Source organism: Trifolium pratense, linkage group LG4 (genome assembly GCF_020283565.1).
Source record: "Trifolium pratense cultivar HEN17-A07 linkage group LG4, ARS_RC_1.1, whole genome shotgun sequence".
NCBI classification, from domain to species: Eukaryota; Viridiplantae; Streptophyta; class Magnoliopsida; order Fabales; family Fabaceae; genus Trifolium; species Trifolium pratense.
In genome coordinates, this window is record NC_060062.1 from 786724 (window position 1) to 930902 (window position 144179).

The 144179-nt window shown below is 32.9% G+C and overlaps 10 protein-coding genes, 1 long non-coding RNA gene and 1 pseudogene across 15 annotated transcripts; 9 read left to right on the forward strand and 3 right to left on the reverse strand.

The window, feature by feature from the left end:
- Positions 1-7191: 7191 nt before the first annotated feature.
- On the forward strand, positions 7192-10954 carry LOC123920579 (syntaxin-31-like; the record flags this gene model as incomplete). The annotated part of the gene is made up of 4 exons (XM_045972864.1): positions 7192-7460; positions 7559-7809; positions 9430-9468; positions 10904-10954. Coding segments are annotated over exons 1-4 (558 nt in total), but the record flags the coding sequence as incomplete, so codon positions are not given.
- LOC123920408 (EH domain-containing protein 1-like) lies at positions 10156-16714 on the forward strand. 3 transcript variants are annotated; one of them, XM_045972667.1, is made up of 17 exons: positions 10157-10432; positions 10553-11046; positions 11135-11214; positions 12524-12592; positions 12665-12722; positions 12896-12951; positions 13049-13085; positions 13191-13252; positions 13802-13915; positions 14052-14154; positions 14271-14320; positions 14676-14804; positions 14895-15146; positions 15254-15333; positions 15602-15728; positions 16022-16165; positions 16267-16714. In XM_045972667.1, exons 2-17 carry the CDS (start codon positions 10956-10958, stop codon positions 16450-16452), a joined length of 1638 nt encoding a protein of 545 aa, XP_045828623.1. In that variant the 5' UTR covers positions 10157-10432; positions 10553-10955; the 3' UTR covers positions 16453-16714. The 3 variants fall into 3 exon arrangements, with proteins under 3 accessions (XP_045828625.1, XP_045828623.1, XP_045828624.1); XM_045972668.1 differs by lacking the exon at positions 12524-12592 and having other exon boundaries at positions 10157-11046; XM_045972669.1 differs by lacking the exons at positions 14052-14154; positions 14271-14320 and having other exon boundaries at positions 10156-11046.
- Positions 16715-19478: 2764 nt separating this feature from the next.
- On the reverse strand, positions 19479-21547 carry LOC123920580. The gene is made up of 7 exons (XM_045972865.1): positions 21368-21547; positions 21191-21277; positions 20909-21097; positions 20599-20763; positions 20400-20453; positions 20030-20170; positions 19479-19850 (listed from the first exon to the last, which is right to left on the reverse strand). The coding sequence occupies exons 1-7, from the start codon at positions 21545-21547 to the stop codon at positions 19479-19481; spliced, it is 1188 nt and encodes a 395-aa protein (XP_045828821.1).
- A 205-nt stretch (positions 21548-21752) lies between these two features.
- LOC123920581 lies at positions 21753-23351 on the forward strand. The gene is made up of 5 exons (XM_045972866.1): positions 21753-21908; positions 22054-22230; positions 22376-22429; positions 22660-22800; positions 22980-23351. The coding sequence occupies exons 1-5, from the start codon at positions 21753-21755 to the stop codon at positions 23349-23351; spliced, it is 900 nt and encodes a 299-aa protein (XP_045828822.1).
- Positions 23352-24940: 1589 nt separating this feature from the next.
- LOC123920409 (EH domain-containing protein 1-like) lies at positions 24941-30731 on the reverse strand. Of its 2 annotated transcripts, XM_045972670.1 has the most exons (16): positions 30347-30731; positions 30177-30256; positions 29067-29135; positions 28937-28994; positions 28709-28764; positions 28575-28611; positions 28408-28469; positions 27745-27858; positions 27506-27608; positions 27340-27389; positions 26847-26975; positions 26505-26756; positions 26318-26397; positions 25923-26049; positions 25491-25634; positions 24941-25389 (listed from the first exon to the last, which is right to left on the reverse strand). In XM_045972670.1, exons 1-16 carry the CDS (start codon positions 30435-30437, stop codon positions 25204-25206), a joined length of 1638 nt encoding a protein of 545 aa, XP_045828626.1. In that variant the 5' UTR covers positions 30438-30731; the 3' UTR covers positions 24941-25203. The 2 variants fall into 2 exon arrangements, with proteins under 2 accessions (XP_045828626.1, XP_045828627.1); XM_045972671.1 differs by lacking the exons at positions 27340-27389; positions 27506-27608 and having other exon boundaries at positions 30347-30614.
- Positions 30732-48134: 17403 nt separating this feature from the next.
- On the forward strand, positions 48135-48593 carry LOC123920583 (uncharacterized protein At4g26485-like). The gene is made up of 2 exons (XM_045972867.1): positions 48135-48276; positions 48391-48593. Exons 1-2 carry the CDS (start codon positions 48135-48137, stop codon positions 48591-48593), a joined length of 345 nt encoding a protein of 114 aa, XP_045828823.1.
- A 13978-nt stretch (positions 48594-62571) lies between these two features.
- On the forward strand, positions 62572-68865 carry LOC123920411 (uncharacterized protein At4g26485-like). The gene is made up of 6 exons (XM_045972674.1): positions 62572-62853; positions 62967-63056; positions 63935-64043; positions 67610-67764; positions 67933-68119; positions 68287-68865. Exons 1-6 carry the CDS (start codon positions 62697-62699, stop codon positions 68771-68773), a joined length of 1185 nt encoding a protein of 394 aa, XP_045828630.1. The 5' UTR covers positions 62572-62696; the 3' UTR covers positions 68774-68865.
- Positions 68866-74251: 5386 nt separating this feature from the next.
- On the forward strand, positions 74252-75772 carry LOC123920586 (uncharacterized protein At4g26485-like). The gene is made up of 4 exons (XM_045972872.1): positions 74252-74378; positions 74448-74646; positions 74815-75001; positions 75169-75772. Exons 2-4 carry the CDS (start codon positions 74460-74462, stop codon positions 75770-75772), a joined length of 978 nt encoding a protein of 325 aa, XP_045828828.1. The 5' UTR covers positions 74252-74378; positions 74448-74459.
- A 14973-nt stretch (positions 75773-90745) lies between these two features.
- LOC123920418 lies at positions 90746-93726 on the forward strand. 2 transcript variants are annotated; one of them, XR_006813668.1, is made up of 4 exons: positions 90746-90992; positions 92900-92981; positions 93090-93185; positions 93303-93726. It is a non-coding gene; the product is annotated as an uncharacterized LOC123920418 (long non-coding RNA). The 2 variants fall into 2 exon arrangements; XR_006813667.1 differs by having other exon boundaries at positions 92911-92981.
- A 12445-nt stretch (positions 93727-106171) lies between these two features.
- Positions 106172-111731, forward strand: LOC123920420 (annotated as a pseudogene).
- Positions 111732-113364: 1633 nt separating this feature from the next.
- On the forward strand, positions 113365-115427 carry LOC123920587. The gene is made up of 7 exons (XM_045972873.1): positions 113365-113521; positions 113636-113721; positions 113800-113994; positions 114087-114251; positions 114383-114439; positions 114633-114773; positions 115050-115427. Exons 1-7 carry the CDS (start codon positions 113365-113367, stop codon positions 115425-115427), a joined length of 1179 nt encoding a protein of 392 aa, XP_045828829.1.
- Positions 115428-116816: 1389 nt separating this feature from the next.
- On the reverse strand, positions 116817-120114 carry LOC123920419 (cyclic nucleotide-gated ion channel 2-like). The gene is made up of 6 exons (XM_045972675.1): positions 119348-120114; positions 118613-119068; positions 117931-118146; positions 117544-117830; positions 117301-117412; positions 116817-117208 (listed from the first exon to the last, which is right to left on the reverse strand). Exons 2-6 carry the CDS (start codon positions 119039-119041, stop codon positions 116963-116965), a joined length of 1290 nt encoding a protein of 429 aa, XP_045828631.1. The 5' UTR covers positions 119042-119068; positions 119348-120114; the 3' UTR covers positions 116817-116962.
- Positions 120115-144179: the final 24065 nt, after the last annotated feature.

Below are 144179 nucleotides of genomic sequence, written 5' to 3' on the forward strand. Positions count from 1 at the left end.
ATTGTTTTACAAGTCTTGAAGGAGAAGGAGTTGTATGCCAAGTTGTCGAAGTGTGAATTTTGGATGAAAGAGGTGAGTTTCCTAGGGCATATAATTTCAAGTGGAGGAATCGCGGTAGATCCTGCGAAGGTTGAAGCTGTGTCACAGTGGGGAACGCCGGAATCTGTTTCAGAGATTAGAAGTTTCCTTGGTTTAGCCGGTTATTATAGAAGATTCATCGAAGGTTTTTCGAAGTTGGCTTTACCGTTAACCAAGTTAACGAGGAAGGATCAAGCGTTTGTTTGGGATGGTATTTGTGAGAAGAGTTTCCAAGAGCTCAAGAGAAGATTGACTACTGCACCCGTGTTGATTTTACCTGATGCCAAAGAGTCGTTCGTCGTGTATTGTGATGCTTCGAAGTTAGGACTTGGTGGAGTGCTTATGCAAGGGGGTAACGTGGTAGCATATGCTTCAAGGCAACTGAAGGTTCACGAGAGGAACTATCCAACACATGATTTGGAGTTAGCCGCCGTGGTGTTTACTTTGAAAGTGTGGAGACACTACTTGTATGGATCGAGGTTTGAAGTGTTTAGTGATCACAAGAGTCTGAAGTACTTATTCGACCAGAAGGAGTTGAATATGAGGCAACGTAGATGGCTCGAATTCTTAAAGGACTACGATTTTGAATTGAGTTATCACCCCGGAAAAGCCAATGTAGTGGCCGATGCATTAAGTAGGAAAACTTTGCATATGTCATCATTGATGGTGAAAGAGTTAGAGTTGATTGAAGAATTCCGAGACTTGAGTCTTGTGTGTGAGGTTACTTCTTCAAGTGTGAAGCTTGGAATGTTAAGATTGACGAATCCTTTTCTTGAAGATATTAAAGAACGTCAGAAATCGGATAAGAGATTGATGGAGAAGATGGTACTCATCAATGAAGGCAAGGAGACCAATATCAAGATAGACGAAAGTGGAGTCATGAGATTTCACGGAAGAGTTTGTGTACCGGATGTACCCGAAATGAAGAGAATGATCATGGAAGAAGGTCACAGAAGTGGTTTGAGTATTCATCCTGGAGTAACCAAGATGTATCAGGATTTGAGGAAGTTATTTTGGTGGCCGGGAATGAAGAGGCAAATTTCTGAATTTGTTTATTCATGCTTAACTTGTCAGAAATCGAAGATTGAGCATCAGAAGCCGTTTGGTTTGTTACAACCAATGTTTATACCCGAATGGAAATGGGATAGCATTGCAATGGATTTTGTGGGAGGTTTACCGAAGACCAAGAAAAGTAACGAGGTGATTTGGGTAGTGGTAGATCGTTTGACGAAGTGTGCTCACTTCATTGCTATCAGGAAAGGTACTTTGGTGCCTAAGTTGGCCGAGATTTATGTAGAGCAGATTGTGAAGCTACATGGTATTCCAACAAGTATTATTTCGGATAGAGATCCGAGATTTACTTCTAGATTTTGGGAAAGCTTGCAAGAAGCTTTAGGAACGAAGTTGAGGTTGAGTTCAGCTTATCATCCTCAGACAGATGGTCAGTCGGAGAGGACGATACAATCCTTAGAGGATTTGTTGAGGGCTTGTGTTTTGGAGCAAAACGTGAATTGGGATTCTTGTTTGCCGTTGGTAGAGTTTACATACAACAACAGTTACCATTCTAGTATCGGAATGGCACCGTTTGAGGCTTTGTATGGGAGAAGGTGTAGGACACCTCTGTGTTGGTATGAAACTGGAGAAGGTGCAATTCTTGGACCAGAGATTGTACAAGAAACAACAGAGAAGATTCGGATGATTCGTGAGAAGATGAAAGCGTCTCAGAGTCGACAGAAGAGTTATCATGATAAGAGGAGGAAGGACATTGAATTCCAAGAAGGGGATCATGTATTCCTACGAGTTACATCGACTACTGGAGTAGGACGTGCGTTGAAGTCAAGGAAGTTGACATCGAGGTTTATTGGGCCGTTTGAGATTTTGAAGCGAGTTGGGAAAGTTGCATATAGGATTGCATTACCGCCATCATTGGCGAATTTGCACGATGTTTTCCATGTATCACAGTTGCGCAAGTATGTGTCTGACCCGACACACGTGATTGAATCGGACGATGTTCAAGTGAGGGATGACTTGACCATTGAGACTGTACCCTTGAGGATAGAAGGAAGAGAAGTGAAGAGGTTGAGAAACAAAGAGATTGCATCCGTGAAAGTCGTGTGGGGAGGACCGACTGGTGAGAATGCGACGTGGGAGTTGGAAAGCAAGATGAGAGATTCTTATCCCGATCTGTTTCTAGGTAATTTCGAGGGCAAAATTCTTTTAAGGGGGGTAGGATTGTAACGACCCATTTTTCGTATTCGTATATTTTATTAAATGTTATTTTATTTATTAATTGGCTTTTATTATTTTAGTGAGCGGCGAATAATTATTTAGCCGAACGTAAGTTATTAGGCGCGAGAACCTTGTTTTGGGCTTAAATGGGCGTGAGAGGCATGGGCCTAAGCCATTTGGGCTTGGTTCATGACAAATGAGAAGTAGTATAAGTAGCAAGTCAAACATATGAATAGTATCATAAATTCATTTCTTTGAGTTTGAGTGAGTAGAAGCAAGATAGAGCAAGAGCTAGGGTTTTGGCTAAGAGAAAGCTTGAGCAAGAGAAGGCTTGGATCATCATCTTTGCTTAAGGTAAGAGATTAGAATTCATGATTCTTGAGTGGCAAGGAGAGGGGAGATTGTCTATGTCTCCATTCCCGAACTCTCCCACTCAATTTCTTTTAGACTTTGATTAAGCTTTTGTATGTGAGTATGATGTTCTTCATCATCACTTTGTATGTGTTAATCACTAGTTTGATTTCATGAAAAATATGTATGTATTTGAACCATGTTTGAAAAGTTTGAGAAAGTTACTTAAAACTCAAGTAATTGGCTTGATTTTGATTGTTAGAGGTATTTGGATGTTTGGAAGGGATGATTAATGTTCCTTGATACCATATATGTTTGGAATGGCTGTTTATATGAATTTATAACATGTTTGAATGAATTTTTGAGTTGATTTAATGTTAAACCGCCTTAGAAACTCAAGAACAGATATTTTCTTTCTGGTGTAGTTCGCTAAGCGACCAGGAGTTCGCTGTAGCGAACAGGTTCGCTGGATCTCGCCGAAGCTCGCTATGAGCAGGTGGTTCCCGGGTGAGGTTCGCTTAGGCTCGCTAAGCCTTCGCTCAGCGAATAGTTCGTTGAAGCTCGCCAATGCTCGCCATGAGCAGGTGACTTCCTGGTGTGGTTCGCTATGTCTCGCTAAGGCTTCGCTTGGCGAAGGCCTCTGTGACAGCAATTCTTGTTGATGGTTGTAAGTGTGATCAGGCACTTGTATCATGGTTTAAAAGTATCCTTACATGATTGTTGATACATGTTGATGCTGTTAATGCTTATTGTTAATCGTTATATGATTGATAAACATGTATGCAATAAGTTGTCGCTTAAGTGAGCAATGTGATGTTTTGGCATTAATTTGTAATGTTAAGTGAATGTGTTAGGATTGTGTTCCCGCATTCATAAAAGAGTAGCTTCGAGCTAGAGAAATATCATATTGATGATATGTGTAAACATACATGCATTCATGTATATATATGTTGAATTGGAAACTAGGGTTCCAATAGATTTAAATGGATTTTTGAGTCCATAAGGAAGCCGAGGATCGGATTAGATGAATCCATAAGATCTAGAGCTGCTATCCAGCAGGATATAAAACTGTTTAACTTATCCATGAGGGATATGAAGGTTTGGTAAGTTCCGAACAATCCGGCAAGATGTAAAACTGTTTAACTTATCCATGAGGGGTAAAAGGCAATTGGTACCACATGCATTAGTCGGGTCTAGGGATGGCATGACATAGAATGATTGGCATTAGATACATTAGGGTAAATGCGCATATATTTGATAAATGGTATGTGACATTATCTGGTTGAACTGTGCTAAACTTTATTAATTGATAACTGTTTGGTGCGATGTTTTGACGTGAGTTAGAATATGTATGATGTAGTTCGAAAGTGCAAGACCTTTCTTATGCTCGTATGATATGCGATTATGTTTTCTAACTCTCTGCTTTGTGTTAATTGCTGGACCTTTGGGGGTTCAGATATTCAGGCTGAGGATTGTGCCGACGTTTAGACTGCTGTTCTAGCGTGGTGTTGACGTACCTTTTGGTGAGGAGACTTAGCATAGATTACTCCTCTTAGTACTAGCTTTTGACTAGAGTTTGTAAATAGTAAATGCTCTGGTAATGTAACATCGAGTCGGGGATTTCGCTTGGCTTTCATCGTATATCGGTGTTACCTTTTTGATATGCTAGTTCTTGTATAAGTGACATCCTTAGGGATGAATATGGCTTATGTATATATATGTATATATATGCATGCTTGGTTTGATTGGAATCCGCTGTTGCTTTTCATGTTAAATTTCATGATGCTCTGTGTGTATGCTTGTGTTTTAATTACCGCGTGGCACTCTGCCTTTACACTTGTTGAAAAGTTTTTAAAATTACGTTTTTAAGGGTAGTATGGGTTAGGGTGTTACAATGTGACTTCATGTTTCTTAACTATTCTCACAATATTTATGGATTCCTTTAATTACTCTATATTTACATTTCCTTTTATTCTATCAAAAGTATTATTTATTTAATTTTTAAAGTCACTAGGTTTGGTCTATTGATGATGTATTTGGGTAGTACGTTATAGATCATGGGTTCGATCCACGGTCATCGTAAACAAAAAAAAAGTCTTTTTTTTTTTGAAAAAAATAAATCATTATTTTCTTTTCCATTGATTATCATAAAATCATTCACCATTTCTTCTTATTTATCAACCAAAAAAACCAAAAAAAATTAATGATTGCCATACGTCTTAGTGTAAGATCAAAGTAATTTTTTTTTTTATGCAAGAGATCAAGATCAAAGTAAATTGGAAGAGGAAAATATCCGATTTATAAAAAAAAATAAGAAGAAAAAAATGTAGGAAAAAACAGCATCATTTCTTTCTGTTTTTGTTTTTACCAATAATTAATTTTGGATTCTTGTATTAATATTTTAGGAAAAAATGAATATACATAAAGTGATAAATGGAAACCATAAATTGAAATAAATTAAGAAACATGAGGTCACACAATTACTAATGATGATTAATATTGGTCCATTAGATTAAAACAAAATAAAGGGTTAGGATGTGGAGTAACTCTTTTGAGTTACTCTTGGAGTCAATATAACCCTCCTCTATATATATATATATATATATATATATATTTCATTCATATTATCAACAAATGACTTAATTGAATAATTCAATCTTAAAATGATTCCTTCTTTAAGGATGATTCTTTTCACTTTGCTGAACTAATATAGGAATATTGTTTCTTAAACATAACTCATTGAAAATCTTTATTGAAAATCTTAAAATATTAACTCATTGAAAATCTTTCTTAAACATTCTCATCTTGAGAAACTTTATAGTAGAATGACACTTTTATTAGATTATGAGGATAGTTTTCCTTTTTTGTCTTGTATTGTTGTAGTATATCCTCTCAAAGCACACAAAGCTCAATGTGAGTTTAGTCACATAACTTCAAGTGCAATCTTATGTAGTTTGTGATGCAAGTTCTTATATCATGACTCTTCAATTCTTTTATGAGAACCTTAGCTTGTGGCGATGAAGAAGACTTTATACAATAAGTTTCTCACCTTCTAAATTAATTATTTTATGACCCGAATAATAGTTTTCTAATATCTTCACGAAGAATAGGATACCATATTATTGCAATTTTATAATGCTACTTTGATTCTTTCATGTTGAGAAAGTATGATGCACTTGTTGGTGTGAATGATTTATTATGTGATTATCGTTCTTTCAACAAAAACTCAAGTGAAAACATAACTCACAATTTGAGAAGATACTTTAGAACATATAGGCCAAGTGATGCAATAATGATACATATATAGTAGTTAGATAACGAAAGACTTAGGATAATAAGGGTGAGAGATATATACTTGATTGACATTTTGACAAACCTAGAGACTAGAGGGGAAATGATGTTACTCATGTTATTGTGGAGTTGAATAAAACATTATCACGACTTTCACTTGTCAATATTAGATTTTTTATAATTTAGGCATGGTCATGAAACACAATGACATTTTCCTTCTAGTCTAACACAATTTCTATGACTTTTGTGATGCCCTGATGTTGTTATGAGAGTTTATCTATTTCTACCTATTTTTCTTGTGTGCATGCAGATAACACCATGTATGATCAATGTGTGATCAGTGGAGCTTTGTTGCAAAGTCATAATAAAGGTTTTTTCATATAACTTATGTTATTGTTTTATTTTAGACCATTGATTTATACTTTAACTATGACACTATGTGATTATGTATACCTCTAAAAATATAACATTATTGTATATACCTCTGATGTTTTTATTCTTTAACTAGATTCTATTTATGCTTTAACTATGTTATCTTTTATGATTGTTAACTTTATTGTGAAGAAGATCTCTTTTATGATTTAACTATTCTTTGATTTCTTAAAAATGTGAAATACTAGTGTATGCCTTCGATTTAGATATTTTAAAACAAGTGAGAAAACATAATACTAATGTATATCAATTTAGATGGACTAATCTAACATACCTTCAAACATGTTGAATTATACATTATTCAAATTCAATTCATTTAATTGATGAACTTATTTTGAGCTCAAGTTCAACTTTTTAAGTCGAATATCAAGTTTAAAAATAAAAAAAAAACTTTTTGATCCATAAAGAAATTGAAAGAGTTGATAATTGAATTTTCGAATTAACTCAGTCAGTTCAATTTACTCCCTTCGTCCCAAAATGAGTGAGTCATTTTGACTATATACACTATTCACATATCTTGTTTTGACCCTATTTTTTACTAATAAATAAAACATATATTAGCATATAAGATGTTGAATTCATCTCGAAGAGTATTTACAAAATATCATATTTTTATAATTTTTATTATTATACGATTAAAAATATTAATCATTAAAATCATCCATCGGCATGCGTGACGCAGTCAAATGACTCACTTATTGTGGGACAGACGGAGTATTTGTTTTGTATTTTCCCAAACAGACCCTGTCCGACCACCCGGTCCAATATGGCTTTTCTGATTCGGTTCGTTTCCGTTTGCTCAATGAAACTGATACGTTGTGTACGAAATCTCTCTCGCCATAGAATTTCTCTCTCCGATTCGATGGCTTCCACTTACCGTGACCGTACGTCGGAGTTACGATCACTGACGGAGACTCTAAAGAAGATCGGCGGCGGAGGAGGTGGAGCCACATCACCGCCTAATCAACAACCGTCTACCTCTCAAAATTCCTATTCAAGATCCGAATTCAACCGAAAAGCATCACAAATCGGATTTGGAATCCATGAAACTTCACAGAAAATCGCTAGACTCGCTAAGTGTAAGCAATTTCATCATCATTTTATGTGTATATATATATATTGAATCGAATTGAATTGATTGAATTTTGTTTTTATGATCTGTTATTGGTTGTTGTAGTGGCGAAGCAATCGTCGATGTTTAATGATCCAATTATGGAAATTCAAGAACTAACTGCATTCATTAAGACTGATATAACGACGTTGAATGCGGCTGTTTTGGATTTGCAAAATATTCAGAAAATTGATTTGGCTGATGAGATTTACTCAGAAGATAGAGTTGTACATTCCAATGCTGTTTGTGATGACTTGAAGAACAAGCTCATGGGAGCCACAAAGCATCTTCAAGATGTTTTGACTACTAGGACAGAGGTAACTATTGTTTAGCACAAACTTTACAAACGAATAGCGGATATAGTGGCGTTATAGCGCAATTGCATAGGGAAATTTTAACAAATTGCTATTGTTCTCTGATACGCGGTTTAGTACAAGGTGTTGTCAAATAGCGGCTATAGGACTCTAGCACAGTAAAATTTGAACAAACTGCTATTTTCTGTGATGCTTGATTGACTATACTTATGTCAAAAGATTTTAATCATCCGACGATTAAAAATTATTTAGATTGACGGTGTATATGAATTAAATCTATATTTGTATGTTTATCGTCAATCATATTTTTATGTATATTATGTCATGTCACACAATTTTTCTCATGTTATGTAATTTATATGGTGAATGTATGTTATGTACCCTAGAATATCAAGGCTCACGAGAATAGGAGGCAAATATTTTCTAATAACCCTTTACAGCATCAACCAAAGTCAACTACTGAGCCGCCACCTTGGTCTAATTCAACAAATGCATTTGAAACTGAGAGTTTACAACAAACATCAGGGTAAGTAATTTTATTATCATGTTAAAGGTTGGCTTTGTTATTATGCCTTGGCGTTGTGAATTTTCTTTCCCAACTTCGTTGCCATTATGTAAAACTAGGGAAGGTGGCACAATGTGCAAACATTTGAATGTGGCTGTTGAGGTTGTCTTGTCACCTTCTAGTTCTACTTGGTGCATCTGAATTTGAAAGTTTTAAAACTCTTATTCTTCAATTGTCTTGAGGTCATATCATGGGTTGGTTAATGGTTCAATCTGGCCATATGTATGCGAGTGTGCCTTCGTATTAATGTCTCATCTAGCTAAAAATTTATTGTTTCATTTTATCCCTGACATGATATATAATTCATTTTCCGACTCTCGAGTATCAATACTTTTCATTATTTTCCCTAACACACACAATGACATAGTAGAGCTTTAATTCTTGTACCAGAAAGAAAAAACTTTAATTTCAACTTTGATACTTTACTCAGCTAGACAAGTAATAGTCTTGGTGATAGTCATCTCAGAGAAGCAGAACATATATATTTGATGTGTTGATAGGTAGGTGATCCTTGTTTGTCTTGCTGAAAAATTTAAATGTCAGACTTGACAAATGACTCCCAGACAAGAGGCCCGCACTCTGTATAGAAGATCTATTTTTACTCTTCTGAAATTCAGTATGAACATGCAATTAAATTATTTAAACTCGAAGTTTAGAACTGCACTTTAAACTGTTTGAAGGGATTCTCACCCTCGGCATAATTTTACTGAATCCCCTTTCAGATATTTACTCCTTGTGAAACATTGTTAAAATCTTGTAGTCTTAACGGCTTATTTTATATATCCTCAATTCTTTTCTACTGCTAACAAATATCTGACATATTTGGAATGCTAAAATCACAAGTTTTGGGTTTGTACATGTGTCTGTTATGTCGCTTAAATAGGAACCTACGATTAACTATGACATAGCTAATTACATATTCTATTTGACAAAGAGCATTTTAATACTTACAATTACAGATTCTATTTGACATAGCTAATTTAAATGTCTTATTTTGATTATGTTTAAAATGACAAGCCTTTGAAGTTTAATTCCTGAAAAATTCTTGTCTTATGCAGATTACCATCAAATGGAATTCCAGTTGGCAATCAGCTAAGGTTTGTTTGCATTTTCTTTCACAGCTACAAGATCAAATTGTCCCCTTTACATTTCTATATAACGTGATTATATGTTGGTCTAAAAACTCCAAATTTTACTTTTAAGCTAGCATTTTATGTAAAATGTAAAAAATGTGGCTTTCATAGGTTTCTCATGGATCATAAATCTCTTGTTGTATATTAACTTAAAAAGACCTAGTCTAAGAAGAACAGAAATTAGCACTGAACTTTCTGAATGGAACAGAGGAGTGAGTTCTTACTAGCAGAGAATAGAAACCTAATCACAGAATTGTAGGACAACAAACATAATGAAGAAATAAAAAACCAGAGGATGCTCTAAAAAGTCAGAGTTGCACTTCTTTCACACAGAAAATCCTCTACCCTAATCAGTCGTGCTAAAAAAGCCTCCCTTCTTTCCGCCATTTAAATCCCCTTCACTAACCTCCTCGTTTCACACCATGTAACATGTGGTTCCCAAAGATTATCCAGCCAGGCAATCTCTCCTTCCTGTGGTTGTCAAATTTTCGAGTTAACTCAGAATCAGCTAGTTTCCGACTTTAGGTATCAAAATTGAGTTAACTTGTTTACAATTATTATTTTTGTATAAAATTGGCTAGCCTTTATAGACTTGTGAGTTTGACAACAATTGAATGAGTCTAACAAATGGTTATTTTCCCCTGACATGCCTAAAATTATAGTAGTTTTTTTATTCTTCATAAACTCAAAATACAACAGCTGAAGGATACAACAACATAGTGCACACAACATTAGTCTTGGAGTTATAGTACTTGACACTACAAATTGCTATAATATCCCATCATGAACCCATCTGCGAAAAAAATGAACAATGTTGTATTGAGTATTAACCCCATAGCTCCGAGCACGAATAAAGTCACAAACCGGAAAACATGACATGAATAAACCCATCACTACAAGTTTGCAATGAAGCCAAAAGGCCACCAAGGTGAATGAACCCAGAGTATTAACCCCATAGCTCTGAGCACGAATAAAGTCACAAACCAGAAAACATGACATGAATAAACCCATCACTACAAGTTTGCAATGAAGCCAAAAGGCCACCAAGGTGAATGATCCCAACTCTGACGAGTTGAAACCTAGCTTAGAATCCTTCTCAAACAAGGAGAATTCAGTCCCTCCATCCTTGACCCTTTAGTATTTTTTAACTCTGATTTGTCAATTAGTCCATCAGTAATGGTATGGTTTTTTCTGGTGTCAGTTATTTTCCCTTTTTAATTTGACATGATTTATGTATTCACGAAATTTAATTACGACCTCGATAGTGCTTATTATTTCACTTACTGTCTCTTGAATCCTCGAATCATCTTAAACAAGAAAGCTAACTCTAGTTTCCTTTGCAACGCTAATCGAACTCGTCGAATATGATAACTCACAAAAAGCACAAACGACATCACAGAATCTGCGTTTTGGAAACGTGAAACGCAATACAGTGTATTGTTCTTCTATCAATGGAGTTGGAGTTCGATCCGATCCCAATCGGTTCGTGCTCCAAAGAGCATCACAACATTTACCAGCAATGGTTCAATTTCGCTGATTCAGGTACTAATCTATCTATTTTCACTAATTTCTTGCTTAGTTTTTTTGGTTTAACAATGGAACTGAACACTGTGCTCGCTTTGATTTTCAGATAGTGATGGACGCATGACGGGGAATGATGCCACCAAGTTTTTCGCTATGTCTAATTTGTCCCGTCAAGATCTTAAACAGGTTTTCTTGTTTTTCTTACATTTATGACTTGTAAACAATCTTAAGATATGATTGCTTGGTTTGATAGTTCAGAAAAAGGGATTAAATTGGTTGCTTGGAGGTAACATATGCAATGGAATCAAAACTTAGATAATGTGATTTTGGCAGGTTTGCCCCTGTTGTAATTTTCTAACTGAGAATCCACTGTTTTGCCATGTCACCCACTTTGTATGGTTATTTTTAAACTGATAGTGTGATGCGGAAAGATGGTGGTCTCTCATTGGATATTAGTGTAAACCTATTTTACACCGACAATGTATGACCATTATTATATATATAGTAAATGTAATGAATTTGCATTTATATTCGAGAATATAGAATTTTATTATATATATAGTAATTGTAATGACTTTGCATTTGTATTCGAGAATATAGAATATGCACCGCCAATGTAAGATAGTTTTACACCAACATCCAATGAGCATCTTGTATTCCACCAAATCATAGGTTATTTTGAAATTAATTGTATGACATTGCAAATTAATGGTTTACACTAACATCCAATGAGCATCTTACACTGTCAAGCATGCATCGGTCCAATTTCAACTTTCCCTGTCCATCCTACTATACTAAACTCTACTCTTTTTCACTTTGCTAAATCAAATTATAGTGGTTGCTCTTGAATTGGGTTTGAACTTTGATTTGTGGAAACACTATCACAGATTATCCCACGATGTTGTTAAATAACAGCTATAGCGGCGCTAGCGCTATTGCATATGGGAATTTGAACAAATCGCTATTGTTCCACGATATACTATTTAGTACCAAATATTGTGAAATAGCGGCTATAGCAGTGTTATAGGCTTATAGCACTGTTGTGTAGTGGAATTTGAAAAAACCGTTATTTTCTGCAATCTGCAATTAACGACACTGTTATTCAATGTAACTCCTTTTGTTTTGACTTTTTGTTTTTTAGATTTAAAGATGTTGCTATTAAGAGTTTTATGTTGTCAATTGACCATTTTGTTTTAAATTTTAACTTTAATTTATTTTGTTTTGTACTAGACTAATAGTGGATTGGGCGTTTGCCCTCTTCTATTCCAAAAAAAAAAAAAAAAAGACTGATAGTGGATTGAATTTGAACTCCTACACTTTTATTTATTTCACTTCGATACTAATTTGACGTTTGTGTCTATCAATTGGAATGGTATGGACATGTGGTATTTGAGTTTTTACATAAACTGTACTTGTTGATAAGTATCTCTTTTAATTTTTTTCTTTATACCTCGTGAACTAAATTGTTTGTTTCTTTGCTCCTTACCAAAATAAGGTGTGGGCTATTGCAGATTCAAAGCGACAAGGTTATCTAGGTTTCCAAGAGTTTATCATTGCTATGCTGGTAAAAATATGTTACACTTTGCGGAAGTTTAATGCTGATCGATTTCCAGAATCTTACTCATTTGAAATGTAGGTAGTTTCTTTGGCACAATCTGGACACCCAATAACACATGATCTGCTGAATAGTGATGGTAAGTAAGTTATGTGTGTTTAGGTTTTTCTTCTATTGTTTTGTTTGAATAAAGTTTTGTAATTGTATTGGTCAAATATTAAAATGCACATAGTATGTACTGTCTGCACATATTTATTGTGAATTTCGATAGCAAGTTTTTTTTTAGCTAATAGAGCTTATCATTTATTGCAGTTGATTTGAAAAATCTGAAACCTCCCATAATGGAGGGTTTGGATGTATTACTAGCTGTAAGTATTTATTTTTACGATTTCCTATTTTTTTATGGTATTAACTTTTTCATGTTTATTTAGTAAAAGTACTTACTGCTTGGCTTTGTATCTACAGAAAAAAAAGCATAAACAAAAAGACACTGATGTAAATGGTAATATATTTCCCATTTTATTGAATATGGGCACTCGTTGATTTTTGTTTTCTTGTTTGCTCCTTTCTCTTCAAAATCCCAGTTAAGTAACTAGCGATAATGCAGGTAGTCCTCAGTTACAGCTATCACCATCAAGCAGTTGGTTTTCTTCGAAGTCCACAAAAAAGGCAAGCATTCTGCTACTCTGTGTATCTGTGACTTTGAATTTTTCCTCCCTTTCTTTGTGCATTATCCTTATCTGCTGCTAGAGAGAACATCCTCAATATTCATCTTAAGTTTTGGATTAGTAACAGTTACAAGTTTGATTGGCATTCTTTACCAGCTTTATTATGCTCTAGTTTCATTTTGTGTCATCATAATCTTGAAGAATGAAAAGTATCCCCAGGAATGGTTGGTTTGATTTTTGTCTGACTAGGATGTTACTAGAGGCCTGAAACTAACATTATCTCTTGGATTTTATGCAAACGTCTAAATGATGCATGCCAATACCAATAATCTGCCTGAAGTATCAAGGCTAATCAAATTTTCATTTTGTCTTGTATCCATCTAAGTTGGTATCTGATAGGGCATAAAACAATTTGGCATTATCCTGTAGATGTGTTCTCTAGGCCCTTTATTCGGTGTGCTGCTACTTCTTTGCTATTGCCAAAGCTTAGAAATTATACTTATATGTTCTTATAGGGTTTTCACTTCTATTTTGGTGCATATTTCAACAGGTGCCACTTTCCTCTGTGACATCAATAATTGATGGCTTGAAGAGACTCTATATCCAGAAGTTGAAGCCTTTAGAAGTTACTTACCGCTTTAATGATTTTGTCTCCCCATTATTGGTCAGTAAGTTACCATCTTTAGAAATGACTGGCCATTATAGATTTAGTGTCACATTTCTATACTTGGTTACATCATTGCTTTGTTTTAAATACACAATTGACATCTTTATTGATTGCAATGCTTTACTTACTGTAGACAAATAGTGATTTTGATGCCAAACCTATGGTTATGCTTTTGGGTCAATATTCAACTGGTAAAACAACATTTATCAAACATCTGCTTAAATGTGGTTATCCAGGCAAGTAATTCTGCTTTTTCTATATCCATATCGGTGTCTAAGTGTGGAACTTCCCATATCTGTTTTGTAGACATAAGTTATTGAAGCTTGTGTTGTTTTTCCATAACTATCAATAGGTGCACATATTGGACCTGAGCCTACAACTGATAGGTTTGTTGTTGTCATGGTATGTGCCAGAAAACCAGAGTCCCTCCCACAACACTCTAATACCTTAAAGTTTTCAAATTATTTTTGCATAAGTGCCTAGTTTTGACTATTTGAATTGTCTTGAGTTCTAGCAACACTCTCTAACACACTTTCCAACACACTATCATTTATTGGTTAAAATTCATATTGGTCCCACCAAATCAGGTGGGTCGCATATAATTTTGGTGGGACGATATAAACTTTAACCAATAAAAGAGTGTGTTAAAAAGTGTGTTACTAGCATTATTCTTTGAATTATTGTAAGATATCTTCAAGTCATCTTGGAAAATGAATTATTGCATTAATTTTAACTAGCAAATGGTGTTGGTGTACAGTCTGGACCTGATGAGAGAAGCATTCCTGGAAATACTGTTGCTGTCCAAGCAGACATGCCGTTTAGTGGACTTACAACTTTTGGCACAGCTTTTCTGTCAAAATTTGAGTGTTCACAAATGCCTCATCCGGTAAGTTGCTTTAGCTCCATTGAATAAGTTAATTGATTTTCCTTGTGTGCATTTGGATATAACCATTAACCAGTTTTTGATTGTCCAAAGCTACTGGAGCACATTACATTTGTGGACAGTCCTGGAGTTCTATCTGGAGAAAAGCAACGGACACAACGAGCATATGATTTTACGGGTGTAACATCTTGGTTTGCTGCAAAGTGTGATTTGATACTCCTCTTGTTTGATCCTCACAAACTTGATATTAGTGATGAGTTCAATCGCGTGATAACTTCTTTGCGGGGACATGATGACAAAATTCGAGTAGTTTTGAACAAGGCAGATCAAGTTGATACTCAGCAAGTAAGCACTTGTGTAGTTAAACTTCGGTTTGTTTTTATATATATACTAATGAAACTCTTAGTACATGCTTTAGGGAATACTGACCTCAATTTGGCTCTATGTTACAGCTGATGAGGGTTTATGGAGCCTTAATGTGGTCACTCGGGAAGGTGCTGAACACACCTGAAGTCACTCGTGTGTATATTGGGTATGTCACTTAGTATATGTATGTCATTGTTAAAATGTACTCTTTGACATGGAGAGTTGGAAAGAAACCAATGTGTTTCTGCATTCACCAGTTATTTTAATTTTATCTTTATCTAGTATCATGAAGTTGCACCAATGTTATTTTTGTGGTGGAATTGTGGCAGATGTATTTTTCAAATTTTTTTGATACTTATCATAATTATAGATTTCTGTTATTGTGCTATGAGGGTTAATTCCAAATCTACCGTAATCTCACCTTTCTTTTGCAGCTCCTTTAACGACAAGCCTGTAAATGATGCTGTCAGCGGTCCAATCGGAAAGGAACTGTTTGAAAAAGAACAGGAAGACCTTCTTTCAGATCTGAAAGATATACCAAAGGCGGCTTGTGATCGAAGAGTGAGTTTATTTATTTAATTTTATTTTATTGAAGAGTCATTTTATTTTATTTTATTTTCTACTAGACATAGTTAGCAAATAAACTATGAAGATTGACATGATTTAATTACTAGGAAGTTTGCCTTTTGATTTAATTTTGTGGATCTTCCGGGGTCATTTTCTTGATGGAGAAATTTGATATGTATACTTTTGCTGAATATCACAATCCAGTTAATTATTGTTTATATGTTATTTATTGAAGTTGCTGATTTGCATAATTTTATCTTATGTATTCAATTCATTGACTATTGTAGATCAATGAATTTGTTAAACGAGCCCGAGCAGCCAAGATACATGCTTACATTATCGGTCATCTTAAAAAGGAGATGCCTGCGATGATGGGCAAATCTAAAGCTCAGCAAAAACTCATTGATAACTTGGCAGGTGAATTTGGAAAGGTATGCACCAGATTCTTCATTTGCTCTGCTCACCTTACATGTCTCTTTGATGTCACTTAAATATTATATTGTGTATATATGACCTGTAAAATTCAAAACAGGTACAAAGGGAGTTCCATTTACCTCCTGGTGACTTTCCAAATGTTGAGCATTTCAGAGAGAGCTTGCGTGGTTATAATATCGACAAGTTTGAGAAATTGAAGCCAAAAATGATACAAGTAGTTGATGACATGCTTGCCTACGACATTCCTAACCTCTTGAAGAATTTTAAGAATCCTTATGATTAAATTTCTTAGCACTTAATCCATTGATGAGTTGATTTAGTTGCAGTGACATTTGTAGTATACTAATATTGCGGGTTATATCCAGTAAAAAGAATAATCTTACGGGTTATTGATGTAATACACCCTGGTCCCTAATCCCATTTTCTGTAGTAGAGTTTTAATGTTCATATATGAACTTTGTATTGTATTCTTTATCAGTGTCATCAGCAACAAAGTTTCAAAATAAAAAATAAAGTGAAACCACAATTATTTGTCGGGTTAGACATGTTTTTTCTCTATAATATCAGTGATTTTTGGTTTTTAATTTTTTTTCTGCTTCTAGTCTTGAATCTCTTACTTGGTTTAAAAGTTTTAGTATTTTCTAGTCTTTGTTGTTAATGAATCTTTGACTGTTGAGTGATGATGGGTTGGTCCGACAGAAATACACATCCCCACCACAATAATCTTTTGTTCCTTTTTAGTTATCGTACATTCTCATTGTTCTGCAACATACATGTGAAAAGGATATTAATGTAGAGAAGGATGTGAAATTGAGAATGAGAATGAAAGAAGAGAGAGTGATAGCGAAGAAATAAATGGAAACGAAGCGCAGAACAAAAATACTATTGAATGAAGTGAATGTAGTATGGAAAATGAGAATTGGTTATCGTACTTTGTGATCTTCATCTAACAAAAATCCTTCACATTTGCTTTAGGTTACAACTTACGATGACCATGGCAGAACTGAGGGGACAATGTCCCTGGGACATTGGTTATAGTCTCTTTGTGGTGCAAATATTTATTAATAGTGGGCTTGGTTTGTGGGTCATATCGATTTCAAGGCTTATTTTCCAATAAGCATGAGAATGGAAGCAATATTAAATTTTGGTGGGATGATGTATGGGTGGAAAACGTGGTTGTTTCTAATTTCATGTCAAAAGGATATATAGTTTCATTTAAGAAGTGTGACCACAAGATTGGATGTATGTACACGGTTAACTCAATATCTCGTTACTTATTCGGTTCAATCCATCCCCCAGTTTCTTTGAGCTTGGATAAGTTATCTTGATTCGAGAAATTATGGATAAGCCATGTTCATTTAAAAGTTATTGTTTTTACTTGGCAACTACTTCTTTGGTCAATTACCAACAAAGAAAGCCTTGCTAAGAGGGAAATTTTAATTTGTAATGGTTTTCAACCGTGTTGTATGTGGTGCCTTTTGAAATTGGAGTATGAGGAATATCTATTTGGGACTTGGGACTTGCCCCGTGCGGGAGTTGTTGTATAAAATTTTAAGGTAGTTTGGTTTTGTATCAGTTGTTCGTTCATAGCTATCCTTTTGTGGTGTTGGGTGTGTTCTGTTTCTCCAATGGTGGTGGGAGGTGTCTAAAAGGTTTGTTAACCGTGTTGGGTATTTATAACACTTTGAAGTAGTTCTTTTCCTTGAGCTTCAAGTTCGATAGATTTTGAAGAACTCTATCTGTCAATTCTGCATAAAAGCTCAATTGGTTACCACCTCCCACATTTTCCTTGCTTTTTGAAGATCCTCATCAGAGTTCTCTAAAAAATTTAAGTTTTTCAAGTTGGGCCTTTTTTTTTTTTATCTAATTTGAATGTTTCTTGTTTAAACCCTTTATCTTTTTCACAAACATCTTTCTCAATAAAATCCCCAATTCGGCTATCATATAGGCTTGCTACACAAATAACTTGGCCCCCACTAGATACGTTTGCAATACAACTAGAAAAATAGTCTATTTGTGATATTTGTGTAGTTGTCGTCATGATGTATAAGGTCTTCATTGAGACATATATTTTTATATTATTTGACTCTTAGGCTTTGTTTGGTTGACAAAAGAAAGTGAAAGGAAATAAAGTAGTAAGAGGAAAGAATTTAGAGATGGCAATTGATAGGGTATGGGTAGGTTACTAAAGTACCCATCCTCATACCCGCAGATTGAAAAAATACCAGTACCCATCCCCAAACCCGCGTGGGTAATAACTTTTGCCCCCGTCCCCATACCCTATGGGTACCTAGGTACCCATACCCGTACCCGTACCCGTTACCCGCATTTTTACTAAAAATAAATTGATCAATTATAAAATATCATATAATTTTAATATAATTAAAAAAATTTCAAAGATTTTAATATTGACTAATGAAGATTATAAACAAAATTATTACTAACCTTATTTTAAAGTTCATATTTATGTTAAATATTCACATTATTTTTATATTATGTTATAAATAAACATTTTTATTAAAAATATGTAATAGTTTAGTAGAGTTGTATTTTTTTAAATTGATTTACATATATTATAATATAATAATATAAATAAAATAAATAAATATATATTATGCGGGTATGAGGCGGGTTGGGTACTAAGGTACCCGTACCCGCACCCATACCCGTTCATTTTTTGCGGGTAATTACCCATACCCGTGCCCGTACCCAAAATGCGGGTTTTTACCTACCCGTTGTGGGTAATTTTTGCGGGTACCCTCTGGGTATGGGTCAAATTGCCATCCCTAAAGAATGTTGAAGGAATGAAAATGAGTAGAAACTGAGTGAAAAATGAGTTGATTGTATGGTTGTTTGGTTTGAGCAAAAGTGAATAAAAAGTGAGAGGAAAGAAACATAAAAAGTAAAATTAAAAAAGAATAAATTTTTAAAAGACATCAATATCCCTATAATATAATATTTCCTTAGGTGTGAATTTTAAAAACAACATATGGATAGATACTATTGTCATTTTCACGTAAGCTTTTGTCTTTGTTCCATTTTCTCTCCACTTTTGGACGGAAAGAATAAATGTGTGGGTCCCAAATGTTTCCCTCCCCTTCATGTGCCAAACAATAGAAGGATGTTGGAAACTGAGCTTTCCTTCCTTCATGAATCTTTCCTTCCAAAATCATTGGAAACAAACAGACGCTATAAAAAGGAACTTTAAATTATTTTAATAAATAACATTATCAAAATTACAAAAATAAAATAAAAACCATATTCATTCATAAATCATTGCAAAAAGAGTTGCAATATTGTTTTATACAATTACTTTCCACAGTAACATGGAGGTCCTCCAAACTGAAGAGAATATCCAAATTGTCCTCCTTTATCTCCATAGTAGCGAACATTATAGCAATTAGGGCAATCGTTTAATGTGGCTGCTAAACTTGTTGCGGGTCCAATAAATTTTCTGGATACGGTTTGATATGCAACGTTCCTAAAATAACAAGCGTAACCAAAATCACCATTTGGGAGACCTCCTGTTCCCATCGCAGGACTATCAGTACCCGAAGGAGTTACTGTAAGCCCACCCCATCCCACTTCATCAGCTTCTTTCAAGTTAGAGAACAAGTGTGCTGGAAAATATCCAATTGTCTTAAATGCCACAGATAACCACCAATTTTTGCTTGCTGGATCCTGGATATATACCATAAAATTTTGTAAATATATTATTTAAATCCTTGATTTTGTAAAATAATCTGACAATTTCTATTATACTTTACTTCTTGTTTAAGTAATTTGTTCATTAATAAAATTTAGCCGATTAAAAAAAATAATCTATATATTTTCAATTAAAATTTTAAGTAAAAATTAACCTGAACAAGAGAAATTGGCAACTCAGTCATAGTGCCACGATAGACTGATGTATGTGGTATGCGTGAACCAACAAAATATATTTGGGCGGTCTGAACGAAACCGCTGCACAATATATTATAGCATCCATTTGCATTACCTGACTGTGATATTTAAGTATCATGTTAGATTTTAAAGTAATAAAACAATGTTTTTCAATAACATCAAAATTTAAAGAATGAAAATTGTGTTTTTCAAATAATAGCAAATTTTTAAAAAAATTTTAAACATTGAAAAAATTAGTTATTTTAGTAAGAACAAATCTTGCCAAGATACGAAGTATTTCTTATGTTGTAATACAAGTAAAGATAAAAAAATTAAAAAATTACTTACCTTCCAATATGTGTATAAATGTGTATAATTATCATTATATAATTGTGGAAATACCTAACATCATGTATCAGATATATTAGTTAGTTTTTTCTATTACATCAAATTTATTTAAATTATAAAGCCATAAAATGAATGCTTTTAAGAATAAAAAATATTGATATAATAATAGGGATAAATTAAATCCTAAATTAAAACTCACATGCCATCCAACTACAATTTTATTAGTACCATCTCCATTTCCATTTTGGACATATAAATGCCCTGCACTTTCTTGACCCTTAACAACACTTGGATGCCAAACACTAGTAGTTCCATTTACTCCATAGTAAGGACCACCGGAAGGTCGAAGAAATACATGAGCAGTCTACATGTTCAATACAATCCAATATATATTAATGAAATATATTGAACCATTATATATTGTTTTGAACAAACAAAAATGAAATATATTAACACCAAAATGAAGTCCTTCCTGACACAAATTCAGTTGTATATATGAGCAAACTTACACTAGTGCGAAAGCTATTTTGAGTTAGTTTACGATCATTGAATTTGTCTTGAATGAGATCATTTTTAGTGACTCTTCGAATAGGAACAGTTCCTTTTGGACAACTAACTTTCTGGAGCCCATAAAGGGATTTGGTTGGCGAAATCTTCATACTTGTTTGACTATTTTTTCTTTCAAAACTTGGTTTTATCTACCACAGATAAAATGAATATTGAAAGTAAGAGTATATATAGGTAAAAAATAAAACAAAAAATATATAATTAACCATGGTAAAATATTTTACCTGCAATTTATGATTTTGTAACAAGGGATGATCAAAAGCCGGCTGTTTATAGATATCAACACAATCAACTATGTACCCTGCCTCGACCTATAGGAACAACCAAAATGAATCAAAACAAAATTTTATTAAACATGAAGATCAAATTAAACTACCAATAATAAAAATGTGTTTATATACATGAATACTCTTGATAGGAGACTTGTTAATGAGACTTAATTGTCTCTCCAACTCTAAATCATCTTTCGACATGCGTTGCAAACTATCAACTGTGTAAACAGTAGTGCTAGTCGCCAAATAAAAAACAAAGAACAACATATTCATCATTTTTACAATTCTCTTGTTTTGATGATGAATCATAGTTGAATATATTGCCTATATATATATATACCCTAGGATATATGAATCATTAATATAAATTGATTATATTTTTGAATGAATTTAATACATTTTTGACGGAATTTAATCCATTAGTTTTAATTCTATATATGCAGTCAAGGAGAGACGGAGGCATGAATCAAACTTATGGAGATCAAATTTATAAATTTAATATGAATAATTTAATATGAAGATTTCGCCAACCAAATCCCTTTATGGGCTCCAGAAAGTTAGTTGTCCAAAAGGAACTGTTCCTATTCGAAGAGTCACTAAAAATGATCTCATTCAAGACAAATATTTATTCAATGATCGTAAACTAACTCAAAATAGCTTTCGCACTAGTGTAAGTTTGCTCATATATACAACTGATTTTGTGTCAGGAACGACTTCATTTTGGTGTTAATATATATTTCATTTTTGTTTGTTCAAAAAAATATATAATGGTTCAATATTTCATTAATATATATGTGATTGTATTGAACATGTAGACTGCTCATGTATTACTTTCACCTTCCGGTGGTCCTTACGGTGGTCCTTACTATGGAGTAAATGGAACTACTAGTGTTTGGCATCCAAGTGTTGTTAAGGGTCAAGAAAGTGCAGGGCATTTATATGTCCAAAATGGAAATGGAGATGGTACTAATAAAATTGTAGCTGGATGGCATGTGAGTTTTAATTTAAGATTTAATTTATCCCTATTATTATATCAATATTTTTTATTCTTAAAAGCATTCATTTTATGGCTTTATAATTTAAATAAATTTGATGTAATAGAAAAAACTAACTAATATATCTGATACATGATGTTAGGTATTTCCACAATTATATAATGATAATTATACACATCTATACACATATTGGAAGGTAAGTAATTTTTTTATTTTTTTTATCTTTACTTGTATTACAACATAAGAAATACTTCGTATCTTGGCAAGATTTGTTCTTACTAAAGTAACTAATTTTTTCAATGTTTAAAAAATTTTTAAAAATTTGCTATTATTTGAAAAACACAATTTTCATTCTTTAAATTTTGATGTTATTGAAAAACATTGTTTTATTACTTTAAAATCTAACATGATACTTAAATATCACAGTCAGGTAATGCAAATGGATGCTACAATATATTGTGCAGCGGTTTCGTTCAGACCGCCCAAATATATTCCGTTGGTTCACGCATATCTCGTACATCAATCTATCGTGGCACTATGACTGAGTTGCCAATTTCTCTTGTTCAGGTTAATTTTTACTTGAAATTTTAATTGAAAATATATAGATTATTTTTTTTAATCGGCTAAATTTTATTAATAAACAAATTACTTAAACAAGAAGTAAAGAACAATATAAATTGTCAGATTATTTTACAATATCAAGGATTTAAATAATATATTTACAAAATTTTATGGTATATATCCAGGATCCAGCAAGCAAAAATTGGTGGTTATCTGTGGCATTTAAGACAATTGGATATTTTCCGGCACACTTGTTCTCTAACTTGAAAGAAGCTGATGAAGTGGGATGGGGTGGGGTTACAGTAACTCCTTCGGGTACTGATAGTCCTGCGATGGGAACAGGAGGTCTCCCAAATGGTGATTTTGGTTACGCTTGTTATTTTAGGAACGTTGCATATCAAACCGTATCCAGAAAATTTATTGGACCCGCAACACGTTTAGCAGCCACATTAAACGATTGCCCTAATTGCTATAATGTTCGCTACTATGGAGATAAAGGAGGACAATTTGGATATTCTCTTCAGTTTGGAGGACCTCCATGTTACTGTGGAAAGTAATTGTATAAAACAATATTGCAACTCTTTTTGCAATGATTTATGAATGAATATGGTTTTTATTTTATTTTTGTAATTTTGATAATGTTATTTATTAAAATAATTTAAAGTTCCTTTTTATAGCGTCCGTTTGTTTCCAATGATTTTGGAAGGAAAGATTCATGAAGGAAGGAAAGCTCAGTTTCCAACATCCTTCTATTGTTTGGCACATGAAGGGGAGGGAAACATTTGGAGTACAGAAGCTGGGACCCACACATTTATTCTTTCCGTCCAAAAGTGGAACAAAGACAAAAGCTTAAGTGAAAATGACAATAGTATCTATCCTTATGTTGCTTTTAAAATTCACAAATTCACACCTAAGGAAATATTATATTATAGGGATATTGATGTCTTTTAAAAAATTTATTCTTTTTTAATTTCACTTTTTATCTTTCTTTCCTCTCACTTTTTATTCACTTTCGTTCAAACCAAACAATCATACAATCAACTCAATTTTCACTCAGTTTCTCCTCATTTTCACTCATTCAACATTCTTTCCTCTTACTACTTTCTTTCCTTTCACTTTCTTTTGTCAACCAAACAAAGCCTAAGAGTCAAATAATATAAAAATATATGTCTCAATGAAGACCTTATACATCATGATGACAACTACACAAATATCACAAATAGGCTATTCTTCTAGTTGTATTGCAAACGAATCTAGTGGGGGCCAAGTTAACCGTGTACATACCTCCAATCTTGTGGTCACACTTCTTAAATGAAACTATATATCCTTTTCACATGAAATTAGAAACAACCACGAGAATACCTCTTTAAGGGGTAGGTTTTCCACCCATACATCATCCCACCAAAATTTAATATTGCTTCCATTCTCATGCTTATTGGAAAATGATGTTTTCTCTCTAGGCCTCCCATGTATCTTTTATATCCAAAATATTCTAATTTTTCCCTTGCAGAAACCGAAGTTTTTTTTCAAGGCAAAAAAAAATCGGCAAAAATGTAAATTTCAGGGGGGAAAAAGAACCATGGGGGCCTAATGGAAAATAAGCCTTGAACCAAGCCCACTATTAATAAATATTTGCACCACAAAAAGACTATAACCAATGTTCGGGGACATTGTCCCCTCAGTTCTGCCATGGTCATCGTAAGTTGTAACCTAAAGCAATTGTGAAGGATTTTTGTTAGATGAAGACCACAAAGTACGATAACCAATTCTCATTTTCCATACTACATTCACTTCATTCAATAGTATTTTTGTTCTGCGCTTCGTTTCCATTTATTTCTTCGCTATCGCTCTCTCTTCTTTCATTCTCATTCTCAATTTCACATCCTTCTCTACATTAATATCCTTTTCACATGTATGTTGCAGAACAATGAGAATGTACGATAACTAAAAAGGAACAAAAGATTATTGTGGTGGGGATGTGTATTTTCTGTCGGACCAACCAATCATCACTCAACAGTCAGAGATTCATTAACAACAAAGACTAGAACATACTAAAACTTTTAAACAAAGTAAGAGATTCAAGACTAGAAGCAGAAAAAAAAATTAAAAACCAAAAATCACTGATATTATAGAGAAAAAACATGTCTAACCCGACAAATAATTGTGGTTTCACTTTATTTTTTATTTTGAAACTTTGTTGCTTGTGACACTGATAAAGAATACAATACAAAGTTCACTTTATATATGAACATTAAAACTCTACTACAGAAGATGGGATTAGGGACCAGGGTGTATTACATCAATAACCCGTAAGATTATTCTTTTTACTGGATATAACCCACAATATTAGTATACTACAAATGTCACTGCAACTAAATCAACTCATCAATGGATTAAGTGCTAAGAAATTTAATCATAAGGATTCTTAAAATTCTTCAAGAGGTTAGGAATGTCGTAGGCAAGCATGTCATCAACTACTTGTATCATTTTTGGCTTCAATTTCTCAAACTTGTCGATATTATAACCACGCAAGCTCTCTCTGAAATGCTCAACATTTGGAAAGTCACCAGGAGGTAAATGGAACTCCCTTTGTACCTGTTTTGAATTTTACAGGTCATATATACACAATATAATATTTAAGTGACATCAAAGAGACATGTAAGGTGAGCAGAGCAAATGAAGAATCTGGTGCATACCTTTCCAAATTCACCTGCCAAGTTATCAATGAGTTTTTGCTGAGCTTTAGATTTGCCCATCATCGCAGGCATCTCCTTTTTAAGATGACCGATAATGTAAGCATGTATCTTGGCTGCTCGGGCTCGTTTAACAAATTCATTGATCTACAATAGTCAATGAATTGAATACATAAGATAAAATTATGCAAATCAGCAACTTCAATAAATAACATATAAACAATAATTAACTGGATTGTGATATTCAGCAAAAGTATACATATCAAATTTCTCCATCAAGAAAATGACCCCGGAAGATCCACAAAATTAAATCAAAAGGCAAACTTCCTAGTAATTAAATCATATCAATCTTCATAGTTTATTTGCTAACTATTTCTAGTAGAAAATAAAATAAAATGACTCTTCAATAAAATAAAATTAAATAAATAAACTCACTCTTCGATCACAAGCCGCCTTTGGTATATCTTTCAGATCTGAAAGAAGGTCTTCCTGTTCTTTTTCAAACAGTTCCTTTCCGATTGGACCGCTGACAGCATCATTTACAGGCTTGTCGTTAAAGGAGCTGCAAAAGAAAGGTGAAATTACGGTAGATTTGGAATTAACCCTCATAGCACAATAACAGAAATCTATAATTATGATAAGTATCAAAAAAAATTGAAAAATACATCTGCCACAATTCCACCACAAAAATAACATTGGTGCAACTTTATGATACTAGATAAAGATAAAATTAAAATAACTGGTGAATGCAGAAACACATTGGTTTCTTTCCAACTCTCCATGTCAAAGAGTACATTTTAACAATGACATACATATACTAAGTGACATACCCAATATACACACGAGTGACTTCAGGTGTGTTCAGCACCTTCCCGAGTGACCACATTAAGGCTCCATAAACCCTCATCAGCTGTAACATAGAGCCAAATTGAGGTCAGTATTCCCTAAAGCATGTACTATGAGTTTCATTAGTATATATATAAAAACAAACAGAAGTTTAACTACACAAGTGCTTACTTGCTGAGTATCAACTTGATCTGCCTTGTTCAAAACTACTCGAATTTTGTCATCATGTCCCCGCAAAGAAGTTATCACGCGATTGAACTCATCACTAATATCAAGTTTGTGAGGATCAAACAAGAGGAGTATCAAATCACACTTTGCAGCAAACCAAGATGTTACACCCGTAAAATCATATGCTCGTTGTGTCCGTTGCTTTTCTCCAGATAGAACTCCAGGACTGTCCACAAATGTAATGTGCTCCAGTAGCTTTGGACAATCAAAAACTGGTTAATGGTTATATCCAAATGCACACAAGGAAAATCAATTAACTTATTCAATGGAGCTAAAGCAACTTACCGGATGAGGCATTTGTGAACACTCAAATTTTGACAGAAAAGCTGTGCCAAAAGTTGCAAGTCCACTAAACGGCATGTCTGCTTGGACAGCAACAGTATTTCCAGGAATGCTTCTCTCATCAGGTCCAGACTGTACACCAACACCATTTGCTAGTTAAAATTAATGCAATAATTCATTTTCCAAGATGACTTGAAGATATCTTACAATAATTCAAAGAATAATGCTAGTAACACAATCTTTAACACACTCTTTTATTGATTAAAGTTTATATCGTCCCACCAAAATTATATGCGACCCACCTGATTTGGTGGGACCAATATGAATTTTAACCAATAAATGATAGCGTGTTGGAAAGTGTGTTAGAGTGTGTTGCTAGAACTCAAGACAATTCATATCGTCAAAACTAGGCACTTATGCAAAATTAATTTGAAAACTAAGAAAACTTTAAGGTATTAGAGTGTTGTGGGAGGGACTCTGGTTTTCTGGCACATACCATGACAACAACAAACCTATCAGTTGTAGGCTCAGGTCCAATATGTGCACCTATTGATAGTTATGGAAAAACAACACAAGCTTCAATAACTTATGTCTACAAAACAGATATGGGAAGTTCCACACTTAGACACCGATATGGATATAGAAAAAGCAGAATTACTTGCCTGGATAACCACATTTAAGCAGATGTTTGATAAATGTTGTTTTACCAGTTGAATATTGACCCAAAAGCATAACCATAGGTTTGGCATCAAAATCACTATTTGTCTACAGTAAGTAAAGCATTGCAATCAATAAAGATGTCAATTGTGTATTTAAAACAAAGCAATGATGTAACCAAGTATAGAAATGTGACACTAAATCTATAATGGCCAGTCATTTCTAAAGATGGTAACTTACTGACCAATAATGGGGAGACAAAATCATTAAAGCGGTAAGTAACTTCTAAAGGCTTCAACTTCTGGATATAGAGTCTCTTCAAGCCATCAATTATTGATGTCACAGAGGAAAGTGGCACCTGTCGAAATATGCACCAAAATAGAAGTGAAAACCCTATAAGAACATATATGTATAATTTCTAAGCTTTGGCAATAGCAAAGAAGTAACAACACACAGAATAAAGGGCCTAGAGAACACATCTACAGGATAATACCAAATTGTTTTATGCCCTATCAGATACCAACTTAGATAGATACAAGACAAAATGAAAATTTGATTAGCCTTGATACTTCAGGTAGATTATTGGTATTGGCGTGCATCATTTAGACGCTTGCATAAAATCCAAGAGATAATGTTAGTTTCAGGCCTCTAATAACATCCTAGTCAGACAAAAACCAAACCAACCATTCCTGGGGATACTTTTCATTCTTCAAGATTATGATGACACAAAATGAAACTAGAGCATAATAAAGCTGGTAAAGAATGCCAATCAAACTTGTAACTGTTACTAATCCAAAAATTGAGATGAATATTGAGGATGTTCTCTCTAGCAGCAGATAAGGATAATGCACAAAGAAAGGGAGGAAAAATTTTAAGTCACAGTCACACAGAGTAGCAGAATGCTTGCCTTTTTTGTGGACTTCGAAGAAAACCAACTGCTTGATGGTGATGGCTGTAACTGAGGATTACCTGCATTATCGCTAGTTACTTAACTGGGATTTTGAAGAGAAAGGAGCAAACAAGAAAACAAAAATCAACGAGTGCCCATATTCAATAAAATGGGAAATATATTACCATTTACATCAGTGTCTTTTTGTTTATGCTTTTTTTTCTGTAGATACAAAGCCAAGCAGTAAGTACTTTTACTAAATAAACATGAAAAAGTTAATACAATAAAAAAATAGGAAATCGTAAAAATAAATACTTACAGCTAGCAATACATCCAAACCCTCCATTATGGGAGGTTTCAGATTTTTCAAATCAACTGCAATAAATGATAAGCTCTATTAGCTAAAAAAAACTTGCGATCGAAATTCACAATAAATATGTGCAGACAGTACATACTATGTGCATTTTAATATTTGACCAATACAATTACAAAACTTTATTCAAACAAAACAATAGAAGAAAAACCTAAACACACATAACTTACTTACCATCACTATTCAGCAGATCATGTGTTATTGGGTGTCCAGATTGTGCTAAAGAAACTACCTACATTTCAAATGAGTAAGATTCTGGAAATTGATCAGCATTAAACTTCCGCAAAGTGTAACATATTTTCACCTGCATAGCAATGATAAACTCTTGGAAACCTAGATAACCTTGTCGCTTTGAATCTGCAATAGCCCACACCTTATTTTGGTAAGGAGCAAAGAAATAAACAATTTAGTTCACGAGGTATAAAGAAAAAATTTAAAAGAGATACTTATCAACAAGTACAGTTTATATAAAAACTCAAATACCACATGTCCATACCATTCCAATTGATAGACACAAACGTTAAATTAGTATCAAAGTGAAATAAATAAAAGTGTAGGAGTTCAAATTCAATCCACTATCAGTCTTTTTTTTTTTTTGGAATAGAAGAGGGCAAAAGCCCAATCCACTATTAGTCTAGTACAAAACATAATAAATTAAAGTTAAAATTTAAAACAAAATGGTCAATTGACAACATAAAACTCTTGATAGCGACATCTTTAAATCTAAAAAACAAAAAGTCAAAACAAAAGGAGTTACATTGAATAACAGTGTCGTTAATTGCAGATTGCAGAAAATAACGGTTTTTTCAAATTCCACTACACAACAGTGCTATAAGCCTATAACGCTGCTATAGCCGCTATTTCACAATATTTGGTACTAAATAGTATATCGTGGAACAATAACGATTTGTTCAAATTCCAATATGCCAATATGCAATAGCGCTAGCGCCGCTATAGCTGTTATTTAACAACATCGTGGGATAATCTGTGATAGTGTTTCCACAAATCAAAGTTCAAACCCAATTCAAGAGCAACCACTATAATTTGATTTAGCAAAGTGAAAAAGAGTAGAGTTTAGTATAGTAGGATGGACAGGGAAAGTTGAAATTCGACCGATGCATGCTTGAAAGTGTAAGATAGTTTTATACGGTCATCCAATAAAAAACCAGTAATTTGCCATATCATACAATTAATTTCAAAATAACCTATGATTTGGCGGAAATACAAGATGCTCATTGGATGTTAGTGTAAAACTATCTTAAATTGGCGGTGCATATTCTATATTCTCGAATACAAATATGCAAATACATTACAATTACTATATACAACAGCCATATATTTTCAGTGTCAGTTCGCTGGACTTGGTGGCAGTTCGCTTGTTTACAAGTCATAAATGTAAGAAAAACAAGAAAACCTGTTTAAGATCTTGACGGGACAAATTAGACATAGCAAAAAACTTGGTGGCATCATTCCCCGTTATGCGTCCATCACTATCTGAAAATCAAAGCGAGCACAGTGTTCAGTTCCATTGTTAAACAAAAAAAAACTAAGCAAGAAAATTAGTGAAAATAGATAGATTAGTACCTGAATCAGCGAAATTGAACCATTGCTGGTAAATGTTCTGATGCTCTTTGGAGCACGAACCGATTGGGATCGGATCGAACTCCAACTCCATTGATAGAAGAACAATACACTGTATTGCGTTTCACGTTTCCAAAACGCAGATTCTGTGATGTCGTTTGTGCTTTTTGTGAGTGAACAGAAAATGAAAATGAGTGCGTTGGAAAGGAAAATAGAGTTGGCACAAACAAGAATAGATTTCTTGTTTAAACTTTAGTTAACATAAGTTTAGTTTAATTTAAGTTTTTAAGTTTAGTCAAACAGTTTTTTTTTTTTGACAAAAAGTTTAGGCAAACAATTTAAATTATTTTCTTAAGTTGAGTAAAGGGGAAAGCAATTTTGCTTACATAGTTAGATGCCTTTGCTTTGCTTTTCATCATGCCAAATTCCTAACTTAGCGTTAAGTGGCGGAGCAAGAAAATAATATTAGGGTGGGCCACAAAAAAAATTTTAATATATACTAGTATTAAATATGAAAATTATATTCCATACAAAAAATTAAGTTGTAATTAGTATAAAGTTAATCATCTAAAAATTTGATTAAATACCTTAAAATAATATTTTACGTGTACCAAACGACTTGAAATCATTAAGAATTAACTTTGAACTAATACTTGCACAAAATTGAAGATAAAAATAAAATATATGTTTTACTTATATGTATATTAAAACAGTTCTTAATTGAAAATAATTGTGTTTTTTTTTATAAAAAAAAAACATGAAAACAGTGAAAAAAAATTATTAGTTAAAAAGGTGTGTTTTATTCACACAAAAATGAAGCTTTTGAATTCATCTTTACATTAGGTCTTTAAATTAGCAGGTAAGTAAATGAGTATTTTTTGAAAGATATTTCTTTTTATATCATTTAAAAAGTTATAATAACTAAATATTACATTTTAAAACTATCAAGAAAATAAAATCTGATTTTTTTTTTATAAATTTTTTATTGCTTATAATAGTGAATATTGAAATTTTTTGTGAAAATAATGTTAAAATCAGTATAATATTTATAAACAATGAAGTTATGTTTTCATAGGAAATTATTTTCTCTTAAATAAAATAGTTGGCAAATAACTTTTTAGTTAATAAAAATTATTTTTATTAATTTAAAAATCAAGTACTGATACTTTCAAATTTTGATTTAATTTTCTATTTTGTTCCTTATGCCACATGTTCAAACCCCTTTGGTGATTTCTAAAATTGATACTATTCTTTTAAAATAAAAATGCAAAAAAATTGAGTGGGAGAGGGCCGAACACGCGACCCCTTTGTAACCCAAGTTAGTTTTTCTTTCCTCTTGAATAGGAGAATTTGAACATGCAAAAAAAATATTTTACATATTTAAATTTTACATTTTTGAAATCCTTCATGGGTTTAAATTTTAAAAGATTTTAACACATGAATTCTAAAATTTGAATGTGTAAAAATTCATTCTACAATTTAGAATCTGAACGCCCCTATACATGGTGTTTTGGACAGAGTCTCGGGTCATTTTAATGGAAATGGCCTGACTCTCTAGGGTCCAATAGTTGCAGAGTTTTTCTCAATGAATTTTGACTATAATAATGGTGCGCGTGATCTCTTTGCACACGCGTCACAGCAAATTCTCCCCTGTGTCACTCATGGATTGTTGGATCTTATCTCAACGGCTCCATGCATTCTCCTTATTGGAGTATTTTCTCCAACTCAATTACATGTTGACTTGGACGTCGAAGTGATAACCTTTTTTGCACGTTCCTCCGCTGCAATCGAACACCATTCACAATATTTTGGATCTTTGTCCATTGTTTTGGAACCTTCTAGTGGTGCACGTCATCATCGAGTTTCATTCCGTTCAGAGCACATGCTTTGAACCCATCTTGTAGGAAAATAAAAAAATCAAGATTTTTACATATTTGGATTCAAGTATTCGGCCATGTAATGAGAACTTTTTACTCGTTCAAATTCTACAATTTTAACGCCCCTTAAAATATGTTTCGAACTCCACTTGTGACAAAAATGAAATTTCATTATTTTTACACATCTTAGTTTCGAACTCCACGTCTAAAATCTTGAAATTTTCAAGGTAGTAGAGTGTTTTTTTTCTCAAAAATCTCATTTCTACCAGTTCTCTACTTAATTGTAGCGGATTATGTCCGCTATTTAAGTAGCGAATGTTATAAAAATAAGAAAATTTCATGTTAGGGCGTATTTTTTTTCTCAAATTTCACATTTTTATAACGTCCGCTACTTAAATTGCGGATGCTATAAAAATGAATTTTCATGTAGGGTGTTTTTTCTCAAAATTTCTCATTCTTACAACGCCTACTACTTAAGTAGCGGAATGATAAAATGGAAAACACGTAAGTAGCACAAGTTTGGCAAAAAGTTAATCTCAAATTTAAAACCTTGTTGTGAAGCATTGATAGGTGCTAATGTCTCATGTTAATGCAAATATGTGACTCCTTTGTATGGAGAATATGATCAGCATAGAAAAAGCTTTGTATGTAGCTAAAACTTGCCAATGCCAAAATATTTCTACAGACAAGTGTGGAAGTAAGTTAATTTATTTATTTTTTATAATAAAAAAAAACTGGTTTCGTTTTTCTTTTTGTTTTTGGAAGAATGGATTAATTTCTATATGTAGAATTCTAATATTGTCAATTATAAATGTGACTCTCTCAGGTCATATTCCTCATCCTGTACCTCCAAAGGCTTGATAACAACATTGGGTTGGGCTTATGCAACTTAGCTTGATATTATTATGCATATATATGAATAAAAAATTGACTGCATTGTAACCAAAAAAAAATTGACTGCATTTTTTCAATTATTTAGTTATGTTTTCTCTACTTTTATTTGTATTTATTTATGGGTGGATTCTAGGGTGAGGGCTCAATTAAGTCCTTCACTGGTGTACCACTCTAAATAGCAAATTATAACTGTTGGATTAAATAAATTCACAGATTTGAGTATACAACACATTGCACTGAATCTTTTTTCCTTCTTTTATCTTCTCTGCTTATTCTTAGTTTCATCCCACTAGGCCACTACGACAACAACAATAACTCCCAGAGAGAAACATCAGGACGGTTCTAATTCTTCCATGGCAGCACTAAAATATGTTCTCCAAAGAATTTAAGTATCACAATTGTTCATTCCCTTTTTGACCCATCACACGTCGTACCATGATACATTTGGACATTGAGAAAATGTATTTTAATTTCAAAATCAAACACATTTGGAAAAGTTTATTTGAGAAAACCACAATAACTATACAACTGGAAAATTCTAAGTTATTATAATAAATAGGAGTGAATTTTTTTTATCTCACAATAATAATATGAGTATTTCAAAAAACCTTGCAATGTAGTAGAGTACTTTTCCATTCTAGTACTTGAATGGTGATATGCTTTTGGGGCCTTGCAGATCGCCATGGAATTGAAACATGACATTAAATGCAAGATTACTTGGTTTCTAGGCGTTAGATGAACATGGTGAAAAGGCAGCGGTTTAAAATCTGAATATTTACATTATAAAAAAAATAATAAAAATTCTAAATATTTTGAGGAAGAATTTGTATCCAGTGTGCCAATGTAAAATGAAATAATGTAGGCTTCTTTAATCCAATGGTTAAGATGAGTGGTACACCGGTGAGGGACTTAATTGAGCCCTCACCCTAGAATTCACCTTATTTATGAGTTTATTTTAAATTATGTCATTTTCTATTAATGTGTGTCACTATGCGTTACAATCCCTTGTGTCTAATGTTCATGTAAGTCTGTGTTTCATAGTTTTCTATTGCTGGTATGCTGCTGTGTAATATCATTTTCAAGTTGAATTAATGATGGATAGTTTTATTTGAAAAAGTGTGATTGTTTGATTTAGGGCTAGGGGTGTCTTCGACTTTTTGGAGTCCTGTGAGATTATTAAAAATAAAAATAGGCTCTAATAAAAAGAAAATGTGCAAAAAAAATTCAAAACAATTATCATCGATTTAAATTAAAAAAAAAATATTTTTTCTCACTAATATAAGATTTATTTGTATCAGATTTTTCAGCAAAAAATTTATTTTTTTTTTTATAAAAAAATCACTTTTTTTATTTTACTTGTGTTTGTTTCAGATTTTTTCAAAAATTATTTTAGTAAAAATTTCATTTTTTTTCTTCAAAATGAAAAGCTATTTTCAATAGCTTTCTTCGAAATCTTTTTTTTAAAAAAAAAAAAAACTATTTTCTACAAAAATAGATTTTTGTGATTGTAAACAAACGGAAAATAACTTTAGATTTTTTTCAAAATCTCTTAAAAAAAATCTCTTGGTACGAAAAATAGTTTTAGATTTTCTTCAAAATCTCTAAAACAAATCTCTTGATTTTTTTCAAAAAAAAAATCATGTTTTTAAACCTTAAACAAATAAGCCCATAAAAGAGTTTGGTAAACAAGATAATCTCTATCACACGCCTCTCCATTTGATAAAACTATAACATAACAACTAGCTATAATGCATCTAAAAATATTTTGAATTTTTTCTCTTTAAACCCCCCATGTTTCTTCTAGCCCCCTTGAAATTCCCATTTTTCCGTCATATTTTTTGGAAAACATTTTCCAACATTTATATTTTTTTGGAATATATTTTCCAAAATAGACTAAAATGTAGTTTTCATATCTATCTTTTTTCATTCACATTCGAGTGTTTCAGATTTTATTTTTCAAAATGTTAACTATTTCGGAAAATGTTTTCCAAAAATTCAAATATTTCGGAAAGCAGAATCCGAAATTGCTTCGGAAAATATTTTCCAAAATTATTTTGGAAAATGTTTTTCTGAAATCCTGTTATATGTGATCAGAACCGCAAATTTGCTATTCTAACCTGATTTTTCATCAATCTCAACCATTTTTTAAAAAATCAAACACGCTCAATAATAAAAAAAATAATAAAAAAGGTTGAAATACATAAAAAGTAGCATACAATAAAATGTGTATAACAGGTTTGTCGTAAAACATCATGTTTGTCTACAAGTGTACATAACCAATAACTCACATTTATCAGCACGATTATATTTTGGATTATGTTTGGAGATTGATTAGTGTGATGAAAAATCAGGTTAGACCAGCAAATTTGCGGTTCTGATAACAAATTACAGGATTTCAGAAAACGTTTTCCAAAATTACTTTGGAAAACATTTTCAAAAGCAATTTTGGAATTTACATGATGAAAAATAGAATCCGAAACACTGGAATGTGAGTGAAAATAAAAGTAAGAGATTCGAAAATTGGAAATGGAAATAATTGGAAATTAAGAGGATCCCAACTCGAAAATTGATTGGAATTTGGTAATAAATAAATACAAGTTATAAGATTTATAGCTAGTTTGTGAATTAAAAGACTAGTAGAAGTCCCCACATTGAAAATGACGTATACATTAGTAGTATTAATTTAATTTATATATTAAAATGTGCATTTTTGTGTCATGTTCTGTTTTTTTTTTTTTTACATATTTTTGTGTTATGTTCTAAGGGGTACTCAATTTTATAAGTAGAAGTGAACACACTAACTTCTGACGACCACATGCCTTCCCACGGTTTTGCCACGTTAGTTTCACATCATCAAATAATGTTCTTCAAAGTTATTGCACACAACACATCAGATATATGATCACAGTGTAAAACTTTTTAAGAACACCGAAGAAGGTGTTAGACAAACTGAACAGTAATTGGGAGAATCATGCAGCAATATTTTAAAAGACCATGAATCTCATATTATATTATCAGAGATTTTTCGCTATTTTTGAAAGATGGAGTAATGTAGCTTGAACCATCTTATCGGATGATTCAAAAGCAACTACAGTGGCTAATACTGATTCATAAATATTATTTTAAACTTTGGTTTAATAATCATTTAATTTATTTATTTTAACACCTGGACGCACGCACGCACACACGATTGTACGCACGCACGCACGCACACGATTGTCCACACGCACATAAACACACACTAATTAAGTGGTGGGGGGGGGGGGGGGGGGGAATTGGTGCTCTGTGCAGCCGCTCCTCTCGAACACCCTCCGAAACCCTCTGCATGCTACAACCCTTACTTCTCTACTTCACTTCTCTAACACTTTCATTCTCTCTCTTTGAGACTTTTTTTCTTTCAAGTGACCAGCTTAGCATTTGGTAGTACATATCTTCATAATAGACTTTCATTCTCTAGCTTTTTCATCCTCCATCGTACGTGTGTCCATGGCACCCTCACACATGCAAAACGGTGACTACTACAACACCACCGATGACGAAAACGACGTTGTTAACTACTACAACACCACCGATAACGAAAACGACGTTGTTAACTACTACAACACCACCGATGACATAGAAGAAGAAACCGAGGCCAGAACCAACAACATTGTTTTCAATGGTTCTTCATCTTCACGTCGTTCATCATTTTCATTGAGTAGGGTAATACTTGACCCGAGAGGAAAATGGGTAGAAGTATGGAACCGGATTTTTCTTTTGGTATGTGCAACGGGTTTATTTGTGGATCCATTGTTTTTCTACACGTTGTCTATAAGTGACACGTGTATGTGTCTGTTTATTGACGGTTGGTTGCTAGTTACCGTCACCGTTATCCATTGCATCACGGACGCCGTTGCATCACGGACGCGTTACATCTATGGAATATTTGGTTACAGTTTTATAACTATATCTATCTCATTATGTATCCTTATTCTTATCATATTCAGTTTACCCTTATTATGTCGTCTCATGTTACGATTAAGTTTCAATGTTGGACACGAATATAAAGTCAAATAATCTTCGCTTCTAGAATGATGAAACTCATGTAAACTTTATAGATATAATCCAGTGTAATATGCTACAATATTTCGAATACATATTTTAAAAACAAAAAGAAAAAAAAATGAAAGTCATCAATGGCAGTGACGACTTTCATAAAAAAATTAAAAAAATCAAAGTCATGGCTGCCATCAAAGTCGTGGTTGCCATCCACGACTTTGCTTAAAAGCTAAAAAATAAAAGCTTAATTTATTTATTTTAACACCTGGACGCACGCACGCACACACGATTGTACGCACGCACGCACGCACGAACACACGATTGTCCACACGCACATAAACACACACTGGAAAAACACAAATAAAAAATGGAGAGGAAGAGGAGAAGACACACATATACAAGGGTGAGTGCAGCGCAGCAGGGAGGGCAGCAGATAAAGTTGCAGCAGAGGATCCAATTTGGCATTTTTGTGTTATGTTCTAAATAAATCATTTTAGAAGTGAAAGTGAACACAGTTGCCTTATATATCCTCCAAAGACCCTTCCTCTGCTTCACCTCTCACTCGTTCATTCTCTTACTTTTTGAGACTTACAAACATGGATCTGGAAAAACAAACAAAAAATGGAGACGAAGAGGAGAAGACACACATATACAAGAGAATAAAAACACTAACATTAGTAAGACAAACACTTTCTAGTTAATTCTTTTCCTGTTTGTTCCCAACACTTTATTTTATTTTCTCATTTTACTTTATTTTTTTGGTTGCAGATGTGGACTAATATGATCTTGAGAGCTGTTATGTTGCCGATGTTGATCAAAACTTCTAGGAAAGTGATGTTGTTCATTCGCTACTGGAATGAAGTGTTGGTTATTGAGGTTGTTGTTGATTATGTGCACCTGGTTTATGCACTCATCTGTATTTTGTCCTGCTTCTTTTTTATTTTTTTGAAATTGGTGACACTTTTTATTTGGAATCCGGATCTGTTCCAGTAGATAAAGGCTCCAGTTATCCGGTACCATATATAGATGTATGTTCCTGTCTCTTTGGAAATCAAGGACACATTTGTATTGAATTTCGGAAGGATATAAATGTTGGTTTTGGTCTACTTCTTCAAAATGTCCTTTCTTTTACTTGGTTGATTTTGTTAATCAATTTTTGTTTTCCTTAGAAATTGAAAACTGGATGTAGTCTCATCATTCACTATTCTAATTAGGAACGTGGAAATTGTATTATAAATTATTTAAATTGGGGTTTAACTCTTATTTTGAGATTTTATTGTTACCTTAGTTTTTACTATTGTATTTTGTTGATGAACACACACATTTATTACCTTTTTATGCAATTTAAAATTTATCTAATTATGCACCCAAAAAATTTTAACATCTGAACGCACGAACGCACGCACGCACGCACGCACACACGATTGTCCACATGCACATAAACACACACTAATTAAGTGGGTGGGGGGGGGGAATTGGCGCCCTGTGCAGCCGCTCCTCTCGAACACCCTCCGGAACCCTCTGCACGCTACAACCCTTACTTCTCTGCTTCACTTCTCTAACACTTTCATTCTCTCTCTTTGAGACTTAGAAGAATGGATATGGAAAAACACAAAAAAAAAATGGAGAGGAAGAGGAGAAGACACACATATACAAGAGAATAAAAACACTAAGATTAGTAAGACAAACACCTTCTAGTTAATTCTTTTCCTGTTTGTTCCCAACAATTTATTTTATCTTCTCTTTTTTTTTTTTTTTGTAGATGTTGATTAATATAATCTTGAGAGTTGTTATGTTGCTGGTGTTGATAAAAACTTCTAGGAAAGTGATGTTGTTCATTCGCTACTGGAATGAAGTGTTGGTTACTGATGTTGTTGATTATGTGCACCTGATTTATGCACTCATCTGTATTTTGTTCTGCTTCTTTTTTATTTTTTTGAAATTGGTGACACTTTTTATTTGGTGTCAGGATCATCAAATTTAAAGGTTGGTAAAATGGTGTCGGGCAGGTCGGGCGGGAAGGCAACGGACGTGGGTGCGATGGTGGGAAAACTCTCATCTGCTGCTACTCTCATCTGTTGCATCTTGTTTTTTATCCTTTGAAATCTACTTCAAAACAACACACAATAAGAACAAGAACATCCCAAAACAGAATGTTTAGATTGAAAAAGCATGATACCAATGAACCAAAATTATGAAAAAAGACTGCAACTTTCAGAAGAAATATAATTAGAAAACAAACTTATACATAAAGGGTATACACATATAAACAAGAGTGAAATGCAAAAATGTTACCTGAGACTGAGAAAAAGTTGAAGTAAAGAAGAAGATGAAGAAGGGGTTATAGAGAAGAAGAGTATTACAATATATTTTGGTTCAAGTGGAGTCAAGTAATGAAATGAAGGAGGCATAAATAAGCTATGTGTCAAAAGATACAATACAAGTACTCACACCTGAAATCAGAAAATTACAATATAATATAACATCAAGTATCATAAGTTATAACTACCCCAAGCCTAAAACAAACACACAGATGACAGCAAAAACAAAGCTAGCTCCCACTACATAACATTGTTTTGTCACGTCCATAAGATTATTTAACATTCAAAAAAATCACATTCAATGATAGATATTCTCTAGTATCCTTCATATACTTGTCTAGTCACTTGTTTTACTTATAACTCACTTATGCAAATATTAAGTGTATATGAGTAAGAAGAGTATAAGCATACATATGTAACTTAAAAATTATATTTAAATATTCACTCTTTATGGGGACATTATTTCTTTTATGTCCCTCAATGCGCCATAAATCACTTTCTTTTTTTGGGTATAACTATATCTATCTCATTATGTATCCTTATTCTTATCATATTCAGTTTACCCTTATTATGTCGTCTCATGTTACGATTAAGTTTCAATGTTGGACACGAATATAAAGTCAAATAATCTTCGCTTCTAGAATGATGAAACTCATGTAAACTTTATAGATATAATCCAGTGTAATATGCTACAATATTTCGAATACATATTTTAAAAACAAAAAGAAAAAAAAATGAAAGTCATCAATGGCAGTGACGACTTTCGTAAAAAAATTAAAAAAAATCAAAGTCATGGCTGCCATCAAAGTCGTGGCTGCCATCCACGACATTGCTTAAAAGCTAAAAAATAAAAGCTTAATTTATTTATTTTAACACCTGGACGCACGCACGCACACACGATTGTACGCACGCACGCACGCACGAACACACGATTGTCCACACGCACATAAACACACACTAATTAAGTGGTGGGGGGGGGGGGGGGGGGAATTGGTGCCCTGTGCAGCCGCTCCTCTCGAACACCCTCCGGAACCCTCTGCATGCTACAACCCTTACTTCTCTGCTTCACTTCTCTAACACTTTCATTCTCTCTCTCTTTGAGACTTAGAAGCATGGATATGGAAAAACACAAAAAAAAAATGGGGAGGAAGAGGAGAAGACACACATATACAAGGGTGAGTGCAGCGCAGCAGGGAGTGCAGCAGATAAAGTTGCAGCAGAGGATCCAATTTGGCATTTTTGTGTTATGTTCTAAATAAATCATTTTAGAAGTGAAAGTGCAAACACAGTTGCCTTATATATCCTCCAAAGACCCTTCCTCTGCTTCACCTCTCACTCGTTCATTCTCTTACTTTTTGAGACTTACAAACATGGATCTGGAAAAACAAACAAAAAATGGAGACGAAGAGGAGAAGACACACATATACAAGAGAATAAAAACACTAACATTAGTAAGACAAACACTTTCTAGTTAATTCTTTTCATGTTTGTTCCCAACACTTTATTTTATTTTCTCATTTTATTTTATTTTTTTGGTTGCAGATGTGGACTAATATGATCTTGAGAGCTGTTATGTTGCCGATGTTGATCAAAACTTCTAGGAAAGTGATGTTGTTCATTCGCTACTGGAATGAAGTGTTGGTTATTGAGGTTGTTGTTGATTATGTGCACCTGGTTTATGCACTCATCTGTATTTTGTCCTGCTTCTTTTTTATTTTTTTGAAATTGGTGACACTTTTTATTTGGAATCCGGATCTGTTCCAGTAGATAAGGGCTCTAGTTATCCGGTACCATATATAGATGTATGTTCCTGTCTCTTTGGAAATCAAGGACACATTTGTATTGAATTTCGGAAGGATATAAATGTTGGTTTTGGTCTACTTCTTCAAAATGTCCTTTCTTTTACTTGGTTGATTTTGTTAATCAATTTTTGTTTTCCTTAGAAATTGAAAACTGGATGTAGTCTCATCATTCACTATTCTAATTAGGAACGTGGAAATTGTATTATAAATTATTTAAATTGGGGTTTAACTCTTATTTTGAGATTTTATTGTTACCTTAGTTTTTACTATTGTATTTTGTTGATGAACACACACATTTATTACCTTTTTATGCAATTTAAAATTTATCTAATTATGCACCCAAAAAATTTTAACATCTGAACGTACGAACGCACGCACGCACACACGATTGTCCACATGCACATAAACACACACTAATTAAGTGGGGGGGGGGGGGGGGGGAATTGGCGCCCTGTGCAGCCGCTCCTCTCGAACACCCTCCGGAACCCTCTGCATGCTACAACCCTTACTTCTCTGCTTCACTTCTCTAACACTTTCATTCTCTCTCTTTGAGACTTAGAAGAATGGATATGGAAAAACACAAAAAAAAAAAATGGAGAGGAAGAGGAGAAGACACACATATACAAGAGAATAAAAACACTAAGATTAGTAAGACAAACACCTTCTAGTTAATTCTTTTCCTGTTTGTTCCCAACAATTTATTTTATCTTCTCTTTTTTTTTTTTGTTGCAGATGTTGATTAATATAATCTTGAGAGTTGTTATGTTGCTGGTGTTGATAAAAACTTCTAGGAAAGTGATGTTGTTCATTCGCTACTGGAATGAAGTGTTGGTTACTTATGTTGTTGATTATGTGCACCTGATTTATGCACTCATCTGTATTTTGTTCTGCTTCTTTTTTATTTTTTTGAAATTGGTGACACTTTTTATTTGGTGTCAGGATCATCAAATTTAAAGGTTGGTAAAATGGTGTCGGGCGGGAAGGCAACGGACGTGGGTGCGATGGTGGGAAAAAACTCTCATCTGCTGCTACTCTCATCTGTTGCATCTTGTTTTTTATCCTTTGAAATCTACTTCAAAACAACACACAATAAGAACAAGAACATCCCAAAACAGAATGTTTAGATTGAAAAAGCATGATACCAATGAACCAAAATTATGAAAAAAGACTGCAACTTTCAGAAGAAATATAATTAGAAAACAAACTTATACATAAAGGGTATACACATAAAAACAAGAGTGAAATGCAAAAATGTTACCTGAGACTGAGAAAAAGTTGAAGTAAAGAAGAAGATGAAGAAGGGGTTATAGAGAAGAAGAGTATTACAATATATTTTGGTTCAAGTGGAGTCAAGTAATGAAATGAAGGAGGCATAAATAAGCTATGTGTCAAAAGATACAATACAAGTACTTGCACCTGAAATCAGAAAATTACAATATATTACAACATCAAGTACCGTAAGTTATAACTACCCCAAGCCTAAAACAAACACATTGATGACAGCAAAAACAAGGCTAGCTCCCACTACATAACATTGTTTAACATTCAAAAAAATCACATTCAATGATAGATATTCTCTAGTATCCTTCATAATATTGAATACTTGTCTAGTCACTTGTTTTACTTTTACTTATAACTCACTTATGTAAATATTAAGTGTATATGAGTAAGAAAAGTATAAGCATACATATGTAACTTTTGAAACAAGAAAAATTCAATTGAAACAGAGTAATTTAACATACAAAACTAAATAGACTTTTATTCTTAAAAAAACTAAAATAAATATACTTTACTACATGTTTTTTTTTTCTTTCTTGAAGATCACTTTACTACATGCTGAGATACAAAATAGTTACTTAGACACAACCACAAATTAAAGAAAAAATTAGCAAAATTATATTAATTGATGTAGCTATTTCTGTTTCGTTTAATTTTTTTTATTGATGTGTGTATATATCATTGTCATGTAAGTTCATATATCAGACTCTTCAGTTATGAACCTCCTTTTCTGACATTCTAAATTAATTCTTTTATTTATGATTCAAATAATAGTCTTGTAAATATCTTCACGAAGAATATGATACCATTGTTGCAATTTTCTAATGCTACTTTGATTATTTCATATTGAGATAGTATGATGCACTTGTTGATGTGAGTGATTTATTATGTTATTATCGTTATTTCAACAAAAGTTCAAGTGAAAACATAAGCACCATTCATAAAACTTAACATTTACATTCATAAGCACCCTTCTTTTGTTTCACGTCGGCGCTACTATGTTGTTGTTCTTCATTCAGACCTATGAAATTAGGATTTCAAATCCCTTTTAATTTGTCTCACGTGACCAAGACACATGCCAAATCGCTATTGTGTATTGTTAACTAAACTAAGGACCTTATGATCTCTCTATAGCTTAAGAGTGCTTTGCCTTAGCAAACAATAAGACATCATGTTACCATGTCTTTACATGCAAAAACTAGATAAATTTTAGATGGACCGCATCTTATTAATATGGACATAGCTTTAATTATGTGACAAAAATTAAAATGGGGTAGCTTTCAATTGGAGCAAGCAATGAGCTTTTGAATGACATAACTAATTTAGAGACAGTTGCAATTTCTTTTCTTTTTCTACACTTTTTGTGAGTTGTAAAATGTATAGTAATTAAGGAAGAGTACGTCCAATATAAGAAAAGTGAAGAAGACATATCATTAATTAAATTTCGAATATTTCATGTTTAAGCTATTAAGCTTTTTTTTTGTTTGGGACGTACTCTTTTCTTTGTTATGCAAAGAAAGGGAGGGATGTGGATTGAACTTTTTGGGTTATTTGCAGCTCATGGGGACGAGACAAAGTGATGTTTTGTCATTTTTCTCTAAGTGTAGTAGTAGTACGTAGTACATGTATGCATAATAATTTATTAATTTTCATGTCCTATCAACTAAATATGTTGTATTTCCTTTAATTAAGATGTTTACATTTGAAACTATACTGCTTGAATACTGCTGGCAAGAACATCAAATTAATTTAGTTCACTAGGAAAATTCGACATGTTTTCCTAGCATATAGTATCCTATAGCTAAATACAACTACAAATATATTATTATTATTATTATTATTATTATTTTTTGAATATATTAATTGAATTGCAAATTGAACCTCACAAATTATTTCTCATTATTTATTATCATTCTCACCAAAATTCATACCTCCAACAATGACATGAACATGATTCTGATTCTTTAATCATTAAGCACAAGGTATTTTGGTGTGCTTAGATATTCTTCCTACACATTAAGCACATTTTTCAGCTTCTAGTGTTTAATTTTTGGCCGTGAAACTGAAATGGATCCATAAAGTATTCATGGATAATCAATTAATGGGTGCACATCAAGTACACTCATATTTCCTTGAATTTTTTCAGCTAAGTTATGCCTCTTAAGACTCTCTTTTGTATAGACTTGGTAATAATTCTCACATGCGGTCCCCCCCTACCAAATTTGTTTCCACTGCATGCTACTGAAATAAAATTGTATATATTGAAACTTTATTTTAAAGGGTTGTTTCCAATTCATGGAGACGTAGACACAATGATATAAATGGGTTTTTCAAAAGTATCATGCCATTGAGATTAATTATGTATACAGCCAATGAGATTTTTACGTCTAAAATGTTCATTTACATTTCTAGTAGGATTTGAAGGGATTTTGAATAACACGAGAAAGAAATCGTCAAAATGTTCAAGGGCCAAAACCAGTATAGCCTGTCATGTAAATATGTCAATGCTATAAGGAAGGAAAAATTCTCGTAGCCAACGTTTCTTTTATCCCTGAAATTACATTTTTGTCCATGCAAAAAGTTCGGAATATAATTTTCGAGTTAAAAATAATATTCATAGTTTAAAAAGTTTGGAAATCGAAAACCAGTTCTACAATCAAACCATTAAAAATCAGTGTGATCCGACTGGTTTAACAGTCAAACCAGTGAACCAGTGAAACCAACACTAAATCGGACCAGCTTGAGATGGGTTTAATAATTAAATGAAAATTTCATAAAAAATTTGAAATGTATCCTCACCACTAGGCCAAATGAACGATTTTTTTTTGCACACATTATATTTTTCAACACTTTAATGCTCCCAATCAGGCTCGACCCCTATATATGGAGGTGTAGTGTGAGCGACGACATCGGCCCTCAACTCAAAATTTTAAGATCCAATAATAATATTTATATACTGTTAATGTTTTCCAATTTAGGTCATAAGCAAACCAAGCTCGGTAGGCAAGTGAATAGAACAATATTAATAAAATAATAGAAATGTGTAGATAAAAATGAATTTGTAGATAAATATTCTAATCGCTCTTGTTACTTCAAGTTCAAACTATAATTGCACACTACGAATTGCGTAAAATAATAGAAATGTGTGAGAAATTGACAACAATGCAGAGAAGGATGTGAATGAGAAAGAAATAAGCATAGAATATGAACAAAACACCAATGGAAATTGGTTAATGTTCTTTGTGGTCTTCATCTAACAAAACCAACTGCACTTCACAATTGTTGTAATTCTATATTCTATACTATGTCCGTCTCAAAATATAAGAATTAGTTGACCATTGCACGTACATCGATGTATAACTTTGATTACAAATATTTTTAATTGTCAATTAGTAAAAATTATAGAAATTTGATATTTTGAAAACACTCGTCGAAACAGATCAAACAAGATCTTATATGATAATATTTACATTTATATATCTTTAGAAAAATATGATCAAAACAAGATATATGAATAATGCATTTAGTCAAACGAGATCTTATAAAATAAAAAAGAGGGAATATATTTTTATACAATGGAAAATATTACTTTTTTGCTTAAATGCACTTTTAAATATGGAGTATATCCATGTGGGCACTGCCACATCATCATTAGAGACAAAACCAATCATCAAAATTCACCTTAAAATGAGATGGGGATGGAAACTCAAAATAAATAAAATTGGGAATCAAAAATTGATTTTTAAAATAGGAGGATTAAAATCTCATTTTTTTTATTTTTTTTAAATACAGGAATACAAAATTCATTTAAGCCTATTTTTTTTTTATCAAATAACTTAATGACTAAAAATTTCATTTTTAAGTGAATAAGTTGAGTGTCCCACATTCGAATCTCAGCTCATATATATATATATATATATATATATATATATATATATATATATATATATATATATATATATATATATATATATATATATATATATATATAACGTAATATTCATATCAATTGAATTAAGCTTACGGAACACGAGAAATATTACTATATATAATTGGCTAATGCTAGTTTTTGAAATTGAATCCAACAACTTTCACTTAAGAAAAAACTCCTTCGGTGTCACTTCACTTATTTACACTTGTTCTAATTTCATATAAATGTGATATTCCCATCTATTTTATCTAAAATTTATTTATTTTTACTTTTAAGTGTGTGTCCAAATACTCTTTCCATCCAAAATTATAAAGCAACAAAAAATTATATTTATTAAAAAAAACAAAAACACGACAATTTAAATTATTTTTTTTGTATATTTTTTTAAAAATAAGTTGTATAGAAAAATGTTAAAACAATTTTTTTTGTCAAGTAACTTAATAGTTAAAATTTCAATTTTTAAATTAAACTGTGATAGTAAAGGTTCAAACCTCAATCCCTGTTTTTTATAATTATAAGCAATGTCCCTACCAAGTTTCAACACCGAGTCATACTCAAGGGATAAACAATTTCTATGGGTTATGAAGAAAATAAAGAGAGTAAATTAATTGTAAGGCCGTTGGAAAACTTAATTTGTGCATGTACACGATGGGAATTGAGATTAGGGATGACAAAAATATCCATACCCACAAATTTCCGCGGATAAAATTTGTCACAAATACGGGACGAATAACTTAATGGATATCCACAGATGAAATAGATATTTTAATTATCCGATACTTAATGAATATGAATACGGATTTAATGGTATCCACATCCGCAGATATCCATACACGCTAATAAATAAGAAAATTCGTTAAATATCTTTAGTTATTAAAAATAAAAGAGGCTTTTATATTCCGCACAATTTTATTTAAAAATGTATGTATATTATTTTTAAAGAGAAAATGTATGTATATAATATGGATATTATATTATAGTTTTGGTAAAAAAAAGAAAATGAATGTGGTGATATTAATGTAAATTGAAAGTGAAATACATGAATATTATTATGTGCTAATTTTTTTTTTTTTCGTTCAAGAAATTTTAGGTATAATTAGAAAAAGAGTGTTGTTAACATGTGCATATATTTTTAAAAATATATCATCCATGAATTTCTATTATTATCCGCGAATACTTTAAAACCTGCGAGTTACCCGCTTAATGAATACCCGTGAATATGAAGCGGATACAGATATCATACTTATCTAATAGATTGGACACGGATATCATACTATATCCACCCATAGATATCTATCGACATCCGTAATTGAGACTCTTCGATTGGAGTAGTAAAGACATCTCATAATTGGATCAATTTAAAGGCTAACACCCTTCCCAAAAAATAAACCATTGATCTTCTTGTAGCTAATGTCCATCCGTAAAGTGACTTTGCAATACTACTACTTTTGGGACCTGGATTCAATGCATTCAATTATCCATGCATTCATGCATTCATGCATTGTGAGTCTTTGGATGCAAATTTTGGTGGCCCAGGTTTAAAAATGAATGATTGTGTTCAAAATTTGACTGCAGGGAATCCAATTCCCTACTTTTGAACTTCAAAGATTAACACAAAATCGATCAACTTGGGGAATGGATACCAAAAAAATGGAAGAAAAATGGATAAAACACTATAGTAACAATCATAAGATACTACTTGTGGGAGAAGGTGATTTTTCTTTTGCACTATCTTTGGCAAATGCATTTGGTTCTGCTTCCAACATGGTAGCAACTTCTCGTGATTCAAAAGGTACACTATCCTATAATTTTTTTTTATTTATTTTGAGAAATGTCATTCTTATTTTTCTCTTATTTTTATTCCTTTTTTTTTTCTTCTTTTAAATGTGTTGAATGTTTTTATTAGGGTTATTGATAATGAAATACTCGAGAGCTTTTGCAATTTTGGAAGAACTAGAGACACTTGGTTGCAGCATTGTACATGAAGTTGATGCATATAGTGTCCACAAGCACCCAATGTTACAAAATAAAGCTTTTGATCGTATAGTCTACAATTTCCCTCATGCTGGATTTGATTTGGCTGAGAATAATTTGAACCAAATTGGGTAAGTTTTACTATTCAAATTACTGTTAGAGGAAGAGGGTGTTGAATTTGACTAAGAGATAAGTAAATTCTGTTAGATAAAATTTTCCACCTGAAATCTAACTGTTAGGTTAGCCTTTGAAGTATGGTGAATTAAATAACCAAGTCTCTTGGCTGGAACGTCCATATGATGCCAGAATTGATCTCGAACTAAATTAAACGGTCTAATCAGCCGGATACTAATAGTAAAAAAATAATGAAGTCTCTAAAATAGTAAATTTTCGATAATTTTAGTTACATATAATGAAGCATTTTAAATTTTAAAAAAAAAGAGGAAATTAAAACTCATTTTAAAAAATACAACTAATATTTTTAATGAGGAGAATGAACAAGGCTGGGTGTGGCGGTTAGTTGGCCGGTGTTGGTGGTTTACGGCTGAGAAGAAAAGATAGTGCATCGAGTAAAAACAAGGTTGACAACATATTTTCCTGATAGCTTGTGATGATAGCTTTATTTATCCTTTATCTTTGCAGCATACTGTAGAAGTGACATTTTTGTAGGAAGTGACATTGTTCTAGCAGTATTCTAGCTTGTAGTGTTTGTTTCCAAGTGTGTAGTTGAAATGAAAAAATTATTAGAGATTTTTTTTTTTGAAAACTTGGTATCCGGTCTTAGGACCGATTAATTCAAGGGGACCAATAAATTATTAGAGATTTTAATGATGGTTGATAATATTTTATTATTATAAAATAAAAAATTATGATTTTGACTCAGGGAAGTTTATATTTTGAGCTTATAGATTAGTATAATTTAGAAGTATAAGTTCATACTACTAAAAAAGACCCATTTAAATGGGCACCTCTATAAATAGATGGTGTGTTTCTCGGATTAGTTGTTCCTTAAATCAGAGTTTTAAAAAAAAATCCTGAAGCATTAGGAATTAAAAAAATGAAGCCTCTATAATTGTTAAAAAAAAATCATTTTTTAGTTATTATTATTTAATAATAATTTTTTAGAAGTATAAGATTCTGTGATGTGATGTCGTTTGTGGTTTTTGTGAGTGAACAGAAAATGAAAATGAGTGCGTAATACGACGAGTTCGATTAGCTTTGAAATAGAGTTGGTAGTACAAGAATATATTTCTTGTTTAAACTTTAAAATAAGTTTAGTTTAATTTAAGGCTTAAATATGCAAAAAGTGTCTCACTTTCATTTTACTAAATATGATTATTTATTTAAGAGTATTTTGGTTCATTCGCTGTAAAATTAAATAAATTATCAATTTTAAAGTCTAGTTAACAATGACACATCAACAAAAATGTGTCATTTCAACAAAAGTAATTGGTCGATGGATCATTTTTAAAGTAAAATGAAAGTTTTTTAAAATGCACAGACTAAAACTCAAATGACTTGTAAATGTAGAAAATTTTTGCATATTTAAGCCTTAATTTAATTAATTTTGTTAGTTTAGTCAAACAATTTAAATTATTTTTTTAAGTTGAGTAAAGGGGAAAACAATTTTGTTTTTTAATTATTTTTGCAGTTTGCTTGCTTACATATGCGTTTGCTTTGCTTTTTATCAAGCCAAATTCCTAACTTAGCGTTAATGGAACTTGGTGTCATTGTCACCACTTTAATATGAGAAAATGTTTTTCCCACTAGATTATTAAGGCCCATTTGGATTAGCTTAATGAGCTTATGTAAATAGTTTATGGAATTTTTATATATTATTATAAGTTTGTCAATATAGTTTATGATAAAATAGTTAATAAAAATACAATTTTTACTAGTGTGAGTGAACTTATAAAATAGCATAAAAAATAATTTATATTACATAAGCTCAAAAATAAGTTAATCCAAACGGACCTTAACAGCAATATGAGTAAATTTGTAACCCGAGTTAGTTTTTACTCTTGAATTGTAGAATTTGAACATTTTAAAAAAAATATTATTTTACATATTTAAATTTTACATTTACGAAATCCTTCTATACATGGGTTTAAATTTTAACACATGAATTCAAAAATTTAAATGTGTAAAAATTCATTCTACAATTTAGAATTGATGTTTTCTCTTCCCACCCCCCGTGAATCTTTTATCCCCTGAATTTCCAATTTTGCCCTTGAAAAACTTCAGTTCTTAGAAACCGAAGTTTTTTTTTGCCTTGAAAACAAATTTTGATTTTTAAAAACCGAAATTTACTCTGAATTTGCACTAGTAAAAATTCGGTTTCTGCGAACCAAATTTTTTTACAAAGGCAAAATTAAAATATTAGGGATATAAAAGATTCACGGAAAGTGGGAAGACGTATTTTCTCCAACTCAATTACATGTTGGCTTGGATGTGAGAGTGATAACCTCCAAAGGCTTGATAACAACATTGGGTTGGGCTTATGCAACAATTGTATTAGTTTGATATTATTATATATGAATAAAAAATTGACTGCATTTTTTCAATTATTTAGTTATGTTTTTTCTACTTTTATTTGTATTTATTTACATGGTTCAATTGTTGTGGCAAGTGGGAGTGAGTTAAGTCTCGTATTGTTTAGAAAAGTGGAGGTTAAACACTTTATAAGTGAGAGGACCCATAAACTCAACGACTTAAAGTTTTGGATTAAAGTGTGGTATCCAACTATCCATTATATATGAGTTTATTTTAAATTATGTCATTTTCTATTAATATGTGTCACTATGCGTTACTATCCATTGACCCTCGTGTCTAATGTTCATGTAAGTATGTGTTTCATAATTTTCTATTGCTGGTATGCTGCTGTGTAATATCATTTTTAAGTTGAATTAATGATGGATAGTTTTATTTGAAAAAGTGTGATTGTTTGATTTAGGGCAATAGGGTCAGTTTGGATTGACTTATTTTTGAGCTTATGCAAAATAGCTTATGCAAAATAAATAAGTTTAAATTTTGGAAGAATTGAATAGGTATTGTTTTGGTATTTTGATGTATTTTTCATTGTTTTGACATATTTGTAAGACTTGTTAGTTTTTTCAATATAATAATATAATTTAAGTTTTCATTTATTTTGTTTCATAATTACAGATACTGTGTGCAAGAAATATTGACAAAATGTTATTATTAAAAAGAAATTAATCGGTAAAAGAAAAAAGAAGCAAAAAAAAATGTTGTCATACCCATGCCAATGGCAAAAGTGGTGGGTAAAACAATTGAATAGATTGATCATTGGCCGTGGCCGTGGCCGTGGCCGTGGGTATAGCTTTTAGATTTTGTCCTGAAATTACCGTAGCTATAGGCTATAGTGACGGGATATTGCCGTGGGTACAGCGAGTTAAAGTCTACGGAACAAAATGTCCGTTGGTGTAGGTTTTTCGGCCTATACCCACGGTTTTGTGACTTTTACCTACGGACATTTGTCGTTGCTATAAGTCAAATTTCTTGTAGTGAGATAAGACCGGAGGGAGTATCAGTATGTTATATCAGATCTTCCTTTATCTTATTACATGCTCTAAGATTTGTCAACATGAATTGCACAATAAGATTTCCGCATACACAAATTAATTTAATAAGAATATTGATAAATATTTTTAGTAATAATATATAAGATATATATTTTGTTAATAAATTTAAATTATTATCTTAAATATAAATTTTATTATTAATTGAAAATATTTTTTTATGTAATTTTACATTTATTAGCTACTTGAACTTTTAGTTTTACCAAATATTTCAATCAACTTATCAACTATATAAACAGTTATTCATAATTTTGGTATTTTCATTGTTATTCCGTTTATATACGGTGTCTTTATTTTGTAGCCCCTTTGTGGGTCTCTGTACATCTTGTGCAGAGATTCGATTATTAATAATATAATATATTTTTGGTTAAAAAAAAAAAAAACTATGAATCATAAGCTATACTATTCATTTTAGATTTGTGCCCAACGTATTTCTACAAAATTCAATATAACTTAATTAGCCATTGGAAAGCTCAATTTGTGCATGCACACGGTGGGAATTGAGACTCTTCGATGGGAGTAATAAAAACATCTCATAACTGGCTCAATTTAAAGGCTAACACCCTTCCCAAAAAATAAACCATGGATCTTCTTCTTTGTAGCTAATGTCCATGAGTAAAGTGTCTTTTTTTGCAATACTACTAGTAATTTTCAACTTCAAAGATTAACACAAAATCGATCAAATTAGAGAATGGATACCAAAAAAAAGGAAGAAAAATGGATAAAGCACTATAGTAACCATCATACGATACTACTTGTGGGAGAAGGTGATTTTTCTTTTGCACTATCTTTGGCAAATGCATTTGGTTCTGCATCCAACATTGTAGCAACTTCTCGTGATTCCAAAGGTACACTATCTTATAATTTTTTTATATTGAACAATGTCATTCTTATTTTTATTCTATATTTTTTTTTTTGTAACAATTCTTTTCCTTTTGAATGTGTTGAACTTGAATGTTTTTATTAGAGTTATTGATAATGAAATACTCAAGAGCTTTTACAATTTTGGAAGAACTAGAGACACTTGGTTGTAGCATTGTACATGAAGTGGAAATACTTGTGTGGTCTCTTAAAATTTGGTCTCAATTTGGTCACACACACATAATAACACATATCATCTAATTATAATAAAATATATATTATTTAATTATTTTTTTCTTTATACTTTTTTCTCAACAATGTGTGTGTGACCAAATTGAGACCAAATTTTAAGAGACCACCCAAGTATTTCTCGAATGAAGTTGATGCACATAGTGTCCACAAGCACCCAATTTTACAAAACAAAGTTTTTGATCGTATAGTCTACAATTTCCCTCATGCTGGATTTGATTTGGCTGAGAATAATTTGAACCAAATTGGGTAAGTTTTACTTTTCAAATTAGTGTATTTGGTTTTGAAATTATATGACACCGTTAGGTTAGTGTTTTTTTTTAATTAACGCACTAGTTGTTAGAGGAAAAGGGTGTTGAATTTGGCTATCACCTGAAATCGAACTGTTAGGTTAGTCTTTCATGTATGATGGTCAATTAAATAATGAAGTCTCATGGTTCACCCCATAATTGTAATTGAGAGGGACTGTAACGTCTACGTGATGTCAGAACTCAGAACTGATCCAGACTGAATTAGATTAGATGGTCCAATCGGTTGAATAATGATGAAAAAAATAAAAATAACAAAGTCTCTAAAATAGTAAATTGTCGATAATTTTAGTTACATACTGTAATTCACAATGAAGCATTTTAAATTTAAAAAAAAAAAGGAGGAAATTGAAAACTCATTTTAAAAAATAACTATTTTTTTAATGAGGATATGGGAGAATTAACAAGGGTGGATCTGGCGGTTAGTTGGCCGTTGTTGGTGGTTTACGGCGAAGAAGAAAAGATAGTGCATCGAGTAAATACAATCAATATCCGATGGTCAAAAGTTTAAGTTTGGATTTTGACCGTCTGATCAATATAGTACAATCAATATCTGACGGTCAAAAGTTTAAGTTCGGATAATTTTTTTTGGAATATAAGAGGGTCGAAGCCCTAAGTTCAGATTTTAGTTAATGTAAAATATAAATTTGAGTGTAAAGATTTAAACCGTCTAATCTTAACCGGATCATGGCACAAAAGTGACCTACTATAGTACAATTAAGGAGAATCAACCTCACTCAAACACCATCAAACTCAAACCTGATCAGTAGTATGCATGTGGCTCTTGGGGTTGTCTTTTTATAGAGGAGAACAATCCATATCCCTAGCTAGCCAGCTCTTTTATGTAACTGACCTTGAAGGCAAATTATTGTGATTTGTGACTGGATCATTATGCATTTTTGAAATTTATCCTCTTAATAAGAAACTGACGCGGTTGCCTTAACCCCAATCAAACCCACAATATTCCATTTTTATTATGTATCCTATCCATGGTTAATTACATACTCCCCAGCCCCACATTGGTATTTTGGAATCTCCTTGTTATGTGAAAATTGATTGGAATTTGGTAATAAATAGTAGTAGTAAATACAAGTTACAGTATAAGATTTATAGCTAGTTTGTGAATTAAAAGACTAGTAGAAGTCCCCACATTGAAAATGACGTATACATAGCATAGTAGTATTAATTTATGAGTGAGTGTGAAAGTGAAAGTGAACACAGTTGCCTTATATCCAATCCAATGGTTTAGTAAGAAAAATAGAAAAGTAGATTATATAAATGTGGAATGAAAATTTAGCAACAACAAACTAATTATCATTTGCATAATTTTAACCAATTCTCAATCTTTCAACAAGACATCTTCATATGCCACTAGACACTTGGTACTATTAGTTCCTCTGCAATTCTCAATCTTTCAACAAGACATCTTCATAGGCCACTAGACACTTGGTACTATTAGTTCCTCTGCAATTCTCAATCTTTCAACAAGACATCTTCATAGGCCACTAGACACTTGGTACTATTAGTTCCTCTGCAATTCTCAATCTTTCAACAAGACATCTTCATAGGCCACTAGACACTTGGTACTATTAGTTCCTCTGCAATTCTCAATCTTTCAACAAGACATCTTCATAGGCCACTAGACACTTGGTACTATTAGTTCCTCTGCAATTCTCAATCTTTCAACAAGACATCTTCATAGGCCACTAGACACTTGGTACTATTAGTTCCTCTGCAATTCTCAATCTTTCAACAAGACATCTTCATAGGCCACTAGACACTTGGTACTATTAGTTCCTCTGCAATTCTCAATCTTTCAACAAGACATCTTCATAGGCCACTAGACACTTGGTACTATTAGTTCCTCTGCAATTCTCAATCTTTCAACAAGACATCTTCATAGGCCACTAGACACTTGGTACTATTAGTTCCTCTGCAATTCTCAATCTTTCAACAAGACATCTTCATAGGCCACTAGACACTTGGTACTATTGGTACTATTAGTTCCTCTGCAATTCTCAATCTTTCAACAAGACATCTTCATAGGCCACTAGACACTTGGTACTATTAGTTCCTCTGCAATTCTCAATCTTTCAACAAGACATCTTCATAGGCCACTAGACACTTGGTACTATTAGTTCCTCTGCAATTCTCAATCTTTCAACAAGACATCTTCATAGGCCACTAGACACTTGGTACTATTAGTTCCTCTGCAATTCTCAATCTTTCAACAAGACATCTTCATAGGCCACTAGACACTTGGTACTATTAGTTCCTCTGCAATTCTCAATCTTTCAACAAGACATCTTCATAGGCCACTAGACACTTGGTACTATTAGTTCCTCTGCAATTCTCAATCTTTCAACAAGACATCTTCATAGGCCACTAGACACTTGGTACTATTAGTTCCTCTGCAATTCTCAATCTTTCAACAAGACATCTTCATAGGCCACTAGACACTTGGTACTATTAGTTCCTCTGTAATTCTCAATCTTCCAATTTCCTTATATATCCTCCAAAGACCCTTCCTCTGCTTCACTTCTGTTCTCTCACTCGTTCATTCTCTTACTTTTTGAGACTTACAAACATGGATCTGGAAAAACAAACAAGAAATGTAGACGAAGAGGAGAAGACACACATATACAAGAGAATAAAAACACTAACATTAGTAAGACAAACATTTTCTAGTTAATTCTTTTCCTGTTTGTTCCCAACACTTTATTTTATTTTCTCATTTTACTTTATTTTTTTGGTTGCAGATGTGGACTAATATGATCTTGAGAGCTTTTATGTTGCTGATATTGATCGAAACTTCTAGGAAAATGATGATGTTCATTCGCTCCTCGGATGAAGTGTTGGTTAGTGATGATGATGTTGGTGTTGATTATGTGCACCTGTTTTATGCACTCATCGGTATTTTGTCCTGCTTCTTTTTTCTTTTTTTGAAATTAGTGACACTTTTTATTTGGAATCCGGATCTGTTCCGTTCCGGTAGATAAAGGCTCGAGTTATTCAGTACTATATGTTGATGTATGTTCCTGTTTCTTTAGAAATCAATGACACAGTTGTATTTGTTAGATAATATATGTTAGTGGTTTAATAATATTTTTTGTTTTGCTTTTTGACGGTTGATTTTATGGGTGTTGTTCTAGCCATTTCTTTGTTCTCTCACGGTCGTATTGCATCATGTTCAGGATTCATAAGTTGGTTGGTATTTTCAATTTCGCTTTCCTCTGTCCAATTTGTTGGGTTGCCTCTACATTGGTTTGTATTTTCTTTCCTTTCAATTGATTAATTGGTCAATGTTGTTAAAGTATGAATGTGGTGTGATAGTGATGAGTTTATTTGGGGTTTGTTGCATGTTCTAGGTGTGAATTTCTTCTCTCAGTTTGCTTGATATGGCTGATGTTGCTATTGGTCATTCTTTTGTTCTTGCTCTGGCCGTTGATTTTGGTATTGTTTGATAGGATTCCTTGTGTTTGTGAAAAGTTCTGATTGAAGAAAAATTTGAATTTGTGGTCATCACTCCTCTCTTTTGATTGTTTCTACTTTGGTTGTTCTTGTCTCTTTGTTGGTTTCTATGTTTGATTTGAATTGGTTTGATTCTTCCTCTATTGTTTCTTCTAATTGATTGCATTGCACTTCTCTCTGTCAATTCTTCTAATCGAACAATTCCAGTCTCTTAAGAACAGTTTCATATACGAATGTATGTTCTAGTCTCTTAAGAAATTAAGGACATAATAGTATGATCTTATAGAACAACTCCATATGTTAAATGGTTATTGAGAAAATTTATGAGGGTTTTTATTTATTTCAATAACCTAAATTCGAGGAAAAAAAGATCTCAAACCACCTACTTTGAAAATGTGAAGTATTGAAGATATCACTTTTGCGTTTTAAAAGGATCTCACCATTTCAATCGACAAATTTGCGTGTAAGTACATATTGAAGGATTAATTTGTTGCAAATGATGTGCAAAAATACGAACTTGCCAATTGAAATGCCCTTATTATGACTAAAAAAAGAAGAAAGGTCCTTCAAGACTTTGCCTTGCAAATGGATGTGCTTTTCTAAAACCAAATAGTAAGATGTATTTGGGGAATTAATTTTTAAAGTTGGGTGGTTTGCGTTTTTTTTTTCTTTTCATAAATAGGTTATTTAATTTAAAAAAAAAAATCCAAACTTAAGGTGTCCAAATCAATAACATAACCCTTATTTTAGTGCTAGCCAGCTGAAATCCCTATATGAAAAAAAAAAAAAACTGATGATAGATGTGAAGAGTACACTTTTTTTTCTTTTCTTTTTCTACACTTTTTGTGAGTTGAAAAATGTATAGTAAGGAAGAGTACGTCCAATATAAGAATGTGAAGAAGACAATCATTAAATAAATTTCGAATATTTCATGTTTAAGCTAATAAGCTTTTTTTTTGTTTGGGACGTACTTTTTTCTTTGTTATGCAAAGAAAGGGAGGGATGTGGATTGAACTTTTTGGGTTATTTGCAGCTCATGGGGACGAGACAAAGTGATGTTTTATCATTTTTCTCAAAGTGTAGTAGTAGTACATGTATGCATAATAATTTATTAATTTTCATGTCCTATAAACTAAATATGTTGATATTTCCTTTAATTAAGATGTTTACATTTGAAACTATACTGCTCGAATACTGGCAAGAACATCAAATTAATTTAGTTCCACTAGGAAAATTTGACATGTTTTCCTAAACATTAAGCACATTTTTCAGCTTCTAGTGTTTAATTCTTGGCCGTGAAACTGAAATGGATCCATAAAGTATTCATGGATAATCAATTATGGGTGCACATCAAGTACACTCATATTACCTAGAATTTTTTCAGCTAAGTTATGCCTCTTAAGACTCTCTTTTGTATAGACTTGGTAATAATTCTCACATGCGGTCCCCCCCTACCAAATTTGTTTCCACTGCATGCTACTGAAATAAAATTGTATATATTGAAACTTTATTTTAAAGGGTTATTTCCAATTCATGGAGACGTAGACACAATGATATAAATGGGTTTTTCAAAAGTATCATGCCATTGAGATTAATTATGTATACAGCCAATGAGATTTTTACGTCTAAAATGTTCATTTACATTTCTAGTAGGATTTGAAGGGATTTTGAATAACACGAGAAAGAAATCGTCAAAATGTTCAAGGGCCAAAACCAGTATAGCCTGTCATGTAAATATGTCAATGCTATAAGGAAGGAAAAATTCTCGTAGCCAACGTTTCTTTTATCCCTGAAATTACATTTTTGTCCATGCAAAAAGTTCGGAATATAATTTTCGAGTTAAAAATAATATTCATAGTATAAAAAGTTTGGGAATCGAAAACCAGTTCTACAATCAAACCATTAAAAATCAGCGTGACCCGACTGGTTTAACAGTCAAACCGGTGAACCAGTGAAACCAACACTAAATCGGACCAGCTTGAGATGGGTTTAATAATTAAATGAAAATTTCATAAAAAATTTGAAATGTATCCTCACCACTAGTCCAAATGAACGTTTTTTTGGCACACTATATTTTTCAACACCTTAATGCTCCCAATCAGACTCGACCACTACATATGGAGGTGTAGTGTGAGCGACGACATCGGCCCCCAACTCAAAATTTTGAGGTCCAATAATAATATTTATATATTGTTAATATTTTCCAATTTAGGTCATAAGCAAATCAAGCTCGGTAGGCAAGTGAATAGAACAATATTAATAAAATAATAGAAATGTGTAGATAAAAATGAATTTGTAGATAAATATTCTAATCGCTCTTGTTACTTCAAGTTCAAACTATAATTGCACACTACTTGCGTAAAATAATAGAAATGTGTGAGAAATTGACAACAATGTAGAGAAGGATGTGAATGAGAAAGAAATAAGCATAGAATAAGAACAAAACACCAATGGAAATTGGTTAATGTTCTTTGTGGTCTTCATCTAACAAAACCAACGGCACTTCACAATTGTTGTAATTCTATGCTCCCTCCGTCCCATAATATAAGAACTAGTTGATCACTGCACATACATCAATGCATAAAATTCACATTAAAATGGGATGTGGATGGAAACTCAAAATAAATAAAATTGGGTATCCCACATTCGAATCTCATTTTTAAAATAGGAGGATTAAAACCTCATTTTTTATTTTTTTAAATACAGGAATACAAAATTCATTTAAGCCTACTTTTTTTTATCAGATAACTTAATGACTAAAAATTTCATTTTTAAGTGAATAAGTTGGGTATCCCACATTCGAATCTTAGCTCCTATATATATAAAAGGTAATATTCATATCAATTGAATTAAGCTCATGAAACACGACGAGAAATATTACTATATAATAATTGGCTAATGCTAGTTTTTGAAATTGAATCCAACGACTTTCACTTAAGAAAAAACTCCTTCGGTGTCACTTCACTTTTTTACACTTGTTCTAATTTCATATAAATGTGATATTCCCAAGGTTGTCAGAACCGGACCGGTCATCGAACCGGCGAGCTCACCGGTTCAAGGTTCAATTGGTCGGACTGGGTTCAATCGGGGTCGAACCGTTTTTAATTAAATATATATTTTAATTAATATATAAATAAATATATATGAATAATTGTTGAATATTTCATAATTTCACACATTAAAAAGATAAAATGTCACAAGTCAAAATAAAATAAAATTTATAATTCAAACCAAATGAAAAATAGATGAAAAACAAAAACATTTCCTATTCCTACAACGTCGTTGTTTTTTTTCAGATTTTTTTTTTAAAAAAAGGGCAAAACGACGTTGTTTTAATTTATTTTTTTTAAAAAAAAAAAAATCTGCAAAACCGCTTGAACCGCCCGGCCGGTTCGCCGGTTCCACCCGGTTCGATCCCAGTTCACGCGTTTTTTTGCCGGTCGGTTTCCTATCCGTTTTTTGCTCAAAATCGAACCGTTTTCATGACCGGTTCACGATCCGACCGGCCGGTCCGGTCCGGTTTTGATAACCTTGGATATTCCCATCTATTTTATCTGAAATTTATTTATTTTTAGTTTTAAGTGTGTGTCCAAATACTCTTTCCATCCAAAATTATAAAGCAACAAAAATTATATTTATTAAAGAAAACAAAAACATGATAATTTAAATTATTTTTTTGTATATTTTTTAAAAAATAAGTTGTATAGAAAAATGTTAAAACAATTTTTTTTGTCAAGTAACTTAATAGTTAAAATTTCAATTTTTAAATTAAAATGTGATAGTAAAGGTTCAAACCTCAATCCCTATTTTTTTATAATTATAAGCAATGTTCCTACCAAGTACCAACCGAGTCATACTCAAGGGATAAACAATTTCTTTCGGTTATGAAGAAAATAAAGAGAGTAAATTAATTGTAAGGCCATTGGAAAGCTCAATTTGTGCATGTACACACGATGGGAATTGAGATTAGGGATGACAAAAATATCCATACCTGCAAATTTCCGCAGATAAAATCCGTCACAGATACGGGACGGATAACTATGGATATCCACGGATGAAATAAATGGATATTTTAATTACCCGATATTTAATGGACATGAATACGGATTTAATGGTATCCACGTCCGCGGATATCCATACCCGCTAATAAATAAGAAAATTCCTTAAATATCTTTAGTTATTAAATATAAAAGAGGCTTTTATATTCCGCACAATTTTACGATGAATTTTATTTTATTTAGAAATGTATGTATATTATTTTTTTAAAGAGAAATATATGGATATTATATTAAATTTTTGTAAAAAAAAAAAAAATTGAATGTGGTGACATTAATGTAAATTGAAAGTGTTTGCATGAATATTATTATGTGCTAATATTTTTTTTTTTCCTTTTAAGAAATTTTAGATATAATTAGAAAAATGGTGTTAACATGTGCATTTATTTTTTAAAATATATTATCCATGGATTTCTGTTAATATCCGCAGATATCTTAAACCCCCAAATTATCCGCTTAGTGGATACCCGCATGAATATGAAGCGGATATAAATATCATATTTATCTAATGAAGTACACACGGATATCATACTATATGCGCCCATAGATATTCATCGAGATCCTTAATTGAGACTCTTCGATGGGAGTAGTAAAGACATCTCATAATTGGATCAATTGTGTGTTTGGTTTAGTGGTTGTTAGAATTGAGTTTGGTAGAATTGAGTTTGACATAATTGATTTTGGTTAAAAGTGAGTTGAGTAAAATTTATTTATGTTTGGATAATTTTATGTAAAAGTGATTCTTATCAATTTATGTTATTTGGATAGTTTGGATTAAAATTACTTTTAGATATGTAATGACCAAAATGTGTTTTAATTGTTATTAAGACTATATAATTCATTTATATTATAGATAATTATTTAAATTGAGTTAAAAGTGAGTTGAAGGTAAATTAATTTGGATCAAAATTATTTTTAGGTGTCTAATTACTAAAATGGGTTTATGATTATATTTATAATACAATAATAGATATAATTTTTACCGTAAAAAAAATTATTGTTATAAAAAATTATTGTCAAATAAATATATTAGCCCATAATCCTTATTTGTTAGAGAAGATTGGGCCTATATCCTTTAACCAGCCTTTCGTAAAAAAAAATCCTTTAACCCATTATTATTAATATTCGTCGTCACTATCCTTGAGAAAGCTATTCTCTCACTCACAGCAAATAAGAAACGTACTCCACTTAAACGGAAGAACAACAAGCAAATCAAACATCTTCAATCCATTTTTTTGTTTTAAGTTTAATTTAGTACGTTTTGCTCTCTTTTCTTTATTTCATCTTCAAGAGTTAGAACTGGTTCTGTAAGAGCAGATCTGATGAAGAGCTTAAGGGTAATTAGGTAACTATATCTGACACTAGAAATAAAAATCCTGGAATTGATTTTGATCTGACGCAGAAGCTCAAATTTGAAGCTTTAAGTGGACTCGCGTTTGAGGTTAGAATCACGATTGAGAGATTTGATTTTGCAATCATCCAAACATCAAACAAAAGTGTTGGAATCGCGTTTCGGTTTGGGAACTCGCGTTTGAAGCCATAAAACGTGGAACCAAACGAGCGCTTAAAGGCTAACACCCTTCCCAAAAAATAAACCATTGATCTTCTTGTAGCTAATGTCCATCCGTAAAGTGACTTTGCAATACTACTACTTTTGAACTTCAAAGATTAACACAAAATCGATCAACTTGGGGAATGGATACCAAAAAAATGGAAGAAAAATGGATAAAACACTATAGTAACCATCATAAGATACTACTTGTGGGAGAAGGTGATTTTTCTTTTGCACTATCTTTGGCAAATGCATTTGGTTCTGCTTCCAACATGGTAGCAACTTCTCGTGATTCCAAAGGTACACTATCCTATAATGTTTTTTTTTTATTTTGAGAAATGTCATTCTTATTTTTCTCTTATTTTTATTCCTTTTTTTTTTCTTCTTTTAAATGTGTTGAATGTTTTTATTAGGGTTATTGATAATGAAATACTCGAGAGCTTTTGCAATTTTGGAAGAACTAGAGACACTTGGTTGCAGCATTGTACATGAAGTTGATGCATATAGTGTATGTTTGGTTTGACGGCGAAGAAAATTGAGTTTGGCAGAATTGAGTTTGAGAGAATTGAGTTTGGTTAAAAGTGAGTTGAACATAATTGATTTATGTTTGGATACATAAATTTAAAAGTGATTCTCAACTTTTTATGTTGTTTGGATAGTTTGAACTAAAATTGATTTTGGATGTATAATTACCAAAATGGACTTGTGCATTTTTTTTACACAAACTTACACATGTGTATTTAAAATCATGTTTAATTTAATTTTTGTATTATTAAATATATGTTCTTTATTAAAATGCATATTGTATTATTGTTATGATTTTTTAATTAAAAAAACCAAACCATTTCTTTGCACACCAGTGTAAAAATAAAATAAAAAAACTAAGAGCAAAATGGGCCACTACCGGGTCAAAGTTAAGCCCAATTGCTTGCTTTTCTTCTTCAACCTAGAACAAAGTACTGTAGCGGCCGCACCACAACAAAGAAACCAGTAGAAAATCAGTGGGGGTAACAGAAGAAGAAGAGAAATAAATATACCCAACACGCCATTTTTCCATTTCTAAATACTTGTTTGATGACCTCAAGCTTACAAAGGGGAAAGATATATCCATATGGCTTTGAATCTGAGTGATGTTGAGAAGAAGAAGTTTAAGGGTAAATAGGTAAGTTTCCATATAACTAAAAATTAATCGCTTAGAATCGATTTTCCTTTGACGTGGAAGCTCCAATTTGTGGCTTTAAGGTGACTCGCGTTTGAGGCAGATTTCACGTTCCAGATAATTGATTTTGCTAGTTATCCAAACATGTGAGAATTGGTTCAAATCGCTTCTGCAGTTGGTAACTCGCGTTTGAGGCTTGAAAACGCCAAACCAAACAGACACATAGTGTCCACAAGCACCCAATGTTACAAAATAAAGCTTTTGATCGTATAGTCTACAATTTCCCTCATGCTGGATTTGATTTGGCTGAGAATAATTTGAACCAAATTGGGTAAGTTTTACTATTCAAATTACTGTTAGAGGAAGAGGGTGTTGAATTTGACTAAGAGATAAGTAAATTCTGTTAGATAAAATTTTCCACCTGAAATCTAACTGTTAGGTTAGTCTTTGAAGTATGGTGAATTAAATAACCAAGTCTCTTGGCTGGAACGTCCATATGATGCCAGAATTGATCTCGAACTAAATTAAACGGTCTAATCAGCCGGATACTAATAATAAAAAAATAATGAAGTCTCTAAATAGTAAATTTTCGATAATTTTAGTTACATATAATGAACCATTTTAAATTTTTAAAAAAAGAGGAAATTAAAACTCATTTTAAAAAATACAACTATTATTTTTAATGAGGAGAATGAACAAGGCTGGGTGTGGCGGTTAGTTGGCCGGTGTTGGTGGTTTACGGCTGAGAAGAAAAGATAGTGCATCGAGTAAAAACAAGGTTGACAACATATTTTCCTGATAGCTTGTGATGATAGCTTTATTTATCCTTTATCTTTGCAGCATACTGTAGAAGTGACATTTTTGTAGGAAGTGACATTGTTCTAGCAGTATTCTAGCTTGTAGTGTTTGTTTCCAAGTGTGTAGTTGAAATGAAAAAATTATTAGAGATTTTTTTTTTGAAAACTTGGTATCCGGTCTTAGGACCGACTAATTCAAGGGGACCAATAAATTATTAGATATTTTAATGATGGTTGATAATATTTTATTATTATAAAATAAAAAATTATGATTTTGACTCAGGGAAGTTTATATTTTGAGCTTATAGATTAGTATAATTTAGAAGTATAAGTTCATACTACTAAAAAAGACCCATTTAAATGGGCACCTCTATAAATAGATGGTGTGTTTCTCGGATTAGTTGTTCCTTAAAAAAGGGTCTTGCTAACGAGTGCCTCCGGGATACTCTTTAAGCATTTCATTTAAAGAAATTTTTTATTCAAAAAGTTAAAACTATAATTTTCAATGCGTTGACTTTACGCATTTCGATAAAAATTCTATAAAAAACTTACTATTTAAGGGCTTAAAGAGTGTCCCAGGAGCACTATTTAGCATTTGCCTTTAAAAAATAACTATTATTTTTAATGAGGAGAATGAACAAGGCTGGGTGTGGCGGTTAGTTGGCCGGTGTTGGTGGTTTACGGCTGAGAAGAAAAGATAGTGCATCGAGTAAAAACAAGGCTGACAACATATTTTCCTGATAGCTTGTGATGATAGCTTTCTCTTTGCAGTATAGAAGTGACATTTTTGTAGCTTGTCATCATAGCTTATCGTGTTTCTGTTTCCAATGTAACAATGAAACCATTATTTACACTGTGTTTAGTTGAGGGAAGAAGTTGAGAAGAGATAAAGATTCTTAATACTTCTCAACAAATTATAAAAATAACTATTATACTCCCTTCTGTGCTAAATATAAGAGATAATCTACTTTTTTTTTATTCATTGATAATTCAATGTATTTAACCTTTAATATAAATCAAATATATTATATTGTTAATGAATTTAAAAAATAAATTTTCTCTTATATTTAGGACCGGAAAAAATACAATTTATAATTATAATTGATAAATTTCCTTAAAAAAAATTATATTTGATAAATTTTTAAAATAATTATTATATAGAAGACAATCTGTCATTGATAAAAAATTCAACCGATTTGTGTTAACTAAATTTTAACCGATAATTTTTTTTAATGAAACTATCATACATGACACGATTTCTCACTAATGAAATTATTTTTGTTTTCATTAGTGAGAAACGTTTGAGGGAATTCGAGTATGATTCTTGGTGGGAACAATTCCATACCCCGCGGATGAACTCTGAATCACCGAGGTCATTTTCCTTTGAAAATCAAAGGATTAAAAGAAATTAAAAATAACTACCATGTTCAATTTTTTTATAGCATCATGTTAAACGGTGCATCCGGTACATTTGTTAAACATATTAAAAAATGAAATACAAAATTAATGTTGAAAATGTAACTTTTTACAATTTTAAAATATTAAATGTATAAATTTCAAATACTATTTAACTAGTGTTTGAAGATACTGTTTAACATTTTCATTTTTTATATTGTACTTGTTAATTTCTAGCGATATATTATGTATATTTTCATTTTCATTTTCATTTTTTATGTATAAATGGTATTTGAGAGATGAGATTCTTTCATCAATTTTTTTTTATGACAATCAATACATTGGATTTGGATTAATGAACTTTTTCTAAGATGAATTGTTCGAGAGAACTTGAGTTCGATTTCTAATAGAACTAATTCTTTGTCAGACTTTCTTAACCAGGTGGCCGAACTACTCAGTGCCCGGCATAAAAGACGCACATCATTACACCAGTATATATATATATATATATAAAATAAAACAAAACAAAACGTAACATATCTATCAACTAAACTATTTTCCCAAAGACTACATAATTTTTCTTTGGGATATGTACGTACTTTTTTTTTTTGGTTCATAGAGAAAATGACAAATTATTGAAGAACTCACAAATACAAAATGGAGTGACAGAGATTCGAATCCCGATCATTACTTCCGATCTAGTATTTTCAACTAGTTGAGCTAGGATTTGTGGACTAGGGTATGTACAATTATTTTACTAGCTAGTAAGGAATTAAGAAATGAAATCTCTGAAATAGTAAATTGTTGGTCATTTTAGTTACATAGAAATTCATAATGAAGCATTTTAAGTTTTAAAAAATAAATAGTCAAAATAAAATAGTTTAAAAAAAATTAACAATGGATTGTTTTAAGTGGAAGAGTGTTGGATCTCTTAAACAAGTAGTCAAATGTTTGATTTCTGACTTTTGTGTATGAAAGAAATTTAGTTGAGAGGAGAGAACTTACCTTATGTGTCTCACAAATTCTTCGACAGAAATTAGTCACGGTTAAATGACGATGAAAACTTCAAGTACAACTCACATCATAAAATACTATAAATATTTGGCATGTTATAGATATTTTGACATGTTGGGGGCGCAAGTTTGAAGCTACAATTGCCCACTTCTTAACTCTTGGTTTGAATATGACTTTTGGTTGGGACTAAAATGACATTCACTTGGAATGTTAGAAGCTATATTTAGGATTTGCTGAGATTAAATTAAAACTTGAAATATTTAACACAATATGTACATAATTGTGTTGTTATTTTCAGGCTTCATCAAGAAGTGGTGTTTGGATTTCTAAAGAGTGCAAAGAAGATGCTAACAATTAATGGTGAAATTCACATTACACACAAGAATAACAAGCCTTTTTTTTCTAAATGGGAAATAGTAAAATGTGCAGAGAAAATTGGTTTGGTCTTTGTTGAAAAAGTTCCATTTAAAATAAGTGATTATCCAGGTTATGTAAATAAGAGAGGCTCAGGAGAAAATTGTGATGGAACTTTTCCTATTGGTGATTCAAGTACTTTCAAATTTTCAAAACCAAAATATGTGAAAGCAATTTCTTTGGGGCTTCTAGTTGTGTTAGAAGACCCGGATTCAGTACAGTTGAAAAATTATGTTAGTAAAATTATGTTGGTATCTCAAAATCAAAACTGTTGTAGGATTGATTCCAAAATGGAAGAAAGATGGATAAAACATTATAGTAGCTGCCACAAGATATTGCTGGTTGGAGAGGGAGATTTCTCTTTTGCACTCTCTTTGGCAAGGGCATTTTGCTCGGCTTCCAACATAGTTGCAACTTCTTTTGATTCGAAAGGTACATCTTCAAACCTTTTGTTTTTAGGATAATTCATGACTTTGGTCTTTATAATATATGATTCTCATGGTCTATACGAGTATAGTTCAACTGATAGGGACATTGTAGTATATAAGGTTGGAGTTCGAACTTTTTATACATTTTGATCGTGGTGAATGTTTTTATTAGTGTCATTGCAGGTGAAGTACTCAAGAGCTACAATAAATCAGATAGAACTAAAGAGGTTCGGTTGCACCATTTTGCATGAAGTGGATGCCCTTACCATGGACCAACACCCGTTGTTGCTAGGGAAAATATTCGATCGCATAGTCTTTAATTTTCCTCAGGATATAGGATTTGCTTTTCACAAAATTCAGTAAGTTATTTTCTTCGTTTCTAATTCAACTTAATTAAGGTCTTTAATTTTAATCTGGTGCTCCGATATTACCAAATATTAGTCCATAACATTTTATATATAGCTTATTAGGCTCTATAAACTCCATGTAAGATGGATGACAAACATATCTATTTTTAAATGTCCAGGAATCACCAGAAGTTGGTGTTGGGTTTTCTACAGAATGCAAGGAAGATGCTAAGTCGCGACGGGGAAGTTCATGTGACACTAAACTGTACCCATCCTTTTAATAAATGGGAAGTAGTGAAATTGGCAAAGAAAGCTGGTTTGGTATTGGTTAAGAAGGTGCCATTTAAAATGCAAGAATATCCATGTTACACTAATAGAAGAGGATCTGGACTCAATTGGGATGGAAAGTTTGATGTTGGTTATTATTGTAGCACCTTCAAGTTCTCGAAAGCAAAAAATGTTCAATCTTTTGTGGCAATATCAGAAATATCAGTAGACCCAAATTCACTGCAGTTAAAAGATACAAGTGAATGTGAATTGAAGTTGTCGAGTAAAAATCAGACGGTTCGCGTTTCAACTTCAACAAATTTGATTGAAACCACTATTTATTCTCCGATCAACACCACAACAAATTCAAATTTAATCTCAATGTGCACAATTTTATGAAGAAGCGAAGAATGCATACTCTAAAATTTAGACCAAGCTTTCAAAAAAAAATGTACACCAAAAAACATTTATCTTTGCAATGTTGAAGAATGTTTGAGTTTGTGAAAGAAGCAACTTGTAATTAGTCCTGCATTTCTTTGATGAAATATCGGTCTATTTCGATATATTTTGTCATGTCATGCTGAATAGGATTATGAACAATACTTTGGTGAAATTAAGACTTTATTTTTGGGTGAGAAGATTCTGAGCAATATCACATCACACTATCAGTTTAAAAAATAACCATACAAAGTGGGGTGACATGGCAAAGCAGTGGATTCTCAATTAGAAAACTACTGCAACAGGGGAAAACTTGCAAAAATCACATTACTATCATCTAAGTTTTGATCCCGGTGCATGTTACCTCCAATTTCTCAATTCCTAAAAGCTAAAAGTAATCAATTTAATCATTTTTTTCCTTAATTATTATGTACTAGCAACTTTTTAAAATTCCATAATTATGGGTGCACATCAAGTACACTCATATTTCCTTAAATTTTTTCAGCTAAGTTATGCCTCTTAAGACTCTCTTTTGTATAGACTTGGTAATAATTCTCACATGCGGTCCCCCCCTACCAAATTTGTTTTGACTGCATGCTACTGAAATAAAATTGTATATATTGAAACTTTATTTTTTTTTTTGGTGATATATTGAAACTTTATTTTAAAGGGTTATTTCCAATTCATGGAGACGGAGACACAATGATATAAATGGGTTTTTCAAAAGTATCATGCCATTGAGATTAATTGTGTATACAACCAATGAGATTTCTACATCTAAAATGTTTATTTACATTTCTAGTAGGATTTGAAGGGATTTTGAATAACACTAGAAAGAAATCGTCAAAATGTTCAAGGGCCAAAACCAGTATAGCCTGTCATGTAAATATGTCAATGCTATAAGGAAGGAAAAATTCTCTTAGCCAACGTTTCTTTTATCCCCTGAAATTACATCTTTGTCCATGCAAAAAGTTCGGAATATAATTTTCGAGTTAAAAATAATATTCATAGTATAAAAAGTTTGGGAATCGAAAACCAGTTCTACAATCAAACCATTAAAAATCAGCGTGACCCGACTGGTTTAACAGTCAAACCGGTGAACCAGTAAAACCAACACTGAATCGGACCAGCTTGAGATGAGTTTAATAATTAAATGAAAATTTCATAAAAAATTTGAAATGTATCCTCACCACTAGGCCAAATGAACATTTTTTTGGCACACTATATTTTTCAACACCTTAATGCTCCCAATCAGACTCGACCACTACATATGGAGGTGTAGTGTGAGCGACGACATCGGTCCCCAACTCAAAATTTTGAGGTCCAATAATAATATTTATATATTGTTAATATTTTCCAATTTAGGTCATAAGCAAACCAAGCTCGGTAGGCAAGTGAATAGAACAATATTAATAAAATAATAGAAATGTGTAGATAAAAATGAATTTGTAGATAAATATTCTAATCGCTCTTGTTACTTCAAGTTCAAACTATAATTGCACACTACGAATTGCGTAAAATAATGGAAATGTGTGAGAAGGATGTGAAATTGGTTAATGTTCTTTGCGGTCTTCATCTAACAAAACCATCGGCACTTTACAATTGTTGTCAAACTATAAGCATAGAATAAGCATAGAATAAGAACAAAACACCAATGGAAATTGGTTAATGTTCTTTGTGGTCTTCATCTAACAAAACCATCGGCACTTTACAATTGTTGTAATTCTATATTTTATACTCCCTCCGTCCCATAATATAAGAATTAGTTGACCACTGCACGTACATCAATGCATAAAATTCACATTAAAATGGGATGGGGATGGAAACTCAAAATAAATAAAATTGGGAATCAAAAATTAATTTTTAAAATAGGAGATTAAAACCTCATTTTTTATTCTTTTAAATACAGGAATACAAAATTCATTTAAGCCTACTTTTTTTTTTTATCAGATAACTTAATGACTAAAAATTTTATTTTTAAGTGAATAAATTGGGTGTCCCACATTCGAATCTTAGCTTCTATATATATAAAACGTAATATTCATATCAATTGAATTAAGCTCACGAAACACAAGAAATATTACTATATAATAATTGGCTAATGCTAGTTTTTGAAATTGAATCCAACAACTTTCACTTAAGAAAAAACTCCTTCGGTGTCACTTCACTTTTTTACACTTGTTCTAATTTCATATAAATGTGATATTCCCATCTATTTTATCTGAAATTTATTTATTTTTAGTTTTAAGTGTGTGTCCAAATACTCTTTCCATCCAAAATTATAAAGCAACAAAAAATTATATTTATTAAAGAAAACAAAAACATGATAATTTAAATTATTTTTTTGTATATTTTTTAAAAAATAAGTTGTATAGAAAAATGTTAAAACAATTTTTTTTGTCAAGTAACTTAATAGTTAAAATTTCAATTTTTAAATTAAAATGTGATAGTAAAGGTTCAAACCTCAATCCCTATTTTTTATAATTATAAGCAATGTCCCTACCAAGTACCAACCGAGTCATACTCAAGGGATAAACAATTTCTATGGGTTATGAAGAAAATAAAGAGAGTAAATTAATTGTAAGGCCATTGGAAAGCTCAATTTGTGCACGTACACACGATGAGAATTAAGATTAGGGATGGCAAAAATATCCATACCCGCAAATTTCCGCGGATAAAATCTGTCACAGATACGGGACAGATAACTATGGATATCCACGGATGAAATAAATGGATATTTTAATTACCCATATTTAATGGACATGAATACGGATTTAATGGTATCCACGTCCGCGGATATCCATACCCGCTAATAAATAAGAAAATTCCTTAAATATCTTTAGTTATTAAATATAAAAGAGGCTTTTATTTTATTTAGAAATGTATGTATATTATTGTTTTAAAGAGAAATATATGGATATTATATTAAATTTTTGTAAAAAAAAAAGTGAATGTGGTGACATTAATTTAAATTGAAAGTGAAATAAATGAATATTATTATGTACTAATATTTTTTAAAATATATTATCCATGGATTTCTGTTAATATCCGCAGATATCTTAAAACCCCCAAATTACCCGTTTAGTGGGTACCCGCATGAATATGAAGCGGATACAAATATCATATTTATCTAATGAAGTACACACGAATATCGTACTATATATATATCCAGCCATAGATATCTATCGACATCCGTACTTGAGACTCTTCGATTGGAGTAGTAATGACATCTCATAATTGGATCAATTTAAAGGCTAACACCCTTCCCAAAAAATAAACCATTGATCTTCTTGTAGCTAATGTCCATCCGTAAAGTGACTTTGCAATACTACTACTTTTGAACTTCAAAGATTAACACAAAATGCATTTGGTTCTGCTTCCAACATGGTAGCAACTTCTCGTGATTCCAAAGGTACACTACTCATTTTAAAAAATACAACTATTATTTTTAATGAGGAGAATGAACAAGGCTGGGTGTGGCGGTTAGTTGCCGGTGTTGGTGGTTTACGGCTGAGAAGAAAAGATAGTGCATCGAGTAAAAACAAGGCTGACAACATATTTTCCTGATAGCTTGTGATGATAGCTTTCTCTTTGCAGTATAGAAGTGACATTTTTGTAGCTTGTCATCATAGCTTATCGTGTTTCTGTTTCCAATGTAACAATGAAACCATTATTTACACTGTGTTTAGTTGAGGGAAGAAGTTGAGAAGAGATAGAGATCTTTTTACTAATGAAATTATTTTTGTCGGAAAACATAGAATAAGTTATAATAAATGAAATTTAAATATCATATGAGGGACATAAGTGTAACATAAAAATATTTTAAAATAACAACCAAGACATTAATGAATTTTTCTTAAAGCGAAACGTTTGAGGGAATTCGAGTATCATTCTTGGTGGGAACAATTCCATACCCTGCGGATGAACTCTGAATCACCGAGGTCATTTTCCTTTGAAAATCAAAGGATTAAAAGAAATTAAAAATAACTACTACGTTCAATTTTTTTATAACATCATGTTAAACGGTGCATCCAGTACACTTGTTAAACATATTAAAAAACGAAATCATAGACAAAATTAATGTTGAAAATGTAACTTTTTACAATTTTAAAATATTAAATGTATAAATTTCAAGATACTGTTTAACTAGTGTTTGAAGATACTGTTTAACATTTTTATTTTTTATATTGTCCTTGTTAATGTTAATTTCTAGCGATATATTATGTATATTTTCATTTTCATTTTTTATGTATAAATGGTATTTGAGAGATAAGATTCTTTTATCAAATTTTTTTATGACAATCAATACATTGGATTTGGATTAGTGAACTTTTCCTAAGATGGATTGTTCGAGAGAACTCGAGTTTGATTTCTAATAGAATTAATTCTTTGTCAGACTTTCTTAACTAGGTGGCCGAACTACTCAGTGCCCAGCATAAAGACGCACATCATTACACCAGTATATATATATATATATATATATATATATATATATATATATATATATATATAATAAAACATAACATTTCTATCAACTAAACTATTTTCCCAAAGACTACATAATTTTTCTTTGGGATATGTACGTACTTTTTTTTTTGTTCATAGAGAAAATGACAAATTATTGAAGAACTCACACATACAAAATGGAGTGACAGAGATTCGAATCCCGATCATTACTTCCGATCTAGTAATTTCAACATTTCAACATTTCAACCAGTTGAGCTAGGATTTGTGGACTAGGGTATGTACAATTATTTTACTAGTAAGGAATTAAGAAATGAAATCTCTGAAATAGTAAATTGTTGGTCATTTTAGTTACATAGAAATTCATAATGAAGCATTTTAAGTTTTAAAAAATAAATCGTCAAAATAAAATAGTTTTAAAAAAATTAACAATGGATTGTTTTAAGTGGAAGAGTGTTGGATCTCTTAAACAAGTAGTCAAATGTTCGACAGAATTTAGTCGAGAGGAGAGAACTTACCTTATGTGTCTCACAAATTCTTCGACAGAAATTAATCACGGTTAAATGACGATGAAAACTTCAAGTACAACTCACATCATAAAATACTATAAATATTTGGCATGTTATATATATTTTGACATGTTGGGGGCGCAAGTTTGAAGCTACAATTGCCCACTTCTTAACTCTTGGTTTGAATATGACTTTTGGTTGGGACTAAAATGACTTTCACTTGGAATGTCAGAGGCTATATTTAGGATTTGCTGAGATTAAATTAAAACTTGAAATATTTAACACAATATGTACATAATTGTATTGTTATTTTCAGGCTTCATCAAGAAGTGGTGTTTGGATTTCTAAAGAGTGCAAAGAAGATGCTAACAATTAATGGTGAAATTCACATTACACACAAGAATAACAAGCCTTTTTCTAAATGGGAAATAGTAAAATGTGCAGAGAAAATTGGTTTAGTCTTTGTTGAAAAAGTTCCATTTAAAATAAGTGATTATCCAGGTTATGTAAATAAGAGAGGCTCAGGAGAAAATTGTGATGGAACTTTTCCTATTGGTGATTCAAGTACTTTCAAATTTTCAAAACCAAAATATGTGAAAGCAATTTCTTTGGGGCTTCTAGTTGTGTTAGAAGACCCGGATTCAGTACAGTTGAAAAATTATGTTAGTAAAATTATGTTGGTATCTCAAAATCAAAAGTGTTGTAGGATTGATTCCAAAATGGAAGAAAGATGGATAAAACATTATAGTAGCTGCCACAAGATATTGCTGGTTGGAGAGGGAGATTTCTCTTTTGCACTCTCTTTGGCAAGGGCATTTTGCTCGGCTTCCAACATAGTTGCAACTTCTTTTGATTCGAAAGGTACATCTTCAAACCTTTTGTTTTTAGGATAATTTATGACTTTGGTCTTTATAATATAGGATTCTCATGGTCTATACGAGTATAGTTCAACTGATAGGGATATTGTAGTATATAAGGTTGGAGTTCGAACTTTTTATACATTTTGATCGTGGTGAATGTTTTTATTAGTGTCATTGCAGGTGAAGTACTCAAGAGCTACAATAAATCAGATAGAACTAAAGAGGTTCGGTTGCACCATTTTGCATGAAGTGGATGCCCTTACCATGGACCAACACCCGTTGTTGCTAGGGAAAATATTCGATCGCATAGTCTTTAATTTTCCTCAGGATATAGGATTTGCTTTTCACAAAATTCAGTAAGTTATTTTCTTCGTTTCTAATTCAACTTAATTAAGGTCTTTAATTTTAATCTGGTGCTCCGATATTACCAAATATTAGTCCATAACATTTCATATATAGCTTATTAGGCTCTATAAACTCCATGTAAGATGGATGACAAACATATCTATTTTTAAATGTCCAGGAATCACCAGAAGTTGGTGTTGGGTTTTCTACAGAATGCAAGGAAGATGCTAAGTCGCGACGGGGAAGTTCATGTGACACTAAACTGTACCCATCCTTTTAATAAATGGGAAGTAGTGAAATTGGCAAAGAAAGCTGGTTTGGTATTGGTTAAGAAGGTGCCATTTAAAATGCAAGAATATCCATGTTACACTAATAGAAGAGGATCTGGACTCAATTGGGATGGAAAGTTTGATGTTGGTTATTATTGTAGCACCTTCAAGTTCTCCAAAGCAAAAAATGTTCAATCTTTTGTGGCAATATCAGAAATAACGGTAGACCCAAACTCACTGCGGTTAAAAGATACAAGTGAATGTGAATTGAAGTTGTCGAGTAAAGATCAGACGGTTCGTGTTTCAACTTCAACAAATTTGATTGAAACCACTATTTATTCTCCGATCAACACCACAACAAATTCAAATTCAAATTTTATGAAGAAGCGAAGAATGCATACTCTAAAATTTAGACCAAGCTTTCAAAAAAAAAATGTACACCAAAAAACATTGGTCTATTTCGATATATTTTGTCATGTCATGCTGAATAGGATTATGAACAATACTTGGTGAAATTAAGACTTTATTTTTGGGTGAGAAGATTCTGAGCAATATCACAAAACAAATTTGTAGGACCTTAGCACTTTATCTTTTAGCACAAGTTTCATCCATAAACTCTCAAATAATCCTAGTGACATATATGAATTTGTCGTAGTTTATACGGAACATATTATTTTACTCATTAATATAAATCATATTATTTTAGTAATTTATACATAGTACTATATAGTTTTTTTCTTTCTTTCTTGAATATAGTGTTTATTGTGTTATCGTGGAATGGCGGATCAGAAAAATTCAATTGAACCGACGTTCCAAACCAATCCAAATCGGAAAAAAAATTGATTTTTATGGTTTGGATTAAAAACCCAACCGAATCAATTGAAAATCGATGCGGTTTGGTTCGGTTCTCGGTTCCAGTTTTAAGATCCATTGGACAAACCGAACCAAACCAATATATATATATTTTAGATTTTTATATAATTCAACATATATGATCTATACGATATAAGCTTTCAATTCAACGGTGGATTTTGTAAAATTTGTATTCGTTAAAGCGTTATTGAGCGGTATAACATTACTCAAATATTACACCGGTGTAATTTGAACCATCCCCATATATATATATATATATATATATATATATATATATATATATATATATATATATATATATATATATATATATATTATTAAGTTAATTTTTAGTGCAGCCCAACCCACCACTAGTAGAAAAATGACTTTTGGTTTGGAGATACCACTACCGGTATGTGAATACCAGTAGTGAAATACATTTGACCAAAGGATTCCACTACTGATATTTTGAAAACGGTAGTGGAAAGTTCAGAGACAAGGGATTTCACTACCGGCTTTGCTAAATCCGTAGTGGAAAGTAGACACGGTGGCAATGTCGTAATTACGTGCAAAATTGTTTTAATTATCTTCCACTACCGATCTAGGATTCACCGGTAGTGGAATCCTAATAGTGTTATTAGTTTTTTCATATTCCCACTTTCCACTACCGATCTAGCTTATCACCGGTAGTGGAATCCTAATAGTGTTAATTATATTTTTCATTCTTCCCAATTTCCCTCATTCTGCAAACGCGAAGAAGAACACACTCTCCAATCCAATCGTCCCAATTCTAGTTCTCCCTAATTTGTTCCTCAAATCGTCCCAATTTCTTCAAATCAAACACTCTCCAATCGTTCTCCAATCATTCTCCAATCTCTCCAATCTCCAATCGTCCCAATTTCATTCGCGGTTTCATTCTCCAAACCCTAGACGGAACGACGAACCTGCAAACGCTTAATCGCCTCCAAATCTCTTCGTTTTCATTCGGTAAAGGTATGAATAAATCAAACTTCCCCCAAATTTCATTCGTTTTCGTTTTCATTCGTTTTCTGTTTATGGTTGATCTTGTTTTCATTCGTATTCGTTTTCATTCGTATTCGTTTTCATTCTTTTTCTGTTTATGGTTAATTGCTGGTAAGAAAAACACGCATTTTTCTCATTCAGTACATTTTGGTAGCATTGAATGAAGATTGGATATTCTAAGTTCACGTTTTAAATTGTGAAGGTTTTAAATTGGATATTCGTTTTCATGTGTTTTGGGTTCCTGTTCTTCATCTCTTAGTAAGTTGTTTATGGTTATGGTATCTCTAGCTAAACAATGGTTAAAAGAAGTGAAAAGTATTAAGCAGAAACAGAAAATAGACAACATGTGATTAGAAGAAAGTTAAGGATAATTTTCCTTCTGGTCTTTCTATGTTAATGTTTGTTATGTGACAAAGAAAATGGTTAGTGTTTTTTTTTCCTGATGCTATGTGTTACTGATAGTGACCCAATTTTGGGAGGGTTTTGTGTTTTTTTCTTCCACTAGTTGAATTCAAAGGTGATCTTAAGTAAAGTTACTTTTCACTTTAACACATAATAGTCTGCTTTTGGTATTTATTGGTTGAATAATTGACTTATATTTAGGTAGAATTAATACATAATTGATTCTATCGGCGTGTAGGTAGAATTTGAATTGAATCTTCTAACTGTTTGGTCCATAATTCCATACATGTTCAGCATTATTTCGAGAGATTAGTTTCCGCAGTTATATGTAGAGAATATTGTATTTATTTGGTTTGCTTGAGCCCACTGAGTAGGAGTTTGTCTAGTCTAATTCTATTTTAAAGAGTTTTTGTTTGAGCAATAACAATCCTTTTTATTTTTTCAATTGTTTTTCTGTCAGCAGTTATCATGTAGTTCTGGTACAAAAACAACCCAGATCATGTATGAATTGAGGGTTGATGCTTTTCTTAGATCATGTATGAATTGAGGGTTTCAATGCTTGTGCTTTGCAGGGGTGGAGCTGTTTTCTGTGTTAGGCGGTGGTTGCTGCTCCTACGTGTTGACTGCTGCTGTTTAGGGGCTGGTGTTGCTGTTTTTTGGTGTTGTCCTCTTTGTTTGAAGTTAGAAGGTTCAATCACGGTCTCATCTACAGGTACCGATTCTATTTCAAAACATATATAGAAGCTATAAACTTAGATGCAATTCAAATTACTATGTAAAAATTATTACCATTTAGAAAATGAAAAGAAAGAGTGTCAATTATTACCATTTAACCATGGGTAAGTTTGTATGAATTTGTGTATTTTTTTAATACTTATTTATTTTTTATAACTCATAGTTATTAACAATATAATACTGTTCTTCCACGCACGCGTACAGAGGACATTGGCAGTTGATAATACTTTGTCCAAAGATAAATACCGTGGTTGTTATTTGTTCACTACATTGGAAACTTAATCCAATAATGGAGAAAATTGTTTCAAGGTAATTAAGTTTATACTTTAGGGGTTTTGGTTATATACTATAAACATAAATTATTACAAATTTTATATGATTTTATGCGGCTTTTTTTTCTTATGAATTAGTGTTTTTACGGTTGATCAAATGGCGAATGGCAATAGAAAGAACAATACCGTATGGCTTTATCCACAAGTAAGTGTGGTATTCTAACTTTATATATATTTACTTTTTTGATAAGTAAGTGTGGTATTTTTTGATCAAATGTTACTATATATAATTTGTAGGCGAGGAAACAATATAATTCAAATGACTGTGGATACTATGTAATGAAAAATATGTTGGACATTGTCACTGCTAAGATAACTGATTCTTGGATGGAGGTAATAATTTTTATTTTTTATACATCAATAATTTTTTATAACCGAGTCAAGAATAGTTTTATATTATTATTTACTTATTGTAGGTATTTAATGACCCAAAAGAGTTAACAGCTGAGGAGATGTATGAATTGCGATTACGTTGGTCAACATATTTTTTGTCGTTATTGGAGGGTTAAGATTTATCTGGTGAGTTATAGAATAGTTCATTATTTGAACTTTGTTTTTGCAAATTGGTCTATTCAATACATTGCAGCAATTTTAGTTTACACTTGTTTATTTTTATGCAAAAAAGAGAAAATTTGAGATTCTGTCAAATTTGAACACTTTCTGTCAAATTTGAGATTCTGCAGGGTGATGAGGAATTGGTTATTAGCTTTAGTTTGAGTCTTGGAAGCAGATCAGGTGATGGAATTGGTAATTTGGCTCGGGTGCATCCCACTGTTTTGGACTTGCTGTTTTGGACTGTCATGGAATTGGTAGTTTGAGTTGCTGTTTTGGAATTGGATAGAGCTAGTTTTGATTTTTGTGTATATTAGGGGGCTGTATGCTTGGAATTAGAATAGATATAATTAGTGATAATGTTAAGTTTTGTGATTTTAATGTATTGAATGTGTAACTTGTTAGGAATTGACAATGAATTGTGGAAAATAATATTCGAAATTATGACAATTTTCTTTTGCGTTATTACCTACTAAAAGAACGTATAATTTATGCGCCGGAAGGGCGCCATATATTAATATGCAGGCACAGGAATTAAAAAAAACGAAAAAAAACAAAAAAACAAAAAAAAAAACTAACATACCACTACTGATATTTATAACAATCAGTAGTGAAAACCATACATACCACTACGGGTATTTGTAAATACCCGTAGTGGTATGTGTGGTTTTCATTTTTTTTTTTTTAGAGTCTGGGATTCCACTACCGGTATTTGTAAATACCGGTAGTGGTATGTGTGGTTTTAATTTTTTTTTTTTAGAATTGAGGATACCACTACGGGTATTTACAAATACCCGTAGTGGTATGTATGGTTTTCACTACTGATTGTTATAAATATCAGTAGTGGTATGTTAGTTTTTTTTTTTGTTTTTTTGTTTTTTTTCGTTTTTTTTAATTCCTGTGCCTGCATATTAATATATGGCGCCCTTCCGGCGCATAAATTATACGTTCTTTTAGTAGGTAATAACGCAAAAGAAAATTGTCATAATTTCGAATATTATTTTCCACAATTCATTGTCAATTCCTAACAAGTTACACATTCAATACATTAAAATCACAAAACTTAACATTATCACTAATTATAATCACAAAATTTAGTGTTTTTTTTTCCTGATGCTATGTGTTACTGATAGTGACCCAATTTTGGGAGGGTTTTGTGTTTTTTTCTTCCACTAGTTGAATTCAAAGGTGATCTTAAGTAAAGTTACTTTTCACTTTAACACATAATAGTCTGCTTTTGGTATTTATTGGTTGAATAATTGACTTATATTTAGGTAGAATTAATACATAATTGATTCTATCGGCGTGTAGGTAGAATTTGAATTGAATCTTCTAACTGTTTGGTCCATAATTCCATACATGTTCAGCATTATTTCGAGAGATTAGTTTCCGCAGTTATATGTAGAGAATATTGTATTTATTTGGTTTGCTTGAGCCCACTGAGTAGGAGTTTGTCTAGTCTAATTCTATTTTAAAGAGTTTTTGTTTGAGCAATAACAATCCTTTTTATTTTTTCAATTGTTTTTCTGTCAGCAGTTATCATGTAGTTCTGGTACAAAAACAACCCAGATCATGTATGAATTGAGGGTTGATGCTTTTCTTAGATCATGTATGAATTGAGGGTTTCAATGCTTGTGCTTTGCAGGGGTGGAGCTGTTTTCTGTGTTAGGCGGTGGTTGCTGCTCCTACGTGTTGACTGCTGCTGTTTAGGGGCTGGTGTTGCTGTTTTTTGGTGTTGTCCTCTTTGTTTGAAGTTAGAAGGTTCAATCACGGTCTCATCTACAGGTACCGATTCTATTTCAAAACATATATAGAAGCTATAAACTTAGATGCAATTCAAATTACTATGTAAAAATTATTACCATTTAGAAAATGAAAAGAAAGAGTGTCAATTATTACCATTTAACCATGGGTAAGTTTGTATGAATTTGTGTATTTTTTTAATACTTATTTATTTTTTATAACTCATAGTTATTAACAATATAATACTGTTCTTCCACGCACGCGTACAGAGGACATTGGCAGTTGATAATACTTTGTCCAAAGATAAATACCGTGGTTGTTATTTGTTCACTACATTGGAAACTTAATCCAATAATGGAGAAAATTGTTTCAAGGTAATTAAGTTTATACTTTAGGGGTTTTGGTTATATACTATAAACATAAATTATTACAAATTTTATATGATTTTATGCGGCTTTTTTTTCTTATGAATTAGTGTTTTTACGGTTGATCAAATGGCGAATGGCAATAGAAAGAACAATACCGTATGGCTTTATCCACAAGTAAGTGTGGTATTCTAACTTTATATATATTTACTTTTTTGATAAGTAAGTGTGGTATTTTTTGATCAAATGTTACTATATATAATTTGTAGGCGAGGAAACAATATAATTCAAATGACTGTGGATACTATGTAATGAAAAATATGTTGGACATTGTCACTGCTAAGATAACTGATTCTTGGATGGAGGTAATAATTTTTATTTTTTATACATCAATAATTTTTTATAACCGAGTCAAGAATAGTTTTATATTATTATTTACTTATTGTAGGTATTTAATGACCCAAAAGAGTTAACAGCTGAGGAGATGTATGAATTGCGATTACGTTGGTCAACATATTTTTTGTCGTTATTGGAGGGTTAAGATTTATCTGGTGAGTTATAGAATAGTTCATTATTTGAACTTTGTTTTTGCAAATTGGTCTATTCAATACATTGCAGCAATTTTAGTTTACACTTGTTTATTTTTATGCAAAAAAGAGAAAATTTGAGATTCTGTCAAATTTGAACACTTTCTGTCAAATTTGAGATTCTGCAGGGTGATGAGGAATTGGTTATTAGCTTTAGTTTGAGTCTTGGAAGCAGATCAGGTGATGGAATTGGTAATTTGGCTCGGGTGCATCCCACTGTTTTGGACTTGCTGTTTTGGACTGTCATGGAATTGGTAGTTTGAGTTGCTGTTTTGGAATTGGATAGAGCTAGTTTTGATTTTTGTGTATATTAGGGGGCTGTATGCTTGGAATTAGAATAGATATAATTAGTGATAATGTTAAGTTTTGTGATTTTAATGTATTGAATGTGTAACTTGTTAGGAATTGACAATGAATTGTGGAAAATAATATTCGAAATTATGACAATTTTCTTTTGCGTTATTACCTACTAAAAGAACGTATAATTTATGCGCCGGAAGGGCGCCATATATTAATATGCAGGCACAGGAATTAAAAAAAACGAAAAAAAACAAAAAAACAAAAAAAAAAACTAACATACCACTACTGATATTTATAACAATCAGTAGTGAAAACCATACATACCACTACGGGTATTTGTAAATACCCGTAGTGGTATCCTCAATTCTAAAAAAAAAAAATTAAAACCACACATACCACTACCGGTATTTACAAATACCGGTAGTGGAATCCCAGACTCTAAAAAAAAAAAAATGAAAACCACACATACCACTACGGGTATTTGTAAATACCCGTAGTGGTATCCCAGATTCTAAAAAAAAAAAACTGGAAACAATACATACCACTACGGGTATTTGTTAAATACCCGTAGTGGTATCCCAGATTCTAAAAAAAAAAAACTGGAAACAATACATACCACTACGGGTATTTGTTAAATACCCGTAGTGGTATCCCAGATTCTAAAAAAAAAAAACTGGAAACAATACATACCACTACGGGTATTTGTTAATACCAGTAGTGGAATCCTCAATTCTAAAAAAAAAAAATTAAAACCACACATACCACTACCGGTATTTACAAATACCGGTAGTGGAATCCCAGACTATAAAAAAAAAAATGAAAACTATACATACCACTACGGATATTGAAAATACCCGTAGTGGAATCTCATACATACCACTACGGGTATTTGTAAATACCCGTAGTGGAATCCTCATAAATTTAATTAATAATACAGTAGAAACCTGACATACCACGACGGGTATAAAAAGACCCGTCGTGGAAAGTATTGACTTACAACGACGAGTGTATTTACTACCGGCCGCGGCCAGTAGTGGAATCCCTATTTGGCCGGTAGTGGAATCCCCTTTCTGCACTAGTGCACACATCTATTAAAAAAGAAATGTACAACCCTACTTAAAAAAATCACTAATAACCGATAGTGTTATATTTTATATTTGATGAACTATTATGAACTTAATGGTTGTATTATTCATTTGATGAACTTATGAGAATTGTATTTTGAATTTGATTTTAATATGGTTGTTTTATGTATTTGATGAATTTATGGAAAAAAGAGATGTATTTTGTATTTGTTGTATATCGGAACAAAAATAATACCATGAAAATACATCGAAAATAATTCATCGAAAATAATGCGATATAAAACCGAGCAAAGTATCCGAACCAAATCGAACCAAACCAACGAGTTTGGTTCAGATTCATTTTTTAAAAACACTAAAAATCGAACCAAACCAAACTAATCGATAGTTCATTAGTTCGAACATTTAATTTACTCAAAACCGATCCAAACCGGTCCAATTACAATCCTAATGTGACAAACTCACATTAAGATTTCAAATCTATAAAATTACGTGACTTTTCTAACATTTTATCATATTAAATATTATTTAAATTCAACACAAATACAACTTACTACCTCCGATTTTATGGAATAGGGTTACAGTATGGAATAGGATTACACAGTTGAGATTACCGGTAATGATATCATCTGTCCGATCTAAATTACTGGTTGATATTTATTAGTGTCAGATTAATCAAAGCCGTCCGATCTAAAATCAATGGTTGTGATTTAAAACATTGAGAAACTGTGTCAAATGTTACTGCCGCATATTTGAATCCATATTTTGTTTATGTAAGCAGAGAATTTCTTTTGCCACCCTACCCATTTTGTCATGCGTCCTACAAAATTACACTAACACCCCAACCTGCGACTTAGTAGTGGGCATGATAAAAATGAGAAAGTTTCACATTAGGAGGGTGTTTTTCCTTAAAAAATTGTCATTTTAATAACGTCCGCTAGCTAACGTTTAAAATCATTAAATTTTCATGTTAGGGGGTGTTTTTTTTCTCAAATTTCTTATTTATAAACGTCCACTACTTAAATAGTTGATATTTAAACTCATGGAATTTATATATGATTTTTTTTCTAAAATTTCTGATTTTTAAGTAGTAAAAACTCGTCGAACGCGCGAGAAACTAATAGATCGGTGACAAAAAAAAGTCTGATAAGAGCAACACGGAAGAGACCATATCTATTTGGGTCTGATAGAGATAATAGCCCATTTAATCGGCAGCCCATATCCATCCATTGACGGAAACTATTCTCGGGGTGGCATTCCTTCTGCCCGTCATTGTTGACCTCGCTCAGATGAAGCTTGGAACACTCTCTTGCGGCAGCTCTTCGGTCACTTTGGCTGCTGTTGTTCCCCTTCTCATATTTGCTCCTTTGTCGCTTTTGTTTCTCATATGGCAGCTTAAATAGTGGCATGAGACATGGTGGTTGATTGTAAAAGGGGTTTTAATTATATATATGTGGGTTTATTTTAAATAAATTATGTCATTTTCGTGTTTAAGTGTGTCAGTATCCGTGTTGTGTCAAGTGTTCGTGTGTGAGTCTATGTTTTATAGTTTTCTATTATGTTGTGTAATATCATTTCAAGTTGAATTAATGATGGATAGTTTTTATTTGAACAAGTGTGATTGATTATAATATAGTTGTGGAATCTTGCAATTTTTTTTGTGTGTGTTCTCAAAGTTGAATTGGTTTTACTTTTACTTATTTATATTATAAATTTGAATTTGGCTTATTTATTAATTTTGACATCAATGGAACATAGATTAGGGAAACTCTTAGTACATGATTAGGGAAAGCTAATGAGGATTTATGGAACCAGTTTAACTTAACTTTCTGATCAGTGACCAGTTTAGCAATAACAATTTACAATCAAGAGTTGAACAATGAATTTTACTATCATAACAATTTACTATGTATTATAACTACTCACTTGAAGTAATGTTTATAAATTTGAGTTGCCTCTCTTAAAGAAGAATACTAGTCTTTTCTCGCCATCTATATGCGCGCGCACACACAGACACACTCTGGTTTATATCATCAATAGCCAAGACTCGAGAGGATGGGCCAGCTGTTTTATGAGGTGGGAAGAACGATGAATAACGATGAAAACTTCGCATCTCTATAATATAATAAAATAAATAAATAACATCGGCGCCCAAATACAACTCACATAATTAAATATCTATGGGGCACAAGTTTGAAGCCACAATTGCCCACTTCTTAACACATAGTTTGAATATGACTTTTGCTTGGGACTATAAATATGACATTCGCTTATAACGTCAGAGATTATATTAAGGATTTGTTAATCAGATTAACTAAAACTTGAAATATTTAACACAATATGTAAATAATTATATATTAAGATTAACCCACTTGGGGTTGGTCGAGTGGTGTTGGCTTGGGCCCTTGGAGTATGCTCCTCTCAAGGTCTCAGGTTCGATTCTCACTGGTGCCAATTTCGGTGGGCTCGATTCTCCCGCAAGTGGGCGGTGGGATTGGTCCCCTTGGATTAGTCGGTCCTAAGACCGGATACCAAGTTTTCAAAAAAAAAATAATTATATATTAAGATTGTTGGTGTTTGTGTTGTTATTTTCAGGCTTCATCAAGAAGTGGTGTTGGGGTTTATAAGGAGTGCAAAGAATATGCTAACAATTGATGGTGAAATTCACATTACACACAAGAATAACAAGCCTTTTTCTAAATTGAAAATAGTAAAATGTGCAGAGAAATTTAGTTTGGTCTTTTGTTGAAAAAGTTCCATTTAATATAAGTGATTATCCAGGTTATGTAAATAAGAGAGGAACAGGAGAAAATTGTGATAGAACTTTTCCTATAGGTGATTCAAGCACTTTCAAATTTTCAAAACCAAAATATGTGAAATCAATTTTTTTGGGATTACCTATTGTGTTAAAAGACTCAGATTCAGCACAGTTGAAAAATTATGTTACTAAAACTATGTTGGTAACTCAAAATCAAAAGGATCTTAGGATTTGATTCCAAAATGGAAGGAAGATGGATAAAACAACTAAATTAAGTTTGGGGGAAAGAAATTTATGTTTCCATTTTACTATGTATGGACTATTAAGATGAAGAACTTAAAAACTTGATCATTTCAGAGGCATGCATGTCAATGTTTATGATATGATCTTAACAATTTTTTACATTTATCGTGATTAAAATTATGGCCACTATGGCAAGTACACCAAGTGTGATTAAAATTATGTACACAAAGTGTTAAGCACCATCAATTCTCATTGGAAAGATTTCATACGACAGCTAAGCATCATCAATTTTCATTGCATGGTTTAACCAATTAAAAATCGATAATTAGAAATCTAGCAATTCTCAAGTCTGTTGATATGAAAAATAAACACATTCCCTCCGTGGAAAAGTTGTCGTTTTGGGCGGAAATTTCAGACGAATTCTACCAGTAATATCCAAAGGTACAAGGCCAGAAGTTGTTCATACTACTATCGATTCTCCAGTTCTTTGGGATTTTTGTGAAGCTTTAACATTGAGTAAAAACACGAGGCTTTTCAGTGGTGCTTCAAGTACAGGCGTTGAACAAAAGAGATTGTTTTCTGAATGAGTTTTGGGTGTCTGCGAGGGAGAAATTGGAGATAGCAACGACGGTTATTTACAACTTGATATTCCATTAGATTTACTGATTCCAAATTCAGGTGATCTCTTGCTTCTATATCGTTGAAAGCACATATCCACATATTTTACAAAACATGAAAGATACAACATATTTCCAAAATAGAGCTATACTAGCTCCTAAAAATTCCGTAGTCGAAATAATAAATGATTACATGTTGGATTTAATTCCTGGTGAAGAAAAAACATATTTGAGTTATGATACTCTACTCCCACACAACGTAGATGATCAAGTAGTGGATGATGTTCACACTCCCAAATTTTTAAACATGATTTCTACGTTGGGGCTTCCAAATAACAAGTTGAGACTTAAAGTTGGAGTTCCAGTTATGCTATTAAGGAATTTAAATAAAAAATTAGGATTTTGCAATGGAACAAGACTTACTATTACAAGAATGGGAAAACGTGTTCTTGAAGGAAAAATTATTTCAGGAAGTAATATTAGCGATCAAGTTTTCGTAAGAATTCCTTTTAATTTTCAACGGAGTCAATTTTTTTCATTTCTTTTGCGATGACTACTAATAAGAGTCAAGGACAATCTCTTAAGCATGTTGGGAAATATATATTTCGTCGCAGGGTTTTCACATGGTCAGTTGTTTGTTGCGATTTCAAGAGTTACTTCTAGAGAAGGATTAAAAATATTGATTATTGACATGGTTCAGTGATTAAAAATATTGATTAAAAAAACTAAAATAAATTCAAACCCAAACAAATTCATACCCACACATTAGAATTTATTTGGGGTTTTTTTTTTAAGAGTTTAATTTATTTTAGTTTGTTGTGTTTTATTATGTTTTTCTTTTTTAAATTAAGGTTAATTAAAATAAAAGGCAAATGGACATTAAAAAATCAACAAATTATTAAATATTGTACTCATAATCCCACATCATCATATTTAACAGATATTTAACGTTTTGAACCTAACTGACTAACGAATTTAACATTCAGGGAGTTACAACACTACAAATTAGTGTAAAACTCTTCAAAATAATTTTCTTTTTATCGAATTTACAACATAAAAGTAAACCCGAAAATACCAACAACACAAACTCTACAATGACAAATACCATGAAAAAATTGAAGAACTATTACATGCACTTTGGAAACCATCACAATCATCATCAATTACCAGGAAAAATGGATTTTCCCACTTGCAATTTGTTGTTGGTACGGATCTGATTGAGTTTGTGAAGCATGATATGTTTAAGAGATTTGAGAATGTTAAGATGATTTGTTGAGAGGTGATTAGTAGAATAAAACTTGACTTTAAGAAGTGATTTAGTTTTATTAAAACTTGGATAACTAATCTTAGATTGTGTTTTGTAAGTAAGGTGATTGATGGTAATCTTGGAATGGAGGAAAAAGATGAAAAATTAACTTTATTCTTCTTTTCAAGATGAAAGAGGTTTTGTTATCATTTTAATCCCTTGCCATGTGGACATTCCAATAAGCATATGATGTAGCAGAAAAAAATGGACATATCATTAGAGTTAACACCAATTTAACGTTTTGGACTATTTTAACTAATAGAAGTACGAATTGACTATAAAAAATTTATAATTGATTTAAGTAATTTTTACTTTAACGTGGGTTGTTTATAAAGAACAAAAAGTTGACCCCACATATTAATATAGCTAATTCATGTTCATTTTCATAATGATATAAATTATTATTATTATTATTATTATTATTATTATTATTATTATTATTATTATTATTATTATTATGATGTTTGAAGTTGGCTTAGTTCACGTTGGTTATATTGTGGCCGTAAACTAAGTTTTAGTTGACCACTTGCCATGTCATGCTTAGTCCAATGCACAATTCTTTATAGCACAATTCTTTATGCTTCTGTATTGGACTTGGGTCGACCCAACTTGCTAACACACACTTCCTCCCTCTCCTCCAGCTCCATCAAGGTCGTGCCAGTAAGGTCTGCATCTCGATCTCAGTCATCGGCATAGGAGGCAACACCACTTGTGGTGGCTGAGGAGTCCTCCTACTGCAGCAGCACTGTGACACAATTGAAACAATCGAAACTAAAACCAGAGCAACCATGAACCCGACAACGAGCCAAATAACACATGATGGAGTTTGGTGGGGGTTGTAGTCAGGGTCGTCAAATGTAAAAGTCGGTAATATGCTATCCGGTGGCAAGGGGGAGGCGATGTACTTGGGTGGGAAGGTGGGAAAACTCTCAAATTTGTTGCTCATTCTTATTTTTAATTGACTCTCAGATGCTACTTGACAAATTGTGAAAAAGGAGGATTGATCTACTGTTGAAGCAAAATTTCTCAGCATCTCCTTGGTCCATTTCATCTTCAGTGTGGTGTCTTGTCTTTTTGTTTGTTCTTAATTTGTTCTTCACAACACGTTCGCGGTTCATATATAATTCTAAAGTACATTCACAGTAGGACCAAATAATGTGATCATCGTTATTCATATTCAGATTACTAGTATTATTATTTTTTTTTTACAAAACATTACTACTATTATTGTTCATCGACAAACTATATTCTTTCTTGAGTCAAAAACAAACAAACAAACTCTCCATATACTAATAATAAAAATAGTCTATATTCATTTTGTTGCAAACTTGGAGTTGGATACATATGCATGTGCCTAATTGCCACTCTCGACTTTTTTTTTTTTACAATTGTTTTTATAGGAAAATAATACATAAGTAAATTTAGATTGTCTAATATATTTTACTAGAAAAAGAAAAAAACAGACATTTACATAATATATATGGCCCCCTGCATTATATATATATATATATATCTTTTTTGCTAACAGTGTAGCCATTTATTAACGTTCTTACAAAATATTCTACTAAACAATGTCTCACTTATATGGGGAGCTAGATAGATATTTTATCTATATATTTTATAATAAGTGTTTCATTACTACTTTTCTTTTTCTTCACTATATCATTATTTATTGAATTTTATAATATAAGGATGTTTTAATAAATAATATTAATTTTATTGTAAAATCAATAAAATTAGTCATTTTCTTAAGAATTAGCACACAATCTAAATGCACAAAATTTTGTTTTGTTAATATATTACTATTTGACTTCTTCAAAAAAAATTATTATTAGGTGAGTGACCCTACTTAAATTTGCATAATTAGTAGGACTATCTCTATTTTTAAATATAGAACTCTCTTAATTTTTTTCTTGTCCCTTTGTGTGAGATCCATTTTAAATGGTGATAGTCTGATAGAGATATGGAAAATGGCTGATATGATATGTATTCACGTGACACATGGTTGAATGAAATGCATCACAACTAAGATTTTCTATAATTGCCAGTTTCTAGTCCTCTTTTTTTTTCTCCAATATTTGAAACAAACAATATTATGTGCATTAATTGATTTTTCCATTTTCAACTAAAGCAAAAAAAATCATCAAATTTAGGAGAATCTCAAGAGCAACTCAAAAGACAAAAATAAAATAAAAAAATTTAATCACAATGAGATTCAACAATTAAATGATAAAAAAATATAATACTTCAATGATAAATAAAAAACAATAAGATATTATTGGTTTAGTCATCTTTTTCGTAGTTCACTTTTGTGTACTTGTTATTTAATTTGTCATTTCAATATAACATAGTAACTAACACACTAGGTTGGTCTAATGATGTTTGCTTGAGTCTTTAGAATATGCTCCTCTCAATGTCTTAGTTCATATAAAAAAAAAAAAAAAAAAAACTCTAACTTTAAATTGGGGCCCCGCAAGTGGCGGCTGGATTGAGTGTCAATTTAAAACTCAAGGGCAGAATAGTCAATAAAGGAATTAGTTAACGACTTAACGTATTCTAGTTTCTTCTTCGCTATTCTACTCTGTTTTTCAAAGATCCCTTCTTCCTTCTTCTTCATCATTCACTCTTCAAAAAATATCTCAACCCTTTATTCTTTCTTCATTCATCAATTTCTTCTTCAAAATCCTCAACAATGTTCTTCTACAACTTTTTCTCCCGTTTCTCAACAACCATTTCCCGAACCTCACTTCTCTCTGCTCCGCGAATCCCCCAACAACAATTCCATAACTTCTCCAATCAATTTCATTCGCTACTCATTGCCTAATCTACAAACAAGGTTAATTTCTAAACTTGCTAATCAATTTTCATTTTTTCGTGTTTTTTCAGGCTGTAGGGTTTTGCTAGGGTTTTAGGTTTTTTCTCAGAATTTGATAACTCATTAGTTTCAATACTAATTCCTATGGTTTATATTCATATATTATTTTTCTTCCATGTTGAAATATGTTTATGGATTGTTCAACTATGTTGCCATTGCCGATAAGTTTCTGTTTTTTCTCTAACTTTGTTAAGTCTTAAACTTTAGTGTTATGATAAAAAAAAATAAAAAAAATAGACACCAACACGTTGACACGTTGGTAATTTGAAAAAAATAAAATAATTCAATGTAATCATAAGTTTCGGTGTCGTGTCGGTGACTCTTACACGTGTTCGACACCGGAACACACCTATTTTGAGGAGTGTCGGTTCTTCATAGTTGCTTTAGCACGTCGTTTCAGGTTTTTAATCTGTTTTAGTAATTCCTTTTGAATTAAAATGTTTAGAAGGAATACTGAATGTCATTTTAGGGTTTAGAAAAGTAGCTGTGAAATCTCGTCGATCATTCTGGATAAACCTTCTATCCTGTGTTGAAAGTAGTCCTTGTGAGCATGAAAGTAGTCCTTTTGATTGCTGAAGTTCAATGTTTATCCCCAGTGTTCTCCCAGTTCTGATTTTTTTTTTTTTTAAGTTCCTTCAATTGCTCGATTCTCAAGGATTGACACACTTTGTTGTTGATCAATTACACATATATGGTGATTTGGGTTTAAGTTGAATAAGATCAAGATTAGACTCAGAGTAAATTCCATTAGCTTGTTATTAAAAATTAAATTACCAATTTAAGATATGATTCACATGATTAATGCAGGTTCTCTCCCATATTGGGAGAACTGACCAAAATGAGGCTGTCTATTATCAATAATATGTGCTCCCAACCTCGAATACTTCATAGCATCAATCAAGATAAATGAATTACCTGAGGAATGACATTGATTTTGTGGCTGCTTATGATTGACATTAAGAAATGGATTTAATTGCTAAGAATTCCTTGGTGTGTACTTTTCATTTTGTCTTTCAAAGGAAACCTTTCCTCAACTAGATGTTTGAAGAAGTTAGAAAGCACCTTACATTTACAACATTATAGAAATAGTTTGACTTGTATGATTATCATTAGTAGTATAACATGAAAGCAAAAAGAAAGAAAAGAAGAAGATTTGATCATTTGAATCTCAGAAAAGAAAGAAAACCTATTTGTTTGTACATCTTTATATTTTGCTCTAATATGATGTCTTTGGTTCTACTTATGAGCATGCTCTAGGTTTTGGTTCTGTTTCATGAATTACCTTGTTGGTGTGTGGTGTTACGGTACAAAATCTTTGTATAATTTCATTAATTTGTATTTTAAAGTGGTAATGACCTAGTTAAAGTATGGCAAAATGTAGATTGATTAAGTATGACTAATTAGCTTATTACATTGAGTTAGTTAGTTAAACTTGTAAGACAAGTTAGTTAGACAAGTTGGTTATTCAATTTTGTAACTAACTATTCTATATAAACTCTACACACACTTGTAATTGATCATTCATTCAATATTCAATACAATCTACTTCTCCACATTTTATCTTCTTCTTCCTTCTCTTTGTTCTTCAAGCTCTATCAATGGAGTTTGTTCTTGTTAGTTTGGTATCAGTTTATTACTTTGTTAAAGTAAATGTGTATTAAAACGTATATGTGTACTCTTGTGATCCTAAGAGACGCGTTGTATAATTGTATTGTATTGGTCATTCAAAAAAAAATGTTGGCCTTTTAATCTCACAATATTAGTAATGAATTTGACAAGGTCAGAGTGGTGACAGTATGTGTTTACTTGTTTCCGATGCCTTTTGTGTAACGATTGACTTAAGTTTATGACCAACAGTTCAACATTAGTGTTTGTGCAGCTGCAGGGATGCTGAAATTTTTTGATGGATGCCTAAAGTGATAGATTTGATGCCACCTCAAGTGAGTAATGGTAAGAGTTCTTCACCATCTTTAGTACAAATGTTGTATGCTTTCTAAGTTCTCATTATTACCGATGGTTATTGACAATGTTTGGCATATTTTATGTTCAATATGACAGGTATTTGCTGAGTTATAAGGAATAGCTTTCACAAGGCACTGGATCAAAATGATATCTTAATTTTCCCTGCAGCTCCTTCAGCTGCTTATATCATCGGTAAACATTTGCATATATTTCCTTTTGCATTATTGCACATTATTAGTGCCTGCAGTAGAAATTGTTTCATTCTCATTGACATTTGACTGTAAGTATTTCATTCTTCTTGTTTGCTAGATTTCTGTCTCATACCTCTGATTATATATTAACAAGACAAATAGAGTTTGGTTCGTGTTTTGATTACTGCTATTGAACTTCATCAATATGATGCATTCGTCATCATCTTGTCACGAAGCTAAGTCATGGAGTTAGTAATGGGCAAGGACCTAGTATTAGATGGTCATGGGCATGGAACTCATCATGGAGATGCATAGTCTTAATTATAGTGTTTATCAATGAAGAATGTATACTTAGATATTTAATTTTGATGGCTTGAGTTAAGATTCAATAGCATACTGGCAAGTCATATGCACAATTAGGAATCCACAACTTGTGTTGTCATGTTGAGCTTTTGCTTTATGTGAAGGTTCTGGTGATCATTTTGATATGAAAGTGATGTATAAACTTCTATTTGAAAATACTTGTGTTATTTTATTTTAAATGCTTGTTATTTTTTTTATATTTTGGTCAATATATATATACAGATTCATCTGAATTCTAAGATTCTTCAAAAATCATCAACTTCATTCTTTCAAATGAAGTTCCTTCAAAAACCACAATGACTTGGTGAAAGAATCTGACTTTTGTGCACGCAGAACCTCGAGTCGCACAGCAAAACCAATATGACTAAATTGAAATCGGAAAATATGGAAGTTGCGTGTACACGATACATATTGTCGCGCTTGCCCAACGAGTGAGTTTTTTTAAAAATAAAGACACAAAAGGTGTGTACTTGAGACCTAATGTCATACACGCATAAACAATATTTTAAAGGTAATTTCACCATAATCAAGGATTTTATTGTTCTCTCTTTGGTGGCTGCGAATTTGGTGAGAAATTAGGATTTTTGTGAACTTCAAATACCGCAAATCATAGGATCAATACATATTTTGATTCCCTACTTTATACTGTATGTGTGTATTTACACAGATTTTTTATTTTCTAACTCTCATCAACCAACTGCATATTTTGTAACATGTTGTAATATAAAATTTTAAAAAAAAATTTTTTAAAAAAAAAGGAAAAAAGAGACAAATCTGCCAACAAGATATGTTCCATTCCATCCATATTAGTCTAAACAAAACTATATACGGCTTCTAATTTGGGTTGCCCTCATTAATTCATTAACAGTGAATTAAAGTGTGACAAACTTATGAGGACTCTTATGCATGTGATTTAGAATGAAGAAGCCAAATTACAAGGAATCTTCCTTTATATACTTTAGTACTCTTCTTGCATGCCCTTGCTTTAGGACAGTAAAAACCAACACCAACAAAAACCAACATCGAGTAACCTAGAGAATCTATTAGCAATGCATGCATAATTGCCAGTTTTATAGTCCTTTTGTTTTTTCCAATATTTGAAACAAAACAATATTATGTGCATTAATAGATTTTTCCGTTTTCTATTAAAGCAAAAAAATTCATCAAATTAAGGATAATCTCAAGAGCAACTCAAAAGAATAATAGGCTTTAACATATTTGAAAAACAAACTCACTCGCCTTTCTCTTTATAATGCTGTGTGGTCAATTGTTATTTGAAAAACAAAAAAAATAATCATCAACCTGTTCATCTTCTTCTTAAGCATACACAATACCCTTTCTTCTTCAAACACTGTTTTTCAATAAATATAATCCCCCTTTCTTCTTCTTCTTCTTATAATGTCATTGTTCACTTTCACCTTCAGTGGGCCGCCGACGAGTATATCACCGGCCACCTTCCCTGAGCCACCCGATACTATATTACCGACTTTCACATTTGACCACCCTGACTCCAACCCCTACCGACCACCATCATGGGTAGTTAGGCTCATTATCGGGGTTTTGGGTTTTCTGGTTTTGATAGTGGCTGTGTGGCAGTTCTGTACTGCTACAGGAGGAGGAGTTTAACTCCTCAGCCACCACCAGTGGTGTTGCCGCCTGTGCCCATGACTGAGATTCAGATGAAGAGGTTGATGGCGCGACGACCTTGATGGAGCTGGAGGAAATGACACAGTAAAATCTCCTAATAATATATTGTAGCTATTTATTTATTTCATCTCTAATTTAATTTGGCCTCTAGGACTTAGTATAAATAAGGCCAATCTCCATGTATTTTCAATCAAAATTTGTAAGAATTATAAGTTGTTATGAAATTCCATGTATTGTGTTTAAATCTCTGTTTTATTTATCATTATTATGATATTTAAACGAGGATATATAGTACTTTCTTATTTTGCTGTAAACCTTGTTAGTAACTTAGTATAATAATCATATTTTAACTTGAAAGTAACTGCAAGCTTCTTATACCAATGAAGAGAATTCTTAATATTTTCCTCCATTTTTGCCATATTGATTCTCACCGTGACTCATTTTGCGTACTGGTTTTTGTTTGTATCTTACAATTTTTTTTATTGTACTTGCAATTTATGGAAGTTGAAATCTCAATATTGAACCTATCCATGTGACATGTACTTAAACTGCTATGCATGGAGCAAATATGCAGAACTGGAGAGATATATATCTATCTGAGATTGAATGAGCTCGAGCGATATTTGATCTTGCAATTGCTCAACCAGCATTGGACATGCCTGAGTTGTTGTGGAAGGCATACATTGACTTTGAAACTGCCGAGCGTGAATTCGAGAGAGCAAAAGGGGGCTTTATGAAAAACAGTAGTAATGAACCAGTTTGCATTAATGAAGAACATAGGATTAGGAGGAACAGATGCAACACAATCCAGGAGGAATGAACAGAGTCGCTTTTCCCCACTATTAGTATTAACCTAAACCACATATGAATCAACAAAAAGAAACTCAAACAACCGTATTGAATGTAATGTATCACTAAATCAGTGAAAGAGAGTCCCTAAAGTATATTAACAACCAATTGCAATGACATCACATAAATCACAATCAAAAACTCATCTCTCTCTCTCTCTCTCTCTCTCTCTCTCTCTCTCTCTCTCGCACTGGTGGCAAGTACTTTCTCGTTCATGAATCTCGTTTTTATTATATTGTATATCCTTAAAAAGGAGGGGGTAATTCAAGATGAAAAATAAACTTATGCGTCAACTCAAAAAATGCTGCTCTATTTTCATTGGCCAGTGGAAGTGGGCTGTCCGAATTTCGGGTAAACTAACATGCGCTTAATTATAAATTGTGATTTACTGATCACCCTGAACTTTCAAATGAACGTAGTCTAGCAATTCCTTTTAAATAGGGCAATGGAAGAACTTGTTTTTATTTCTTGCAGAACCACCATCATGCTCCTCTGATTTATTTGTTAGTATAATGAACTTGAAAAAGTAAACATGCCTCAGCATCCATCTCAAGTCTCAAGAGAACCTTGTGCCCTTCAAACTTTCTATCCTTCTTGCCAAAAGGCCTTCTAGTTTTTGCTGAGATTAGTAATTCAAACTAAGTGTGTTTAGCAAAATATATAGTTAGTTTTGGTTAGTTGTGATTTGCAACTAATTTATCTGATTTTGGTTGTTAGTTACTTATAGGAACAGATTACTTGTTGCACAAGTAATTGCAACAGTGTGTGTATAAATGTTGTGTTCTGTTAATAATGCAGAATTAGAAGAATAAGACAGTTGCTTGTTCCACAAGCCAACTGTCAAGTAGTGTTTGTTACTAACTGTCACAAGTTGTTAAGGGTAGTTTTAACTTGCAATAGTTAGTTACTCCCTCCGGTCACATTTATAGGGGTAGTTTTATTGCGGTGTTTGTTTAGTTCATATTGAAAGATCATCTTCGATTAATGGCAGATTCAATCAATAATTCGGGTATCAACGTTGCAGATCCGGAAGCATTGACATTCCGATGACTTTAATTTTATCGTATTCTTTGTAGGCATTTTGTCGTTGTATGCTATTAACTTAGATGATGTGAGTTTGTTCACAAATTCATCCTTTTTGTATTTGGTGATGTTGAGTTTGTATTTACATCTGACGTACTCTATCAATTATCGGAATGAATGAATATCGTTTTTAGTAAATAAATAAATAAATAAATAGATCCAGATTTCAAATTACCAATGTGGAGACTTATATCAAACAAAATATTTCGAAATACTAGTATACTACTGAGACATTCTTACTTAGACACACATGATTTAGACACAAATTAGGCACACACACATAAATTTATAAAATTAAAAGAAAAATAAAATAATCAAATCAATCAATACTATTTTAATTATTTTTTCTTTAATATTTTACCTTTGTTGTGAGTATGCCTAAGAAAAAATCATTTGGGTTTCTGCACATATTAGAATTTCTCACTACTACTACTGACATGCCATACTCCTCCATATACCTACCTAACATGTCATACTCCTCCATAACACTGAATTAATATTTATTTTACAGATTTTACGGATTAAAGGAAATCATGTATGATTGTAGGCTTGGGCAACAGCAAAAACCACTGCAACAGTTTCAAACAGAGATATTCTTCCATGACCCAAAAATTTGGACCACATTCTTGGTCACACACACAAGAAAAGTAAATGTAGAAAAAGTAATAATAAAATAATATATAATTTTTTAAATGATTAAATTTTTGTTGTGTTTTGAGTATGTGATCAAATTTAATTTCTTGGTCTCATGACTACGTAAGAATAACTCTTTCAAACAAGCATTTATATGGGGGATTTAAAACTGCTGGAAATTCACCCTTTTGTTAACCGTCGTTAATTACTCCCTTCATCCCTAATTATAAGTAATCTTTCAAAGATAAAATTTGTCTCTAAATATAAGTCTCTTTTCAATTCCTTACACACATTTATTATTATTTTTTCAACCATAACTCTACTTTGGAATGAAATACGTAAATTTAACTACAAATACATATTTTCACAAAGGACAATATAGTAATTGTAATACCCAAAAAACACACATTTATCACAATACAGGTACGTTTGATTTGCAAACGAATGATTACTGGACAGAACAGTACTGAACAAGTGACTGAGTTACATGACAACTTTTTGTATTGCACTCTGTTTGATGATCAGTGCATAGGACAAACAATTTTGTACAGTACCTTGTTTGATATGTTAATGTACAATGACTTTTTTAGTTAAAAAACACGTAATTTTATTTTTTTAAAAATATTTTCAAATTAAAATTAAACCATCTCATAATTTGATGAACAATGTTCATCATCTTCATCTTCTTTTATGAAAAAATAAAAAATAAAAAAAAATCCCAACATCATCTTCATCTCATAAACCTAAAAATCTCCAACATCATGAGAAACTAACACCTTGATCCTTCATCTTTTTTGTGCTGTCCTTTTTTCTTTTTTTAAATCAAATGTCGGACAATTATTTTTGTTCTATTCTTTGTTTATGAGCGATCACAAAGCCTGTATTCCACATTTTAATCATTTCTGTACTGAAAATAATATATTCATTTACATGTGTATTTATTTTCAGGAATTACGGGGAGTACGATAACATGCATGTTGGTTTGATCTTTGAGAACAAATAAGAAATAATCAATTTAACTTAGTTAAATAGTTCCAATTGGTTTGATATTTTAAAAGTAATAATTTTTTTTGGTTTACAATGAACTGAGATCGAACCCAGAACCTATAACATACTACCCAAACCCCTGACCACTAGACCAAACCTAGTGACTTTTTTTTTTTTTAAGAAAATACATTTTTCATAATACTATGGTTTTTTTATATTATAAAAAAATACATAAATTACGATTATAAAATAATATATAACAGTAAAAAAATACATAACTAGAATCATTATTTTTTTTAAAAAAAAAGTAACACCATTCATAGTAGGAAATAAAATATCCCTATTTATATTGTACCCAGAAAACGATACCCCTATTTGTTATATATAATTTATTTTTGACAAAAGTTATTTCATTCTTTTTAACTTAACTTAGTGTTTATGTGTGTGGTGCACTCGCGTGTGCATGCATGCGTGCGCACGTGTTAAAATAAATAAATTAAATAGTTATTAATGTCCGCAATTTTTTAAATATATACGAAATAATTAGTTGACGTGAACATTGCAGCATACTGCCAGAGTGTGCGCTCGGTGCCTCCATTGTCCCTTACAAGAGTCACTAGACCTCTAGTCCTTTGCCTGTAACGTCTATACGCAACTTGAATGTTGACAGCAGCCCATGTTCTCCAATTCGACGAGTGGTATCTCGCCGTTCTCTTAAGCCTCTCGTTTGCGAATTTGTACCGGAAGTGATCAGTTATGTACCTCAAATTTTGAGCATCAAGACCAAATGCTTCTGTTGATTCGAGACACACAAATGTAGCTGAGGAGGCCGGAAGCCGGTCTATAAAAGGGCGTCTGAGGCACCATGAAAGAAGTTCATCGCCTAAAAAGCCACCTGGTTCAAAGACACTTGTTGCTACCATGCCTTTGCTGAGATTTTGGGTTCGCCTTATGCTTCCACGGACAATAAACACCATCCTTGGTACAACATCACCTTCTCTAATTATCTGTTTCATAATGATATACACGAAAGAGTTAAACAACCATGATCGTCATTTTAAAGTTCTATCTAAACAAATTGCTTCAATTGTTCATATGATGATATCATTAATACCTTTTCATCTCTAGAGAAGACTAGGGGCTTCACTCTGTCACAAATGTTGTCAAGAATAAGATCATCCAAGTTATGGAATAATGGTACGTAATCCAATATGGAAGTCATGGATACAATTATTTCCTTTATCTTTCTTAATCGGTCAACTACAGAATATTATCCATTTTATTGAGGAACTTTACTGTATAATTTCTTTCATTTTCAGGTTTGAAACTATCTTACCTTTTTAAAAATATTCCATTATAAAATAGGTATTAACACGTACGCACGCACGCATGCATGCAAGTGCACCACGCACATACACACTAAGTTAAAAATAAATGAAGTAACTTGTCAAAATAAATATATATGAAATAATTAGTTGACGTGAACATTGCAGCATACTGCCAGAGTGTGCGCTCGGTGCCTCCATTGTCCCTTACAAGAGTCACTAGACCTCTAGTCCTTTGCCTGTAACGTCTATACACAACTTGAATGTTGACAGCAGCCCATGTTCTCCAATTCGACGAGTGGTATCTCGCCGTTCTCTTAAGCCTCTCGTTTGCGAATTTGTACCGGAAGTGATCAGTTATGTACCTCAAATTTTGAGCATCAAGACCAAATGCTTCTGTTGATTCGAGACACACAAATGTAGCTGAGGAGGCCGGAAGCCGGTCTATAAAAGGGCGTCTGAGGCACCATGAAAGAAGTTCATCGCCTAAAAAGCCACCTGGTTCAAGGACACTTGTTGCTACCATGCCTTTGCTGAGATTTTGGGTTCGCCTTATGCTTCCACGGACAATAAACACCATCCTTGGTACAACATCACCTTCTCTAATTATCTGTTTCATAATGATATACACGAAAGAGTTAAACAACCATGATCGTCATTTTAAAGTTCTATCTAAACAAATTGCTTCAATTGTTCATATGATGATATCATTAATACCTTTTCATCTCTAGAGAAGACTAGGGGCTTCACTCTGTCACAAATGTTGTCAAGAATAAGATCATCCAAGTTATGGAATAATGGTACGTAATCCAATATGGAAGTCATGGATACAATTATTTCCTTTATCTTTCTTAATCGGTCAACTACAGAATATTATCCATTTTATTGAGGAACTTTACTGTATAATTTCTTTCATTTTCAGGTTTGGAACTATCTTACCTTTTTAAAAATATTCCATTATAAAATAGGTATTAACACGTACGCACGCACGCATGCATGCAAGTGCACCACGCACATACACACTAAGTTAAAAATAAATGAAGTAACTTGTCAAAATAAATATATATGAAATAATTAGTTGACGTGAACATTGCAGCATACTGCCAGAGTGTGCGCTCGGTGCCTCCATTGTCCCTTACAAGAGTCACTAGACCTCTAGTCCTTTGCCTGTAACGTCTATACGCAACTTGAATGTTGACAGCAGCCCATGTTCTCCAATTCGACGAGTGGTATCTCGCCGTTCTCTTAAGCCTCTCGTTTGCGAATTTGTACCGGAAGTGATCAGTTATGTACCTCAAATTTTGAGCATCAAGACCAAATGCTTCTGTTGATTCGAGACACACAAATGTAGCTGAGGAGGCCGGAAGCCGGTCTATAAAAGGGCGTCTAAGGCACCATGAAAGAAGTTCATCGCCTAAAAAGCCACCTGGTTCAAGGACACTTGTTGCTACCATGCCTTTGCTGAGATTTTGGGTTCGCCTTATGCTTCCACGGACAATAAACACCATCCTTGGTACAACATCACCTTCTCTAATTATCTGTTTCATAATGATATACACGAAAGAGTTAAACAACCATGATCGTCATTTTAAAGTTCTATCTAAACAAATTGCTTCAATTGTTCATATGATGATATCATTACTACCTTTTCATCTCTAGAGAAGACTAGGGGCTTCACTTTGTCACAAATGTTGTCAAGAATAAGATCATCCAAGTTATGGAATAATGGTACGTAATCCAATATGGAAGTCATGGATACAATTATTTCCTTTATCTTTCTTAATCGGTCAACTACAGAATATTATCCATTTTATTGAGGAACTTTACTGTATAATTTCTTTCATTTTCAGGTTTGGAACTATCTTACCTTTTTAAAAATATTCCATTATAAAATAGGTATTAACACGTACGCACGCACGCATGCATGCAAGTGCACCACGCACATACACACTAAGTTAAAAATAAATGAAGTAACTTGTCAAAATAAATATATACGAAATAATTAGGGGTATTGTTTTGAACAGGAAATTGAAACAACTCAATCATCATAACAATATTGTTCATACTTCATATGACATATAGTTCATGTACCATTATTTTTGTCTGCTCAAAAAAATTATATGGTTCAGTATTTTGCATGTGAATCACACAATAACATTTTACATGTTTGTGTTGATTGAGATATAATTGGTCAAAATGGATGCACTCTCATTCAAAAGCACTTCTAGTTCTATGGCATGGTACATGATGGAATCATGAAATAATGTCACATGAGAAAGTGAGGGAGGAATATTTCTATATAATGAAACAAATGAATCCAAATAAGGGAAACTTATGTTGTAAGCATGGGGTCAATTTTGTATTTTTATTTGTTAGTATAATGAACTTGAAAAAGTAAACATATATCTCAGCATCCTTCTCAAAAGAACCTTGTGCCCTTCAAACTTTCTATCCTTCTTGCCAAAAGGCCTTCTAGTTTTTGTTGAGATTAGTAATTCAAACTAAGTGTGTTTAGCAAAATATATGGTTAGTTTTGGTTAGTTGTGATTTGCAACTAATTTATCTGATTTTGGTTGTTAAGTTAGTTAGTTATAGGAACGGATTACTTGTTGCACAAGTAATTGCAACAGTGTATAAATGTAATGCTCCATTCATAATTCAATACAATTCTCTATCACAATTAATCCTCGTGTCTCAATTACAATAATTTCTCTTCCGATTAATCATTTCTATCTCAATCACTCATATTCATCCAAAACTAACTATTTAGGATTCACACTGAAATTGTTAAATTTCATTAAGTATAGTATAAGAAAATCTACCTACAGGTTTGAGAAAAGTTTCTGCTCTGTTTCTGTACCAGTACCCATTATTTGGTCAAACTGAACCAATTGGATAGTTAAACATCAAAACAAAAATTATATTTGTATTCTTGACACCCTAAGCTTTTCAACGAGTGATCGTTTACTCAAATCGGACATCGTTTAATATTTCAAATAAATTGTGGAAGTTGAGGGTCTCATGTAGAATTTATACAGAAAATTTGGAACAAAAAAATTCGGTTCGTATAAACTACATTACCCCCAAGGACAAAAACGAAAATTCAGGAGATAGAAAAAAAATGCGGGAAATTGGGAGAGAAAACATCTAATCAATTTGCTTCTGAGCCAACAAAGGCTTACATCTCAAAACCTCTAAGCGTGACTCACACCAGATTTTAGGGAAATTAAAACAAACAAATAACACTTGTTGGCATGTTTTAAAATAAAGAGAAAGCGATTATCATTTTAAAGAAATAATGTTACCGTTTGATAATCTTTATTCTTTAACGTTGGAAGATATATAGTTTTTGAGTGCGGTGGTAATGAGAGATGAATAGTTTCCATTCAATGAGATATTTTCTCTTTAGGCTCCCATGGTTCTTTTTCACCCTCTGGATTTTACTTTTTTGCCCTTCAATAAAAACTTCGGTTTCTACGAACCGAATTTTTTATCAAGGGCAAAATTGGAATATTTGGGGGTATAAAAGATACATGGGGGTCCGAAGAGAAAATATCTTCCATGGATGGATATGGGCTGCCTATTTAATGGGCCATTGTGCTTTATCTGATCCAAATAAATATGCTAGTCTCTTTTGTGCTGTTTTTCAAAACTTCAAATAGATAAAATATGAGAATTTATTTTGTCACCCTAACTATTATCCGCCCTATATAATTATTAAAATACCCTTGTCCACCACTTAAGTAGCAAGCACACCCCAAAATTATAATACCAGATTTGTTTTTAATAACGTCCGCTACTTAAGTAGCAGACATCATTTACAAAATCTTTCATTTTTATTATGTCTGCTGCTTAAGTAGCGGAATGATAAAAATGAAAACACGTAGTGCGCGCGAGAAGTAGGTAGGACGGAAAAAAAAAGATCTCGTAAAATATATGTATGAGTGTGTTCTGGACTGGGGCAAAGGTCCAATATGAGCTGCCAAAGTACTCTAAGTCCGATCTAAACCCGCTCCATTCTCGTAGCTTACCATATGCAAGCCACTAGTAACAAACATCATTGTTCTCATCTACCCTTACAACGAATACCCTCTTTGAAACACTGTTAGAACCGTTAGATTCATCTCAACGACTCCCTTTGCCTTATGCCAACTGTCACTGACGATTATAATTCTCTAAGTCGATCTAAACATGTAGCTTCCCATATGCAAGCCACTAGTAACAAACATCATTGTTCTCGTCTCCCCCTACAACGAATACCCTCTTTGAAACACTGTTAGAAACGTTAGATTCATCTCAACAACTCCCTTTGCCTTATATATATATATAGTTTATTTTTGAGCTTATGAAAATAGTTTATGCAAATAAAAAAAAATTATGTTAATTTATAAGTTTTCACTAACAAAAATTGTATTTTTATAAACTATTTTTTCATAAACTACCTTGAAAAAGTTTATAATGATGCATGAAAGCTTATTTATTTGCATAAACTATTTTGCATAAGCTCAAAAATAAGTCAATTCAAATTAGCCCTATTGCCCTAAATCAAACAATCACACTTTTTCAAATAAAACTATCCATCATTAATTCAACTTGAAAATGATATTACACAGCAGCATACCAGCAATAGAAAACTATGAAACACATGAACATTAGACACAAGGATCAGTGGATAATAACGCATAGTGACACATATTAATAGAAACTGACATAATTTAAAATAAACTCATATATAATACGAATAAATTAAAGTGGCCAAAATATTCACGCTTTTTGAATGTGCGTTGTTATGATGCCATTAGGGTTTAAGAAAACTCTACAAGTGAGTTGAATACCGCACTTTAATCCAAAACTTTTAGTCGTTAGGTTTATGGATCCTCTCACTTATAAAGTGTTCAACATCCACTTTTCTAAACAATGCGAGACTTTATCCACTCCCACTTACCACAACAATTGAACCATGTAAATAAATACAAACAAAAGTAGAGAAAATATAACTAAATTGAAAAAATGCAGTCAATTTTTTATTCATATATAATAATATCACACTAATACAATTGTTGCATAAGCCCAACCCAATGTTGTTATCAAGCCTTTGGAGGCTATCACTCTGACGTCAAAGCCAACGTGTAATTGAGTTGGAGAAAATACGTCAGTAATTAAGTTAATCGTACTTTGGTGTGATCCTAAGTCATGCTTATACAGAGATATCGTTGTAAATGCCTACTTAGGTGCAAGGAGAAGTGCATGGAGCCGTTGAGATAAGATCCAACAATCCATGAGTGACACAGGGGAAAATCCGCTACGATGCGTGTACAAAGAGATCACGTGCACCATTATTATAATCAAAATTCGTCGAGAATAGCTCCACAACTATTGGGCCCTAGAGAGTGAGGCCATTAAAATGGCCCGAGGCTCTGTCCAAAACACCATGTATAGGAGCGTTCAGATTCTAAATTGTAGAACGAATTTTTACACATTCAAATTTTAGAATTCATGTATTAAAATTTAAACCCATGTATAGAAGGATTTCAAAAATATAAAATTTTTAATTTTTTTTGGTACAAAAGAGGGCCTAAGCCCACAAAAATGTAAAATTTAAATATGTAAAATAATTTTTTTTTTTAAACGTTCAAATTCTACAATTCAAGAGTAAAAACTAACCCGGGTTTCAAATTCTACAATTCAAGAGTAAAAACTTATGCAAACAACTTATGTAATATAAATTAGGTTTTATTCTATTTTATAAGTTCACTTACACTAATGAAAATTGTATTTTTATTAACTATTTTATCATAAACTACATTGATAAACTTATAATAATATATAAAAATTCCATAAACTATTTGCATAAGCTCGTTAAGCTGATCCAAACGGGCCATAATAATCTAGTGGGAAAAACATTTTCTCATAATAAAGTTGTGACACCGACACCAAGTTCCATTAACGGTAAGTTAGGAATTTGGCATGATAAAAAGCAAAGCAGACGCATATGTGAGCAAGCAAACTGCAAAAATAATTAAAAAATAAAATTGCTTTCCCCTTTACTCAACTTAAAAAATAATTTAAACTTACAAAATTAAATTAAACTTATTTTAAAGTTTTTAAACTTTAAACAAGAAAGCTATTCTTATTTGTGCTAACTCTATAGTTTCCTTTCCAACGCTAATCGAACTCGTCGAATATGATAACTCACAAAAAGCACAAACGACATCACAGAATCTGCGTTTTGGAAACGTGAAACGCAATACAGTGTATCGTTCTGCTATCAATGGAGTTGGAGTTCGATCCGATCCCAATCGGTTCGTGCTCCAAAGAGCATCAGAACATTTACCAGCAATGGTTCAATTTCGCTGATTCAGGTACTAATCTATCTATTTTCACTAATTTCTTGCTTAGTTTTTTTGTTTAACAATGGAACTGAACACTGTGCTCGCTTTGATTTTCAGATAGTTATGGGCGCATAACGGGGAATGATGCCACCAAGTTTTTCGCTATGTCTAATTTGTCCCGTCAAGATCTTAAACAGGTTTTCTTGTTTTTCTTACATTTATGACTTGTAAACAATCTTAAGATATGATTGCTTGGTTTGATAGTTCAGAAAAAAGTGATTAAATTGATTACTTATAGCTTTTAGGAATTGAGAAATTGGAGGTAACTTGGGATCAAAACTTAGTTTTCTAATTGAGAATCCACTGCTTTGCCATGTCACCCCACTTTGTATGGTTATTTTTAAACTGATAGTGTGATGCGGAAAGATGGTGGTCTCTCATTGGATATCAGTGTAAAACTATTTTACACCGACAATGTATGACCATTATTATATATATAGTAAATGTAATGAATTTGCATTTATATTCGAGAATATAGAATTTTATTATATATATAGTTATTGTAATGACTTTGCATTTGTATTCGAGAATATAGAATATGCACAGGCAATGTAAGATAGTTTTACACTAACATCTAATGAGCATCTTGTATTCCGCCAAATCATAGGTTATTTTGAAATTAATTGTATGACATTGCAAATTAATGGTTTACACTAACATCCAATGAGCATCTTACACTGTCAAGCATGCATCGGTCGAATTTCAACTTTCCCTGTCCTTCCTACTATACTAAACTCTACTCTATTTTCACTTTGCTAAATCAAATATAGTGGTTGCTCTTGAATTGGGTTTGAACTTTGATCTGTGGAAATGCATCACAGATTATTCTGCGATGCATATTGGAATTTGAACAAATTGCTATTGTTCCGCGATATACTACTAGGAACCAAATTTTGTGAAATAGCAGCTATAGCAGAGCTATAGCGCACTTGTGTAGTGGAATTTAAAAAACCGTTATTTTCTGCAATATGCAATTAACGACACTGTTATTCAATGTAACTCCTTTTGTCTTGACTTTTTGCTTTTTAGATTTAAAGATGTCACTATCAAGAGTTTTATGTTGTCAATTAAACATTTTGTTTTAAATTTAAACTTTAATTTATGAGTATGTTTTGCACTAGACTAATAGTGGATTGAATTTGAACTCCTACACTTTTATTTATTTCACTTTGATACTAATTTGATGTTTGTCTCTATCAATTGGAATGGTATGCACATGTGGTATGAGTTTTTTTATATAAACTGTACTTGTGGATAAGTTTCTCTTTTAATTTTTTTTCTTTATACCTCGTGAACTAAATTGTTTGTTTCTTTGATCCTTACCAAAATAAGGTGTGGGCTATTGCAGATTCAAAGCGACAAGGTTATCTAGGTTTTCAAGAGTTTATCATTGCTATGCAGGTAAAAATATGTTACGCTTTGCAGATGTTTAATGCTGATCGATTTCCAGAATCTTACTCATTTGAAATGTAGGTAGTTTCTTTGGCACAGTCTGGACAACCAATAACACATGATCTGCTGAATAGTGATGGTAAGTAAGTTATGTGTGTTTAGGTTTTCTTCTGTTGTTTTGTTTGAATTTCTATCGTATAATTTTTTTAGCTAATAGAGCTTATCATTTATTGCAGTTGATTTGAAAAATTTGAAACCTCCCATAATGGAGGGTTTGGATGTATTACTAGCTGTAAGTATTTATTTTTACGATTTACTATTTGTTTATGGTATTAACTTTTTCATGTTTATTTAGTAAAAGTACTTACTGCTTGGCTTTGTATCTACAGAAAAAAAAAAAACATAAACAAAAAGACACTGATGTAAATGGTAACATATTTCCCATTTCATTGAATATGGGCACTCATTGATTTTAGTTTTCTTGTTTGCTCCTTTCTCTTCAAAATCCCAGTTAAGTAATTAGCGATAATGCAGGTAGTCAGTCCTCAATTACAGCCATCACCATCAAGCAGTTGGTTTTCTTCGAAGTCCACAAAAAAGGCAAGCATTCTGCTACTCTGTGTGACTGTGACTTTGATTTTTTTTCCTCCCTTTCTTTGTGCATTTTCCTTACATGCTGCTAGATAGAACATCCTGAATATTCATGTCACGTTTTGGATTAGTAACAGGAACAAGCTTGATTGGGATTCTTTACCAGCTTTATTATGCTCTAGTTTCAGTTTTTGTCATCATAATCTTGAAGAATGAAAAGTATTCCGGGAGTGGTTGGTTTGGTTATTGTCTGACTAGGATATTATTAGAGGCCTGAAACTATAACATTATCTCTTGGCTTTTATGCAAGTGTCTAAATGATGCAAGCTGATACCAATAATATGCCTGATACTCAATAGGTGAATAATATTAATATGCCAGTTTCGAGTTGTTACTATGAAGTCTAATCAATTTTTCATTTTGTCTTGTATCCATCAATTTAGTTTCTGATAGGGCATAAAACAATTTGGCAGTTTCCCAAGGCCATCCTGTAGATGTGTTCTCTAGGCCCTTTAATCTGTGTGTTGCTACTTCTTTGCTATTGCCAAAGCTTAGAAATTATCAATATATGTTCTTATAGGGTTTTCACTTGTATTTTGGTGCATATTTTGACAGGTGCCACTTTCCTCTGTGACATCAATAATTGGTGGCTTGAAGAGACTCTATATCCAGAAATTGAAGCCTTTAGAAGTTACTTACCGCTTTAATGATTTTGTCTCCCCATTATTGGTCAGTAAGTTAGCATCTTTAGAAATGACTGGCTATTACAGATCTAGTGTCACATTTCTTTTTTTTTTTTTTGGTTACATAGTGTCACATTTCTTTACTTGGTTATATTGTTGCTATGTTTTAAATACACAATTGACATCTTTATTGATTGCAACGCTTTACTTACTGTAGACAAATAGTGATTTTGATGCCAAACCTATGGTTATGCTTTTGGGTCAATATTCAACTGGTAAAACTACATTTATCAAACATCTGCTTAAATGTGGTTATCCAGGCAAGTAATTCTGCTTTCTCTATATCCATATCGGTGTCTAAGTGTGGCACTTCCCATATCTGTTTTGTAGACATAAGTTACCGAAGTTTGTGTTGTTTCCATAACTGTCAATAGGTGCACATACCTTATTTTCTTAGTTTTCAAATTATTATGTGGAGTTCTAGCAACACACTCTAACACACTTTCTAACACTCTCAATTATTAGTTAAAATTCATATTGGTCCCGCCAAATCATGTGGGTTGCATATAATTTCGGTGGGACCCATATCAACTTTAACCAATAAAAGAGTGTGTTAAATATATCTTCAAGTCATCTTGGAAAATGAATTATTGCATTAGTTTTACAAATGGTGTTGGTGTACAGTCTGGACCTAATGAGAGAAGCATTCCTGGAAATATTGTTGCTGTCCAAGCAGACATGCCGTTTAGTGGACTTACAACTTTTGGCACGGCTTTTTTGTCAAAATTTGAGTGTTCACAAATGCCACATCCTGTAAGTTGCTTTAGCTCCATTGAATAAGTTTATAGACTTTCGTTGTGTGCATTTGGACATAACCAGTTTTTGATTGTCCAAAGCTACTGGAGCACATTACATTTGTGGACAGTCTTGGAGTTCTATATGGAGAAAAGCAACGGACACAGCGGGCATATGATTTTACGGGGGTAACATCATGGTTTGCTGCGAAGTGTGATTTGACACTCCTCTTGTTTGATCCGCACAAACTTGATATTAGTGATGAGTTCAATCGCGTGATAACTTCTTTGCGGGGACATGATGACAAAATTCGAGTAGTTTTGAACAAGGCAGATCAAGTTGATACTCAGCAAGTAAGCACTTGTGTAGTTAAACTTTTGTTTATATATATATATATATATATATATATATATATATATATATATATATATATATATATATATATATATATATATATATACACTAATGAAACTTTTAGTACATGCTTTAGGGAATGCTGACCTATTTGGCTCTATGTTACAGCTGATGAGGGTTTATGGAGCCTTAATGTGGTCACTCAGAAGGTGCTGAACACACCTGAAGTCACCCGTGTGTATATTGGGTATGTCACTTTGTAGATATGTAAGTCAGTGTTAAAATGTACTCTTTGAAATGGATAGTAGGAAAGAGACCAATGTGTTTCTGCATTCACCAGTTATTTTAAGTTTATCTTTATCTAGTATCATGAAGTTGCACCAATATTATTTTTGTGGTGAAATTGTGGCAGATGTATTTTATCTCACCTTTCTTTTGTGGCTCCTTTAACGACAAGCCTGTAAATGATGCTGTCAGCGGTCCAATCGGAAAGGAACTGTTTGGAAAAGAACAGGAAGACCTTCTTTCAGATCTGAAAGATATACCAAAGGCGGCTTGTCATCGAAGAGTGAGTTTATTTATTTTATTTTATTTTATTGTGGAGTCATTTTATTTTATTTTATTTTATTTTCTACTAACACTAGTAAGTTTGCCTTTTGATTTAATTTTGTGGATCTTCCGGGGTCATTTTCTTGATGGAGAAATTTGATATGTATACTTTTGCTGAATATCACAATCCAGTTAATTATTGTTTATATGTTATTTATTGAAGTTGCTGATTTGCATAATTTTATCTTATGTATTCAATTCATCGACTATTGTAGATCAATGAATTTGTTAAAAGAGCCCGAGCAGCCAAGATACATGCTTACATTATCAGTCATATTAAAAAGGAGATGCCTGCGATGATGGGCAAATCTAAAGCTCAGCAAAAACTCATTGATAACTTGGCGGGTGAATTTGGAAAGGTATATGCCCCAGATTCTTCATTTGCTATGCTCACCTTACATGTCTCTTTGATCTCACTTAAATATTATAGCGTATATATGACCTGTAAAATTCAAAACCAGGTACAAAGGGAGTTCCATTTACCTCCTGGTGACTTTCGAAATGTTGAGCATTTCAGAGAGAGCTTGCGTGGTTATAATATTGACAAGTTTGAGAAATTGAAGCCAAAAATGATACAAGTAGTTGATGACATGCTTGCATACGATATTCCTAACCTCTTGAAGAATTTTAAGAATCCTTATGATTAAATTTCTTAGCACTTAATTCAATGATGAGTTGATTTAGTTGCAGTGACATTTGTAGTATACTAATATTGTGGGTTATATCCAGTAAAAAGAATAATCTTACGGGTTATTGATGTAATTAATGTATGTTCGTATTGGATCTTTGACTGTTGAGTGATGACGGGTTGGTCCGACAGAAATACACATCCCCACCACCACAATCATCTTTTGTTCCTTTTTAGTTATCGTACATTCTCATTGCTCTCGTTACTTCAAACTATAACTGCAACATACATGTGAAAAGGATATTAATGTAGAGAAGGATGTGAAATTGTGAATGAGAATGAAAGAAGAGAGAGCGACAGCGAAGAAAGAAATGGAAACGAAACACAAAACAAAAATACTATTGAATGAAGTGAATGTAGTTTGGAAAATGAGAATTGGTTATCGTACTTTGTGGTCTTCATCTAACAAAAATCCTTCACAATTGCTTTAGGTTACTACTTGCAATGACCATGGCAGAACTGAGGGGCCATCGAGAATGTTTAAGGCTGAATGAGAAAGAGTTAGAGGAGGATTTTCACATGCAAGTCAAGTGATTCAGTTAATTATAAAAATATATAGAGAAGTGGAAAGTATCAATCAACTCATCATTTAACGTAGGTCCACACAATAATGTATTCAATCAAGTATATTGTCTTGTCTCCTACATTAAACCCCTTTATTGACTATTACAGTATTTTTTTTATTTTTTATTTTGGTACATGCTATTACAGTATTTAATCAAGTTGAATGTGAGTTAGAGCTTGTCAAATTGCATAAATAAAACAGTGAGAGATTCTTCAACATGGAATTAAATGCTTCTATTAACCAAGATTCGAAGCCAAAGACCAAAACATTTTCTCAACCCATTGAACCAACAACACAATATATATATATATATATATATATATATATACAAACAATAGAAATTTCCATTTTTTTCTAAAATACACCACAACTATTTTCAAATAAAAACAATCATTCTATTTTTATGATCAACTTTGTACGAGTATTAATTTAAAATAAATCATTGATAATTTTAAGTCACTTAGCACATATTAGAATAATATTAAGAGGATACGTTCATTTCTAAAGAATTTGAATAAATTTGTTGCCTTGGATTTATTTTTTTAAAAAAAACTAAATTAGTCCACCCAAATTGACACCAAAGAAAATCAAACCAGAAATCTTAAGGAGAAACAAACTCCAAAATCCTCCAATTCCACGTGACCAACTCAAATGGATTTTGCCTTGAAATATTATATTGAGAATAGTGTCGTTGCTAATCCACATGGAAGGTGCAATTGTCGTGAGATTGCTTTGCACCTCATTTTATGTTGGAGTGTGAATATGGCGTTTAATCGCTCCATTGGATCATGTGGTTGTACTATTCCATCTGACATGATTTCACCGTTATGCTTTCTGTATGAATAATTCACTTCTGAGTTATTTATGACACGTAATGTCCAAATATATCCCGTCGGGTTAAAAGGTTTTACACGGAAAAATTATTAACAATTATATTGTTATTAGTTTATTACCAATACTCAATTATATACCATTCTTATTCAACCATTTTTTAGTCAACTAAGATAGAAGTGGGATAAGTAGAGGCCACCGTCTGTCTTTATTAAATTAAATTTTAAAATTTGATCTCCATAAATTTCATTCATTCCCCCGTCTCTACTTGACTGCATATATAGAATTAAACTAATGAGTTAAATTCCGTCAAAAATGTATTAAATTCATTAAAAAAATGTAATCAATTTATATTAATGATTCTTATATCCTTGGGAATATATATATTCAACTATGATTCATCATCAAAATAAGAGAATTGTAAAAATGATGAATATGTTGTTCTTTGTTTTATATTTGGCAACTACCACTACTGTTTACTCAGTTGATAATTTGCAACGTATGTCGAAAGACGATTTAGAGTTGGAGAGACAACTAAGCTTCATTAATAAGTCTCCTATCAAGAGTATTCATGTATATAAACACATTTTTATTATTGGTAGTTTAATTTGATCTTCATATTTAATAAAATTTTATTTTGATTCATTTTGGTTGTTCCTATAGGCCGAGGCAGGGTATATAGTTGATTGTGTTGATATCTATAAACAGCCGGCTTTTGATCATCCCTTATTACAAAATCATAAATTGCAGGTAAATATTTTACTATGGTTAATTTTATTTTATTTTTTTGCATATACTTACGTTCAATATTCATTTTATTTGTGGTAGATGAAACCAAGTTTTGAAGAAAAAAATAGTCAAACAAGTATGAAGATTTCATCAACCAAATCCATTTATGGGCTTGAGAAAGTTAGTTGTCCAAAAGGAACTGTTCCTATTCGGAGAGTCACCAAAGATGATCTCATTCGAGGCAAATATTTATTCAATGATCGTACCCTAACTCAAAATGGCTTTCGCACTGGTGTAAGTTTGCTCATATATACAACTGAATTTATGATTATATAACATATAATGCTTCAATATTTCATTATTATGTGATTGTATTGAACATGTAGACTGCTCATGTATTTCTTCGACCTTCCGGTGGTCCTTACTATGGAGTAAATGGAACTACTAGTGTTTGGCATCCAAGTGTTGTTATGGGTCAAGAAAGTGCAGGGCATTTATATGTCCAAAATGGAAATGGAGATGGTACTAATAAAATTATCGTCGGATGGCATGTGAGTTTTAATTTATTCTATTATATCAATATTTTTTATTCTTAAAAGCATTCATATATTTATGGCTTTATAATTTAAGTAAATTTGATGTAATAGAAAAAACTAATAATATATTTCATACACGATGTTAGGTATTTCCACAATTATATCATAATGATAATGCAACACATTTATACACATATTGGAAGGTAAGTAAGGTTTTTTAATTTTTTTTTTTATCTTTACTTGTATTACAAGTTACAACATAAGAAATATTTCGTATCTTCGTAAGATTTGTTCTTGCTAAAATAACTAATTTTTTCAATGTTTAATTTTTTTTTTTGACAGAGAAAAACATTGTTTTATTACTTTAAAATCTAACATGATACTTAAATATCACAGTCAGGTAACGCAAATGGATGCTACAATATATTGTGCAGCGGTTTCGTTCAGACCGCCCAAGAATATTTCGTTGGTTCACGCATACCACGTACATCAGTCTATCGTGGCGCTATGACTGAGATGCCAATTTCTCTTGTTCAGGTCATTTTTTTACTTAAAATTTCAATTAAAAATATATAGATTATTATTAAATGTGAAAAGAAAATTAAATATATAGATTATATAGATGCCAATGTCTCTGGAATACAAACTATATCCAACTTTTATAAGATTAACATTCATTAGACTTGTAAGTTTTAATTTTTTTTTATTTTATAAGATGTAAGTTTTAAAATTTAAAGTATAGATATAATGATAAGTGGTTGTTACCGACAATTTAAATAAAATATTTACAAAATTTTATGGATATATACCCAGGATCCAGCAAGCAAAAATTGGTGGTTATCTGTGGCATTTAAGAGTATTGGATATTTTCCAGCACACTTGTTCTCTAACTTGAAAGAAGCTGGTGAAGTGGGATGGGGTGGGTTAACAGTAACTCCTTCGGGTACTAATAGTCCTCCAATGGGAACAGGAGATTTCGTAAATGGCGATTTTAGTGAAGTTTGTTATTTTAGGCACGTTGCATATCAAAGTGTATCTAGAAAGTTTATTGGACCTGCAACAAGTTTAGCATCCACATTCAACGATTGCCCTAAATGCTATAATGTTGTCTACTATGGAGATAAAGGAGGACAATTTGGATATTCTCTTCAGTTTGGAGGAGGAGAACTTCCATGTAATTGTGACAAATAATTGTAGTGAGCAAATTTTGGTATAGTATATCATAATAAATAAAACAATATATTGTAACCAAAAAAAAAATAAAACAATATATTGCAACTCTTTTTGGAGTGTGGGTTCTCTGTTGTGTAAATTTTGGAATTGGATCCTCGGCTACAGCAGGAAGGGTAACAGACAAAGCTGCGGTCGAGGATCCGGGTTGGTAAATTTTCTGGAGTTTAATCTTGACCACATATTAATTTGTTACTTTTGCAAGATGAATATTTAATAATAAAATGAATCAATGGTTAGATGAAAAATTTACTCTCTCCCGTGAAAATCATACGAGAGTATCTACTCTCCTCTTTTTGCAATGATTTAATTCTTTTTTGGTTTACAATATGGTTTTTATTTTATTTTTGTAATTTTGATAATGTTATTTATTAAAATAATTTAAAGTCCCTTTCTATAAAAGCCAATTAATATAAAAAAGGTAATGTCTTTGTTAAACTTCTCTCATTCATTTTCGTTTGAATCACGTAATTGTATTGTTCATGTCTGATTTGTTCCGTTACTTAAGTAGTGGATTACTGTGTTCTGTAACTGAAAAAACTGAATGCATTTTAAAAAAAATAGTTTTAGTGATGGGTCAACCAAGCTATACTAAGGGAAAAGTGAAGCATTCTAATTAAGGATGAGGATAAGAGTAACAGTCAGTCGACCAAAAAACCTATGAATGTGTGGAACTCACGGTTGATTTTCGCCCACAAGATATGTTCCATTCCATCCATATTAGCCTAAACAAAACTATATACGGCTTCTAATTTGGGTTGGCCTCATTAATTCATTAACGGTCAATTAAAGTGTGACAAACTTATAAGGACTCTTATGCATGTGATTTAGAATGAAGAAGCCAAATTACAAGGACTCTTCCTTTATATACTTTAGTACTCTTCTTGCATGCCCTTGCTTTAGGACAGTAAAAACCAACACCAACATCGAGTAAGCTAGAGAATCTATTAGAAATGCATGTATAATTGCCAGTTTTATAGTCATTTTGTTTTTTCCAATATTTGAAACAAAACAATATTATGTGCATTAATAGATTTTTCCGTTTTCTATTAAAGCAAAAAAAATCATCAAATTAAGGATAATCATCAAATTATGTTCTTGTTCCTGTTTGCTTAAATCAAGTTTCAAGGAATATGATTGCTAATTTTGATTGATTTATATTATTTAAGATAGTCGCGTTTTAACTTAATTAGCTTATTCGTTGATTCACGTGCTCTTAACTGTTTGCATTAAAACCGTTTGATTGTTACATTAAAAACTGTTTTTAAAATTTTAAATTGAAAAACATTAAAAACCAAAATATATTAAACACGACAAAACGACCAAGTTATAAGAAATAAAATATCGTGATTTTACGCAAAGTAAAATATATCGAATTATGAAAATATGGATGTTACATTAAGAGGATTACATGCAATAAGACAAATATTTAAAGAAAACTACATAAAATAATACAAATGGACTTCATGAAACGGGCTTGGACCAATATGTATGGACTATGCTCTTTGGTCTCCATCATCCTCTATCAGATACTGCTCAATGTCTCTCCTCAGACCCTCGGGTAAGTCCTTCATAAGTTCCATTTCATCTTCTCCTCCTGTGGCTGCCCATCTCTCACGTTCAAAATGCCGAACTCTTTGTCTTAATCGGGAGGGCAACTGCCTCCTCCTCATCCACCATTCCATGTCACGACTTCTAAGCTGCATGTTTCTCTTCTTTTCCATGACTCCATCTAAGAATACCTGTACGAATGTCTCATTGTTAAACAATGTTTAAGTATGAAAAAAAATTCAATAAGCGTAACAGTTTTTCAATAATAATTCATTTTGGTTACCTGAATGTTACCAATAAACAGAGTGAAAAGTAGTAGTCCGGCAACTATAATGCATATACTGAAAATCACTTCTAGCCAGTTACTTGTGGGTTCAAGATCATTTCCAAAAGTGCTGCAAGAATTAGTAGAAATAGAATGTTAATATTTGGATACTTCTCAACCAAATTCAGGGAAACATTTTTGCGTGAATCAAACTGCAAACAATTATGTAAATAACTTATGAACATGTTATAAAGAATCTACCTGAAGGTCGTCAAACCCCAATAAATGGGATAAAGAATCCTGAAAGCCAAGGAATTGCTGGATACAACATTAAGTGCCCATCGGTAGATGCCATGTCTGAAAGGTCCTTTAACATCTAAGCACACAAGCTTACTCATCATTGTTGAGTTTCCACCACACAATGACCGAGAACATATCTCCTCTGAGCATGATAGAGCGAGATTGCATCCAGCAGATCTTTCACATTGCTGTTGAAGGCATGATGCAATGCGTTGAATCGCAAGGACATACCAACACGCTCCAACAACCTACATGAGTCTCAAATAAGTTAATTCAAACATGCTTTGAATGATATATATAACTTGAAAGTAGTGATGAAGCTCAAATTTTCATTTGAGGTTTTCTTACATGAGAGGCAAAAAAATAAGCTATGAGATTGAGTCCAAATCCCCAAGAAAGGGTGCCAAAGATATAGCCCGTGACATTTTGCATTCTTCTCATCATGGATATGCTATGACAAACCTTAGGGAGAAATTGGAACAAAAACATCAATAGCATTGTTGTCATCATTATTTTAATCCTCTCTTCTCTTATCAATTTTGGTACTACTATCCAAAATACAACCTGCAAATAGAGGATATATCATGTGGTCAAAATAAATTTATTGAAGTATCTGTCTATTCCAAAAGTATAAATAAACTATAAAGTATAAACTAATAAAAGTAATCTAATAAATATATAGGTCAAACATTTCTTCTCTTATTAATCTAATCTATTATTTATTAATCTAATCTAATAGTAAATTAATTAAATAACAACCATAATAAATCCCTCAAATATAAAAATAACAATAAATAAATAAAACATAGGAAGAATTTTTCCTAGTCACCAGAAACAACATGTGAACCAAGAATTAAAATAACATTCCATCCAAAAATTTAATTAATTCAAAACTTTAATCATGGATATTAGTGGACAACATAAAACAACCTCAGACATTAAAACATCATTCATCCAAAACTTTAATTCACAAATATAAATAAAAAATAGAAAATACTTAAGGATGTAAAAAAAAAAAAAAAAATCTTACCTGAGGCACAGGAAGAATAACAAAAATATCAAACCAGAATCCTTTGAAAGCTCTCATATAGGCAGAAGCAGTGGCGCGTGCGTCCCACACAAGTTCCCCACATCCAACAACAAGGGATTTTCTAGACACATATGCTGATCTAAGCTGCAACCCAATGTGAAGCAAATGAACTGCATCAAGAAGCGAACGCGCCACGGTGAAAACCAACGCCAACCCTCCGTCCATATACAAACATGGCGAACCTCCTTTTCTCCCTATGGAAAGTGCATAGACAAACAGTGGATCCATCACCAAAGCAACACCGCGCGCTAATAACAGCGCGCGGTTCCATATTTGCACGCGCTTGCTTCTTGGATCTAATGCTTTTCCTGAGAGTCCCCAAATTTTCCATGTTGTAACCGCTCTTGTGAATTTCTGCAAACTTTCCATCCCCTCTTCAATCTTTCCTTCAACTTTCTGTTGTTCAAAACAATGTGTTAGTGTTTTGTGAAGACAGAGACAGTGTTAGCTATCCTAGCTAGTATCCTTCATATTTAAGCACTGGGGTGTATAAATAAAGAAAACGACATTAGATTGTTTTGTGGCATCAACATTAACGCAGGATTAATAAAACAGGATCACTCACTTATTTAAACATCAACATTAATTTAAAGCAAAAAGGTGGAAAATATATTATATTATATAAAGAGAATAATTAAGAAGAAAACAAGTACACAAATAGAAAGGGATACTTACTTTGATTAATAATCTTCAAAACAACACTTGTATTTCTAGATCTACCAATGTAACTATTTCACAACATGACGCACTTTCAGTTTCAGTTCCAACCACAATATCACCAATTCCACTTCACAAATAGATGAAACCACAAAAATTGTGAACTCAAATCATACCACGTACAAATGCTAGCTACTTCACAAACTGTTGAAGCAAAAACCAAAGCTATATATGAACTCAAAATCAAACTAGAAATGCTGCTACTGTTGTTGAAGGAGTAACAAAAATTTGAGTTGTAATTCTTCTTGATTGAAATGAAAGGTGTTGATTTGAACAATTACACCCAATCCATCGATGAATTGTATTCGAAATGGAAGAGCTGATAAAGATTATCAGAAATCAGAAATATAAATAAAATCTAGCTAGCTATCTATCTGTCTTATTCAATGGTACGTTCTGCAGTACCGGAGAAAGAGAGTGGTGGTTTCTGCGGTGATGATGTCTGTCTCCGGTGGTTATGAGTTTCACTTCTTCCTCTTCCTCTGTTTCTGCTTCCTCTGTTCTTTTTGTTTTGATGGTTTAATAGTTTAAGATGATGGTGGTGTTGTTGTTTGTGAGATTTTGGAGAGAGTTTTAGTTATGTTATGGATGAAAGTGAAGAGGGTTTTGATGGGAAAATGGAAATGGAGGTATTGATTGATTTAATGGAGGGTGAGTGAGCTTATGAGTGAATGATATCAGCTTAATTATGAGGTATTCATTCTTAATTTCTTTCTTTGCTTTCTGTTGTTCTTTCAACACCACATTGTTCTGAATTTTATACCCAAAAATTAGGGGTTAGTGTAGTCATTTCCAAGAGAGGAATGGAAGACACTGCAACATCTTTTGTTCTTGGCCAATTTGGGAAACTTTAGTTTCAAAATGTTAAGATCATAAGTGTGCATTCTATCCATTCACAACAAGGGAAGCTCCTTATATAGGAGTTACAACACTTAGCTTATGGGCCAAGCAAGCTAACTAGCACAAGCCACAAGCCCATAGGCAAGCCCAACGCTTACAAGCCAAACTAGATTCTTAGAGGGTAGATTACACCTAACATATCCACCCTTAATCTACACAAAAACAATCAAAAAAATACAGTTCAATTAATCAACAATACAGCTGCTCAATCACTCAGTTTGCAAACACCTAGCATCTCTCTGAATTTGATGAATGATTCTAGCTTTAGAGGCTTGGTCATGGCATCTGCAATTTGATCACTTGTGCTGCAGTGCTTCAGCTCAAGAGTTCCATCTTTGACAAGGTCTCTTAGAAAATAGTACCTCACATCAATGTGCTTCATTCTTCCATGCATTATGGGATTCTTTGACACTTTTATTGAGGAGCTGTTATCACAGAAGATAACAGTGCTCTTGTTCTGATCCTTCCTTAGCTGATGCAGAATTTTCTTCAGCCACACTGCTTGGCAGGCACATGAAGCTGCTGCAACAAATTCAGCTTCTGTTGTGGAGAGTGTCACTATAGGCTGCTTCTTGGAGGACCATGAAATAGCACTTGAGCCAAGTTTGAATACATATCCTGAGGTACTTCTTCTGTCATCAATGTCACCAGCATAATCTGAATCTGTCCACCCTTGAAGTTGTAATTCACTGCCTCTCTTGTACAATATGCCTAGACTCATTGTACCTTTAAGATACCTCAGAATCCTTTTTGCTGCAGTGAGATGCATATCTGTAGGTTTGTCCATGTATCTAGCAATTAGACAAACAGAGAAAGCCAAGTCAGGCCTAGAAGCAAGTAGATACATCAAGCATCCCACAATCTGCTTATACTTGGTAGCATCAACCTGCTTTCCATCTTCATCCTTGCTTAGCTTGCATCCTGGTACAATAGGGCTGCTTACAGTGTTACACATTCCCATCTCAAATCTTGACAATATTTCTTTAGCATACTTTTGCTGATTTATGAAAATTCCATACTTATCTTGTGTTACTTCTACTCCAAGTATCTCATCTGGCCTAAATCTGTCATAGCAAATCTCTTTTTCATGGAGTGCTTGAAATCTTCAAACATTTCTGAGTTGTTTCCAGTGTATATCAGGTCATCAACATAAAGACTTACAATGAGAATCCTTCCTTCATCTTGTTTTACAAATAAAGTATGTTCATCAGGACATTTCTCAAATTTCTCTTGTCCAAAGTAAGCTTCAATTTTGCTGTACCAAGCTCTAGGGGCTTGTTTCAGTCCATACAATGCCTTCTTCAGCTTATATACTTTGTCTCATTTCTTCTGATAACCTTTAGGTTGTTCCACATACACACACTACTACAAATATAGGCATTTAATAGCGTTTTTTTTAACTTTTAATAGCGCTTAAAAACGCTATTACTGATACCGCTATTATAGGTATGGTTCCTATAATAGCACTTTCAAAACGCTATCAATTGTCTATATTTAATAGCGGTTTCTGAAAAAAGCGCTGTCGTAAGTTGTTTTTCACTGTTTGGGAAAACTCTGGGAACAGGCTTTAACAGCGCTTTGTTTTAAATTCGCTATTATAGGTCAAGGTTTAATAGCGCCCGCACATCAATGACGCTATTGTTGAACCTACCTATAATAACGCTTTCTTGAATAAGCGCTATTAAAGGTCATTCTTTCATAAAAAAAAAATAATTTTTTTAATTACGCTATACTGGAATGAAAAAAAGCCAATAAATTTTATTGATCACAAGCAAACACCACATAAGACATTCAAACAGTGAACCATACAAAGTGCTACTAAAATCTAATTACAATTCCTGGCAAAAAAAAAAATCTAATTACAATTTACTAGAATGCAATAAAAATCTTCAAATCCAAATACAATTTACATTTAAACTAATCAATATAAGAATTACAAAGCATATAAAAGCATTCCTAAACAATGAGATGGAAACATCACAAAACTAACTAGAGATAAAAAGACACCATTATGGATAACCCAAAAATCACATTCTTGATCCTTCAATTGAAGAGTAGAAGTAGAAGCACACGTGAAAGACACCATTGATAACCTTACATACATAATGTTGGCAGCTTTTATCTTACCAACAACCACCATTGTTGGCATATACTTGTTTTCATATGTCTGCATATATAATCAAAAGTACTAGACTAGATATATCAATTCTTTTATGCAAATAACTAAGGTGAAAACTATTTCATCCTCCAGAAAGAAAATAACAATGAAAAGGACCTGGAGTTTAATAAATTTATGGCTCTATGGTCTCTTAGAGATTTGCACAGATTGCCTTCAGTACTAATGCTTTTGATAGCATGCATCTGATCAGTTCAAGCCAAAAAATTATACTACAATAATGGAAATAAGCCGTCATTCAAGGTTCTAAATTACATAGACATATAATCAAGCATTTACAAGGATATCAGCAGAGGTGAATTTTCTCAACACTCATAATACATATTAAAATATCTTTTGATTTGTTCTATGTTTCACCAAAGATAAATTATTATTTCATAGGATCAAAGGATAGCGAAACAGAAAATAGAATTTCAAATACAGAACAAAATTTCATAATAATTTGACTTTCAAGGCAAATAATATTGTTAATTTCCTAAAAAATCACTAGTGAAACATAAGCTCTCACATAATATATCTATTTTATAAACAAAACCAATCCAGGCACAAAACTGATCCGGGCACAAAATCACTAGTGAAACATTAACACTAGTACACTTTCACGGTAAAACTCCAAATTGATAATCACTAGCGCCTACAACTTGCTTTCAAATATTAAGAGAATGAAATAAATAACACACATACCTATACCTATTAGACTAAGAGCTATTTTGAATGACAAAATACCTGTCATTAACCACAAACTTTTTTTTACAATTAGTTATTCGACATGCCTTTGAGACTTTTGATCATATACCTGAAACCAAAAGATGAAGTAAAAAAAAATTGAAAGGGTGCAGAAGTACAAACATGGATATTTCTATTTCAAAAATGCATTGAAACGTAGAAATGATCATTAAAACTATGGTTCATTAAGCAATGTGTAAGAAATAAGACAAAAAATTCTGGAGCTAGAGCTTAGTGATTGTGAACTTCAAATATTCAGTGTAAAACAAATGACAATTGTTACGACCCTTTAGTATGCTTAATATATAATATTCAGTTGTTCCAAATGTTGTTTCTCTAACGATACTGATGACAAATCGTCACACTCTCTAATCCATGCCTATTTTAGCAACATTAGATGCATTTTAGTAGGTTTTTAGCAATAAATATAAGAGAAATCTAACCATTAGCTTGATTACTTGTTTTGCAAGAAAACAGGAAAAACTGCAGGAAATGAATGATTTTCACTACGCTGGGGGCGTAGCCCATCACGCGCCGCGTGATGGAGCTCACAGGGAGCCAAGATTTTCACTCTGATCACGCGCGGCGTGATGCCTTACCACGCGCGGCGTGAAGCTTTGCTGAAGAAGAAGATTGTTCTCTGACTTGATCACGCGCCGCGTGATTCTGTTACCACGCGCGGCGTAGTTGATGGATTTGCAACCACGCGCGGCGTGATAGATCTGGCGCGCGGCGTGGTTGCCTTCTGTATATATATTTTCTGCATAATTCTGTTTTCGGGTTGGAAAATTCTGCAAAATTGATCTACATTCTGGGTTTTGGAACTTCAAGATCGCGATTCAAGACTCCAGAGGATAGCTCCAAGCACATCGAGAGCATGGATCCACAAGCCATGGCGGTGAAGCGAGGAAGCGAACGAAGCACGATGAGGAGCTAAGCTCCTTTGGAGGTAGAATCTAGGATAGTTTAGGATGTAGTTCAGCTGAATGTAATCTACAAATGTTGTAAGAATTTACTCTCTTTATAGTGTTCATCCAATGCAAATCTGTTTTTAATGCTTTATAATCCTTCATTAGTGTTATAATGATTTCGAGTTAAGTCACGTGCGAGAGTATTGATTTAATTTCTGAACTGAATTGCATTGAGCACTCGAGTGTCTCCGGTCGAGAGATTGAGGCATAGAGTGTAGCGAACGATTGACGCGCGTTAATATCATTCGTTGTAGGTAGCTTCCGCCCGAGAGATCGGGGGAGTATCGACAACGAATAGAGTGGATTTTGACAAGAGATTGCGATTCACTAATTTGTCGATCTAGTTGTGAACACTTGAGCAAATTCCTATGATATAGTAGATTGCATGTGGTTTAACTATAGACTAGACGATTCCGATGATTCTACCTCGCTTTTCCATTATATCAAAGCACGTTTTCTAGCAATTCATTACTCAACATACCCCCAATTTATGTGTATTTTCTGTATAATGTTGATCGCTGTCGTATGCGGTCAAAAATAATTGAATTTTGTAAAATGTAGTACAAGGTAAGTTAACCTTGGTCGTCTCACAAGGACTCTTAAAATCAGTTTATCAATATTATAATCAAGTAAGAATTGTAAAAAAAAAGGGGTTTAGGTTTGGTTTCAATGATTAGAAACGAAGAAAGTAAGTTGATTTAGAAACAGTTGTGAGAAACAGATTAATCTACTGCTCGGAGATTTCAGACTTATCATCGATCGTTATATTATCAGTCCCTAAGCGGATTTAATTCTCTTTTGATTATAGAAACGATTAACAAGCGTATTCGATTCTATATGAATTATATTCCTTTTGTTAGATACCGAATTAAGCAAACGGTATACCGAATTAAGCAAACGGTTAAGAACACGTGAATTAACGAATAAGCTAAGTTAAACACGATTACCTTAAGAAATAGAAATCAATCAAAACTAACAATCATGTATATGAAACTTGAATTAAGCAAACAAGAACAAGAACATAATTGAAAAGAATTAAATAAAACTGAATAATATAAATAACCTCAAGGTCTTGGAGAAATCCCCTTACAGCAGATCAACCCTAGTGGTTTAGCAAGCCATAGAATACTAGAGGCTACAAGAGTTTCTCAAAAACTGGAATGAATAAAATATGAGAGACTAAGGCTCTATTTATAGGCTTTTTCGACTTAATTTCTAAGCAGCATCGTGGTGCGTTGGATTGATCGTGGCGCGATGGGATGGCTGCTTGGTCCTCAAGATTTGCAGATTCTGTGCAAATTTTTTCCATTCTCATCGTGGTACGATATAACCCATCGTGACACGACGTAAACTTCGGAATTTAAATTTCGCTCCAACATCAAAGTTGTATCTCTTTGTCTTAGCTTTCCAACGCATGCTCGCAAGCCTCAATCCGATACTCGTAGCTCCAGTTATGGCCTGCAGAGTGAGAAGAGGTCAAACTGCTGTTTATTTATGAAATAAGTGTGAAAACAAAATAAAAGCAAAACTATCCTAAACTTAGGAAACTCATTAAAAACGCTAGAAATAAGTGGAGAAATCATATAAATTTCGTATCATAAGATAGAAGAAAGTGCATTATAAATACACTGATCAAATACCCCCACACTTATTCTTTTGCTCTCCTGAGCAAAACTCAAGCTTAAAGGCAAAATAAATTTTATTTCATTCCCTTTTTTTTTTTTTTCTTTTTAGATAGATAATAAGTCATGATACAACGTCACAAGCAATCAACACATTCTAAGATTCAAGTTCAAACTATGGATTGTTTTTCAAAGATTGGCATAACTCCCGTATATCAACCGTCAATGATAATCAAGCGTGTGTGTGTGTACTGCCTATTACTGTCAACCAGAGTCATGACATGATCCTTCTTGAAAACTACACAGTCAGGATACTAAGCTGTCTTTTCTTTCCTACAACTCAGAGTTTGAGTTCGGATTTCAGCTTGAGGGGAAGCTACGCTTTTCTTGTTCTCACAGGCTTTTTGATTTTTATACGCAAGGATACTACTTAAGTTCATTTTAGTTATGCTTTAGGTGCTACTCTACCTTTTCACCTGACGGGATCTCACTTGTAATGAGTCCAACCTGTTACTCCGAATAGAGCACCCTACACAGCATTTGTTCCTCCAGTTTCGGGCACAGGAACTCAACATATTCATTATTGTTCCTCCAGTTTCGGGCACAGGAACTTATTCTATAATTAATTTTTTTTATTTTTTTTTTTATTTTTTTATTGTGTAGTATCCCATCATTTAATCTAGCCATGATCCTACAATCAAGTAATCCAGCTTTCCCTCAAACTTAGTCCTAATCATACCTCTTTATCATATTCTATACTCAGACAACTTAGGATAATGACTGTGTATTTTAAAGATTTATCAAGCCACTACTAAGTTTGCATGTTTTTCAGCAGTTGTGCATTAAGGTGCAAAGATCATCATATCAAGCATGAAAACAAGAATTTCCAAAAATTTCATCAATCCTACAGCTATATTGCTCTAGTCTTAAAACATGTAACTACTCATAACAATTGCATGCATGCTAAATTTATTTTTATTTTATTATTGTTATATTTTTTTTAATTGACAGAAAAATAAAATAAATAAATGTTCCCCCCACACTTAAAACAGACATTGTCCGCAATGTATAACAATAAGCATAAAGTGAGAAAAGGAAGGAACACACCCGAGGAGCTAAGCTGTAGCAGCTGGAAAGTCCATGTCTGGCGGTTTTGGTGGAGGCCTTTCTGCACTACGAACACATGAAACAAGAAAAAGCAAATACCACGTGAACTTGTATAATAGTACAAAATATGGTGGACCTGCAATAACAAAAACGTGGAAAACAGAGAAGCCAAATTGAGCTTGTGAGTCAGATAAAATAGGTGGGAGAGATGCATAGATTGTGAAGAACAACTGCTTGTCGCGTGGCTTAATCAGAGGCTCCACCAACAATTTTTCTACTATAGGCAATAGTTGCTTCCGACTAAAATCCACATTTTTGGTGTCAACTTTAAGAGTTATTGAATTTGTTTGAATTTCTGCACAAGTGGTTGTCAGCATCAAAATGTCTTCACCTAAAATAGCTGCATTGATCTCAAGACAAACATTACAAATACCACATTCACAAGAAAAAATTTCATCAGATTGATCTATTCCAAGAGCAGCATATAATTCATCTAGATCAGATTGAACTTTGGACTCTTGTGGTATCGTGGAGGAGCCACCAAGAATGTCAATGTTTGCAACAGTGATTGTGTTAGAAGTGCCAGTGTATGTGCTAATAGTGTCAGTGCTATTAGTAGCAACATGATTGTCATTAATTTTAGCATACACAGAACAAATTTCAATATTAGTGCTGTCCTGACCAGTGAAAGTGTCATCAAAACCAACAATAGATGGAAAACCATTAATAAACTCATCAGCGCACTCATTATCTATCAACCCATCAAATAGATCTAATGCAAAGACAGAGTGTTCTTCATGCGGGTGTTTCATAGCATCAAATAAGTTGAAGCGGATAACACGATTCCCAAACGCCATTGAAAGTGTCCCTGCATAAGCATCAATTTTAGCTCTAGCGGTCCTCATGAATGGCCTTCCTAGAATGAGGGTTCCTTTACTGGAACTTGTTTCTCTTTCCATGTCGAGGATGTAGAAATCTGCAGGAAAGATTAGATCATTAACTTTAACAAGCACATCCTCGATAATACCCTTAGGGCGGGTGATGCTTCTATTTGCAAGCTGAATGACAAGACCTGTAGGCTGCAAGGGACCAAGGGAAAGAGAGTTATATATAGATGTAGGCATAACATTTATGGAGGAGCCTAAGTCCAACATGCAACTTCCGAATTCGGTAGTGCCTATGGTACAAGGGACAGTAAAGACTCCAAGATCTTCACATTTCTCGGGCAAGTCTGTCTGATGTATGATTGCAGAGACATTCCTACTCATATTAACTCTCGAGTTCCCTTTTAGTTTCCTCTTGTTTGTGCACATCTCCTTGAGGAGTTTGGCATATTTCGGGATTTGTTTGATAGCCTCAAGGAGAGGGATGTTTACTTCAACTTTCTTAAAAACATCCAAGATCTCCCTATCCATGTCGAACTGATGCTCCCTTTTGCTTTTGACAGCTCTTTGAGGGAAGGGAAGTGGTATGGACTGCTCCTCATCTTCATCAAGTTCAGGGGTAGGTGTGGGTGCAGGTGTAGGAGTTGACTTATTTTTATTATTTTTATCATTTTTTTCTCCACTGTTATCTACACTTGCTTCTACTGCTGCGTCGACTTCCTTGCCAGACCTAAGAGTGATTGCACTAACATTTGGGTTAGGTACGGTTTGGTCAGGGAGGTTCCTGGAGCTCTGAGTTTGCATTTGGTTCATAGTAGTCACTAGTTGTCCGACCTGTGTTTTCAGATCGTTCATGGATGCATTTGTTGTCTGTATTTGCACGGCCAATTGCTTGACTATGTCTCCTAGTGAAGATCCAGAAGTAGCCACTGCTGGTGGTGGCATGTTTTGAGCAGGTTGGGGAAGGGGTGACTGTAACTGTTGTTGTGCGGGTGGATTCCCATACTGCAAGTTTGGATGGTTTCTCCAGTTGGGATGATATCTATTAGTGGAAAGGTCAGGAGCATTGTATCTATTTTGGTTGTTGCCTTGATTGTACACATTTGCTGCGTATGCTTGAGGCAACTCAGTTATGGATTCATCTTGTAGGATGGGACATATATCTGTCGGGTGCTCAGGGGAGGTGCAAATGCCACACACTCTTCCTACAGTCCGGGTCTTTCCTAATGCCAACTGCTTCACTAGAGAGGTAAGCTCGTCAAGTCTGATTTCTATAGCCTTGTTGGGAGGGGAGGCTTGAATTTCATTCACTCCTTTTGTCAGAACCACATAATTGCTTCTAGTGGTGAATTGTTGGGAGTTGAGAGACATGTTCTCAATGAGAGCCTTCGCTGCAGCGGGTGTCTTATCGACAAGGGCTCCGCCACTAGCAGCATCTAAGATATTCCTATCCATGGGTAATAGTCCTTCGTAGAAGTACTGGATAAGTAGCTGCTCAGAGATCTGGTGTTGGGGGCAGCTGGACACTAATTGTTTGAATCGTTCCCAGTATTCAGAAAGTGACTCGCTGTCACATTGTCTGATGCCGCATATATCCTTTCTTATGGATGCGGCCCTAGAAGCAGGGAAGTATTTCTCTAGGAAAAGCTTTTTAAGATCAGTCCAGCTTGCAACAGTGTTTGGCTGAAGGTAGTATAACCAGTCCTTCGCAGCTCCTTGGAGTGAGAAAGGGAAGGCTCTTAGCTTGATATGGTCTTCGGTGATTCCTTCAGGTCTCAAGGGTGTAGAGCACACGACCTGAAATTCCTTCAGATGCCTATGGGGATCTTCACCGGAAAGACCGCTAAACTTGGGCAACAGGTGTATTAGGCCCGGCTTTAATTCGAAAGCCACAGCAACATTAGGGTATTCAATACAAAGTGAATTATAATTAATGTCAGGTGCTGCAAGCTCCCTTAAAGTCTTTTGGTCAGCCATGGTGTAATTGTTTAAATTAGAATCAGAAGAAGAAATTCAACCGAAAATGGAAATTCGATCGAGACGAGATTAGAAAAATATAAAAATATGACTTAAAATCTAATAAAATCAAATAAAGATTTTTCAAATTTTTTTGGATTTTTTTGAAATTACGAAAATAGTAATAAATTAAAATAAAATAGAAAAACAATAAATTTGAGATTTTTGAGGTGGCGTCTCCTATTTTTTCTAAAAATAGGAGATTCTGATTTATTTATTTTTTTCGATGAGGCAGCACAATGGGGAATTAATTCGGAAACAAATTTCAGAAACTGCCTTTTTTATTTTATTAGATTTTTATTGAAAATTTGATTTTTTTTTTTTTTGTGTGTGTGTAAGGGTCAAATTGTCCAGCAAATAGCAACTACAGGGGTTCCCAGGTAAGGGAGGTGGATCGAGGATCGCTTAAGTACCAAGCCTTTCCTAGCCAGAATTCCCGTAGGTACAAGAATGCAAGAACACACGACCAAAACACAAAAATATTAATTTACGAAAATAATATTGATTGAAATCGACAAAGAGTCCCCGGCAACGGCGCCAATTTGATCGCTGTCGTATGCGGTCAAAAATAATTGAATTTTGTAAAATGTAGTACAAGGTAAGTTAACCTTGGTCGTCTCACAAGGACTCTTAAAATCAGTTTATCAATATTATAATCAAGTAAGAATTGTAAAAAAAAAGGGGTTTAGGTTTGGTTTCAATGATTAGAAACGAAGAAAGTAAGTTGATTTAGAAACAGTTGTGAGAAACAGATTAATCTACTGCTCGGAGATTTCAGACTTATCATCGATCGTTATATTATCAGTCCCTAAGCGGATTTAATTCTCTTTTGATTATAGAAACGATTAACAAGCGTATTCGATTCTATATGAATTATATTCCTTTTGTTAGATACCGAATTAAGCAAACGGTATACCGAATTAAGCAAACGGTTAAGAACACGTGAATTAACGAATAAGCTAAGTTAAACACGATTACCTTAAGAAATAGAAATCAATCAAAACTAACAATCATGTATATGAAACTTGAATTAAGCAAACAAGAACAAGAACATAATTGAAAAGAATTAAATAAAACTGAATAATATAAATAACCTCAAGGTCTTGGAGAAATCCCCTTACAGCAGATCAACCCTAGTGGTTTAGCAAGCCATAGAATACTAGAGGCTACAAGAGTTTCTCAAAAACTGGAATGAATAAAATATGAGAGACTAAGGCTCTATTTATAGGCTTTTTCGACTTAATTTCTAAGCAGCATCGTGGTGCGTTGGATTGATCGTGGCGCGATGGGATGGCTGCTTGGTCCTCAAGATTTGCAGATTCTGTGCAAATTTTTTCCATTCTCATCGTGGTACGATATAACCCATCGTGACACGACGTAAACTTCGGAATTTAAATTTCGCTCCAACATCAAAGTTGTATCTCTTTGTCTTAGCTTTCCAACGCATGCTCGCAAGCCTCAATCCGATACTCGTAGCTCCAGTTATGGCCTGCAGAGTGAGAAGAGGTCAAACTGCTGTTTATTTATGAAATAAGTGTGAAAACAAAATAAAAGCAAAACTATCCTAAACTTAGGAAACTCATTAAAAACGCTAGAAATAAGTGGAGAAATCATATAAATTTCGTATCATAAGATAGAAGAAAGTGCATTATAAATACACTGATCAAATGTCTATGAACACGATTCGACTAGTTTGATCACACAATCCCTGTGGATCGATATTTTTATTACTACGTGATTTTCGTGCACTTGCGAAATATTTCATCAAGTTTTTGGCGCCGTTGCCGGGGATTGTGATTGATTCAACTAGGCAATAGTGTTCATATTTTCTGTGTTTTCTTTATCATTTTCTGTTTTATATTTTTCTCCCGGAGCGTTCTACTTGTGTGTTTCATTGTGCATGCGGAGAACAGGTCCAATTAAGCTGGATTTCGATTCTGAAATTGAGACAGCAGCACGAGCAAATCGTAAAGCGGAAGGAAGATATGTTTGAATCATACAATCAAGAGGCACTCTTAACTAGTTGCAAGTTCAATAATGTCTTTCTACAAATCATTACCAAACAACTAGAAGTTCAATAATGTCTTTCTACAAATCATTACCAAACAACTAGAAGCTCAACACCTTCAATCTTGGAGTGAAGAATCACATGAATTGTTCTTATGGAGCTAATCTGAATCAAGCATTTCCTCAAGATCAACATTATGAAGATCACCTTGAATCTTTTGAAGATACTCTTATCTTAGCCATGAAGATGACTCAAGGCAATTTTGAGGTGATGAAGGCAAACCAAGAAGTGTCAAGCGAACGTCATGAAGCCTCCATCAAAAATCTCGAAAATCAAATTGGTCAACTAGCAAGGCAAGTCTCTTCTCTACAAACTCAAAGTGGTTTTTATGGAAACACCACGGATCTTCGTAATGAAAGTTGTAATTCCATTAATTTGAGGAGTAGAGAAGTTTCATCACAAGAAGTAGTGGAGAATCCTAAGAAGGATGAGAGTAAAAATGGTGTAGTTGAAAAGATGAGGGATGGTGTAGTTGAAGATAGAAAAGAAAATAAGGAAGAAGAAAAAAATAAGGAAGAAAAAGCTTATGAGGGTGAAGTTGAAAAGAGAGTGGAGAGTGAGTCTAGTGCCAAGAAAGGCAAGAAACCTCTTGTGAAGGGCCCCAAGTTTCAAGTTCCTTCACCATATGCTAGAATGCCTTATCCTAGGATGAAGAAGGTCAATAACCAAGACCTTGAATTTTGTGGAGTGGTATCCGAATGTTTCAAAGTGGAAGTGCTAGAGGAAGTGGTAAAAGATGAGAAAGAAGAAGAGTGGGATCATGAGATTGAAATTTTTCTTCAAAACTTGGATAACCCCCTAGAAGAGGAGAAAGAGCCAAAGGCAATAAAAAAGCCACCGGAATTGAAAGAACTTCCTCCTAAATGGAAGTATGTGTTTTTGGGTGGCGACTCTAGGAAACCCGTGATCATAAGTGATTTGCTCACTCCACTAGAAGAGAATGACTTGTTAAAAGAAGCGGAGAAAGTGAATGACGACCTAGGATGGGACTTGGATGGTGTGGTTCCTATCTATTGTTTGCACAAGATGGCCAAAGAAGAAGAGCCCGATCCGGTTGTCAATCCTCAAAAGTCTTCCACTTCAACATTTAAAGCTTCGGTGAAGAAAGGTTCTAAGAAATCTTCATCACGGTCTAGTAAGAAGGAAAGAACCAATTTGAACACCAAAGGGGAAGATCTCAAGAGTGATTCGGGAAGTGTGAAATCATTACCTATTGATATTAATATTGCTCCTTTGAATGAAGAGAACAAGAGGAGCCGGGTTGAGTCAAATTTGAAGTATCCTCCCTAACTTGTGAGGATGAAGCGTCAAGCTAATGACGAGAAAGAAGCGCTTCATGGGAGGCAACCCATGAGTTTACGGTCTTTTCTTCCCTTTCACTCTTATGCTACTTTACTTTCGTTGGGTTGTAATAATAATTTGATGTTGCTTGGAATTGGCTGGATGTACTATTTTAACTCTGAATTTGAATCTTCTTTTGTATGATTATGGAATGGTTTTTACTTTTAGAGTTTGTTTCAATACTTGGGCATGTTCCTTCTAGTTACTTGAGTATCAATTGCTTGATTGTCTCCGCGTGTGATATGTGAAACCTGCAGTGCAATAGCGTGTTGCACTCATGTGATCAAGAGGCAAAGGAAGGGAACGCACACTTTTTGACCGGTTCTTTGATTCGACCCAACCGTGAGGTATTGAGCCAAACACTCTCATTCTTTCTATGTGTGATATCCACTCGTGTATTGTCTCTAGATTTTGCTTGTCGTCTCTTTATTTGATTGGTACTTTTGTAGCACACACGAGGCATGTTTATTGGTACCTTGAGCCTTTTCTATCCACCCTTCCATGTTGATATATCCTTTGCTTACCCAATTTGAGCCGAAAGAAAATATGTTATTTTGCAAACCTTAAGAAATTTTTGATGAAAAAAGGAATGACTTTCTTGGAGGTTAGGCACCTAATTAGTGGTTGATGCGCATTGCTCACTACTAAGTTTGGGGTTGCTCTTTGGAATTAGCAACAAATAAAGTTTGGGGTGAGGGTACTAGCGAACTTACAAAAAGTTTTGATTTGAAAAATTGAGAAAAATTTCAAAAGTTGCAAGGCTTTAGTCATTTTGAAGGAAGAAAAAGTTAGAAAATGAAAAAAAAGATGAAGGAATGAAAAAAAAAACAAAATATAGAAAAGAAGTGATAGCCTTGAATTCAAAAGAATTGCAAAACTTTGTTTGATGTTTTGGAACAGTTCTCTAGTCCACTATATTTCAAAAAGGGGTTTGGTTTATGAAAATGTTGACCATAGGGGGATCTAACTCCAAGTTTTTCTACTACTTATCCAAAAATGTCACCATCCACCCTAGCCATGCCACGCTATAACCCTAAAAGACCTCTAATGTGTGTGCACAAGGTGAACCGAATGAATTCTTAGACTACTTGCAAAATTATTGTTGACTTGCATTGATGTGTTGATTTGAGCGAATTACCAAAAAACTGAAGAGTGCATGTGAGTAGTGTGATGAAATCATAGAGCCTTGGTCGAAAAGTGTGAACTACTTGAAAATGTCTTGCGGGAACGGTTGTGCAATTGAGCATTGTTTGCAGGTGAATCATTGATCATCAGGTGAGTCTCACGTATGTATGATTCGAGTGAATTTAAGGAAAATGCCAAGGTCTTGACACAAAAGCTTGAGGTAAAAGTTGTTTCCTTGAGGACAAGGAAAGGTTTAAGTTTGGGGTTGTGATGACAAATCGTCACACTCTCTAATCCATGCCTATTTTAGCAACATTAGATGCATTTTAGTAGGTTTTTAGCAATAAATATAAGAGAAATCTAACCATTAGCTTGATTACTTGTTTTGCAAGAAAACAGGAAAAACTGCAGGAAATGAATGATTTTCACTACGCTGGGGGCGTAGCCCATCACGCGCCGCGTGATGGAGCTCACAGGGAGCCAAGATTTTCACTCTGATCACGCGCGGCGTGATGCCTTACCACGCGCGGCGTGAAGCTTTGCTGAAGAAGAAGATTGTTCTCTGACTTGATCACGCGCCGCGTGATTCTGTTACCACGCGCGGCGTAGTTGATGGATTTGCAACCACGCGCGGCGTGATAGATCTGGCGCGCGGCGTGGTTGCCTTCTGTATATATATTTTCTGCATAATTCTGTTTTCGGGTTGGAAAATTCTGCAAAATCGATCTACATTCTGGGTTTTGGAACTTCAAGATCGCGATTCAAGACTCCAGAGGATAGCTCCAAGCACATCGAGAGCATGGATCCACAAACCATGGCGGTGAAGCGAGGAAGCGAACGAAGCACGATGAGGAGCTAAGCTCCTTTGGAGGTAGAATCTAGGATAGTTTAGGATGTAGTTCAGCTGAATGTAATCTACAAATGTTGTAAGAATTTACTCTCTTTATAGTGTTCATCCAATGCAAATCTGTTTTTAATGCTTTATAATCCTTCATTAGTGTTATAATGATTTCGAGTTAAGTCACGTGCGAGAGTATTGATTTAATTTCTGAACTGAATTGCATTGAGCACTCGAGTGTCTCCGGTCGAGAGATTGAGGCATAGAGTGTAGCGAACGATTGACGCGCGTTAATATCATTCGTTGTAGGTAGCTTCCGCCCGAGAGATCGGGGGAGTATCGACAACGAATAGAGTGGATTTTGACAAGAGATTGCGATTCACTAATTTGTCGATCTAGTTGTGAACACTTGAGCAAATTCCTATGATATAGTAGATTGCATGTGGTTTAACTATAGACTAGACGATTCCGATGATTCTACCTCGCTTTTCCATTATATCAAAGCACGTTTTCTAGCAATTCATTACTCAACATACCCCCAATTTATGTGTATTTTCTGTATAATGTCTATGAACACGATTCGACTAGTTTGATCACACAATCCCTGTGGATCGATATTTTTATTACTACGTGATTTTCGTGCACTTGCGAAATATTTCATCAGATACCAACCTTAAACAGATAATAAATTAATGCTACTATAGTCAAATTGTAAAAACAAACAACATATGAATCATTGCATAAAGCTGACAGCCCAACAAGGCAACAAATGCTACTACTAGCACATGTTCTAAATTGCTTCCCCTAGAATTTGTATGTGAATTCATAAAAAAAAAAGACCCAAAAAAAATTCGGTAAGTGAGGAGATGGGGGCTACGCTGAACAGAGGGTGAGTGCGAGAAGATAAGTTTCTTGTTCCTCTTGCATTTGATTTGGGTCAATAATCTACACTTGCATGAGCTTCCTATAATGGGGATTTGGAGAAATTTAATATTTGGTACATGGAGGAGTCCTGGAGTAGTGTGAAGAAGAGACAAAGCTTACTGAGTTTTTGTTTTCCATTTTCCTTTTGTCTCTACACAAAGGCTCTCACCCTTTTTTTTTTTTTACTAATTTACCCCTTTCTACTTATCAACAATAGATAGTTAGTTTATGTCTCCTTTAAAATTCTCCAATTACTCTAAAAATAAAAATATTATCTTATCTTAAAGTTGAAGTCTATGATTAACACCATCAATATTAATTAGAGTTGGGATGTTACATAAAATCACAAGCTTAGTATAGTTTATTTTGATTTCCTCCTCTAAATTCTTTTGAACATTTTAATTTTCTTTTACCTAATGCCATGTTATACGGTACTTCATTCTAACTATTAAAGCCAAAATCAATTCTCACAATGGGTGATATAGGTCTACAAAGAGTAGCTTATATGACTTTACTTGAAGAATTCATCAACTTCCTTGGCATCAGTGGGACATAACATAACAACAACACAACACACTGTCAAACTAGAGAGATGAAGAGAATTACTTTCACACCTTATTTTGATTTACAAACTGATAATCATCATTATATAGGAAGTGGATGAGTCTCAGTCACTCCAATCAAAAATTTAAGCAAAATGGCTAATGAGTCAAATTTAATGAGTCACTTTAAGTGTTATGTCATACTACTTTGGTGTAAGAAGTGGAGTAAGCTTCTATAGCAATTGAAAATCACAATATAATATCTTCCACTAAAAATCACAACTCTAAACACAACACTAGAACAGTTGAAAAAATAATAAGTTTCTAAATTAAATCAATTTGCAATTGTAAGCATATACCTTAATGACAGCAGTTTGAGTTGTGAGAGTGCGGCGACGAACGAGACTACCGACGGTTAAATGCATGGGTTATTGGATTAAGGTTCTTGGAGAGAAGATGATTTACGGGTTATGGGTTAAGGTTCACAGTGGTTTATGGGTTCTTGGATATTAGGATTGACGAGTGTGATTGGAGAAGACGAGTTGAACGATTAATCTGGGAAACAACCTCTGAGTTTTGATTGCTCTAACTTCAATTTCTCTGAATTCCGATTACTCTGAGTTTGATTACAGAGGAATAAGATTCCTTTGGGTTTGATGATCGATTTCGAATCTAGGGTTTGAGTTCATTGTTTGCTGAATATTGATTTTGTTTCTAGGGTTTGAATTCAATTTTTCCTGGAAGTGGATTGAAGATATCGTGCGTAATTTTGATAGATCACTGCGTTTTATTTTTAATTTTTTCTGTTTGTTTATTTTATTTATTATTTATTTTTTATTATATTGTATTTAGCAACCAAGGGGTCAAGGGTTCGACACCCACGCACCACAATTTTTATTTATTAATTTCCTTTTACTATAGCGGTTATGTAATAAGAGCTATTATAGGGTATAAGCTTTAATAGCACTTTTTCAAAAGCGCTAATATACAGGTGCGCGTTTGAGTCTTTAATAGCAGTTTCTTAGAAAGCGCTATTATAGTATACGTTGGTTCAAGGATTTAACAGCGCTTTTCCAAACAACGCTATTATAAGGGCTCCGGTTTATCTTTTAATAGCGCTTTTTAAATAAACGCTATTAAATGGGCGCTATTAAAACTCCTTTTTGTAGTAGTGACATTCTCTGTCAATTCTCCATGTAAAAATGCACTTTTTACATCCAACTGGTATATTGTCCAATTCTCACTGGCTGCAACTGCAAGAATAGTTCTTATGGTATCCCATCTAGCTACAGGAGCAAACACTTCATTGTAATCAATTCCATGTTGCTGAGAGTAGCCTTTAGCAACAAGCCTAGCTTTGTGCTTTTCAATCTCACCCTTCTCATTGTACTTTGTTTTATAGATCCATTTCACTCCAATCTTTTTAGCCCCTTCTGGAAGAGTTGCTAGCTCCCAGGTATCATTCCTTTCTATGGCTTGAATTTCTTGATTCATAGCCTCTCTCCACACATCATGTTTCACTGCTTCATCATAATCATAGGGATCATTGCTGGTGCTAAACATTGCTTGGATCATCATATTCTGCAATTGCTCATCAATTTCATCACCTGTAACATAGTCATTCAAGTAACCTGGTCTTCTTACTTCTCTTGGACTTAGTTCATCACTTTCTGTGTTCATGTCACTGCTTGATTCTGCTTGATCATGTCCTTGAGCATTGCTACCTTCAATGATGTCTTCATCCTCAGAATTTTCTTCATTTTCACTGTGTTCTTCATTGTCATTTGACTCACTAGTGCTGCCATCAACACTTATCATATCATTGGACTCATGATGTGTATCATTATTCCAATTCCATGCTTTATCTTCCTCAAAGACTACATCTCTACTGACCATTACCCTTTTATTTATTGGATCATATAGCTTGTAGGCCTTAGATTCTTCACTTAGACCAAGTAATATGCATTTTAAGCTCTTGTCATCAAGTTTTTTTCTGTGGTTATCAGGTATATGCATATAGGCCATACATCCAAACACTCTGAAGTGTTGAACAGTTGGTTTCTTTCCACTCCAAGCCTCCTGAGGTGTCATGTCTTTGACAGATAGAGTGGGACTCCTATTGAGGATGTATGTGGCCCAATTGAGTGCTTCAGGCCAGAAACTTTTTGGTACACTCTTACCACTGAGCATGCTTCTTATCATATTCAAGAGAGTTCTATTCTTTCTCTCTGAGACTCCATTTTGCTGTGGAGTGTAAGCAGTGGTCAATTGTCTCTTGATCCCATGGTTACTGCAAAATTCATTGAAAGCAGTTGAAGTAAATTCTCCACCTCTATCAGTTCTAAGGCACAATATTTCACATTTTGACTCTTTTTCCACTAGCATTTTGAACTTCTTGAATTCATCAAATGCACTGCTCTTATCTTTCAACACATAAGTCCAAGTTTTTCTACTGAAATCATCTGTAAAGGTGATAAAGTACCTGTTGCCACCATTGGACTGAGGAGTTATAGGTCCACAAATGTCAGAGTGAATCAGCTCAAGCTGCTTAGTAGCTCTCCAATTTGCAGATTTTGGTATTGGTTCCCTGTGTTGCTTGCCAGTCAAGCAATGTTTGCAGGTGCTTTGTTCATCTTTCAATTGAGGAAGGCCTTCTACCATTTGCTTTTTCACTAGAGTGTTGAGCCCTTTGAAGCTCAAATGACCATATCTGCAGTGCCAAAGTTCATTGTTGTCTAATTTTGAAGTTTTTAAGCACATTGGAATGGTGATGGCTGCATGAACAACATACATGCGATTTGCAGTCATCTTTGTGGACATGATCAATCCTCTTTCCTCATGATAGACCTTGCAGTAATCATGCTTGAAGATGATTGTAAGACCCTTTTGTTGAAGCTGACCAATGCTTAACAAATTGTTCTTTAGACCAGGAATGTAATACACATTGGTGATGATTTGGGTGATTCCATTGATACACAATTTTAAATTCCCTTTTCCTTTGACTTCCATTCTAGAATCATCACCTAATTTCACAGATTCTCTGATATTGCTATCAAAATCAAACAACCAGGTTTTGTTTCCAATCATATGATTGCTACAACCACTATCAAGGAACCATACCTCATCTTTCAAGATTGATTCTTTATCTTGTTGAGCCATGAGCAATACTTCTCCAGTTTCATCAAAGGCTGCATATTTTGCATCTTTTTCTTCCCAACTTGGACAATCACTCTGATAATGACCCAACTTATGACATTTGAAACATTCAACATTTTCTCTGTCAGTTCTTCCTCTCCCTCTGCCTCTGTAGCCACCTCTTCCTCTGCCACGTGTGCTTCCACCACGCCCAGAACCAGCTACTTTGAGGACTTGATCATCAACCTTCTCAGCCTGAGATTTCAATCTTTGTTCTTGAACCAATAAAGAACTCTGCAACTCATCAATTGACATTGTTGTAACATCATTGGATTCTTCTATTGAGCAAACAACATAGTTGAACTTAGGAGTTAAAGATCGCAAAATCTTTTCAACAATGGTACTAGTTTCCATTCTTTGGCCTTGAGCTGTCATGCGATTTGCAATCGCCAATGTTCTTGCAAAGTAGTCATTGACTGACTCACTTTCAGTCATGCCAAGAACCTCAAAATCTCTTCTCAGAGCTTGCAACTGAGCTCGTTTCACCTTGCTTGAGCCTTGGTACTTCATTCTCATAGAATCCCAAATCTCTTTTGCAGATCCTCGATTAAGAATGGTTTCAATAATCTCTCTGTCAATAGCTTGAAAGAGGTAATTCTTTACCTTTAGATCTTTCAATCTGCTATCTGATGCTGCTTTGAGTTGTTCTTCATTCGCATTTGGTGGTGCTGTTATGATTCCATCTTCAATCTGATTCCAAATTTCTTTGGAACGAAGCAAATTCTCCATTAACATGGCCCAATGCTCATAATATCCTTCGAATTTGGGAACTGAAGGACGATATTTCTCAGTCATGGTGAGAAAGGAAGAAAGAATTGCAGGATCAAGATCAAGAAAGAATGGAAGAAGATGAAGATAACCGTTTTCTGGTTTTGTAACTAACTTTTCTTATGCACACAACTAACAAACCGAGTTTGTTATGAGAAAGGATCTTTCAGGCCTGTGATACCACTTGTTAAGATCATAAGTGTGCATTCTATCCATTCGCAACAAGGGAAGCTCCTTATATAGGAGTTACAACACTTAGCTTATGGGCCAAGCAAGCTAACTAGCACAAGCCACAAGCCCATAGGCAAGCCCAACGCTTACAAGCCAAACTAGATTCTTAGTGGGTAGATTACACCTAACACAAAAAACTCATCACCAGAAGAAGAAGCGCCTAACAAAAATTACCGTTAGAAAAAGTAAAAAGTAAAAAAATAATAAAGGAATTCTAAATAACTATCCAATATTTTAGGAAGTGTTATAAACTAATGTAAATAGGAGCAATAATATAGATTAAGAAGAGAGAAAGAATAGTGTATGTTATTCACCACTAGGATTAGGGTTACAATATAGTGATACATAGTATCTATATATAGGTAAACATAATGGGCCAATTACATGGGCCAGGACATCCACTAATAATATTCATAATACTCCCCCTTGGATGTCCATCGAGGATATGCCTCATTAAAACCTTTACTAGAAAAAACCCGGTGGGAAAAAAATTCTAGTGAAGGAAAAAGAGTACAACATCCTTTGTATTTGAACTGCCTCATTAAAAACCTTACCAGGAAAACCCAATGGGACAAAACCATGGTTAAGGGAAAAAGAGTGCAGAACACAATTATATCTCCCCTTCATGAAGACAATTATATCTGAGACGAATAAGAGCAATTAATCTTCAATATAGTTGATCAGAAGCTTTACTTGATGATGACTTTGTAGAAAGATTTGATTCTTCTTCTTTAATATAATCTTCTCTGAATTAACTGTTGATGCAGTATTATCTTCTTCAAATTTATTGTATGTGTAGAATCACAAACTTCAACAAAACCACACTCTGAACTTTCTGAATGTAGTGTTAAAACTTCCACATAATCGGATGATATTGTTGTATCTCTAAAATACAAATTATATACTTGACTTTGTTCAAATATCTTTGAGTTTATTGATATCATCACATACATAATTAGCAAAATGCAATAGTGTTCTCAATTGAACTAAAATATGGTCCTTCAAGACCAATTCAAGTAAGTGATCATTTTCTTGAGACATGAAATGATATTTGTTCACTTCAAGTGACAATAAATTATATTTGTTAATATCAAAATATATTTCATTTCAAACTTTTCTTTAATCAATAGATTTCAAGAACTCTTCAGGAGTTTATGTCATCATATAACAAATTCATTTCCAAAGTGACTTATTCATTTCATTAAGTCATCTCTTCAATAGTTTGAAATGTATGTCTCGTGGAAATTAAATTCTTCATGGAGTTTTATATAATTCACACTAACAAGTGAGCCATACAAATATATCGTGACACATTTTTCAAATAAATTGAATTTTCCATGTGTTAATAAACTTAATCAAGTAAGAGAAGGATTTGATTTCACTTCAGGTGAATATTTCTTTTCACATTCAATGGCAAACTTTTACCAATATGCTTGAATAAAAAGTCAAGCTTTTAATATTTTTATTTCAAAATTTTTTATTCACACGAAAATTAATTCGTATCTCATCACTTTTACATCTTCAGATGTATGGACTGCTGGTCCTAAAATCATCACTTTGCAAAGTAACTTTAATTACATAGCAATTGTGTTTTCATTTAGACAATCATTGTCTATAATTCTCAATAGAATTTATTTCATGATCCTCATTAACTCTTTTCACATATAGCGCTATATTATATATAAAAATATCATCAACGTTGACTTCCTTTCGGTTCCATCATATTCCATTCATGACATAATTTTCATTCATGACATAATTCGTCAAGATCTCTTTATTATCATAAATTTCAGGTACCTGAGAAGTTCTTCTGGAACTTAAAACTCAATTATGTCAAATACTCTTTTTAAGTTTTCATATCCTCACTTGGGTCATCTTTCTTTTTAGCTCCTTTTCTTATTTGAGGATTTTTATCGTTGGAACCGACTGATCTACCACACTTCAGGGTGGTTAGTACTGATTTGCAATATAAGATTGTCCAACAGGGACATCCATTTTGTTTGGAGCATTAGCAGCTAATAGTTGATTTCATAAATTTTGCAAATGATTTATCTTTTGAACATTTGATTCAAACTATGAGGATCAATGTGAGATAATAACATTAATTTATTTCAAGTGATTCATTTGAACTTCTGGTTCATATTTTTCAGCTGCTTATTTTCCCCCTTAATATTGGGAAAATTAATTCATCACTTGAAAATCAGCCTACAGGGCTGTAAATAATTCTCCAATTTTTGGCTCAAGATGATTTATAATAGATGGAGATTCATATCAAATACATTTTCCCAATATTCTTTAAGAACCGTTTAAATGCATTCTATTGGAGCAATTGCACATACATAACACATCCAAAAATGCTTATATGGGAATCATGTTTATAAACAAAGTTCAAATTGTAAATTAGGGGAGAACTTATAATAACTAGTTGGATTGATGCGAATCAATATCTCACATACATGTTTGAATGTTCCCAAAATATAAATTAGAAGTTATGATCTCATAAGTATCGGTCATGTAATTAACTTTAGACGTCTAAAGAATGGATCTTCAAGTCCATTTTTTTCTTGTATAAACATACTACCGGATGTTTCATAGTAATTTCAATTGACATACGATACTTATCAAATATTTTCTAAGAATTTAGAAAATGAGATCTTAACAAAACTATTTGAGAAAATAAACTCACAAACTTCTGGTTGTGAGTAAACATGCATATGACCAATTTAGTTGATGCATCAATTTAAGTCACAAAGTGTCTAAATGATCCATATTCACAAATTATCAATTTCTTTTGGGAGCTAGTAACACATAAAAATTATTGGAATGAAGGAACTTCAGGCCCTTCAATACATATCTATAGATTTTTTATTTTCGCATCATAATAAATTCGGGATGACCCAACCGGTATTGCCAACAATAAATTTAATATGATTTGTAAACTTCTGGTTTACAATAATTTGTGCTTCAATTGCATTATTATATATAAAAGTGTAGTATAAACTTCTGGTTTATAACTTTTTCATTACACTTAATTTATCCAAAATATGTGTAGTAATATATAGAGATATCCAACATCTCTTCATTTCTTGTTTCCATATTGATATTCATATATTAATGACAAGAAGATTATACTTATGCAATCAATTATTCTGCAAATCAACATCTCCCTTATTACTGGGCTGAATTGTTACTATTGTCATTTATGTCCGTTTAAAAACGTTTCATCATATATTAGCAAGTGAGTGCCCTTACCAATCATTGGTACATTTATATAAATGAGCTCCAAGCAAACTTCAGGTTGCCACTCGAATTCTTCCTTGCAAATGGAGCCAATAAACTTTGATGACTTTACAAGT

Bases quoted from the DNA above. Each gene is read 5' to 3' on its own strand.
- LOC123920408 (XM_045972667.1), top strand. From the start codon at position 10,956: ATGGAGTTGGAGTTCGATCCGATCCCAATCGGTTCGTGCTCCAAAGAG. The intron at 14,321-14,675 runs GTATGTGCCAGA...GTTGGTGTACAG, and splicing joins ATAGGTTTGTTGTTGTCATG to TCTGGACCTGATGAGAGAAG. The intron at 14,805-14,894 runs GTAAGTTGCTTT...GATTGTCCAAAG, and splicing joins GTTCACAAATGCCTCATCCG to CTACTGGAGCACATTACATT.
- LOC123920580 (XM_045972865.1), bottom strand. From the start codon at position 21,547: ATGATTCATCATCAAAACAAGAGAATTGTAAAAATGATGAATATGTTG. The intron at 21,278-21,367 runs GTATATAAACAC...TTGTTCCTATAG, and splicing joins CTCCTATCAAGAGTATTCAT to GTCGAGGCAGGGTACATAGT. The intron at 21,098-21,190 runs GTAAAATATTTT...TATCTGTGGTAG, and splicing joins TACAAAATCATAAATTGCAG to ATAAAACCAAGTTTTGAAAG.
- LOC123920581 (XM_045972866.1), top strand. From the start codon at position 21,753: ATGAAGATTTCGCCAACCAAATCCCTTTATGGGCTCCAGAAAGTTAGT. The intron at 21,909-22,053 runs GTAAGTTTGCTC...TTGAACATGTAG, and splicing joins AAAATAGCTTTCGCACTAGT to ACTGCTCATGTATTACTTTC. The intron at 22,430-22,659 runs GTAAGTAATTTT...TAAATATCACAG, and splicing joins ATCTATACACATATTGGAAG to TCAGGTAATGCAAATGGATG.
- LOC123920409 (XM_045972670.1), bottom strand. From the start codon at position 30,437: ATGGAGTTGGAGTTCGATCCGATCCCAATCGGTTCGTGCTCCAAAGAG. The intron at 28,612-28,708 runs GTAAGTATTTAT...TTGTATCTACAG, and splicing joins GTTTGGATGTATTGCTAGCT to AAAAAAAAGCATAAACAAAA. The intron at 26,757-26,846 runs GTAAGTTGCTTT...GATTGTCCAAAG, and splicing joins GTTCACAAATGCCTCATCCG to CTACTGGAGCACATTACATT.
- LOC123920583 (XM_045972867.1), top strand. From the start codon at position 48,135: ATGGAAGAAAAATGGATAAAACACTATAGTAACAATCATAAGATACTA. The intron at 48,277-48,390 runs GTACACTATCCT...TGTTTTTATTAG, and splicing joins AACTTCTCGTGATTCAAAAG to GGTTATTGATAATGAAATAC.
- LOC123920411 (XM_045972674.1), top strand. From the start codon at position 62,697: ATGGATACCAAAAAAATGGAAGAAAAATGGATAAAACACTATAGTAAC. The intron at 63,057-63,934 runs ATAGTGTATGTT...CCAAACAGACAC, and splicing joins TGTACATGAAGTTGATGCAT to ATAGTGTCCACAAGCACCCA. The intron at 64,044-67,609 runs GTAAGTTTTACT...AAACTGTTGTAG, and splicing joins AATAATTTGAACCAAATTGG to GATTGATTCCAAAATGGAAG.
- LOC123920586 (XM_045972872.1), top strand. From the start codon at position 74,460: ATGTTGGTATCTCAAAATCAAAAGTGTTGTAGGATTGATTCCAAAATG. The intron at 74,647-74,814 runs GTACATCTTCAA...TGTTTTTATTAG, and splicing joins AACTTCTTTTGATTCGAAAG to TGTCATTGCAGGTGAAGTAC. The intron at 75,002-75,168 runs GTAAGTTATTTT...TTAAATGTCCAG, and splicing joins TTTGCTTTTCACAAAATTCA to GAATCACCAGAAGTTGGTGT.
- LOC123920587 (XM_045972873.1), top strand. From the start codon at position 113,365: ATGATTCATCATCAAAATAAGAGAATTGTAAAAATGATGAATATGTTG. The intron at 113,995-114,086 runs GTAAGTTTGCTC...TTGAACATGTAG, and splicing joins AAAATGGCTTTCGCACTGGT to ACTGCTCATGTATTTCTTCG. The intron at 114,440-114,632 runs GTAAGTAAGGTT...TAAATATCACAG, and splicing joins ATTTATACACATATTGGAAG to TCAGGTAACGCAAATGGATG.
- LOC123920419 (XM_045972675.1), bottom strand. From the start codon at position 119,041: ATGGAAAGTTTGCAGAAATTCACAAGAGCGGTTACAACATGGAAAATT. The intron at 117,831-117,930 runs GTAAGAAAACCT...AGACTCATGTAG, and splicing joins CTTATTTTTTTGCCTCTCAT to GTTGTTGGAGCGTGTTGGTA. The intron at 117,413-117,543 runs GTAGATTCTTTA...TAATTCTTGCAG, and splicing joins TGGGGTTTGACGACCTTCAG to CACTTTTGGAAATGATCTTG.